The 144,179-nt window shown below is 32.5% G+C and overlaps 9 protein-coding genes across 14 annotated transcripts; 4 read left to right on the top strand and 5 right to left on the bottom strand.

Annotated features, from left to right (window-relative positions):
• The first annotated feature begins 38,789 nt into the window (after nucleotides 1-38,789).
• LOC108905205 (transmembrane protein 42) lies at nucleotides 38,790-42,721 on the top strand. 4 transcript variants are annotated; one of them, XM_018707992.1, is made up of 4 exons: nucleotides 38,790-38,899; nucleotides 40,507-40,610; nucleotides 42,320-42,466; nucleotides 42,540-42,721. In XM_018707992.1, exons 1-4 carry the CDS (start codon nucleotides 38,896-38,898, stop codon nucleotides 42,678-42,680), a joined length of 396 nt encoding a protein of 131 aa, XP_018563508.1. In that variant the 5' UTR covers nucleotides 38,790-38,895; the 3' UTR covers nucleotides 42,681-42,721. The 4 variants fall into 4 exon arrangements, with proteins under 4 accessions (XP_018563508.1, XP_018563509.1, XP_018563510.1 ...); XM_018707993.1 differs by lacking the exon at nucleotides 38,790-38,899 and adding an exon at nucleotides 40,297-40,371; XM_018707994.1 differs by lacking the exon at nucleotides 38,790-38,899 and adding an exon at nucleotides 40,322-40,446.
• Nucleotides 42,722-44,428: 1,707 nt separating this feature from the next.
• LOC108905192 lies at nucleotides 44,429-47,575 on the bottom strand. Its single transcript, XM_018707979.2, has 7 exons — nucleotides 47,563-47,575; nucleotides 46,704-47,298; nucleotides 46,355-46,664; nucleotides 46,047-46,253; nucleotides 45,431-45,614; nucleotides 44,884-45,052; nucleotides 44,429-44,677 (listed from the first exon to the last, which is right to left on the bottom strand). The coding sequence occupies exons 1-7, from the start codon at nucleotides 47,573-47,575 to the stop codon at nucleotides 44,674-44,676; spliced, it is 1,482 nt and encodes a 493-aa protein (XP_018563495.2). The 3' UTR covers nucleotides 44,429-44,673.
• A 1,542-nt stretch (nucleotides 47,576-49,117) lies between these two features.
• On the bottom strand, nucleotides 49,118-56,437 carry LOC108905201 (mpv17-like protein). The gene is made up of 5 exons (XM_018707987.2): nucleotides 56,244-56,437; nucleotides 52,806-52,934; nucleotides 51,745-51,833; nucleotides 51,485-51,597; nucleotides 49,118-50,538 (listed from the first exon to the last, which is right to left on the bottom strand). The coding sequence occupies exons 2-5, from the start codon at nucleotides 52,932-52,934 to the stop codon at nucleotides 50,333-50,335; spliced, it is 537 nt and encodes a 178-aa protein (XP_018563503.1). The 5' UTR covers nucleotides 56,244-56,437; the 3' UTR covers nucleotides 49,118-50,332.
• Nucleotides 56,438-58,806: 2,369 nt separating this feature from the next.
• On the bottom strand, nucleotides 58,807-66,517 carry LOC108905209 (serologically defined colon cancer antigen 3 homolog). Of its 2 annotated transcripts, none has more exons than XM_018707998.1 (6): nucleotides 66,316-66,517; nucleotides 62,338-62,831; nucleotides 61,031-61,303; nucleotides 60,752-60,814; nucleotides 59,909-60,063; nucleotides 58,807-59,112 (listed from the first exon to the last, which is right to left on the bottom strand). In XM_018707998.1, exons 1-6 carry the CDS (start codon nucleotides 66,479-66,481, stop codon nucleotides 58,989-58,991), a joined length of 1,275 nt encoding a protein of 424 aa, XP_018563514.1. In that variant the 5' UTR covers nucleotides 66,482-66,517; the 3' UTR covers nucleotides 58,807-58,988. The 2 variants fall into 2 exon arrangements, with proteins under 2 accessions (XP_018563514.1, XP_018563515.1); XM_018707999.1 differs by having other exon boundaries at nucleotides 66,322-66,517.
• A 1,725-nt stretch (nucleotides 66,518-68,242) lies between these two features.
• On the top strand, nucleotides 68,243-68,627 carry LOC108905230 (cytochrome c oxidase assembly factor 3, mitochondrial). 2 transcript variants are annotated; one of them, XM_018708023.1, is made up of 2 exons: nucleotides 68,243-68,283; nucleotides 68,353-68,627. In XM_018708023.1, the coding sequence occupies exon 2, from the start codon at nucleotides 68,368-68,370 to the stop codon at nucleotides 68,611-68,613; it is 246 nt and encodes an 81-aa protein (XP_018563539.1). In that variant the 5' UTR covers nucleotides 68,243-68,283; nucleotides 68,353-68,367; the 3' UTR covers nucleotides 68,614-68,627. The 2 variants fall into 2 exon arrangements, with proteins under 2 accessions (XP_018563539.1, XP_018563540.1); XM_018708024.2 differs by having other exon boundaries at nucleotides 68,259-68,301.
• Nucleotides 68,566-71,200, top strand: LOC108905229 (dimethyladenosine transferase 1, mitochondrial). Its single transcript, XM_018708022.1, has 3 exons — nucleotides 68,566-69,033; nucleotides 69,878-70,288; nucleotides 70,979-71,200. The coding sequence occupies exons 1-3, from the start codon at nucleotides 68,613-68,615 to the stop codon at nucleotides 71,149-71,151; spliced, it is 1,005 nt and encodes a 334-aa protein (XP_018563538.1). The 5' UTR covers nucleotides 68,566-68,612; the 3' UTR covers nucleotides 71,152-71,200.
• A 1,762-nt stretch (nucleotides 71,201-72,962) lies between these two features.
• Nucleotides 72,963-82,523, top strand: LOC108905228 (alanine--glyoxylate aminotransferase 2, mitochondrial). The gene is made up of 8 exons (XM_018708021.2): nucleotides 72,963-73,081; nucleotides 75,249-75,433; nucleotides 75,834-75,957; nucleotides 76,022-76,210; nucleotides 78,455-78,742; nucleotides 78,806-79,027; nucleotides 79,585-79,833; nucleotides 81,946-82,523. Exons 1-8 carry the CDS (start codon nucleotides 72,986-72,988, stop codon nucleotides 82,036-82,038), a joined length of 1,446 nt encoding a protein of 481 aa, XP_018563537.1. The 5' UTR covers nucleotides 72,963-72,985; the 3' UTR covers nucleotides 82,039-82,523.
• Nucleotides 82,485-96,645, bottom strand: LOC108905227 (chitooligosaccharidolytic beta-N-acetylglucosaminidase). Its single transcript, XM_018708020.2, has 9 exons — nucleotides 96,398-96,645; nucleotides 94,889-94,937; nucleotides 94,500-94,688; nucleotides 93,033-93,238; nucleotides 90,620-90,941; nucleotides 86,684-87,011; nucleotides 86,027-86,244; nucleotides 83,419-83,623; nucleotides 82,485-82,742 (listed from the first exon to the last, which is right to left on the bottom strand). Exons 1-9 carry the CDS (start codon nucleotides 96,450-96,452, stop codon nucleotides 82,512-82,514), a joined length of 1,803 nt encoding a protein of 600 aa, XP_018563536.1. The 5' UTR covers nucleotides 96,453-96,645; the 3' UTR covers nucleotides 82,485-82,511.
• Nucleotides 96,646-105,259: 8,614 nt separating this feature from the next.
• LOC108905191 (retinal homeobox protein Rx2) lies at nucleotides 105,260-114,655 on the bottom strand. Its single transcript, XM_018707978.1, has 3 exons — nucleotides 114,449-114,655; nucleotides 110,567-110,681; nucleotides 105,260-105,534 (listed from the first exon to the last, which is right to left on the bottom strand). The coding sequence occupies exons 1-3, from the start codon at nucleotides 114,653-114,655 to the stop codon at nucleotides 105,260-105,262; spliced, it is 597 nt and encodes a 198-aa protein (XP_018563494.1).
• Nucleotides 114,656-144,179: the final 29,524 nt, after the last annotated feature.

Genomic DNA, 144,179 nt, shown 5'->3' with positions numbered 1-144,179 from the left:
CAGCCGTCTCTGCCTGCGGAATAAGGTAACTCTCATCAGAGCAGTACTGCAGCCACAGCTGACGTACGCTGGAACCGCGTGGGGACACGCAGCGAAGACATCTAGCCCGGGTGCAAGCCGTCGAGAATATCGCCCTCCGTTGCGCGACGGAGGGCCCCTTGGTTCGTCCGCAACAGCGACATTCGCCGGGATCTGGGATTCACCTCAGCCCTGAAAGCGATCAGAGAGCGCGCGAGAAAGCTTTTCGAGCGCGCAGAGATCCACAGCAACCCGCTGATCCGGAACGCGGTGGACTACCGATCCGAAGAGGCTGCCGGCAGACGCAGGCGGCCTAGACATCAACTCCTGGACGCAGGGTGAGTCGAAATTTTTCTGTCTGTTTCAGGACCGCCAGGATCAAGAGACGAAAACGACGACATACACATACACACACACTCCCCCCTACCTCCCTATCCCACTATCCCCTCCCGCGTTAGCCTAAGGGCCACCTTAGCAAAGCGCTTCCTAAGCTGCATAGCTGCACGACCTCAACCAAAACCACAACCCCGGCCGCAAACGACGCCAGACTGTCACACAATACCCCCGGGGGTTTACACAGACGAACCGGCAAAGAAAGAAGAGCGCCAGAAGAAAGGGCCCTAGCCGGCGGGGCCCAGCCAGGACAGGAGGAGGCCCCACGAATCGATCCTATCCGACCGTGTTGGCGGGGAAATGGCCTACCTCTACGAGGCGTCCGGGCCTACAGCGATGAAGTGGGTAAAGAGCGATAATCCCGCTCGACCCCGCTCCATCCGAGGTCGTTTTTCCTGCCAAGGATATTGGCGCGCGCGGCTCATTCGCGCGGTCGACTCCCTAGGAAGCGGATGCAAGCAACGTTGAATATTTTGACTTTTTTTTTGTCAGGTACTGTCTGTCATCTACCCTCGGACAGAAGACATTTCTTTCTGTAAGATTTTCGATTTCGGGTGGATCGTGGCTACAAGATTTTCAAGACTATGATCAGTTTGAAACAATCCATATATGTTTATACCAAAATGTTTAAAATAAATGTCCACCTGTGCGAAGCCAGGACGGGTCGCTAGTATGCCATAATTTATAAAATATAAACCTATTACGTTTGATATTTCTATTTTTAAAATATATACAAAGTTGTCCATAAATAGAATTTTTAAACCTATAATTCTTACTCGTATTCCTTGGATTGAATTTTAGTATATGTAATATTTCCGATATATCCACAATTTTTAAATCAACATTTTTAGGTTTCCAATCTAAATCATAATATATATATTTAAAGTGATTCTTATTGATTAATTTATGTGCCGTGCTAGGATATATCTTCAATTTTTTGTTAGAAAAAATCATGGAAATTTTCTTAAATACTGGATGTTTTCAACAAGAAGCAACTGGTTATAGGAATAACTTGGCAATTAATTTTTTATCAAGAGAGCTATTTCTTTTAATATATTTTGATCCATAGTATTCCGGTAATTGTCAGATAAATATAAATTAATATAAATTAACTAAAGTTATTACTCTAAATGTAAAAATTCTTATTTACATATAAAAATAAAAACTGATTTCTAAAAACCAACACTTATATAACACAAATAAAAAACTGCTTAGTTCTAAATACCAGAAATAAATAAAAGCTAAATTCCACAAAAAAACAGAAAAGTGTATTAAAAGTTTTTAAAAATCACAGGGAATTGCGGGTAACACTAAATACAAACTTTAGAGCAGATACCTACAAGTAACTATAGTAATAGCGTTGGTGCGTCGCTTGTAAGGTAAACTCTTTTAGCAAATGATATTATCTTGATTATATTTCAGAAACGGTTAACTTTACAAAAAATAGGTTAAGGCAAAAAATGTTTCTCTTGTGAAGAGCTAACAGATGGTATAAATTTTAAAAATAAAAAGAAATTTTTTTTCTACAGCGCTCCCACTATAAGTTGATAAAAGAGCATTGCGCACTGAACTTTGTATTCGTAATTTGCCTGCGATTTCGTGTACTTTTTTAAAAGTTAAGTAATTTTTGTGTTACTTTTTTGCAGAATTTCACTTTTGTTTTCATTATGTATATGTTTGTTTTAAATTTTATGTTTTGTGTTACCTATATTTTTAATATGACTTTCCTTAAGTTTTAAATGCAGAAACTAGTGGATTCTTGCTAATTAATCCAAATAATGAGTCTGATTATTTAAATTGTTTAACATTTAGTTTTTTTTAAGTTAAATGACAATAATAATAAAAAAATAGTAATTAAATATGTTTGTATTACTCTGCCCAAAATGTGATGGACAATATGTATTACGCCAGTAGTATAGCTATGTTCGTATGACGCCAAAATCCCATGTATTTTCTTATGGAGGTTCATCCTGGTCATTTTTGACGAATNCTGGGGGCAAAGTCCTAGGTGCGGCGAAGCCCTACGCTCGGAAGGCAACCTACGTGGGGATACCTGCATGGGGGCCCTAGGGGGCAAAGCCTTAGGTGGGGTCCTAGGGAGCAAAGCCTTAGGTGGGGGTCCTAGGGGGCAAAGCCCTATGTGGGGATACCTGCATGGGGGCCCTAGGGGGCAAAGCCTTAGGAGGGGGTCCTAGGGGGCAAAGCCCTATGTGGGGTCAAAGACCTAGGCGACTACATTTTGAATTTCCCACCATTTTTCCCGCCAAAAATGCTGCGCTCTGATTGGCTGGCGGGGAGGGGAGGGGGAAGGGAAAAGAGGAGGAGTGGGGGTCAAATTCGTCAAAAATGACCAGGATGAACCTCCATAAGAAAATACATGGGATTTTGGCGTCATACGAACATAGCTATACTACTTACGCCCGGTCAATTTGATTATTTGAATAATTATTATCAAATTGCACACTCATATTGGGCATTTTACATGACCGGGCATTATGTATAATGCCCTATTTATCACTTGGTCCATAACATACATATATACTACTTGCAACACAATAGTATAGAAAGTGTAATGCATTAGGTATTTATAAAACATCAATTTTAAGTTTTGAAATTCACTTTTTATTTCATTTGTAAATATCAATTTTCGACGTCAACAGTACAAAGTTTAGTTTATATTAAACCTCACAACTACCATAAAATCTTTGATGAGAATACATTAAAAGAACTAGCTCTTTTGATAAAAAAATAATTGTGAAGCTATTATATGTAGGAGTTGTAAATATTCCTAAGACCCATAGAATTTTCTCTCTATTTGGTATGTTGTTATTACAACATGATTCAAGCACTATTTACAAAATTCTTCACGATTTCTGATATTCAGCGAAGCGAATAAAAAATAACCTCTCTTTTCGGGAATTGTCACTGCATTACTTCAACTTTGCAAATATTCATGGAATTGTGAAGGCATTCAACATAGTAACCTTAACTGAATATCTCGAAATGTGCATGGAATTAATGAAAAAAGAGACTTCACCGAAGAAAACATTTATCACAGTACATCTTTGCCGTACGCACTTCATAAAAATGGTCAGTAAAGATATCGATGATTTAAGGAGGTTTGATACCGAAAAAAAATGGTAAGAAAGTTTTCACAATCATTGAATTTTTTTCAATAAATATGCCAACTGCCTCGTGTAAAAATATCAGATTGATTGCCAATATAGTTTTTTTGAAAAATGATATTAAAAATTATGCTCTTATACACAGGCTCTTATGGGAGTTGGGAAAAAACTTTAACCAAACGTGAATATTGCTCTTAAAAATGGTTAGGATCGGGAAAATAAAATTGTAATTAAAGAATTAAATATTACTAAACATTTTAAAACAANGGTTAAGGCAAAAAATGTTTCTCTTGTGAAGACCTAACAGATGGTATAAATTTTAAAAATAAAATAAATATTTTCTAATAAGCAACCATAGTAATAGCGCTGGAGCGTCGCTTGTAAGGTAAACTTTTTTAGCAAATGATATTATCTTGATTCCTGCGATTTCGTGTGCTTTTTTAAAAGTTAAGTAATTTTTGTGTTACTTTTTTGCAGAATTTCACTTTTGTTTTCATTATGTATATACTACTTGCAACATAATAGTATAGAAAGTGTAATGCATTAGGTATTTATAAAACATCCATTTTAATTTTTGAAATTCACTTGTTATTTCAATTGTAAATATCAATTTTCGACGTCAACAGTACAAAGTTTAGTTTATATTAAACCTCACAATTACCATAAAATCTGGGATGAAAAATATATTAAAAGAATTAGCTCTTTTCATAAAAAAATTAATTGTGAAACTATTATATGTAGGTGTTGTAAGTATTCCTAAGACCCACAGAATTTTCCCTCTATTTGGTATGTTGTTATCACAACATGATTCAAACACTATTTACAAATTTCTTCACGATTTCCGATATTCAACGAAGCGAATAAAAAATGGCTTCTCTTTTCGGGAATTGTCACTGTATGGCTTCAGCTTTGCAAATATTCATGGAATTGTGAAGGCATTCAACATAGTAACCTTAACTGAATATCTCGAAATGTGCATGGAATTAATGAAAAAAGAGACTCCAACGAAGAAAACATTTATCACAGTACATCTTTGCTGTGCGCACTTCATAAAAATGGTCATTTAAGATATCGATTATTTAAGTATAAATGGAACTCAAAAATCCCTCTTTAAGGACTTGGTGGCGGCAGCAGTTAATTTTATGTTTACATTTTACATACTGCTAGTCCAGAGATATTTTAAAATTTGGTCAACTTGCCTGAATTTTTAATATAAGTTAGTTTGAGGTATATAATAACAATAAGTGACAGTACCTTTTTCAACCCTCGACCAGGGGTGAAAAAAAATAAAATAAAGGGGTTTTTCAAGATAACTCAAAAGGGGTGAGTTACAAAAACAATTTAAAACAAGTTAAAGGATGATTTCACAAATTTAAAAAAATTTTAACAAGCAGAAAAATGAATGAATTTTATGATTTTTTTTTTCAATTTACTTTAAAAATTGTAAACTTTCTTTTCAGAGAAATAGATATATTTTTAATTTTTAATAAAAAAAGTTATAACAATTTCAATTTTTTAATCGTTAATTTTTATTATTTAACACTAAACATTTTTTTTTCTATGCCATTCGATTGATTATTTAAAATAATGAAAAGTTGCTTTCGAAATTTTGTTTTACGACAAAGATAAAAAATCATGTTCGCTTTGTGAAATTGTTACAACTTTTTTATTAAAAATCAAAAAAATATGTCTATTTTTCTGAAAAGATAGTTTACATTTTTTAGAGTAGATAGAAAAAAATTATAAAATTAAATAATTTTTCAGCTTTTGATTTTTTAAATTTCTGAAATCATCACTTAAGTTCTACAACTTTTATCAGAATTTTTTTTCTAGCTCTTACCCCCTTTTGAGAAACCTCTTTATTTTATCTTTTTTCACTCCTGGCCGGGGGTTGAAAAGAAAATTACTGTCACTTATTGTTATTATATACCTAAAACTAACTAATATCAAAAATTCAGGCAAGTTGACCAAATTGCGTAAAGGCTCATTTAATTAGACTATATAGAAGAAAGTAGAGTAAATAATATATACATTAACGAAGATATTTTAAATTTAGTACTCAAAAAGTATATACCTTTTTGTCCTTTATTGAGCGGCGCAATGATAAGAACAAACAGAGAAAGACTAAGTAACTCTATAGTCGAAAACTATTTTGGGAAGCTAAAGACATACACACTAGACGGACGAAAAAATTTGAAATGCTCCCGATTTATAAGAGCGTATATGCCTGACGTGAATTTCATATACAAAGAAGTGTGTCTAGATATTATAGAAAAAACACGATTAACACATAAATATACGAAATCGGATTATACAGAAATACAGGACGAAAAATCATCCCAAGAGTCTTGGAGCAAAAAAAATATCAAGCAGCAGTTATTTCCTAAGAAGACACATGAGGCAGTTAAAAACTGAATTAGTCAACAAGAGTAATACTGAAACTGGCACATATAGTGAAGATAAAAAAATAATTATTTTAGATGACACAACCAGATGCGCATACTGCGGATATGGAAAATATTGTGATACAACCAGTTTTGTTCAGTGCGACAGATGCAATGAATGGATACACAAATTATGTGAATCAAAGGACTTATTTACTGATGACTTTATATGCAAATTGTGCATGTTGGGCACAAATTTTCCTAAACACATCCCCATACTACTCTGTTTATTGAATGTTCTGGCATATTAAATAGGCTGACACTTTTCCAGTTAGATTAGATACGGCTAGAGAAATCTACTGTTGGTCAAAGTCGCTCTGAACTATGGAAGGAAAAACGAAAAGTTAGAATAACGGCGTCACATTTTGCAAGAATTTGCAAGGAAACTTCCAAGATATTATGTGTCCCAAAAATATAAACTCGCCAGCTACCATTCATGGAACTAAGTACGGGAACGTGGCACGACAAGCCTATTGCGCAATGAATGTACGCTGGCGGGACTGTTTCTTCTTAGAGATTATCAGTTCTTAGGCGCTTCTCCCGATGGTCTTATAGACGATGCATTTTAAAAATTAAATGTCCGTATAAATATGGAAGCTATTATCCTGACAATATTCGGTTTAATTTTTTAAGTGCCGATGGCTCTCTAAAGAGTAATAACGACCACTACTATCAAATGCAGGGAACTCTTGAGGTACCCAACAGGGACTAGTGTGATTTAGTGGTTTTCACGTTTCTTGGATTCAGAATTATAAGAGTAGAACGAGATAAACAGTTTTGGGGAAATATATGTTACCCAAATTGAAGTCATTTTATTTATTTCATATTTTGCCGCAATATATGTATACTGTATACATCCAATTTAGACTTACCATTCGAACATAGAAAATGGCGCACATTAACTGATATAAAGTTGGATAATTGGATATTCGCTGGCATACGAAGCGAAAAAGTGCTCCGGATTATAGTCCGGGAGATATCGAATTTTCTTTGAAATTTTCAATGGTTTTCCTTAAATTTCATCCCCTGGAACCCATTGCAAGGCGTTCAAATCTTAATTGGATATTCCCTAACGTCTCAGAAATTGACATCCAAAGCGAAAAAGTGCTCCGAATTGTAGTTTGGGAGAAAACGAATTTTCTTTGAAATTTCCAGTAGTTTTCCTTAAATTTCACCCCCTGGAACCCATTGCAAGTTGTTCAAATTTTGAATGGATATTCTCTTGCATCTCAGAAAGTGGCATACCAAGCGTAAAAGTGCTCCGGATTGTAGTTTGGGAGATATCGAATTTTCTTTAAAATTTTCAGTAGTTTTCGTTAAATATCACCCCCTGGAACCTATTGCAAGTCGGTCAAATTTTAAATGGATATTCTCTAACGTCTCAGAAATTGACATCCCAAGCGAAAAAGTGCTCTGAATTGTAGTTTGGGAGATAACGAAATTTCTTTGAAATTTCCAGTAATTTTCCTTACATTTCACCCCCTCGAACCCATTGCAAGTTCAAATTTTAAATGGATATTCTCTTGCATCTCAGAAAGCGGCATACCAAGCGTAAAAGTGCTCCGGATTGTAGTTTGAGAGATATCGAATTTTCTTTAAAATTTTCAGTAGTTTTCGTTAAATATCAAACCCTGGAACCCATTGTAAGTCGGTCAAATTTTAAATGAATATTCCCTAACGTCTCAGAAATTGGCACCCAAGCGGAAACGTGCTCCGGATTGTAGTTTGGGAGATATCAAATTTTCTTTGAAATTTTCAGTAGTTTTCGTTAAATATCACCCCCTGGAATGCATTGCAAGTCGTTCAAATTTTAACTGGATATTCTCTTGCATCTCAGAAAGTGGCATACCAAGCGATAAAGTGCTCCGGATTGTAGTTTAGGAGATATCGACTTTGAAATTTTCAATAGTATTCTGTAAATTTCACACCCTTTAACTAATTGCAAGTCGATTAAATTTTGAATGGATATTCCCTAACGTCTCAGAAATTGGCCTTCCAAGCGAAAAAGTGCTCCGGATTATAGTTTGGGAGATATCGAATTTTCTTTGAAATTTTCTGTAGTTTTTCTTAAATTTAACCCCCTGGAACCCATTGCAAGTCTTTCCAATTTTAAGTGGATATTCCCTAACGTCTCAGAAATTGGCATACCCAGCGAAAAAGTGCTCCAAATTGTAGTGTGGGAGATATTGATTTTTTTTTAAATTTCCAGTAGTTTTCCTTCAATTTCACCCCCTGGAACCCATTGAAAGTCGTTCATTTTAAATGGATATTCCCTAACGTCTCAGAAATTTGCATCCCAAGCGAAAAAGTGTTGCGGATTATAGTTTGGGAGATATCGAATTTTCTTTGAAATTTTCAGCAGTATTCCTTAAATTTCAGCCCCTGGAACCCATTACAAGTCGATCAAATTTTAAATGGACATTCCCTAACCTCTCAGAAATTGGCATTCCAAGCGAAAAAGTGCTCAAGATTGTAGTTTGGGAAATATCAAAATTTCTTTGAAGTTTCCAGTAGTTTTCCTTCAATTTCACCCCCTCCCTGGAACCCATTGCAAGTCGGTCAAATTTTGAATGGATATTCCCTAACGTCTCAGAAATTAACATCCCAACCGGAAAAGTGCTCCGAATTGTAGTTTGGGAGATATCGAATTTTCTTTGAAATTTTCAGTGGTTTTCCGTAAATTTCATCCCCTGGAACCCATTGCAAGTCGTTCAAATTTTAAATGGATATTCCCTAATGTCTCAGAAATTGATATCCCAAGCGAAAAAGAGCTCCGAATTGTAATATGGGAGATATCGAATTTCCAGTAGTTTTCCTTCAATTTCACCTCCTGGAACCCATTGTAAGTCGTTCAAATTCTAACGTCTCAGTTGTTAGTATACCAAGTCAAATAGTGCTCCGGATTGTAGTTTGGGAAATATACCGAATTTTCTTTGAAATTTCCAATAGTTTTCCTTCAATTTCACCCTCTGGAGCGCATGGCAAAACATTCAAATTTTAAGGGGATATTCTCTGATAACTCAGGAGATAGCTTCCGAAGCGAAAATGTGCTCCAGAGTGTAGTTTGGAAATTACCGATTTTTCTTTGAAATTTCTAATAGTTTTCCTTCGATTTCACTCTCTGAAGTCGCTCATAATATAGGCTTTAGCACCTTAGTAATTTTATCACTAAACTAAAAAGTGTTCCTGAAGGTAGCTTGGGAGAAAATGGAAGCTTCTTTGAAATTTCCGATAGTTTTCCTTTCATAGCAGGCTGCTAAACGAATAAACATGTACAAACATACTCAATACTCATATTTTATAAAAATTTCCAAATTTCAATTGTTCTAAATACTAATTTATACTTTTAGTATATATATAAAATGAGAAGGTTGTCACTGTAGGTACTTTTGTAATATTTTTTCTTTATTCCAGTATTTTATAGCATTCATACTATTTTTAATTTAATTTCAAATTGCATGTAAACTAATTAGTTATATAGCACGAACAACGAGATTGTCAAATGGATAAGGAAATTATGCGCATGCGCTGTGCTCGTATCTTTTGCGCCTCTTAGTACGTACGTCCATGGCCGTTCGGGTAAGTTCGTAGGCTTTGGCAGCTATCTATGGCCGCTGTTTTCACACCGGTGTCTTTTGTATACTTGCTATGCTTGTATATCTTGAGCAACCTAAAAGGAACCTCGTACATTTATTTATTTATGTCTGTTTACCTTTTAGGTAATTTACCACCTGCGAAAAAAATTTAAAAATTAGTGAAATAAACCCTTGCGCCAAAAAAATCAGACAAGAGTTATTTTTATGAAAAATGTTTTCCCTAAGTAATACAAAATGCAAAATCTTTATATTGTGCACTTTAAAAAGTTGTTAACGTTTCGAAAATTTATCTGTTTTCGTCTTCTGAACTTTCTTTTTGGACTTTTCGATTTAGTTATTTTGACAGTTTAAATTTGTTTGCTTTTAAACTGCTAAAGTAACTAAAACGAAAAGTGAAAAAAGTTCAGAAGGTGAAAACAGACAGATTTTCGAAACTTTTAAAAGTGTGCGATATAATGTATTTTTGTATTGGTCTGCTTTTTCAGTGACAGATTTTTTGATTAGATAAAACTTTCTTTATAAAAATATCCCCTTACTGATCCTTTTAAGGAAGGGTTAATTTCACTAATTTTTATTTTTTTTCACAGGTGGCTAAATACTCAAAAAAATTAAGAAAAAAAAACGAAAACTAATCCAGAAATAAATAATTTCGGACAATATCATGCATTTAATTTGTAACAGTTGCAACTATTTTAAAGATGGCAGCTCCTTCAAAACAGAATAAAGTTAACAATTGTAGATCAATCAATCATTCCGATCACACTGGTTGGTCAGATCTTAAAACAATACATCCACAATTTGCACTCACCGACAAAGCTAATTTTATTGTTGCGAAATGTAAAATCATCTTTTACTTTAGACTAATTGCACATCCATGGACTTAATTTTATTTAATTCGAATTAATAAGGTACCAGAAAAAGGAAGAAGCGGTGTGCACAAGAGTTACAGAGTGAATTTAAAAAATATATTGTGCGTTTTAACGCCTGTAAGTTTTTGTATATTATGCAGGACACAGAACAGTCAATGCTAATGTATAACGACATTTCGGGAGTATAGAATTATAGAATCTGTTTTCAGTAAAGCGAACTCAAAGATTATATGTACATTGGTTAGTAAATAAATGAACACATTTGCCGAGATCGTATTGAAGTAATGTAAATATTATAAATAGGAAGATCCGGGTGATTTCCATAAAACTCTCTGACGACAAAACGTTTTTTGATTCAGCAAAAGTCAATTGATGACTTCAATCGAAAGTAGAATTTTTCCAAAACAAAATGCTAGTTGACAAATAAATCTTAACTTAAATACAGGGCACTTCTCATAAGAACCGACACAGAGTAGAGGTATGTAGGGGAACTCAAAATATGATGATTTAACGCAACTTGTATTTATACTAAGCTGCACCCCTGAGAAGTTATAGGCCTTGAAAGTAGGGTTTCAAATGTCAAACTCTTGTTTGTTTTTAACCCGTTGACGGACTTGAAAAATTATTACTTTATTTTATGGGGAATTTAATTCTAAAACTTTTCTTACTCTTGTTAGTTTTCAGCAAACTTTGTCGTTCTCAAAAAAAAACACGAATAACTAATAATTCGTATTGTAGCTGTTATCTAAAATCATTTCTAAATTCGAAACTTAGCTCTGAATTTAAATGTTAAACTTGACGATCGGGAAAAAAAGTAATTTAATTTTAATGATTGTTTGCTGAGTGTTTTGAAAATGACCGGGAAGTTTTCATTTAATGAATAATTTGACATGCTATTGGTGTTAAGTTTCTGTGAAGGACACTACAGAAGTGTTGAAGAATATCGGAGAAGATTTCCAAATCATGTAATCCCTCGTAGAGAAACATTTTCCGATGTTGAAAGACGGGCTCGAGAACCAGGCAAGTTGTTCATAACACTCGTGAACGTGCCATTGCAATCAAGGCACAAAACGAAGGAATTATTTTGAATACAATTAAAGATGATCCACATATTAGTAGTAGCATTCTATCACGGTATATCGCAAACTTCTGTACACCGAGTGATCAGACGTACACCCATATCATATCCAAGACATACAAGAACTGTTACCGAATGATTTGGTTAAACGAGTGAATTTCTGTCAGTTTATTATACATCAAGGCATTATTTTTTTCAAAATTCTCTTCACTGATGAAGTTTGTTTCACCCGCAGAGGTATTACAAATTTACATAATTTACATTATCGTGAGTATTCCGATATCCTCATTCAGTAACTCCTCGACATTTCCAACGCGAGTTTAAATTAAATGTTTGGATCGGTATTATTGAGCGGTATTTAAATGGTCCAGTTATTCTACCAAATCGACTAAATGGCGGAACTTATTTTAGAATTTCTCCAAAACACTCTCTCGGATTTACTTGACGAGGTGCCACTCCAACTCAGACTGGAACATTGGTTTATGCATGATTGAACATCCCCTCATTTTAATAATATTGTTAGAGATTTTTTAAACCGCCAGTATCCAAATAAATGGATTGGAAGAGAAAATAATTGCCCACCCACAAGTTTGGCCTCCACGATCAGCACCTCAACAAATGTGACTTCTTTCTTTGTGGAACGTTAAAAGAATTTGTGTTTCACGCCAGTTGCGTCTCGAGCAGAATAATTGTGGAATCGCATTACGGATAAATGCACACTTATTAGAAACAATCAGCTGTTATTAGATAAGAAATCCTCAACCACGTTAACGTTTAGCTATAATACAGATTGCCTATGATTTATTAGTTATGGGGTTATGAAGTTACCGGGTTATAGGGTTATGGGAATTTTTTGGGTTTATGTACTTGGGTTTTCAAGGAGTCCTCAGCTATGTGATGTTTTGCAATAATACAGATTGCCTGTGATTTATTCCCTTGGTTATGGGGTTATAGGGTTATTGGGATTTGGGTTCATGAGTTTATTAGGTTGGGATATCATTGAGTTAAGTGTTTATGGGATTTGATTAATTGGATTTAGCCCTGGAAGCTTGAGTCTATGGTTATATGGTTTAATTTAACAGAATGTCGTTTTTTTTTGAGGTTATGGGGTTCAGCGACCCAAAAAATGTATAATAAACATTATCTGACCTCTGAATCCGAAACTCAATTTTTTGTTTGGCTGTGTAATTAATTAGTCGGATGGACAAAGGGTTACTGATATCATCTGGTAAAAATACAAGGAATGAAAGATAAATTTTGAAAAGAATATATTATTGTCAGCACTTTTGTAGGTAGTACTTTATCAATTATAAAGTAGGTCGGGTAACACGGAGCCGGCATGTCCCACTATGTATAAACACAACGTTACTCTAGAGCGACTGCCGATGATGCGCGATAAACATCAATAAGTCGTTTTAGTTCCGAATTGCGGAAACTGAAAATTATCAACCAACGTTGAATCAAAACGTCAAGCCTAACAAGATGGGTAAAATTTGGAGAGGCCAAATGTTCAAATCTAAGGCGTACACCGCTAAAGGTCTTGGATCCATCAAAAGGGACGTTCGACCTAGTACTATACAATTCATTAACCAGGTACGGATATCTTACCTATACAGTTGTAGTAAAATTGAGTATATAAAGTTCGTTGTAACTCACATACCATTTATTCTAAATACTATTTTATCAATAAATCCAAATGCGTTCTATTCTAAACATTATAAATTTACACAAATTCTTCAAAGTGATATAAATATTACTCATACTCGAAGAGCCTAAAAAAATTATCATACAATTAATGTAGAAAACGCTCAGTTGAACGCCGCAGTAGTGGCATTCCAGAGTGTATCCAAAGTGGTTCAAAGGTGAATAAATTAGAGCATAAACCTTACCGCATATACAAAACACCTCGCCACAGATGAAGGATAAGCACGACGCACTCTAAATCAAGCCACCATTGAAGTTGGTATGATGAAGAAGGCGTCCGAAAATCTCTCAAGCGGACAGAAGGCGAGAGTTTCAGCACCGCAGGCAATAACCGAAAATACCGACACAAATGCCGGTCATCCCGATGGATGCCTCCCGTATGGAAAGACAACCTAAAACCACAATTCCCGACACAGCTTCCTACATGGGGATGGAATATCTGATTCGGAAAGTTTTAATCTACGACCTCTAATGTCTTCGTTATAGATATGGCAAACAATAAGAATGCTAATCCCAAAATCCCAAATTCAAAGTTTACGTTAAAAATTCAATACTGAGAATCCCGGCAGTAAATAATAAAATACTTGGACACAATATTTTGTAAGTGGCATATACAGGGTGGCCAAATGAAAACGAAACAGGGCCATTTCAGGAACTGCGTCAAGATTGTAGAAAACCGATCAGATTTTAGATTAAAGGGGGACATTCTTTGCTGGTATTTTGACTCCACCACTTTCACCCCCAAGCAAGGGTAGGCATCACCCCAAAATATTTAAATGGCATTGGTGGTTGAGTAATATTTCTTTTGAAAGCTCTTACAATTCTCTTTACAACAGACTTTAAATTTTATAATTCCGCCCAATACTTATTAAGAATTTTGATTTTAAAGTTGAAACTTATGTATCTACAAACAATTATTAGTAACGGTAAAAATGTCAGTTAAACGAGTTAAGTACGCCAATGGTATAAATTTAGTATTTCTTGCGTAACATTGGTTTTTGGCGATTTGTTATCACTTTCGTAAAAAAACACAATTGTAAAAAAACAGAAATGAATGCTATACACACACAATGAACATAAAATTAGTGGATTCCAAATTATTTTCTAGTATTATTTCGAAGCGTTGGTTGGTAGTTTATTTAATTGTGTTTTTGAAAATGTAAAACTATGGTTTATTCCATTGCGGAAAGAGTAGATATCATTTCGCTTTACTTTATGAACAATAAATGTGCGAATAGAACAGCTCAGCTATTTAATGAACAACATCAACATCGACATGTCAGGAGGAAGTATGTTCTAAAGTTAGTAAAAAAATTCAAGAGACAGGGAACGTAGCCAATAAAAAACGCGAAATTGAAAAACCTATAGTTAATGAAGGTAGTGAAGTTGCAGTTTTGGGACAAGTTCATCTTGATCCTACATTAAGTACGAGGCAGCTGGCATCTGTGTCTGGGATCAATCGAACTAGCATACACACCATTTTGAAGAAGAATAAATTCCATCCATACAAAATACATTTAGTCCAGGAACTTCATGAGGATGATTATGACCGCCGTTTGCAATTTTGCGAAATAATGAGTGAGCGAGCAGGTAACGATCCACAGTTCCTTTTTAACATCTGTTTTTCTGATGAATGCAGTTTTTTTCTAGAACGGGAAGGTAAATCATCACAATTGCCGCTATTGGTCCGATTCAAACCCAAGAGTTTTTCACGAGGTGCATACACAGCAACCGGAAAAATTAAATGTATGGACTGGAATTTTCGGTGACCGGCTGGTGAGTCCTTTTTTTCTACCTGGTAATTTGACTGCTCAAATGTATTTGCAATTACTGGAAGACGCTATTGACCCTGCCTTGACTGATATTATTGAAGATGTTCCAGAGTATGATGAAGATCATTTGAGTTTTCAAAAAGACGGTGCTCTTCCGCATTATACGTTAATTGTCCGTCAGTATTTGGACCAACGTTTTCTACGGAATTGGATTGGAAAAAGAGGCAGCATTGAGTGGCCTCCACGATCACCGGATTTATCGCCCCTTGGTTTCTTTCTGTGGGGATACCTCTATAAAACATAACCAGCGTTGCTGGAAGATTTGCGTCAAAGAATCATAGACGAATGCCGTCGAATCACTCCGGAAATGCTTCGGAATGTGCGCGAACGTTTCGAACAAAGTCTTTATTCTTATGTAGAAGCGGGCGGTCATCAGTTTGAACATTTAATCAACTAAGTAGTAAGTAAGCAACTAAACATAATTTAAATTTTAAAATGTAAATTTTTTTCAAAGTATTGGGCAGAATTATAAAATTTAAAGTCTGTTGTAAAAAGAATTGTAAGAGCTTTCAAAAGAAATATTACTCAAACCCCAATGCCATTTAAATATTTTGGGGTGATGCTTAGCCTTGCTTGGGTGTGAAAGTGGCGAAGTCAAAAATACCAGCAAAGATTGTCCCCCTTAAATCTAAAATCGACGGGTCTGAGCGTTTTTCTACAATCTTGATGCAGTTCCTGAAAATGGCTCTGTTTCGTTTTCATTTGGCCACCCTGTATAGGCATTCTGAAAGGAGTTCTAATATAGCTTCTATAATAATGATCCATTTCTGTTATGCGGTTTGAACCATTTTTCTTAAAAAAAATGTAATTTAAAGGAAATTGTATTGAATATGTTCAGTAGTATCTGATTATTAATCTTGGGCAGGCATCTTCTTTAAATGACACATTTTAAAAAGCGTGTCTGAACAGACTCAATATTATGAATTTAATATTGATAAATTGGGAACCCAATAATAATTATTTAATTATTGAACCATATTCACGGTCGTTTGCTCTAACTAGTGTGTAATACAATGTTTCTAAAACACTAATATATAAAAAAGCTTGACAGCTTTTTACCATAAAGCCTAAGTTCTTATTAGCATTAGTTGGTAGTTGATTGATTTGAGTAACAAATGAAAAATTTGAATCAAAGAATATGCCCAAGTCTTTCGACACCGCGTTCCGGATCAACGGGTTAGACCTCTTTTATGCACGCGTTTTTCTCCTCTCAACGCGAAATTGAGAAAAACGCGGCNATTTACACATTTAGTATACCTATAAAATGAGAACGTTGTCACTGTAGGTACTTTTGTAATATTTCTTCTTTATTCCGGTATTTTATAGCATTCATACTGTTTTTAATTTAATTTCAAATTTCATGTATGTTTTAATAAAACTAATCAGTTATATAGCACGAACAACGAGATTGTCAAATGGATAAGGAAATTTTGCGCATGCGCTGTGCTCGTATCTCTCGTGCCTCTTGGTACGTACGTCTATGGCCGTTCGGGTAAGTTCGTAGGTTTTGGCAGCTATCTTTGGCCGCTGTTTTCACACCGGTAGTGTGGAGATGCTTCGTGAAAGAATTTTTGCAGCAGCTGAGGAAGTAAAGAATGACATACACATTTTTTCAAGAGTTCGTCGTAATTTTAATCGTAGAATTAGACTATGCTTACAGGAAAATGGAAAACACTTCGAAAATATCCTTTAAAAAATCTTGTTTTTTTTTATTGTCAGCTAATTGTTTCTCTTAAATTATCTATTGACCGTTGTTAAGTGACTCTTGGTTTTAGTTGTTTTGTTCTTTTTTCTAATAATTTTATTAAACTAACAATAAATAAGTATTTCGTAATATTTTTCACCCGAACTGTTATTTCATATGAGATTTATTTAATGCAGGGTTTAAATAATTTCACATGCACAAGTAAATGTGTTTTTTAATAAAGACACCGAAAACACAATTAAATAGAAATTATGCAGCAAGTGTATTCACGCATGCTAAAATAATACGCAAAAAATGTAAAGTAAATTTAAAATAGGAAAAATAATGTTATATCAGTTGATTCCTGCGCCCTCTTTTGGTCGAATTTTAAAATACAGATACACAACAAATAAGTACTGCGAGGCAACGTGTTCTGAATTTATTAACAAAAGTGTCTGTTTGTACCTTGGTATTAATGGAGGTATAAATCCGTACACTAATTTATGAAATTAAAAATATCTCCTCAACGGTTGGCTTTAGCCATTTTCAATAAGTATACCTTTTTTGTTCAAAAAGGTCCACTATTTCATATTTTGTGACTAAAAGCTGTATACGAGGGTTGGCAAAAAAGTTACTACATATTCAATGCATAACGTTGCCAGCAGAGGGCGCCTCGTACTAGACACTTAAAAATCATTATTAGATATTTTTTCCCATCATTAAAAAAAATCTCTGTTGAAAATTTAAAACACTTCTGACTAAAATTATAGAAATTATTAAGGAAAAACCATTTTTTTTATTTTTTGACTTTGACACCCTGTATCTTTGTTATTATGCGACTTGGGATATAGGTATATTAGGTTAAATCGACTTATTTTCACCCAAGGAATCTCTGGTATCATTTGTGCCCCTCCATTTAAATACATCCTGTATATGAAAGTAACATACCTGTATATCATAAATATTTAGTATTTCAAATATGCGCAGCGGACATAGTGGTTTTCTCTGTGGGCTTAGCAAAGCATAACAGTTCCATTCTGTTTATGGAGTCATAATCTAAAATATGTCGTTAACTTCACTCTTGAAAATGAGGTACAATCTAAATAGCTTATTATCACATTAATATTTCGTTTATGTTTATTTGTGTGCCAAAAGCCGTACCGGAGATTCATAAAAATTTAAAAAATTGACAAATTGTTTTTCTTTCGGGACCATGAAAATTAAACATTTGGTGACACCTTGTAAAATATCATACCACCACCTCCTGTATATTTATCAGAAGCTGAAAGCCGTGGATTACTTTATTGATTTTAAAATTATAAACAATCGCAAGATTAGACGCCTTAGAAGTTGTGTACATAACAAGGCGGTTTGTTTCTTCCGGATGTCTTTGGCCTACATTCTCACATGGTTCTCATGGTGTGTCCCATAGAGCTCACTCCCACGGTAGGTAAGCCACCAACCGAGTTTCATAATTACAAGTAAAATCTTTCTCCTAACGAATTATAAGTAGTAACTCTCAGTATCTAATCATGATGTAATTGATAACAATTTCCGCAAAATATAAAGAATTTCAACCGATTTCGGCCTAACTTACAATTAATGTAGATAATAATTTATGATTTATTTTTCTCTAGGTGTTCTGGATTACACCAGCGGTATACTAGGAAATGTCCTGATAAATCTCAACAAAAAATTCTATTCCAGTGACTAATCATTGCTAAAATTAAATGAGTAGTGTTGAAAATGTTACTGTAACTTTTCGTTGGAATTTTTCGTGATTTTTCGTGGAAAATCTTTGCAATTTTAATTTAAATTTTATCGTTATTTTTTACATGGGTACAAACGCCAGGGTTTAACCACTTTTGTTCAGATAAAAAAATTACAAGAATTTATTAACGTTCAAAGTTAAATTTTTAATTTTATTTTTTTTAACTTAACTCTATTATTATTTGACCGATTGTAACGAAATTCGATATAGATGAGTTATTATTGACTCAGAATAAAATGATCCAATTAATTTTGAGTTATAACTAGAGGGAGGCACTTTAGTAAACATAAAAAGTTGAAAATAGTAAATAAAAAACAATGATACATTTGAAAATTGTTTAACGAAACAATTTAACAGCAAATTAAAGAACATCAATGAATAAAATTTAAAATAACTAAAGAACTAAACAATAACGCAAAGATTGTAAAAGCTGTTTTACGTGTCACCCATTTGTCTCTATTTTTTCAAAAGTTCAATAAAGTTTTGTCCAATTGGAAATGATCGATAACTGCTTCTAATTTGTAACAAAACCAGGGACGCGTGGTAATTTATTTATTAGTTCCCGGAACGGATGAGCCAAAAAGTAAAATATTTCAGTCAACGCTAATTTTATCGAAAAGTTAATAGTTTTCAAGTAGGTTTAGCGACGCCACAAGGCCGTTCTTCGGAAAAGGCCCCTTGAAATTTGGCAGTATTTTTTTAACAAGTTCACTTAGACCGTCGGGGCCATGTGTTGAGCATTTGGTATAAAGAGAAAAATCGATATTTCTAATAACGTGCGAAATGCATTCCAAAGAACGTAGAAATTCCAAGAATAAGTTGTTAGAAAAATAATAATAGATCAAATGGCTGGTTCTTATGCGGATTTTCTAAGCTATAAGAATAGATTAAATGAGATTGACTAATCTGTCCCGTATTGCTACACGGAGTCACTAGAGGAAGGCTAGCTAGGGTTATTTGCGAGTTCAGTTAGTTACATAATTATTTATATAAATGTAAGTCCAGTCAATTAGGTAATTATTAACATGGCATAGTTATGTCAAAGCGTCCCGATATTCAGGGTTCCCGTCAGTAAGATAAGAACAGAAACGTCTAGACTCAAGAAATGGGCGTGTCGAAGCGAGGTGTCGAATTCAGGAGAGATCTCGAAAAAAGGCAGTTTTTCCTTGGGTTCCACATTGAGCAGTCTCCTTAGTTTTAGAGTCTCGGGTTAATTTAATAATGGATAAAGTCATTCCAAATTTTGCTATGGATCGCGCATTCCCTGAATCTAGGTACGCTGTCGCGTGTCAATAAAGTAATCAATAATGTTTTTCGAGACCGTTGTGTCGTTACTTTGTTTGTTTGTTTGTTTTGTTTTATTGTCCACCCTTCCTGGAAGTTTTGGTGTTTCTTTCTTGTTCTTCCTATACAACCAACCACTGGATTACCATATACATGAGCGACAAACGGTAAGTGTCTGATATTATTATTATTAATGATTATTATAAACTTCCTTTCGAGACGTTAATAGTAAACTATTTTGTCAGTTAATACCGTTATGATACTAGTCATAGCGGTAGATAGATAATTAAAGAAATAACCCCTCAGGTTACTAATTTATTGATGTGCATATTGAATTCTCTCTTCCAGAGTTCTTCACTAGTATTAGGAATACCGCCACTATAAATCAGTTCTTCTATATCTCCCCCAAAAAGAAGAATCCGGAAGATTCAATCTTCCTCGACCTATAGGAACCACATTCTTTGGCGGGTCTGCACTCCAACTTCTAAAATTTCTGAAAACTGTAGCTGCAAAAAGCTTAAGCACGCTGGTTCATCTAGTCGAGCTGGAAGTTTGAACTGGTCTTAAAATATTGTCTCTAACTATTCCACACAACACGTCAACGGAAGATTCGTGCTGAAAGTGGTGTTCCTTTAATGCATGGGGATTTCCGTCACTCTATACATGCAAATTTTTGCAACAGAATGCGCCACTACGTGTAAAATTTGTCTCGTCCGTAAATGCTATACATGCTCTGAATTGTGGAAATCCTAGAAGATTGTGGAGAGGTAAAGTAGAATGTGTTAAGCTGCTGAGATTAGAAGAAAATTTATCTATGGACTCTCTTTCACCATGTCCAGAATTGTTTCTTCTTCACCATCTGTTATTGCAATGGGCGCTCTGTAGAGTCCATTTCTTCGTAATGGTATAAATCACCACTTTCTCCTAATATAGCCAAAAATTGTGTGGCTTGGATGTCAACGGATTGAATATGCCTTCTTCAAGGTCAATAATAACCCAACTACATCGAATTGGTCAAGTAATAATGGAGTTATTGAAAAATTTAACTTTGAACGCCAATAACGTTTTCCCGTTGGTTCTCCAGAACCAGAACCCATCACCGAAGTATGTAACATTATTTCCGGACACCCTGTATAAGCAGATTTAACTCATTTCTTAGATACAAAATTAATTCGCCATAAAATAAACTTTAAGTAATGCAACAGACGCTGCAGCACGGGCCGACATTCCATCTGCATACAAGCTATCTTAATTGAAAAAATTATTAGCAATCCTGAATTATTTATATTTATATCCGTTATATCTACGGAAATAGATGCGTCAACATGCCATTCATTTAATTCATTGAACCGTAAGTACATTCCGCTAGTGAAGAAAAAAAAAAGAGGAAGGAATGTAATTAATTATGAAGTTAATTTTAGTAGCCATTGTGCTAACCCCTAAAAATTTGACAAACTTATTTATTCATACCGGATGTTTTAGAGTTGAAGAGACAAAAGCCTAGGGGAGATTCCGCTCAGCAAAATATGTAAAAAAGTTCGTATGAGCATGGGTCCGCAAGTGATTCGTTTCCGAGGTACAGGGTGTTAATTAAAAAAAATAAATTGAGCTATTGATTATATCCAAAAAAACAGGAATATAAGGAGCTATGACGTTCAAGCAATTTTAATGCATGAATCGTTCAAAGGGTCATTTTAGATGAAAAAACCGCGGAATGATATTAAATTAGAGGGTGGAAATTGGAGATAGGGGCGAAAATGCCTCCCTTTCAGTTTTTTAATTGTAGCTTGAAAACAAAGCAAAATTTCGCTATATGTAGTTCATTGGTAAAAATTATTTAGAGAATTGAATTTCCCATCGAAAAGGCTTATTTAAAAAATTTAAAAGAAACATTTTATGCAAAACATCGTTAACAAACAATTTTAAAAAAAGCAAAAAATCAGATTTTTTAATTTTTTGCATCAAACTTTTTTTTTTGAGTAAAAATATGTAGGTATAGGCATTACTTCATAAAAAAGTAGATACTTACAATTTCCTTAAAAAAAAAGAGGTTGTACAGTATTTTTGGATGAGAATTGACTGATAATATGGGCAATTTTTCGATTTTCGTCGCGTTTACCCTTATACGTTTTAATTCTCATTTTTTGCAAAAAAAGAAGTATTCCTTCAAGGATTTTCATTAAAAATGAAAAAACTGCGAGGGGCTATTAAATTAGAGGGTTGAAAATGTACTTTTGCAGTTTTTTAAATATAGCACGGAAACTAAGCAAAATTTCGGTATAGTTCATAGGAAAAATTTTGTAGAAAATTGAATTTCCTATCGAAATGGCTTATTTAAAAAAATTTAAAAATCGTTAATAAACAATTTAAAAAAAAGTAAAAAAAAGATTTTTTTTTTTTTAGTAGAAGTAAGCAAAGAAAATTGCTGTACAAAGAAACTAGATGAGATTCCCTTCAAAATGATGCGTTTTCAAAAGTTTTTGGATTAGTATTGACCGAGTTATAACCGGGCAAATTTAAATATATTTAGATTTTCGTCGTTTTTAACATAAATTAGAGTCAAAAAAGTAAAAAAATAAAAATCTTATTTTTTGCATTTTTTAAAATTTTTTGCATAAAATTTAACTTTTACATTTTTTAAATAAGCCCTTTCGATGCGAAATTAAATTCTCTAAATAATTTTTCCTATGAACTATACCGAAATTTTGCTTCGTTCTCCTGCTATATTTAAAAAAACTGCAATAGTGCATCTTCACCCCTGTCTCCAATTTCCACCCATTAATTTAATAGCACTCTGCGGTTTTTTCATCTAAAATGACCATTTCAACGATTCATATAATAAAATATCTTGAATATAATCAATAGCCTAATAGGCCCCATACACGATCAAACAATTTGCACAACAGAGGGCGTTGTGCAAACATTTTGATCATGTATGTCTTGATTGGGGCTGTTGTACAACAGTTTGAACAAATTCGAACTTGTTTGAAATAATTTGTGCAACGCGTGACTTATTTAATCAAACAGGTTTGAACGTGTATGTGGATGTTTGAAGGTGTTGTACAACGTAACAAACGAATAGTGTCATACAACTAGAGTTGTTCGAGCGGTTTTAAAAAATAAATAAAATGGTTTTATCTACGGTTGGAAATAAAGAATTTGGCGAGAATTTATACAGATGTATCGCGATTTAAAAAGTGCAGGCTATGATGAATTAGTAAATAAATTGAAGGAAATAGAAGGAAAGGCCGACAGCCTATTTTCAATAAATTTGCATAAACTGTGGTATCGTGTATATAATCACCAAGTTGTACAACATTATGTTGTACAACAAAATTTTGCGCAAATTGTTTGATCGTGTATGGGGCCTATTCAAGCTGAGTGTGCAGGCGTATTGTCATGGTGCGAGAACCATGAGTTGTCTCGCCACATCTCTGGTCTATTTGGAGTCTATTTTGAAGGATATAAAATAAATTATGATGATTAATTGATTATACCTATTGTAGTTTGTTGACAAATTCCGGTTACTTTTTTTGACAGAAGGTATATGTGTATCCATCGACATCTGTAGAATTGTATAGTTACTATTTGTTGTATTTTAACAATTAGAATTATGGTACGCCTACATAACATAATCTATTTTATGTAAATGATACGATATGCATCACGTCAAGTTACACGAATAGGTTGCTAGGGTGGGAATTGCAATTGCATTATTGAGTGAATGGATATGTATTATTCAGATTGACCCTCGTTATATGGTACAATGGGTGAATTTCAAAAATGCTTACCTTCATCTATATCGTTTCTGGCAGCAGCTTCTAATAGCACAACGCTATCATTAAAAAATATTCCACGTTTGTTCGATTTCTGTTGCTTCGGTGTTTTCCTGCTGTGTTCTTTATCCTTTTGCGACCACACTTTTAATTGCTGATTTCGCCTTTTCCGAGCCAAAATCAACCGCTCCTGCGTCGGCATCTGCTCGATCCGAGGCATTTCTTCGATTAGTTGAAAGTGTTCCATTTTGATATAATTTTTAGATAATCAGTCTTATACCCTAGAAAAATATAAATGCATCAGTTGACGTTATAAACTAGAACGTTGCCAAAGATGACTCATAACTCATCGGAATGTTATCAAATAGTCAACATTTAAGTTTACATTTAAAAAAAAAGGTAATTAGGTGCGCGAAAATTGCATGAAGTACAAATGTAATTGATATTCGTTTACAACATAAAAAACCGCATGTTTCTAAGTAAAATGATAGTTGTTAAGAGATTGGGAAAAGGTAAACTGGTTTTTTAACATGAAATTATTACATAATACTAACAGCTTAAAACTTACATAAATCTAAAACTCGTTCAGTCACTAAAAATTACCCAGTCGTATTGTATCCATGTGGAAATTAAAAAAAAACATCCATATATTTAGAAAGTATGTATCCAGTCTTTGACACGCCGTTTATTATCTTCCTTTAATGACTGTATGCGTATTGTTAATGAAATATATCTTATCTACGATGTTATCAAAGTGCCATGTTAATCTAATGTTATGGAGCATTAGCGCTACCTTGATAATTCAATTATCAGGTTCTAAATATAACGATTAGGGGACATCTTTCTTCTATTTTTACCTTACAATAGTAGCATTTCAATAAGATAAACTGCATTTCCATATAATAGAAGATTAATAGGACTTAGTTCTCTGTACCAAGGAGGCATAAGGACGAGACAGGAAGGGGATATACAATTTTTTTCTTGCTGTACCATAACAGAATGATTCATTGTATTATTTATTTATTTTCACATATTACCGTCAAATTGGATTGGAAATGATCTGAGGTGCAGAGGAGTTAGGTTAGATTAACTGGAGTAGATGAAATATGATAAAGGGCGTACCAAAAGAAACGCAGGATTTTATACGAGGAAAGAGATTTTATTAATTAAAAAGTTGGCACAGTTTTTACATATTTTTAGAGAGTATACATTACCATTAAATACGAAAGAGGATATGGGACAGATGTCCTTCGTGATTCATTTGGTATACTCGACTTCTTCTGAAGGCACTTTCTATGATTCCTAATAAGATTGCACAGTTTTTGAAACTAGAACATCCTGAAACATATACAGGCCATCCATTCCGAAGAACATCGGCAACGTCACTGGCTAATACAGGAGTTGATGTATTAGCAATCAAGAGACATGGTGGGTGGAAATCAGCCACAATTGCAGAAAGTTATGTTGCTGACAGTTTGAGTAACAAAAATGAAATACCCAACAGGATTCTTTGCAATGACAAAGTCCAGGTTCTAGTAGTACGTCACATCATGCTGTTTTAGTGGATCAGTCAAGATAATTTTCCCTAGGGAGGTATCTTACCTCACTTACCTCCCGTTGTCCATAGTAACTTCAACTTCTACGGTAAAATCCACTTATCTACATAAAAACAATGTATTAATAGTCTATTTACTATAGTGAGAGCAGATAAAAATATGTGTTTCATCTTCAGAAGCTCTGAAAATGGAAATTAAGACCTCTGACCGGTATTTATATTTGTTGTGTGCACTGGTCCGTATCGTTATGGTGTTTAATTTTTACGGATGAGTTGTTTCCACATTCCAGGTTCTGAGCCTTCGTGTAGGTTGAACTCTCGAAAATATCTCGATTTTTCTGGACTTCTATCGCTCTATATGCAGTTTTGATCAAAATCTTCCCTCTTTCACTAGAACTTTAAATCACAGTTAGGTATGTTCCTTTAAGACATTGCGTTAAAGCATCTCCTCTTTGTCGGCCGGGATATTGTATATAGCAAATATATCTCAGACGTTTTCTTGTTCCTATGGAATATTTCCGCTGAAATATCTATTTCCTTTGCGAACTGATCCTAGATGATATTCCCGTCCATTCTTGTGTTTCGGTTCGCAGATGGTAAGCGCTTGATGGACTAAGGTGTTGACGATCTTTCGCTATTGGTCCAAATAGTAGTAAGACTGCCTCAAATCTCTAGTCATGTGGGTTGGCTTTCTGTAAACACTGTACCTTGGGTTATATCCGATTCCCTTTTGACAAGGACATCCAGGAAAGAAAGGATTACAGTTTTCTCTCCGTACTGAAGAAGATGTCTGGATATATTCCATTGATATGGTTCTTATAGCTTCTTATAACCATGAGATCAGACGATAAACGTATTGTCAACGTAACTGAACCAACACTTGTTGGAGTTGTTGACTTTAGAGTTCTCTTCTTGACCGTTTCCATGTAGATATTTGCCAGACCTGAGAACAAGACTAACCCCATAGCTACTCTTCCAGTTTATACATAAAAGTGATACTTAAAGGAGAAGACAATCCATTTGTTGCACGCTTTTATCCTGTTTACTAAATTCTCATCCTTGTCTTCTGTAATAAGCCATTGATGAAGTTCTTGCAAAGCTTCTGATTAAGTATATTCCGCTACTCACTGAATAAGGTCTCTATGTAGTTTTACGGGAATGTTAGAAGCTCGATTTGCAGGCGCAATCTCTTTCACAATTTTCTTGTTTGGATTGTTTGATTTTTAAACAGGTATATAGATATTTTACTTAAAATCACTGTTGGCAACAGAATATCCTCAACACTGCATTTTAAAAACTGGTCCGCTTACGAATATCTCTTTATTATCGAAGCATTAAATAACCATCCCGTATATGTTTTTATAAGTATTATTACATAATCAACCAATATAAGCCTCAATATATGGTTCTCAGAAACAGAATATCTCTAAAAAATGACTGATGAAAATTGATGTATTTTAAGATCCTCGAGATTGTTTGATAAAATCTTTACTTTCTAATGAAAAAAGTTATTAACAATAACATGACAATCTATGATAAGGCATTGTGATAATACACTGGGCATGTGTTAAATTGGTAAAAACTGCAATTGAGTATGTTTTGGACTTTGGTATTAGTTTTTAATATTCATTCTAATTTAGTCATTCATTCTAAAGCAAATGTTTGATTACAAACAATTTAAATGGTTTCAAACAAAATAGTAATTATGATATACCTATGGTACTGCAATAAAAAAATAATATTATTTCGAATGTCTCTTCAGATGTATGACACTTAGGCTACTGACAAACATAAATTATCATTTATTATTTACATGAGATTATCTGTAATGCGCATGCTCAGTAACATTGATATAATTTTAATTTATTAATTATTTACTATTTATTTTTCTATAAACTTAAATACGTATATAAATTCTATAATTCTTTTGGTTTGTCAGTTCTTAAATATTTCTAATATTGTCAGAATATCGCGATATTTAAGGTCATGACAAAGAAGACATTTTTTTGGCACTTATGGCCAAAGTACAGTTTTTCTGAAGTCAGTTCAAAATATCCCTCTTATTTCTCCCTTTCGCAATTGTAATATAATGAAGGTGCCTATAATAAATTAAAATTACCTGAATCACACCAAATTCCTTATTGCTGCACTGCACTGCTAGGCAATTTGTCAACCAATTGTCAACAACTGAGATTTATTGCCAAGTGGCCCAGTGCGGCTGTTGTGTTTGCCCGCGCACCCATTCTTCAACTGGGCGTATACATTTCTACCAGTTCCACGTTTAGTTTGACCAGACATGTATATGGGTATGGCTAAATAAATATGGTAAATTTTGTAGCAAGTTTTTCAAATATTTCAATGCAGAGTTGCTGCTTCAGCGACCGAACTTGGTACATACTACCAACTTCTTGGTTCTTCAATTGAGATCGGAAAAACTATACATAATGTTGAAAATCGATCTAATAAAAATATTGAGAAATTCTTCATGACATTGTGCAGTTTGGGATCGCCTATTAATTATTTGGCGTATGTAAATTTATAGAAATTGCAAATTGGTTGATTAGATTGCGAGATTTCTTGAAGAATAGTACGCGTGACATCGCAATATATTTTTGTACAAAAATGACGATAAGCATAGTAAGTTGATATGAATATGATCAACGCAGTATTTCTTCACAATTTTGTGGTTTGTAATCCATTGTCCTATAAGTAACACGTATAAATATCAGGTAAGGATTTAAATATTTAGAGTTTAATTCGCTAAATTCCTTAATCTCCTGGGGCTTTATGGAATTCCAAACTTATCGCGAAAATATGGATTTAAAATATATGAATAGGGCGACATTTTACAGGGTTCCACGTGTGTTCTTGAATTGCGACATTCTTTCCTAGGCACTATCGCTTTGACTAATTTGATTTTTCCCAATATTAATACAGAATTGTGTTTGGTTTTATAAGAATATTTTATAATATGTAAAAAATAGTATCTAGTACTTATATTTTCTTAAGTCTACTTATCAATTAAAAATAAGTACTGTACAACAAAATTAAAAAATGGTTATTGTTAGAATTGGTTACTGAATCTGCATACTGCTTAGTAGAGCATGTGGTTCAATATCTCTATCAGAAGCATTGTTTGAGGATAGAGTTATTATTAAAAGAACTTGAATATCGTTAGCTGTACAGGGTGTAAGAAGTTTGCCTGCACTTACTTCAGCGTGATTAATGGACAAAAAAGTTGTATATTACAGGGGTGTAAGATTAACAGTTTTCAAAATACAGCGAGTATTAATATTGGGGAGTTTCATCACAACGTGACAACAGCGCTTAACCTAATGCTACACAGCTGATGCACACCACGTGTGCACGCGGCAGACTTGTTCTACGGAAAAAATGTAAGCTATTATTGTTAAACATTTAGTAAATTTCAAGACGATTGTTTTCAAGTTTTTAAATAAATAAAATAAAATGTATCGATTTTGTAGTACGAAGCTAGTGTTGTGCTTAAATTTTAGCTCGAATTTTAGCTTAATTATGAATCTCTTAAAACAAGAACTTAAAATTTAATCAAATTATGTATTCGAAAAATATGTATTTAGAGTACCCAAAGATTCACGTCGTCCAAATAATCAAACGTACGATTAAAAATAATTTAGGTACTTACCAAAAAGCAAAATTCAGTAATTTGTAAACGCACGTACAAAACAAACTACAACATATGCTCAAAATGTCCCCAAGAAAAGGAAATAGTGGTACGCAAAAAACACTCTGACACGGTCGAATCCAGATACCAACTGAATTGCGTATTGGTGGTTGCTGGACACCTTAGTATCTTGTGTCAACCGCCGCGCCGTTGTCACATTGCTCGATATGAATTTTATGGAATTTTAAATTTATTACGACGCTAATAATTTTTTAGAATTAAGTATAAAGTGATGAACATTGTATTTTATGGTATTCTATGCACACAGTTATGTCAATATTTTTTAATTAATCGAACTTTTGTACATCAAGTTGGAGATTTTGACAATTTTTTCTCGGAAATGTCATATAAGGTTTTTTTGTATATTTCAATGTATTCTATCGTATGTTAAAATTAAGGCAATCATACTTCTAACACCCTGTATAAGTATTACCTTTACCATAATACTGTAAAGATATTATTACTATTATTAATATACCAAAAACTGTCTCAAATATTAAAATCAAGATATTTGGGTCAATTTTTCAATCTTTCATAGTTATGGAAATTTGTATAAATTACATATTCAATATTCATGTTGCTAAATAAATTATCAAGTAGAAGCGAATTAAATAATAAATATAGATAATCTCGAACATATATTTTTTATATGAGGGATATTATGTGGAATATAAATGTAATTAAAATCAAGTAAAGTTTCTTTTTAATACTCTGATTTGACGAAAAAACGTCAATCAGAGCCGTAAATAATAGAAAGTGGTAAACCGATAAATACTGTCTCAACTTATAGAGTATTAAGATCGAAATTAATCGATTTGTTTGTAAAACAAATCGATTAATTTTTGTAAGACAAATCGATTAACTCAGTAACTTGTCAGTAACAAAGTTTTGTATCAAATTTACACATTACTTCATTGATTCCTGTGAAAAAAAAACCCTTGCATTAAAAGTATCCTGAAAGTCAGTTTTTATGAAAAAAGTTTTGCCTAACCAAAAAATCTAATATTGAAAAAGAGATAAATAGGAAATACAATACGCACATCACTATGTAAGTATAGCGCAACTTTATTGAATTAGGTGATCGTTTTTCCAAGCGTGATCGCATATTTTTGATTTCACAAATTCTTGGATTTTAATGTAGTCTTTGAACTCGTCTATTCTAACATTTACATGTCGGGAGGTTTCTCCAACATAATACTACGAATAGAGCCAAATTGAAAAATTGAAGTAATTGCAACAAATTTGTTTGAAAATACATATTATAAACCAGATTTTGATGTAAACAATAAAAATATTGTGAAAGCAAAATGAGTGTTAAGAATCAAATAGTTAGACAAGTTACACTTGAACTACTGACCATCGAACAAAGAGCTAATATTAAGTTTTGTTTTAAACTTGGTAAAACTTTTGCCGAAATATTTCAATTGATGAACAATGTTTATGGTGATGATTGTTTATCCGGTGGCAGAGCCATGAGTGGTATACGCAGTTTAAAAACGGTCGTGAGGGCATAAATGATGAGCAACCGAAATCCATTATCACCTGATTCCATCAAAATTCATGAAAGATCTGCCAAAATCTGCATTGAAATTGATGGAATTGGAACTGAGCATCTTAAAAACATCAATTTATCGCATTTTGTCCGAACGTTTGGGCTACTGAAAGGTGTGTGCGCGGTTCATTCCGCACAAGTTGACTGACGACCAAAAATTGCTCAGAATTCAACTTTCGAAGGACATCATCAAGGAAGCCAAAAAGGACAAATATTTCCTTTACAACATTGTGACTGGTAATGAAGCGTGGTGTGTTCAATACGATCCAAAAACCAACCAGCCAAAGTGCCGAGTGGAAGGTGCCAGACGAGCCAAAGCCAAAAAATGTCGTTTGGAGAAGTAAAAAGTGAAGACAATGTTGATTTACTTTTACAATTCCAGTGACATTGTCCACAAAGATTTTAAAATGGGTTATTTTTAAATGATTATTTACTCACTACTCATTTGCTATTATAACAAATTTACAAGGAATAGTTTTCACAAGAACGCGCGTTATAGGTACCACATTCTTGGTGTAATCGTAATAAATGTGAATTGAGGCGGAACAGGTAAAACTAGCAATCTGGCAAACCAATCTGACTGATTGTGAGAATTAATAAGTTTTACCTAAACAACTGCTTTCTGTTAATTACTAAGGCACTTAAATTTTATCATACTTTAAACATCAATAGTCAGAAACAAAACCAAGTTAAAATATATACACATTCTCGTTTGCAACTTGTTGAGAAAGAAAAAACAATTTTTTTATCTTTAAAATATGTCATTCAATTTGAGAATACTACACAAATATAATTGCTTTAGTGAATAACATAAATAAATAAAAGTCGTTATTATTGGAGAAATAAAAATCCGTTATATTAAATAACAAGAGAATAGCAATTTTCCTAGTAATTAATACAGGGTGTATCGTAACAACGTCCAACACCAGCCCTTGATGTATTTTTTTTTTGAGATATAGGATGACGAGAAGTTAAAAAAAGTTAGGTCTATAAATGTTTTATGAGGAAATGAAGATTAAAATGAAATTTTGTGTGAACAATAAATACATCAATAAAATGGCACTAAACATGAAAAAATTTAGTCTTAGCTCAAACATGTGGCGTAAATATAACGCCGGTTACATATTCATAAAAAATTAGGGCACACCACTGGAAATAATTATATAACGTTAACTAGATTCTTAAATAAAAGGTTCTAAATCTCTCTAATAAATTGATTCGTTACATCTTACATCAAAATGTTAAAGAGTGTATGTTTCAAATGTTGACAAAATCTACGAATATTATTTTTGTATCACGCTCCTTAAAATTTCTTGATAATGATGCTTGTAACTGTTTATATTTGTAATATACAAGCTTTTATTATTTTACATATAACCTTCAGCATGTTATTTACTAAATTAAAAAAGTTATTGTGGGTACATATTTGTTGCAGATTAAAAGCGGTAAGACAATCTATATAATTTCAAGAACAACTCTCTTGTGCAGCAAATATGGTCGGAAAATGCTTTATAAAAATTACTAAGCATGTATTAGCAAGAAAACATTTTATTTTAAAATATCAATTGCAAATATCAATAAAATATTTTTATTATTATACCTACATATAGTGTGATTTTCCTGTTATATCATACATTGCATATTGAAGTCGACATATCTCGAAAACAAGTAAGTATAGGGAAAAACTTTATATTACGAAAATTACTCAAAATTTAACGATCTTTCAGATGGACCGCATTTCCACGTTCCAGGGATCACAAATGTTTGTAGTATGGCAATGCCATCTATACAGACAGATTTCAACTAACAATTCTAAATACAATTTGAAGCTATTCGAGGGACCTAACAACCCCAATTTCCGGCACTAAAATAAAATTATTTCGGAGATATTGGCAGCGGGAGTGTTAAATGGCACACCCTGTATAAGAAAGAGGATGGCCAAGGTATAAGACCACATACATGTGTTTCCTGATCTAATACTTAAGTACATATTAGTAGTAGTCTAGTATTGATCGCTTATTAGTACATATTTTTATTATTTTCGGTGTATTATTAAAAATTTAATGTTTTGAATGCAAAAGTTAATATGTATGTTGTTTGAGGAGGGAGCAAATATTTGCATCAGACGGCAAATACTCTGGCACCGACCCTATGTAAGTATAAGTTGAAGTAAGGCACTCAATGAAGAATTACTACACTATAAAAGGAAATTTGACTGAATCTATAGAACATAAATAGATATATATTAAGGAGATTTAAGTTACACTCTATATTCCCAAAGTTCAATTTCAGCAAGTAACTAGTTTCAAAGTCACTGGAAAGTAAGGTTTATAGTTATTTGGAAAGACAAATATTTAGCTGCTTATCGCTGTTTGCCGTTGTCTTATAAGATTCCGATCAAAATTACAAATTATCGTTAGTTTCTTCATTATATTGATATTCCCTGATTCCGTAGCCTGTACAAAGCATATAATAGTATGTATTCTAGTCTAGTCTACCTCAGTCTATTTGGTATGCATTTAATAAATAATTTTTGAAATTATATTAATTACTTAATACATTAAAATACATAAAACAAATTAAACCTAAAATAGTTTCGATAATACCCATATATTTTGTTAAATACCATAATAGTAATGTCTAAAACGACAATAGTTTGTTTATGAAACTTGAGTGATAATATTTATTTATTTATTTACTAATTAAATATAACAATAAATATTAAACAATGTTTTATTACATTTTCGTCATGTGGGGATTTGAAACCAATTGCAGTGAGCTGTTGTTGATTTTTTTATATTAAAAAAACATACAATTAATAGTTTATTACTTTTCATTTAAATTTTAATTTTGTACTTTATTGACAATTAATAATTATACTAGTCATATCGAGTTAACAGTAAAAACATTTATTTTGTTTACTTATTAATGAATTTATTTATTTCAAGGCCATGTGTACAGTTATTTATTAATCATTAAGTTGGTATAACTCAAATAATTGTGAGAAATACTAATTTTCCTTATAGCTGCTTTTATATTTATATAATTAAATTATATTATCTATGTAACAATCTAACATTTCAATTAATTGTTCCTTGATTTGCCTCCTGATTTCCCGAAAAAGAAAATATCTGTTTGGAGATTATTTGTTGTTATTGGTTGACAGATTTAAAGGGTGAAAACTATGGATAAAAGATACGTGAATAGTTGATGGAAAATTGTTAGTTATCATTACTTACAATAATTATTTGAGAAAGTTTTTTTTTCACATCTTATATATTTATTTGCCAATTCAACCCATATCTGCCTCATAAAAAACATATTCAAGAGAAAGTGAGGGACAGAAATAATTAAACTTACTTTGCAGTTGAAGAAAAGGGATTAAATCTATTGAAGTATAGGTATACAGAAACATAATTTATATATGTAAAATAATATGAAGCAGTCGTGGAGATACTGAGAGATACTGTCACCAAGCACATTAGAATTTCATCGCATTTAGATGGATGGATGAAAATTCGATTAATCATTTGATTCCGAATTGTATTTCAGGGAAAAATGATATCAATCATACATTATTATTATTATTTGTCTAAAATATAGTTAAATAAACGGAAAATAATTCCACACTGGTCATTTGATAAACATATTTTATATATACTTATTTTTTATTGCAAATTTTATTTAGTAATAAAGTTATACAAATAAGAAGTTGTCCCCCATAACACGTAAATAAGTCGATAGCAATCTCGTAAGATTCAAATAGGTACAAATTTTTAAAATTTTAAATTTCGAATTTACCATAAAAAGTTGTTTATTTCACTTAAACGATCTCTAAGAATTTCTGCCTAAAACTACCGGAGAAGCGAGCAGAGAAGTTTCCACACTAAACACGAAGGTACAAAAATATTCTTTTAAACTAACATTTGCCTAATAAAATTTATATATGTGTAAAAATCTTGTTTATAACATTTAGTCCAAAAATATAATGACAAATTGCTACTGATTTTTAAATTTATAATACCTCTTGAATTAAAATAAACAATTTTTGGTAGTATCCGCTCTCAATGTAATCAAACTCAGTTGTAGAATGTTTAGGTTTTGCTTAGGATAATAAATTTGTTTATACAGAAGCAGACTGACTTTCATATTCGGCCACTAGAGCAAATAAATTTATGGTTTACATCATATTTCAAGCGTTACCATCCCTGTCTACAAAATTTGCGTGATAAAAGAGAAAATATAACTCTGGGTACTTCAGAATTGAGGGGTAAAACAAGACGATTTTTTCTTGCGATTCTATCGTCTTTTATTTTTGTGGTACAGGACGTCAAAGATGGTTTTTAAAAAAGTTTTAGCAATATCTTAAAAAAATTGATACATTGAGTTTTAGTGCAAATAACTTAGTTAACTTTGTTAAAATAAAAGGCACACCCTGTATATTTTTACATATTTGGATAGAACGTTCCCTGACGAGCATAGCCATATAGGGTTTGTCGCGTCCATCTCTAATAATAAGCGAGATACGATTAAAAAAGGAAAAGAAGGTCTCTTTCAGGCAAATAAAAAAGTAAGTTTAAGCGAAACAGCGAATTTCAAGTGGCTTAATAATAAAACAACGGTATATCTAACTCAAATAACAATACACAAGTAAAATATATCTCATTTATTAAGGTTACTGGTTTTATGCTGTGACGTTTTTGATCTAATTGTTAGCTTATATGGCTAGGTTAAACTGCGTTGGCCAGATTGATTTTAGCTTAGCCAATTACTATTACCTCAGAGGCGGATCCTTGTTTCATACACATGTTAATAAATTGTTAAAATTCTTTCAAATCGGCAAGAATTTACTTTCGTCTTTTATTCGTATTCCAGCTGGCTAAGGTATAAAATATAAACAAATGTCAATGTGAACCTCAAAATCTCGCTCAAAACTAAAAATATGTTAATCCGCATTTTTAGCAAAGTTGAAACTGTATAAGCAGCTTCAAGAACAATCGTATTATGATTCGTGTTTACTTAATTTAGTATAAAACATGGAGGTACGACTCTCTAAAGTTAAAAGCAAAAGTAGCAAAGTGCAGGAGGGGCCCGAGCTCTTTATTTCTGCACTCACATAGTAAGCGTCATACATTCTCGTAAAAAGTAAAGTCCACATCAAAAATTTCAAACAGAATTTTAAATGCGCAAAGCAGAGAAGATTTAAATAATGAAATAATGAATTCATAAATATGTATTTAGGCAAATAATTGTTTCTTTCCTGATTGTACTTTAGCTCTTAGTAGCTCATTTCGCCGGTCAGATGATAAATCGTTATTTGAGTTGCTCGAAACCTCTATTTTCAAAAAAAAATAAGATCGAAACACCTCAGAACAAACCACCGAGTACATAAAGCAATTACTGAGTATCGATTATATTGTGCAAACTATTTTCGCCTATACCGATGAAAATATCTCAGAAAATCCGTGAAGAGAAAAAATATCGCTTCCGTATCAGTTAAGACTAAGAAAATCCCTCGAAAAATCCTTACTTTCGTGTGAATAGAAAAATATATGGAAACGATTTCATTTTGTTCTCAAATATACAGTCTGTTTCACTTAAAGTCGGTACACTTCCGTATTTAAGAAGGCGTTGGCCGATTTCTAAAATTCTTTTTTTTATATGGTTGTACTCAAAAAGGTACTCTGATCTTTTCTACAGCCTACTATCGATAAAAAAAGACCCTCAAAATTAAAAAACATATTAGGCATTTTGTAATACAAAATTTAATTTTTGTAGCGTTTACAGGGTGTTCACAAAATAGGTGCATTCCAAAAATTTCACTCATTGCAGAATGTCCTGTATTAACAGTGGAAATATTTTCAAGGTATTTTTTCATAATTTTATTTACCGAAGATCCATGCAGTTTCATTGATTTCACTCATACAGGGTGCTCATAATAAGATATATTTTTTTTTATTATACCAGAAATGAGTTTCATAACGAAATAAAACTTAAATATTACCTTTTTCTATTAGTCCACCATCATTTGGTATGCACTGTCCAATTCGTCTCCTATTGTTTCTAATAACTCCTCAATTGATGTGGTGTTATTTTTCGACATGCTTGTCTAATTCTATTACATAAATCTTCTCTGTTCTGGGGCCTTGTTTTATACAATTTATTTTTCACAGTTCCCCATAAAAAGACATCAACAGGCGTCAAGTCTGAAGCTCTTGACGGCCACTCAACCGTTAGTTGACAATCCTTTTTGTCGCGATCTATCCACTTTCTCGGGAAATTCTCATTCAACCAATGACGTACCATTACCGCATTAATAGGTGCTCCATCTAGTTGAAGGTAAAGGTTCTCTCTTACATACATGAAGAGGAAGTGCATGTAAATCCCAGAAATCATTATTTAAAAAAATAAAAAAAAATTCTGCGTATAGATTAACGTTAAAAAAGATTTATGTAATATAATAATTAGACAAGCATGTCGAAATACGATGACCTTGAAAATATTTTAGCTTGGTAGGCTCCACAGTCCGTATCACACCATCACAATTTCAAAAAAATCCTTCGAGCGGTTTCCCAGATATCCATCGATGGAATTCGTGGTATATGTACGGTTAAAGTGTTTACTTGGTTAGTTTGTATCCTAGCCAAGTAAACTCTTTAACCGTACACATACATATTTTTTAATAGCTATAATTCATTATTGATTATAATATTGTTTTTGGGAAGAAGAAAACGCCAACATAGATATTGGGTTGGATCACTTAAATAGAAAAACACTAAACAGACTTGAGTTTCAAAACACGTCGAAACCTTTTGATGTGACCGCTTTCGAGCGGGACCCGAAAAACAAAACTCCAACTGTCGCAAAACACGCCAGTCTTCAAAAAGTTTACGAAAAGTTATAGTTTTGTTTTATTCGACACAAGTTTGTGTTTTGTTTTTGTTTTGTCCGTTTAGTGGAAAACCGCCTTAAGACTTTGCACCCATAAAGACATTAATCAGGACGTCGAGATACGTAACATATAAAAAAATTCAGCCAATTTAACCGGGAGCCATTTCCCATAAGGTTTGTGCGGGGTCCTTTATAACTGAACTTTCGGAATTTTTAATCATTAAATTGTTTTTATATCTAATTGCAATTGTAAAAAGAACTTTCTATAATTTTATAGATATTTTTTATTTGTAATTCAATTATGAATCAAATGGACTGATCCAATGTCAGAAATATTTTCCTAGAAGAGTCGAAATTATGAGGTTTTTAGTCACGGTATCTTTCAACATTTGCACCACTGGTTGATGTAATTGTATACAAATTTAGAGAATTTGTATATGTACTTAGTTAAGCCCGATTTTCGTCAATCTATGTCAAACACCTCTTGACATATTGGCGTAAATCTGACATTTCTAATAGCTGTTTTACATTGACAATTTATTGATCAATTAATTCATGAAGTCCCTTCATCAAGAAATTGGACAAGTGTAATGCACCAAATCTGCTGTCAAATAACTTCATGAATTTATTCATCAAGTTCTTGACGAACTAGAGCATGTTCTAATGTTCCTCAATTTCTTCGTGAAGTTCGGAAGTACCAACCCAACAAATTTCTAGCCTCAGATCAGTAATGAGGTTATGTTATTGGAATATGTAAATAATTGTGTGGCGTCATGCTAGTTTTGCATTGTTTTTACTGATTTGTTACTTACAAAAACTAATATTTATATAATATGTGTCAGAACGGTACCGCTCTTGTATCACTACAATTATGAGTGGAAAGGTGACATTTTTGAAATTTATTTGCTTCTTTGAGTCAAAAAACTTGACAAAGTCTGTAGCAGTGTAAAACCACACTGTTTACTAATAAATTCGTGAATTAATTAATTCATGAAGAACTTCGTCAATTTATTCATGAATAAATTGTCAATGTAAAACAGCTACAAGTAATTTAGGATATAAATTAATTCGAAAATATTAAAGAAACTCGTCCTTTATTATCAAAACGTACTTACGGGACACCATACACATTTTTTATTTAAGTTGAACCATGCAATGTAATTTCTAAATTAATTTTTACGGAATTAAAAATATAAACATATGAGATGCATACACTAAAATGTAAGTAGTAACAGCAAATAATGCTTAAAATAATAAGTTACCCATTATCAAATGTTTCATCCCCACATGCGACGCTCATGTGTAATGTTTGCTTTATGTTTCGGTTAATTGAATTGACTTTTAAGTATCTACACTGTTCTACTCTGCTACTTACCTTATTGTAGTATTGAAGCATTTACATGAAAGTTATATTTTTACATAACACTGTTTCACTTTATCCGATTTTATTTTATTTATCAGTACCTATTGTGATGTATTAAACAGAATAGGTAGTCGCGCATATACTAAGTACAGCCCTGTATAATTCTTACTATTATTAGACATTAGCTTTGTTTTTAAACAGTATCAGTCTTAAAAACTGAACCAAGTAAAAAACGAGATGTTTGTTTCAAGATTCTCATGGGTAAGCTCTCAGCAATTTTACTCCTTTATAAATTACAACAACTTACTTTAAAAACCTAATTAATTACGTATAATAAAATGAGTTTTTTATTTATTCTTACCTCTCTAAACAGGTTAACCTCATATCCAGTTCTTGTTTCTCACTTTTAATATTTAACGTTAACACATTTAACTAAAAAAATACAGCTGACACTGGAAACACAACGTTTGACACATTATTTTTAATGTACTTTTCATACTTCTTTCTACATTTGCACTGCAGGTAACTTTTGTGCAGCTAATTGCAGAGAACGGTTTCCGGATAAGCTCCACTGCATTTTACTAGTGTTTACTTCGTTCTCTCTCGTAGAGTAGCACACCTGGTACAGTTCTACCACATCGATTAAGTTGTTATGTAATTTAATTGCTTATTACTGATTTATAAAGCATTAAACTAAATAATTTGCAAAAGATTTTTCGTTAAACAGGTTGATGGTTAATATATTATTATATAAAAACAATATTTAATTCTCTGTAGATATAAATAGAAAGCTGTTAATTATGTTATGGGCTTATGGGCAATGCAATTATTTGATATACATATATGTTTCATTTTGCACAATTCTAGTCATTACACATAATGTGTAGTCCAAGTTCAATGTGAAAACAATGATACTGACAATTGATGTAAGGTCAATTATGTATTATTCTGCTCGAGATCTGCAATTATGCTTTTTGCCCAATTTCACACATTGTTCTTAAAATAGGGTTTCCTCCTTGGATTCTAGGACCCTGAAAAAATAGGTGTTCAAAATACAGCCATCTTGATTCTTGTCTTGTGTTTTTGACATCCTTGATGAATGCATTTGACTTATTTGGGTTCAAAATTGTAGACCTGAAAATCGCTGCTTCAATATCTTTTACACTGCAAACGATTTAATTTTGCATAACATACTGTGGTAATAACACGAGTATATTTATGTCAAAAAACAAGAACCAAAATGGCTGCTATCGCTGATACCCCGTTTTTATAGGACATTATTGAGTTATTGAGTATACAAGTTACAAGCGTACTATTTAACTTTTACATCCAGTCTAATATATAAATAGAGTAATGTGTAAAATTAAATTTTTGCTTAATATAGAGGTGTTTTTATGTCTATCTGGCACTAGGTCAAATGAAAATTATAAATAGAATATGCCATATGCCACCGAAGCATATAACACAACTAAAAATTGAAATCGATGAATACTTATATTTCAAAAACATGTATGTAGTTTGAGGAGATAAACATATGGTGATAAATCTCGTGATAAATAGAAAAACATTTGGTATGTATAGAGCATTACTTTATCCACATGGTAAGATTTTGTTTACGTTCCGAATGTGGAAATTATTCTGTGGGTAGGCAGTGTTCGCGTTATCACAGAAGTCCTTGTCGAAAATCAAAAGTCTTTGAGATAAAAACGTTGCTGTAACACATATAAACATAGGTTATGTAGCATTCATTTCAAGTGTCATGTATTAAAAATATTAAAATAATACGATTTAAGTATTTAAGTAATACAGTCCGTATTTTACATTCAAATGAATGTCCTCTGTGAATTATATAGAATCCGTTTTTGCAGATCTTAACACTATGCCACAAAACATTCATTTTGCCATTTTATCTGGTATATGTGCGTCAACAGCTAGCACGTTTGGAAAGTTATCTTGGTTGCCTATATTACAGGTAAATAACCAGAAAATATTAAACTGTTATAAAATATTTTTATTTCAGTGTTCAAATTAAAGTTTTGCCACTGAGTGGAAGTAAGTAATTGATTTGATGTTTTTTTTTTCTCATTTTTATGATAGAAACACCTGTTAAACATCAATAATACCGTTGTTATTTCATACGTACAATTCAAACAAATGAAAGTTGTAAATATTTATTAAGTACCATATTGGCCATTTAACATTTTATATGTGTCAATTCACTGTTTCTATTCATGAGTTTGATATAACCCTAGTAATTTTTAACAACTTTCTGTAAAAACCTATTGTAATATTAACTATTATAATTAGATATATTTTTTCCTACGGATTTTTCTAATAAGTATTATAAGTTAATGTAAAGGGATAGGGTCATCCATTAGCGTGGGAATATGCTATAGCTATTCTGTGCGTTATTTGACATAGGTACAAAAAATGTTTCATAGAAGTTGGAAAGGTTAAAAAATACATACCAGATAGATATAGATATAGATAATAGATATTTCATTAAACAAACAACAAAACAACAAAAACTAATTCGCTCATACATCACTCCATACAGGGTGTTACATTAAAATAAACAAAAAAACCTGGATATGACATGGGTCCTAAACTTAACCATTTCCGAGAAAAAAATTATCAAAATCTCCAACTTAATGTACAAAAGTTCGATTAATTATGAAATATTGACATAACTGCATGCATAAAATACCATAAAATACAATGTTTGTCACTTTGTGAACTTCTTTATGCTTAATTCTAAAAAATAATTAGTGTTGTAATAAATTTAAAATTAGATAAAATTCATATGGTACTAAGGTGTCCAGCAACCACCAATCAATTCAGTTGGTATTTGGAATTTGACAGTCGAAGACTTGCGAGAACGAATTTTTGCCGCTGCCCATCAAATAAGGATTAAAAAATACTGAATTTGATTAAATGTTCCTGTTTTAAGAAATTCATAATTACTAACATTCGAGCTAAAATTTAAGCACAACACTATCTTCGTACTACAACATAGATTATATTTTATTTTATTTATTTAAAAACTGGAACAATTGTCTTGAAATTTATTAAAGTTTCACAATACTTAACTGTTGTTTACATTTTTGTTATTCCGTAGGACAAGTCTGCCCCGTGCACACGTGGTGTGCATCAGCTGTGTAACATTAGGTTAAGCGCTGTTGTCACGTTGTGATGAAACTCCCTAATATTTATACTCGCTGGATTTTGAAAACTGTTAATTTAACCTCCCTGTAATATACAACTTTTCTGTTCATTTATGATTACTCCATCTCATGTTGAAGTAATGACAGTCAAACTTCTTACACCTTGTATATTTGAAAAGTAAAGTGCGTTTGGTATTTTCAACTTTTATAGGAATTTTGTTTTTATGTATCTTCAATAGCAGAACTATTGTGCTTTGCTACACTAATGGACCTTGCTATATAGTACATTTTAAATTTTTCAGTGGAAGTGGTACCTACCTACATACTTACTGTATATAAAATATTATAAGAATCTTAAAAGATTATCATAATTGTCTGTAATTGTGGAAAATAATGATTGTTTGTCATTTTCTTACATTTAGGTACTTAATATATCTAATATATAATAATTTATTGATCTCTGCTTAAATTACATACACTCGATTCTTACGTAACTTACCTGTAGTTTACTTTTCAGGAATACATCTTAATAAGAATAGCATTTTTCGCGTGTATGGTGGTATGTAACGGAGCAGTATGGACCTTATTTGTAAAAGCTCTTCAACAGACAAATTCTTCTCTTAACGCCACTGTGATTTCTTCAGCATCTAATTACGTATTTTCAGTAAGTTTCATTAGATTCATTACCCATTGAACTATTTCCAGCATTTGTGATACATAGGTTAATTTTGTTACAGGCAGTAACAGGATTCGTTTTGTTTGGGGAAATAACTTCCTTACTTTGGTGGTCAGGAATGTTTCTCATTATAGTCGGTCTGCTTTTGGTACTGTCAAACGACTCTAGTGTTGATAAAAGTATTTTAAATAAAAATCAATAGTTATGTCCAATTTTTGTTATAAAATATATTCATTTAAACCACACGATTGTATTAGTTATTTTTTTCTTTTTATTTTATTCTGAGATTTATATTTAAATCAAATAGTATACTGTAGGGTCCTTAGGGTCCTAATATGCTCGCATATTGTTTTATATTTCATGACATCGACATGAATTAAATATCTAAACAACTTTTTTATCATAATAAGCAAATTGTACAACTGGGTAAATTTCACTTGAGATCTGAAATGCGCAAATCGAAAAGAGGGCACACTTAAATGTAGAATGACTCCACTATACTTTGCCACTGCGCGTTCTACCCTCAGGGAGCAAATGAACCCGGTTTACCCGTACTATGAATGAAATATATTAATATCGACAATTATTCGGAAATGCTAGAAATATTACAAGTACCACTGTATTTAGTTTTATGTGTTGCCTATATTTGGATCGACTTATTGTAAAATGATATTGATAATGATAATAATTTAGCACTGTGAAAATATAGTCCATAAGATTTCATTAAAAGTAAAATCTTACAGGTTCAGCTGATATCAACATAGAAATACTGTGTTGTCCATGTATTTTACTATATTTAACAAATATTTTTAATTCATGTTTAATAGATAATATTTTTCCACATGATTTGTAGTCAATAAGTATCCTTCCAGTATTATTTTTAATTTTTAAATACTAATACATACCTACTTCCAAAAGTTATAAAGGAAAATATCCAACAAAAGCTCTCTAAAAGCTTTTCCAAAATGGTGCGAAAGCGACCACTTCTGATTTAAAAAATCATAATGTGTCACAACTTTTACGTGGGTCATCATCATCAGCGTGTTAATGAACTTATGTCAAATATTTTTGACGATACACCGATTTGTGTTGAGTAAAATTTAATTTTAAAATCTGACTTACCTCAACATTGCAAGGAGCCACATTTTGAGAACAGGATATCTTGCACGGTACAATTGACAAGATCTGTGGGCATTTTCGTTTGCTTCGCCATAAACTATGAGCATAACATAATATTCACGACTGCTAAATAAATGCGCCATTTTCAAAAAAAACTTGGAAATACGGCTATTAAATGTACTATCAAAAAACAGCACAGCAATCACTACAACAATGTATTACAAACCGACTTTCGAATACAGTCCGGCTTCATAAGAAACCTACAAACTCGTAAAAAATGTTACAGAATTTTTTATAAATACTCACCGCGATAATAATACATGTATTTAAGCAGTTCCAAAACAGTTTTAAACACATTTTTTATTAGCTTTTTTTCTCTATAACTAAACTTCCGATACAAGTTTGAAGCTAGTCACTGTTTCTCTCCATTCTTTTGAAAAAAAAATAAATATTTCGAAAACGGTTAATTTTAGGAATAGGGCAACTTCATGAAAGTCCACCTAATATAACACGTAGAATCCAAAATTGCAATAATATATATGGTGTTCCATTAAAAATAAGCAAGTTGATGGCGACTTCCGGTATAACCGGAAGTGGTACGTGGACGCCATTATTTTAGTTGAGAAGGGCATGCCCGAAAACCCGGTATCCCAAATTTTCAAAATTCAAATTGAAGTAGTCTCTGAAATAATTCTAATGGGCCGTCACCGTGATGTAGAATTGTTATGAAAGGGAGAAATTAAAAATCGATGTATCTGAATATTTTTACTTTACGACTGCACTGTATAATTTTTTTATATAGTATATTAATAATACACAGGATGACCACGAAATATCTCGGTCACTACTTTTGTGGCTAACTTAAAAAGATTCGCATATAAAAACTTATGTCAGATCTACGTCCATCTGAAGTTTATTTCATATCTTCATGTGCCATTTCCAGACGCCCCGTTTGATTTTTTATTTATTTACTATCGTCATATATCATTTTATGTTAAAAGTCAGTCCATCCATCCTTCAGATAATTATTCCTTGCAGCCACATTAATTATATTAGAATTAGATACCTGTATCCCATTACCTATAATCATATACAAATTATATTTACTACTGATTCATCCATACACTGTTTATATAAGTCTACTATAAAATATGAACTCTGCTTTTTAGAAACTTAGATATTTATGATATATCTAACATCTAACTCTGGAATAACAATCTTTTACTAAAAGTTAAAATCAAAGGCAAAAAATTTTGGATTAACAAATAGTAGGTACAGTATCTTACGGTTCTATGGATACATTTTGCTTATAAACTTCTGCGTGCAGCACTTCAACATATTTAAACACATCATTTATTATCCTTTGAGCTTCATTCCTCGACTTCATTATTGATTTGTCAATAGCTAGCCCCAACTGAAATCTGTTGTCATATGTTAGGATGCTCAATCCCACACCTGTAAGATAACGTAAATGTTAGCAACTGTAAAAGAAAAAGTATAAAATAAAAATAATTGAAGATTAAAATGTATAGTCTGTACAATATTTGTCGAGATAGAATGCCAAGAAGAGAATAAGCCAATAAAGTTCTATCATCGGATTACTGCAACAATTTACCGCGGTAGAGGCGTGCCTTAAAATTTTCCGCCAATGCCTTTCTACCTCGGGCGTCGAATGCGGTTAATTCCAAGAAAGTGGCACAGGGGTCTTCTTGGAATTCTATCTGAACAAATATCGTATGGACTGTGCTTCTGTTTAAAGAAAATTAATTAATCGATATAAAAATACGTGGTCTATTAAAAAATCATAATTTAGTCATAACATGCAATATTTACCAGTTTTGCCTCTATGGTTTGTAAAGAAAATTATGTCTTCGATATCACAGTCCTTCATTATGGTCACCTTGGGTACTCCAGGTACGTTACTAATTGTCATAGTAAGCTGATCGGTGTTAAGAGATTGTTTTAAAATTGGATGGGGTATAAACCCACAGAGGTAAGTTACAAGCCAGTAGTTAACCTGCAATTTATTGAATTAGAACATTTAGGTACTAAACACATATGTATTTGTAAGGGGGGCGTAGAGGTGATAGGCAAACTTCAATTTTTTTTTTGTACGTGTGTTTCGTGCTCAGAGACAAATACTACATTACAAGTCAGTGAAATAAGCCATTATGAGCAAGTAGTCTTTTCAAATTTTGTTTTTATCTGGAAAGTTATGGGGAAGATTTGGTTTCTTCCATTCAACACGTTTTTTTGGGGTGCTGAATCCGAATCTGACATTTGCTAACAAAATTTCGTGATGTAACTTAAATTAAAAAATGTCAATTTTAGAGGGTTCTCATAGGCTTCGGATATGGCTGAATTAGCCTAAATCGGCCCATTCTGAGTCCAGAAAGCTGTGGTCTTCCATTGTACATGTACTTACGCTACACAGTGTATGATAATTTACCTGATATTGTAGTGAATTTCTCAAGTTACTGGTTTTTTGCATCACCTCCTGAAGACGCTTCAGCATGGAGCTTGAACACATTTGTATGGGCAGATCCAAAATGCCGACACTGAATTGATTTTGTAATACTGGTGCCTGGTCCATATCAGGCGCTGATAGTAATGCAGGTATGACCACGCTTATATGCTTTGGAATTGGTTGTGAATTCTAAAAATGTATTGTTAAAATTATTTTGCTATAAATATGTTTCAAAATCGGTCCCAGACAAATGAAGTAGTCTGAATTAAAAAAAATCGTTTGTACTTTACCCTTTTGAAGTGTTCATCAAGACTCCTAGAAACAGCTGTTAGCAATACATCAGAAAATTTGGAATTTGGAATAGATTTTTTTATATCCTTGACTAATGTAAACAATTTTTTTTCGACTTCCACAGCATATACCAAATTTTTCTCCCCACATAACTCAGGCCCATGCAGAGAGTTACTGTCATCTTTCCTTAAAAAGTGTTGTTGAATCAGCATTGACGGTACCATTGATAGCGTATTTACAAAATTTTTGGTAGCACGTATTGATTTTGAGAACATATCACTGTTTGGATATTCTAAATGACTAGACGAACTATATATACGCATTTTTTCAAAGGATAATTTTTTATACGTTTCCAGTGTATTGCTGTTAGCAAATGTTCTCAACATGAGATTCACGAATGATAAACCGTCTCCTACTACATGGCTGAATCTTAATAGAACTGGGTACTTGTTAGATGGGTCTTCCATAGAATGCCACTGAATAGGTTTCGGACTGACTAAAATTTGCCACAAAGCTGAATGCTGCTTTGGCAGTGGCTTATTGCAATATTTGCTAATTATTTCTTGTAGATCTGTCTGATTTAGTTCTTCATCATGTTTGATTTCTAAAGTTGATACACAATCGTTTACAGTAAGTTTATTCTTCAGTAAAAAATTAAAACCCATAAATCTGTGTCGCGTACTGGTGAGTTTTGGAAAATCCTGCGATTTCTGAAAAATATTTTGAAATATAACATCTTTCATTTTCCTGGTAATGTTTTCAGTTCTGTTTGGATTAGGTTTTAGGATTATTAGTACATTGATGATATTTCTTGAAGTATCTTCGATAGCCCATACTGAATCAGCACTTGCCAACATTCCTCCAAAGCAATTCCCGTATCTTAGTTTTAAAAAAATATTTACTATCTGCTTTATAAATATCAACACTGCCATCACTATTACAACTGCTGGTAAAATTAGCCATGGGAACAAACAGTAAATTAGTTTTAGAAAAAAACAGTGAAGACTTTCAGGATATAGGATGTCACGAAGGGTCTTTACTTTTCCATTTCCCTAAAAAAATGATAAATGAAAAGGTTTTATATACCTTTTGCAATGGAATGAGGTCAATTTTTAAATGTTTAGAAAAGATAAGAAACTACGTATCAGTCTATATTTTAACTGATTTTTATTCTAAAAACTTGGTAGCTTAATTAATATGTACTTACCTTTACGTAACATAATAAAACGGCTGTCAATAAAATGGATAATAAACATACATATCCATATAATCTTCCATTCCCAAGTGAATCATTTATTCGTATAAAATCACAATGTTGACTTAAATTATCAAATTTTGAATAACCTGAAAAATAGTCTTCTATTTTCTCCATATTTATATTACCTCATCCATCAGCTGTAAGAGTTTTAAAATAAGAACTTAACAGTACAAGTCGTTTTCTCGAAGTAATAAAAAGCCGCCTGCTTACTTTAAAATAAGGTAATAATCTTAGGTTTAATCCATTTAACATCATATTGATTAATTTAATTAGATTTAAAGAGCTTGTAGAAGTCTTACTAAATTTTCAAGAAATCTTACATTTAAAATATCTTCTTCACAGGTATAGGTATATACCACTACTAAATGTATACAGAATTCGAATGTTTATTAAAGCTGGATTACTTTTTCTATTGGTCTTTAATAAAACAATGACTATGCGATTTATCACTACAATTTTCTTATTGTATTATGACTATTTTTTATAGCTATGACTTATTGCAGTACGGGGGTAATTCAACATCCATTGTAGACATTGATATGTCATTCAACATTCGGATGTAGAATAGATAGTTCTGTGTACAGTTGGTTTGTTGAAAATCTATATATTTTTAAATAAAATTTTGAGTAAAATATTTTGTAAAAATTGAAAATTTATGAAAGTAGTTTAAAAAGGGCCTCCTCAGACAAATATACAGTATCTCAATATTGACCATGCTTTATAAATATGATGATTAAATTATTTTTATTCAAAATATCTCGAATATCAGAATTTATGTATAGACTTTCCAAGTCTATGGTTTCTAAGGCTAACCATCCGCAATACTGAAGTAAAATTACTTTACTGACATTAAGATAAACTACAATTAAACCATTAGCATTAGAGCTTTGCAGCATTAGATCATTTTCGGAGTCACTATAAACATTTTCCCAATAATTTCCTGTATATACAATCACAGTATGATATACAGATGAAGTCATACTATCCTTTAAACCTTGTATTTAAAAAATATTGTTTGTAAGTATATATTAAAAATAAAATGGGTCCAATTACTGTCCCTTGTGCTCTTTTTTGAACTGAATTGAATTGTCTAAAAGAAGGTGGCCGAGTATGAAAAAATCATTATTGAAGTGGTCATATTTTTATAAATAAGCATGGAACCCGTATCGTTCTTCAAAAGATGATTCTAGGCTCACAATGTGACTTTTCTGAACAAAAATATGTATGCAAATCAAATGATCTTGGATTTCGAAAAAGGTGTATTTCTATATTTTTGGAAAGTTTTTCATCACTAAAGTTTCTTTTATGGGCTCAGAAATCATCTCAAAAAAAAAGATGTCGGTCACATGCTTCTGTATAAAAATATGTCTATTTTTTAATTTACATCAGCAGTCACTGCATACAAATACTTACTTTTATCCACCAAATGCAACCAGTTGGTAGCATGTGTAAATAATAAGGCAACTAGATAAAACAACAAAATAATTTATTTAGTTGACTAATATACATACCTACATAAAATAAGACAATATAATTGTGTAACTAGAAATAAATGTTTTACTATAGTTCTTAATGGTGCCAATTTTCAAAGATACATAAGTAGAAGGAAGAAAAATATGTGGTCTATGTTTATATGCACCTCTATTTTTAAGTTAAACAAAAACTCACTTATACAATAAAAACGACAATATTAAATTATTAAAAATATGAACCTTGATTAACAAGATTTTTTTTTCCATTAGGAAACCAAAATTTCTATATCTACTCGTACTACATGCAAATATCTATCACAGTAGTTGCAACACCATATTTCTATTTTATAAAATGAAAAAAAAAAAACTTAAGAATTAATTACATTATATCTTACATACTATGACTTATAATAATTAAGATTATGTGCAAATGAACATAATATCACTCACCGATTGCACAGGGTATTGATTTTTCAAAATTGTGTTTTAGGATTTCTTCCAACTAGCCTTATATTGATAGGTATAGTGTAAAAGTTGGACTGCTTGTTTTTGAAAAATGTTTGACGTTCTGAATCAAAATTATAAGTAAGTCTAGCAAAAATTTATACAATTGGAGTAACCTCCAGTCAAATTAGCATTTTAGAAGAAATAGTTTATAAAATTTTGGATAGTGATTCATGATAGGACCAGTAAGAAAGACACGGAAATTTTTTTGGGGAAAACAACGTCCACAAAGTAAGAGGATTGCTGCTGGTCATTCTTCCTAATCGTGCAGTTTAAAAAAATTGCATATAAATCTCTGCGCCACAAATTAGATGTAAAGACAACTTGCCGACTGATTTTTGCATAGCCTGCCGATATATTCAGCCTGCGCGCGAACACAAGCAATGTTCTATTTTACAAGCGTCTATTTCTATCTTCGCTTATGGTGTACACAAAAAAGAGAGACGGTCACTTTCTAACTTAGCCGTTTTCCTTCGTGTCATATGCGTGGAAGTGGGAGAAACGTGATATTATTTGGAATGAAATTTCATTAATTCATATAAGTACTGGAAATTATTCTAGGACACCTATTTCGGCTGAAAATTAATACCCAACATCTCAAAATATTATAAATTATTTCTTCATTTGCCTTTATTTTAATCCAATTTGACTGGAATGAACTATTGAGTTATATGGCAGTATCTTCAGCAATCAAACTAGTAGTAATTGCATCAAAAGTATATTTGCCTCTTCTTTTTGTATCGTTATGACTGTCGCTTGATCCAACAAAGGATGTTCACCCACGCAAAAGAACATGTCCCGACATACGTAACTCTAAATGCTGGAGGAATTAAAAGAAAATTTATGGACTGGGCTGGTAACCAGAACATGCAACTTGTCTTGAAAGTGTTTCCAATCTTCTGCCTAAACTCCTCAAAGATATCAGGTTTCCTTTCCATTACGCTCATAGCTAAAATGTGAATATATGACACAATTATACAAAATAATCGATAAAAATTAAAGTATTATAATTAGTAATTGACATACTATGCAGGTATTCTCTGTATAATTCTCGACAATGTATTTTTTCGTGTTAAGTTGAAAACGAGTTAATATTTAGGGCAAACAGCGTACAAACACAGCCGCACTGGCCGACTGACCCATAAATTTCAGTTGTTGACAAATTGTCTAGTTGTCCAGCTAAATAAATATGGGAAGTTTTCCAAATATTTCAAAATATTTCATTACCGAGTTGCTGTGTAGTGACCGAACGTGGCACATACTGCTTAGCTCTTTGGTCTTCAATTGGGATTGGAAAGACTATAACGAAAATTCCCGAAATATTAATGACTCGTTTACAATGAACAATGACAAACCGTTACGTCTGCGCTCCAGATAATGCGATTGCTGATTGGTTGAATATAATCTCGTAAAAAATTATACCAATCACAGCCGATGAAACAGGATGTTGTGTTTTAATAATTTTAATAATTTTTTATTTGACTGAAATTTAATTGCCGACATGAAGGAAATAACATTACTGTTCCAATCAAAATTGCTGGTCACGTGGCTTGTAATCATTTATGATGTATTTAAATACGTAAAGTACGATGTTTTTTCGGGCCGTTATGCCATAGTATCTGTATCTTGTCGCTATGAGTTACAGAACTACCTTGCACTTTTTTAGCCAGGAATCTTTAACCTGCCCTTGTTGTTCTCGGACCAGGACCTGTGGGGGCGGACTTGCTGTCAAAACTCCTAGACCCGCCCTGGCGTTTTTGAAACTCGAAAGACCATCATACTTTAAATATCAGCTTCTTTTAGGATTTATACAATCATTACATGCAAAATATATAAAAATAATACTGTGACTATAATTGTTTCTGGAAAAAAAGTTAAATATACCTAATACTTACATACATAAAACACAAGCAACAGCTGTGGTGTGAAAAAAAATTGATCTATTAATAACTTCTTCACAATAACTTTGGTCGTTGTTCCCACAAATTTTTTATCTAAAAATCTATACCTAAAAATTTCACATATGAATTACTACAGTACAGTACAGTCGTTATATACATACATATTTTCTAAATTTTAATTTTAACCGTAAGGAAAGACAAATTACACTTGAAGGATACTTGTCAAAAATTTTAGGAGTATCAAAAATATTTACCAAACTGTTAACATAGGCCCAGCTAAAGTTGTTCCATAAATTGTGTATCTACCAAGCGTATTCCAGTCATATGGTTTAGGTGGATCATCCTGTGAAGCAAAGATTCTTATATTTTCAAAACATATTTCATAATAAATATAAATAATGAACATAAGTATAAAGTATACAGGGTGTCCCGAAATTCGGGCAACAAAATTTGATCACAGATTCTTAAGACAAATTTAGGGGACCCGTATTTTTTATTTTTGCCAAGTGGCCCCCTCTTTCGGAGTTACAGCCCCCTGAAGTCCGCCACTAAGAATAATCTTTTTTTTATATCTCAGAACCCTGTTGTACGAGAATCACTAAATTTGGTACACAGGGGTTTTATGACATGTGGAATCTGATGGTGCTACGTTTTTTGGCGGGGAATCCCCTTAAGACAATATTTCGTGGGCCCTCTTGTCTTTGGAGCCAAAAAAATTTGGTCGAATATTTTAATTTCTTATAAATTATCAGTCCACTAGAAAGTCATTAAAATTAGAAACTTTTTGTCGCTTTATACTTTTTTTGTAAAACGCAATGTTTTCGAGAAAAATATCAAAATGTAATCGAATGCATTCGCCAATTTCCTCAAAAACATTGCTTTTTACGAAACAAATGTCAAGAGACAAAAAAGTTTCTGAATTCAATGGCTTTCTAGCTAACTAATAATTAAAACAAAATCAAATTTGCGACCAAATTTTTCTGGTTCCAAAGACAAGGGGGCCCACGAAAAAGTGTCTTAAGGGGGTTTCTCGCCAAAAAGCGTAGCACTGTGAGATTTCACATGTCATAAAACCCCTGTGTATCTAATTTAGTGATTCTCGTACAACATGGTTTTGAGATATAAAAAAGACTTCTTAGGGGCAGATTTCAGAGAGCTGTAACTCCGAAAGAGGGGGTCAGTTGGCAAAAAGAAAACGGGTCCCCTAAATTTGTCTTCAGAATTTATTACCAAATTTTGTTGCATGAATTTCGGGACACCCTGTAGAGAGATCCGGATATTTAATTATAATTAAACTAAATTTATATCTACTTACCAACAATTTTTTTGTAATAGTCTGTTGGGAAAATTCTGCTCCAACGCACAATGAGCCATATACGACAGAATTAACAATTATTGGATATTTGTCCAAAATCCTCTTAAAGTTTTGAAAGAGGTTATTCATCTAAAAAGGATTTTAAATAAGTTATTTGACTGTATTATAACTTTTGCATTGTAGTATGTAAGTTTTTTTATAGACATTAAGTGACATAAGTAAAATGGCTGGAGATACATGTCTAGCACCATCTTGTGAAAGAAATTGTTGGCCCAAATACCCAAAGAAGTGGATATCCATATTATTTTTTAAATATATACCTTGAAGATATGTTTTATACTCATGAAACATATCCACTTTCATAATAGTGTCTCTGTTAACTTTTATAATCATGTCGTCACTGCGTCCAATTATTTATTTCGTTGAAATATGTAAAATGATGTTGAAAAGGGCACGAAAATGAGCAACTTTTATTAAGCAGTTAATGGTCTAAATGCTTTTGTTTTCGAAAATATTAATTAAGAAAATTAACCATAAATATAAGCCGACCCCTGTGCATCTTGTGCACGTGTATTGTGTTGTATGCCGGCGCGGCGTATCAAAAAATGTTTTCTGATCAAGAACTAGCAGATATGGTGTTAATGTACGGAGAATGTCAGTACATTTTAAATGAAAATGGCGCGTCGCACCAGGGACGGCTTTAAATTTGTTTAAACCTTCATGTGTTTTTTTCCGTTTAAAACATAATGTTTTAGACCATCATTTGCTTAATAAAAGTTGCTTATTTTCGTGGCTTCTATTACCCTGTTCAAGGAACGCATTTATTTCAGAAACATTCTGTATACTTATTGTACATACACTATTACTGTATTAAATGAAACATGTTTTGTCACAAAAGACAAATGACAGTTATTCAAAAAAATAGACTGTAATTACAGTATTAAACAAAATATGCAGCAAATTATTGAAGCAGTCAGGAAAGGGATAGCTATAACCATAATAAGTTAGATCACGTCGGTGTTTTAACAACAAAAGTAGCAAAGATGTAAGCATGCAAATATCTAAGCCACCACTATTTCGTCCTTGTTTTTTTATTCATAAAAATTTTATTTGATTTTTATTTCTTATAGCTCTTTGAAATATTACGGAAAAACTTAAAAAATTGTTCAACAATATCTGAAATATTTTTTTATGGTAAAAAAATCATTAATAAAGATAATTGCCATTATTTTATTCTTTATTTATAACTTAATAATTATTGTACTTACAGAGAAAATTTTTAAAACATTGTTAGTTTACGTACTACAATTTTCACCTTGATGATTTTTTTTTGACGTTAACATTAAACATATGACATAACATGTTTTCGCCTTCTGTCAAATCTAGATGATGTGCAATTTGAAAAGGTATTTTTAGTTTTATTTTTAAATAATCTATTGATTATAGTTCTTAAAATAGTTGATTTGATTTTCATAAGCCCATATATGCTTTCCAACAACATGCTTGATTTGTAACACAAGATATCCCTGGGAGGCTTTTGGCCAGACATAATCAGAACGTACATCCCTGGGATATACAGGGTGTTAGAAGTTTGCTGTCTTAATTTTAACAGACGATAAAAACATTATCTGATATGTGCCCTAAACTCAATCATTTCCGAGAAAAAAATTATCAAAATCTTGATGTATAAAAGTTCGATTAACTAAGGAATATTGACATAACTGCGTGCATAGAATACCATAAAATATATTTTTTAAACTCTTTATGCTTAATTCTTAAAAATAATTAGCGTTGTAATAAATTTAAAATTCGATAAAATCCATATCGAGCAATGTGACAACGGCGCGGCGGATAACACGAGGCACTAAGCTGTCCAGCAATACGCAATTCAGTTGGTATCTGGAATTGGACCGTGTCTGCGTGTTTTTTGCGTATCACTATTTCATTTTTTTGAGGCGTTTTCCAGAGAGTGCGCGAAAATTGGATTCGAAGGTGATGTGCGTGCATCGAAAATGGTGGTATACATTTTGAGCATATGTTGTAATTTGTTTTGATTATTTGGATGGCGTGAATCTTTGGGTACTTTAATTAAATATTTTTCAAATCCATAGTTTGGTTAAAAGTTAAGTTCCTGTTTTAAGAGATTCATATAATTACTAAAATTCGAGCTAAAATGTAAGCACAACACTATCTTTCTACTACATAATCGATACATTTTATTTTATTTATTTAAAAACTGGAAAACAATTGTCTTGAAATTTACTAAATGTTTCACAATAATAGTTGTTTACATTTTTTCCGTAGGACAAGTCTGCCGCGTGCACAGGTGGTATGCACCAGCTATGTAGCGTTAGGTTAAGCCATGTTATCACATTGTGATGAAACTCCCCAATATTAATACTCACTGTATTTTGAAAACTGTTAATCTTACGGCCCTGTAATATACAACTTTTTTGTTCATTTATGATTACTCTATCTCATGCTGAAGTAATGGCTGTCAAACTTCGCACATTCTGTATATATCCTAACAGGTATGCTACGGATATCTTTAGAACAAGTGTGAGCTTTTTGGGACAAAACGGTAATATATTCGTTTTTTTTTCATCTAGTGTAATAACCTCCTGCTACATCTTTTAATACAGGCATGTTGCAAACATACTTAAAAAGTAGAAATGTATTTTTTAAGTAACTTGATTCTTTTTTCCTGAATGTATTTAGGAACAAAGTAGGTATCTGACTAACTGACATGACTCTGTCCTTACTGTTGTACCACGTGTGACTCCTCTGTGTCCTTTAGTTAACTATTACCGGAATTCTAGGAATTCCCCTCCCTCCCCTTAAGCGGCGCCAATGTTAATAACTTTTGTCGAGGATGAACTCGGAGAATATTTTTTATAAAGCTGTGTCGTTATTTTTACATCAACTCAAATCCTAAATCCCAAATCCCAATTTAAACAGTAGGTATTTTCTTTCAAATAATTGCGTATATAAAACAGCAATTTTAACAACAAACTGTTTATTTTGATTTTAAATTTTATTTACGTTAAATATAAAATTCTGCTACTAAATGTTCTGTGATAGTAGATACAGTGGCGTAATTACCATAAGGAGTTCGGGTATTCCTGGCGCCCAACGGTTTTTATTGTGACGTTTTTGTTTTTGTTCAGGAGAAGCCGCCAGCCACCTCGACTTCTCCGCTCACTGTCGTTGTCTCTTGTGTCTGGGGGCCCCGATGAACTGTCTGGCCCCGGGATCCCAGTCTGTATCGTTACGCTACTGACTAGATAGGTAGATATTACTTATCTTTAGAACGTGTGTTGAAAACTAAACATATCGAGCGGATTAAATATTTCCACGATAACTCGTTTGTAAATAACGTTACATATATTACATTATGATGTAGTTACCAATAAAAATAAATATATTGTACATACTCACCTCTAAAAAAGCGGAGAAAGTAGCTATACAATAATGCAAACGACACGATACCTAAACCAGTCAAACAAAAACACGAGCGAACTCGATGGTAATTATGTACATTCGGTTGGCTTATGTAACCTTTGGATTAGTATATTCATAGGAATAAATTGCCTGCCCAGCTAAATAAATGTAATAGAAAATTAAATAGGAATGAAATGTAACAGTCTCATTGAAGCTACAAAAATTACACAGGACCGGGTCAGTAAAATAATTTTAAATGAAGATAAGAATTGAATTATATTTGATTGGCTTGTAGTAATAACATCAGATATAAGTACAGTAAAAGTAAAAGTTGTTTTTGATTTTTATTGTTATTCTAAATAAATAATAATAAGGATTACAGGGTAGGTAATTGCTTCTTCTTCTAGCCTGTCATATTTATTCCCACAATAAAAAAAGATTTTATCTCTGATCAAGGATAAAACTGTGATAGAAGAAGAGGCTACTAAATAGGCACCAGTACCGTAGTCAGGAGGAAATTTCAGGTTGGGCAAACAATTTTCTTGTCAGGGTATCTGAAGGATAGACAGCGGCTAGTTATATATTATATTTATTTGAAACATATTTAATTAGCTCGTTTTTTTTTTGGTATCAAACAACATTTGATAGGATTCTTAGGAAAAATGAATTGAATCTATTTGAGTTAATTTACTACTTACCTTTAAAATAGTTTTTTATAATTCAGCTTCCAGGCAGAACAAACATTTTTAATTATGCAGGGCAAAGTTGTGATAGAGATAATGTCACTGTAATTCGGTTATAGGCATGCAAGCAATTGCACTTATTTGAAATTAAGGATCTGCACCAAAATATTTTTGTAGGAGTAGAGAAGAAATATCACCCAGAAACCTATTTAAATACCTCAAATGCCAAAGGTTAATCAGCAGTGCTCAAAAGTTCTATGTCCTCCAGTCTTTGACATTTGATATTTCTTTATTAACCTTTCTAGGTGTTTTCTATTCCACAACTTCGAGGTTTTTGAGGTACAGACTGGTTAAACGGAATCTAATGAAAAATCAACTTCGTTATTGTAAATGGAACAGTATGTATATTTTTACATATTTGGATTCTACGCTTCATGACTTTCATCAAGTTTCCCTATTTCTAAAACTATCCGTTTTAGAAATATTTAGCTTTTTAGTAAAAAAAATTACTTAAATACTTTGAAGCGGTGTGCATTCTACAGTTAGACAGATAAAGCAACAAATAGGAGATAAATACCTAAACTGCATAACCATATCATCAGAGTTACCGAATCTTATACATAAATTCAATACCGAATTTGGTCCGCTGAAAACCATCCAAACTTGATTTTTTGTAGTGAAACATCTCGTATTTTTGTTCAAATTTGGATGTCATTTTATTCTCTTTCCATCCAAACTATGGTTCCCTATACTTATCTCTTCTAGTTTTTATGTTATTTGGGTACTCTACTGAAACAGATTAATATGTATTGTATTATTACACATACATACTTGACTGCGAGGGTGGCTGTGAAAATTTGAAAAAATGAACTAAATTCGGTATTAAATTATCACCACCCTGTAGAAGATTCGGTTACTATGAAAACATGATTATGCAGCTTAGGTAGTTAGCTCCTGCTCCTGCAAATATTGTGGCTTTATCCGTCTAACTGTAGAATGTGCACGGCTTTAAAGTAGGTTTTGATTTAAAATTTTTTTTTCTAAAAGGCTAAATATTTTGAAAACGGATAAATTTGGGAATAGGGAAACTTGATGAAAGTCACCTTAATATGAAGTGTAAAATCCAAAAATGTAAAAATATACATAGTGCTCCAATAACAAAGTTGCCGTCAACTTCTGGTATAATCGGAAGTGTTACAGGAACAAAATTATTAGATTTGAAAAGAGCTCAACCAAAAACCCTGCTGTGCCTATTTTCAAAATTTAAATAAGTAGATTCTGAAATAATCTAATAGGCTCACTCACTTTGAGCCATCAGGTGTATCGATGCACTTACACATATTTTGTTTTTTTTTTTCTATAATTGACACATTTTAAATGTGTTTCACACTATTTTCCTATAATTGGACTATGTTAATTGACGACAAAAAATTGCAGTCTAAAGTTAGATTGATATACTTTATTATAATCTAAAGCCCTTTTTTAATTTTTTTTCCAATGTATTTTAACATATTTTATAGGTTCTGATACTTTTGAAGGATTCTTAAGCTGATTTAAGGAATTTTTATGTATTTTGAAGCTGTTATTATGATGCGTGTTGATGTCTAAGAAATCTCACAGAAATAAAAACAATTTTTTTCCATCTGTTCTGTAAAATTGACCTCAAAAAAAATCACAAATTCATGCTTCATATCAAACGGAAAAATCTAATGCTTATCCAAGGCCATCCTTGGTTCGATGCCTGTTACAACTACAAAAAAAAATGACCACTTCAAGTTTCATGTCACCACTGGAATCCAATTACGGGAAACAATAATTAAAAAACTGGTATGGTAAACTTATAAATTTTAATTTATACTAAATAAAAATCACGTTCAGTATAATTGACAAACTTAGTCTAAATCATTAATATTAATTATTAATAATATGTACAGTTCCTAACTGTTAATATCAAAATTCTCAACCTCCTATAAATAAAATCACATGTATATATATATATTTTTAACAATAAATAAAATTATATACATCTTACAGTAGTAAACGAGAGAAAAAAAACTGCTTATAATGCTGGTCCAGCATCTTCATCAAAATTTGGAAAAGGGTCATTCTTTTCCTCTATCCGATGCATATTTTCTAGAGCCGCTGCCATTATTCTTAAATTATCAACACCAGTTAATAACTGCCTGAAAGAAAAATAGGCAGGTGTAAAATAACTGAAATATTTGGTAATCGCAAATTCCTATTTCCAGATATTTTAGATGTAACAGTATGGTACCCCTGAAATAACAGTATTCCATTGTAGGTGCAACAAAGGACATGAAAATAAACAATTTTCATTAAGCAACCTGTGGCTAAAATGTCATGTGTTACGGGAAAATTAATCAAACATTATTACGCGAAACTTAGCCGAACCCTGCATCGCCCCACTTAATCAATTGTTTATAAAGCAGTTCAGTATGGTTACTTGCACGGTGTACAAGTGGACGTACCTTTCGTCCACTGAAGACTGATTTGTTGTTTTGTTTCAATATGCCTTATTCAAGTCGAGAATTAGGAGATAATATGGTATTAATATACTGGGAGTGTGTGATTATTATTTATGTCTTATTTGTATGTGAATCATTACCACCAAGGACAATAATTGAATCCCAAAACAGAGTAAACGGCTGTTCAAAGCTTGTGGAATACCGATAGAGTGAACCTATTGTATGAAGGTTGTGGACAAGAAATACTGCGATGTGTCTTAAATAGTCGAGGAAAATCCAAGCCACAGTACCCGCAATATTACTCGTGAACACATTACCATTTACAGGTGTTGATTGCGAATAAATATCAACGCCACATCAAAAGTTGTTTGTTCGAAAATAAAGATTCATCCACTTCATTAGCTGCTTAAAAAAATTTATTCTAAACAAAGCAACAGAGACAGAGATCAAGTGTTTTTGTCACATTGTAGTTATTTTAACTTATACCGCTTACCTTAACGAGTGCTCTGCACTACTAGCAGCATTTCTGAGCTCTTGAGCTAAACGGTGAGAATGCAGTTCATTTACAGGATTGTAATAGCCTTGTCCACCGGCAGCCTCATCGCCTCGCAGGTTCTGATTCTCTAGTTTCAAATTATTAATTTGTATCTAAAATCCAATTTGAGATTTACTGATAATAATAGAATAGCAAAAAAGCACAATTTAACTAATTTATAGACAAAATTCAAATGTTTCACATGGCTACTTGATTTTTTTATTAAAATATTAAAATTATAATTACAATCAATATCTTGTTTATTTATTTATGAAAACCCCATCATTATAAAGAGAATTTCCTTTTTCTTCTAATGAGGCAAAAATTCAATATGGCGTCCATAAAAAAACAAATGTTAGTACTGCTCAGCACACATTTTTAGAGATACGTTAATACTAATAGCAAAAAGCAATTCCTCGTATCATTTGATATCAGACTATACATTTTTGTCCTAAAATTTTGAGAAACAACTGAAATACAACTAAAAAAGGAAATAACATGAAATCGGTTTTCTTCAAATAATTTTGGAACTATTTGGAATTTTCTAAATTTAAAAACTAATCCATGATCGGCATAAAATCTGCAAAATTTTGCTCTGTTAACCATTTCTATATCTATTAAAATAAGAAAGATATCTGTATTGAACCATCAAAAAGTTGTAACCCTATATAAAAAATATTTTAGATGCGACTTTGATTTCAATAACTTGGATATACCCAATAGTCAATTTTTTAACTGAATAATTATAAATTTTAGAAAAAATAAAAAATGAACAAATAAAAAATGTATGAGTACACTTACCGTAAGAGACTTCACTTCCTGTTTTAACTTTAATACAGTGCTTTCTGCAGATGTTGCTCTCCGCTAAAATGAAACTTTCATCAATTCTATACCCTTAACAGCCATAAAAACATAGTTTATAAAATAAAATACAACAAAAATAAATTTCTACACGTGAGACTTTCCTCTGGTTCATTACAATTTCTTAACCGGTTTTTCAAATTTGTACAAAAAATTACTATCTAAAACATCATTGGTAAGTACCGATTTTAGAAAAGTTGATATTTTAAAAATACATACATTACTTTTCTCCAAATTTTGTTCCACCTGTTCCAATGCTTTTCCAAGGTTTTGCGTATATTCGTGTTCTTTATTCCTTGCCGCATCCAATTCTCTACTTAAAGATTCGCACAATCGCGTCTGTTCGCTTAACTGTCTCCTGGTCATATCCAACTCGTGCCTCAACCTTTCAGATTCACTTTCAGGACTGTGCGGAACAGATAGTGTTTCATTTTTCTGAGAACAAACTGCGCTGTCCGCAAGGAAATCCGGTAGGCTCTTGGAATTTCCTACCTGAAAGTTGCTTGTGATTTGTGAGTTGTAGAAAAAAATTTAACAAAGCGTAATTTATGTCATAATGACTGAAAACAGTATTGACAAATTAGTTACTAAAATATAACATAATATACAGGGTGGTTCATAGCGTACGTAAAATAATTCGAAGACAGAACATCAAAAAGGTTGCTGAGTTTGTTTTATAAATCCATGTCCATTTATTAACAGATTAACATTATAATACTATAGATTCAGAATAACGGCTGTATTATAATGGGATGTTGAATAAGTTCTCGCTGTTTTCTAATAGATGGTGTTACCAGAACTGCAAGTCTGTAGTTTAAGATGGTAGTGCACTTATAAAGAAGTATTATAAGCAAGGTTGAAGTTCAGTGTGTATATATTTTTTGTCATGGTGTTAAAGATGGTTGAATTTTGTGTCGAAAAAAGATTCCACACTACTTTATTCAAAAGAAATCTGCAGACGTGTCATTTTTCCACATGGAATTAAAATGCTGCTAGAAAGATGGGAAAAAGTAAAAAGATGGACAGTACTTCAATGACATGATTTTTACATTTTTTTTTAAATAAAGCATTAGTTTTCATGAAAATACAATGAGAACTTATTCAATATCCCAAAAATAAAAGTTTCTCTTTTCCAGGACATAATCATAGAATACATTCTGTCAATTATAATTTTTTTTTAGAAGAACAGTTCACATTTTTAAGTATTTATATAACATTATATCACAAATGCAATGATATCGAATTTATAGGGTTTATCTCCAAAAGTAAGAGAATAAACAAGACTGTCAAAAGGGTAAAATATTAAAAAGGTCAGGTAACATCTAAAATGTTTTTCTTATTTTTGCGGCAAAAAAAAATTATTTTCAAATTTTGTGTATAAAATTAAGCAATTTAAGAGAGAACCTAACTATGCTCAGTTTATAATAATCTTGCTAACTTCACTGCACATTTCTCATTTTAAATTAAAGTAAAAAATCAAGTTTTTTTTTTTTAATGAAATTCTGCAACCATATCAAAAAACTTACCTCACTTATAGTAGAACTTCTTGGCCCACTCGATGAATTGCCTATAGGCAGATCTAAAGGAAATGATCCTTGAGGTCTAATCGGTAAGTCTAACGGTATAGGTTTACTTGTATTACTAGCTGGTTCGCCGCTACTAGCATTCTCAAATTTAGGTCTAGTATCTCGATTTCGCGTAAAATCCGGTAAATTATTTAATTCCAAATTATAGTTACTACTAGAATTGCTTCCCAAGTAACACTGTTCAATGACTAGATGATCTTGTACAAAGTCAGGCAGGGCTGACGAAAATTCGGGAACTATCCTTGATTGTTTTGGTTCTGGTATCTTGCTGTTGAGATCTGAAGATGAAGTAGAGGGCGTTGGGCGACTTTCACAATAAACCTTGGGTCTGGCGCCTTTATGCTGATAACTACTATTGCCAGAGTCACTACGTAAAAAATGTTTAAATGAGAAAGGATTATCTTCCCTCTTCTGCCCTTCACTTGTTCCAGAGCCTAACAAATAGTGGGCATAAAAGTAAGATTAGATCCAAGAAACTAAAAAGTTACTTATTAAATTGTTGTAATCAATACTTTCGCGAAGTAATAGCTACCACATTTTATGTATCAGCTCATTTATAGGAGTCTTAAATAGGTACAAACTGGTAAGAACTTTATCTCCTGACAAACTATAATACATGAAAAAATTGATTTGTGCTGCTAATCTACTATCAAGAATATTTCAGTGCTTAGAATACCCCGAGGGGCGATCCGCTGATGTAATCTTCGTACGTTTGCCCTGGAATCTTTATGTAATCTACGTAATCTTATCTGTAATCTATGTAATCTATCTGTAATCTACGTAATCTTATCTGTAATCCTCGCTGTAATCTATGTAATCAGCTAATGAATTTCGTCGATGTAGTCGTTATACAACCCCCCCCCCCTACCTCATTTTCCAAAGAATGCCACAGAAACCTCGACAGAAACCTATATGGTGCGATTGGTGTGTTCCGAAGGGCAATCCGCCAAGGAAAAAACAGACGAAGATTACAAAATTTCTGAAATCTCTTGTAATGTATCTGCAGATTTCAATATCAATTCAAAAAATATTACAAATTTCATATAAATAATCAAGATTACAATATCTTTCAACAGATTACAAAACATTTCAGGAGATTTCAGAGTTATTTTAGTAGATTTCAATGATTACTTAAGATTTCAATAGGATTATTAGAAATTAAAAGAAGATTTCAAAATTTCTTAATAAGGTTTCAAGGAATACGGGAAGATTACAATAAGTTTTGAATGTCCATTTGAACAAAAATAATTGAATTAACTTCAAATGTCATTCATTTCATTCATTAACAGTAGTACTTTGATTAAGAATTTCCAGTATCAGGCATTTTTTGGGCAAAAATTGTAACATTCTGATTAAGTTTTTTGTTCGAATGAACGTTAAAAACATTTTGTCATGACAAAAATGATAATGCTATTTTGAAAGTAGGTAAGTATTTTCCCAAAAACTAATAAATAAAAAATATATTAAGCTTTTATTAATACTTGCATTTAATACTTTACTTGTATACAGTGTGTTTAAAAAAGACGCGGCAATATTTAAGGGAGTGATTGCTCAGGTCAGTTTATAAAAAAAGTCCTATAAACATAGGTCCGCAAACGCTTCGTTACCGATCTACAGAATGTGAAATTTCATTAAAAAACAGTAAAAATTAAATTTCTCTAAAACGCAGCCCCTTATTATTACCTACTACAAACAACAGTATGTACCACATTTCAAAAATCAATCAAATTTGATAATTTGAATTTCTTTGTTCAATAATTTAAATTTCTCAATTAAAACAACATTGGGTTTAGGTGCGCAATAAAATGTTTTTTATTTTTTTACTCAATAACGGTGTGACGTACGGTGCGTATAATCTGAGGAAAGCTTTCTTCTTCATAATTGAACAAGGAATTAAAAAATTATATTTTTAGAAAAACCAGCGGGGTCCTATTTTTTTCATTAAAAATAGCTAGTCACTGGTAAGACTAAAAAATCGTTTTGTATTGCAAAGTACGCGTCTGCCATAGCTATTGACAGGCCTAAAATTTCATTATAATATCAAGAGGTTTTGGAGAAATTTAATTTTTACTGTTTTTTTAATGAAATTTCAACATTCTGTAGATCGGTAACGAAGCGTTTGCGGACGTATGTTTATAGGAAACTTTTTTTTATAAAATGATCTGGGCAATCACCCCCTTAAATATTGCCGCGTCTTTTTTAAATACACTGTATACAGGTAAAGTATTAAATACAAGTGTTAATAAAAGCTTAAAATATTTCTTATTATTTATTTTTTGGGAAAATGTTTATTTTATGTTACTTCTATTTTTTTTATTTTTATTAGTTTATTGGATTATTATATTTTTATCTTTCAATAAAAATATATACTTACCTACTTTCAAAATGGCGTTATCATTTTTGTCATGACAAAAAGTTTTTAACGTTCATTCGAACAAAAACTTAATCAGAATGTTACAATTTTTGCGTAAAAATGATACTGGAAATTCTTAATCAAAGCACTACTGTTAATGAATGAAATGAATGACAGTTGAAGTTAATTCAATTATTTTTGTTCAAATGGACATTCAAAACTTATTGTAATCTTCCCGTATTCCTTGAAATATTATTAAGAAATTTTGAAATCTTCTTTTAATTTCGAATAATCCTATTGAAATCTTAAATAATCATTGAAATCTACTAAAATAACTCTGAAATCTCCTGAAATGTTCTGTAATTGGTTGAAAGATATTGTAATCTTGATTATTTATATGAAATTTGTAATTTTTTTTTAATCGATATTGAAATCTGCAGATACATTACAAGAGATTTCAGAAATTTTGTAATCTTCGTAGGTTTTTTCCTTAGCGGATCGCCCCTCGGAATACCCTGTATTTATAAAGAAACTATGAACATTTAATTGTATTTCAAATCAAAATATTGGGTTATTGGCCTATTCAAAATAAGAAAATGAATTCATTCCATATATTGAAAATTTAAGCTTATATTTTAGGATTGACAAGGCTCCAATGCTTTAATAGAAAATTTAGCAATTAATACCATACCATAACATACCAAAATTATTATTTTGGTAAAAATATCAAATAGAACCTTGTTCTAAATCGACAAAATATTAAATAAACAACAATTTGATGTTAATTAGGAATATAGTTAGTAAATGCAACAAATTTGTAGTTATGTAAAACATTGTGACATAGTTTTATACTGGCACAAACATACAAGTGTATAACATTTATTAACACAACAAATTGTTCTTGCCAATTGAAATAAAAAGAGCATATTTTATAGACTCTTGGAATTAAAAACAAGATACAATTAAAAGCAATCTTGGTAACAGTACAAAATGTTTTCAAATGAAGATTTGAAGTACTATATTATGTACTCCATGGCATGAGATATTTAGATTTAATTACAAGTCAACCTTATTTCATATGATTTGTAACAAGCGAGAAATGTTGAATATATTGTTAGATACCATGTTACGACATGTTACCTAAACACCTTGACAATCATTTTAAATTTACTGGTACATGTTAATTTATTTTTGTTAGAGGGATTAACAGAACTTTTAATCCCCAAGGGACTAATAGTGACACTTTACCTCCTAAAATTAGTATTGAAATAGTACTTTTAATTCGTTACTCTAATATGATTACTCGTTCATTAGAAGTCCTTGAAGCTCATAGAAATACATTTTAACTTGATTAGTTAGATCTAACCAAATAACGGCTGACTTATCAAAGAACATAATTAATTCAAGTTTAAACTCCAATATAAGTTGCATTTTATAATACAATGAAACTTTTAAGGTTATTGCATTTTATAAAAAAGAAGAAAACAAGATAATGTTTGTTTATTGTAACTATGACATAATAATATGTAAGGCAGAAAATATATATTAAGGATTCAATAACATACCTATACCTGAATTTCCAGAATTTTGATTTCCTAACCTATTTGATTGTGCAGTACGTGAAGAATCATCGCCTAAATCTAGATGTATATGCTGTGGTAGATTTGGATCTACATTATTTTCTCTTTCATTATTTCCAAATATATTGGATGGTAAATCATCATCTGCCATTCTCAATACTTTAAAAAAAAATACCTACAACCAACCCCAAGCACAAAAATAAACATAAATTTTGACAGCTGACAGTCACAATCACAAAACATATACTGGAATAGAACACAGAACAACAGTTAATTCTATCGTGGTTGAGTGATGTGAGTACAAACCTAGAAAGAAATTAGACTATAGGACCTTTCGATTTGGCAAAAATAGCAACTTAAGAGTTACTCTGAGCTGATGTTAGTTGCTAATAGGTACTATTTTTGCCAAAACGCCCCTTATGTCAGCTACATTTGATTAGCTACAGCTAACTCATCATGGCGAATATAGAAGGACGACAACCTTTTTACAGTTTTCACTCATCGCCCCCCCACGATTGGCAACATCTTAAGAAAAAAGATTTTAAGTGTTTACTAAGCTGAGGTTTTTTCTTATCGTTTTTGTACAAACAATAATAATTATTGTACTACTTATATGTATATCGACGGTCCTAGTGTGCATTCCGTAATTAGCTCGGTAGAATTTCAAAAAACGTACTAAAATTTTTGTTAAGGGGTTGGCGGCCTTGCGATAGAAAAATTGAGAAACTAGGAAATTCTATTGAAGCTAATTACAGAACGGACCCCTAAATGTTTTACATATAATAGTTGTATTCTTTTAAACAACTTTAACTGAGAGTAACTAAGATACTTTATCTTACAAAAGTATTTGTTCTTTTTGCAATAATAAGTTTGCTTAAAACTGAGAATAACTAAGAATTTTAGAAACCCCCCTATCCAAAACTAAGCTAGCTTTTTAAAATGTTTACTAATCTGAATCTGAAACCATGAATCTATACATGTATTTTTTTAGAGTCTTTTTTACTTTACTTCGTCTTAGCTAATTTAGTCTAACGTCTTAGTTTCAGGAGTAAGAAAATAATTTAGTAAAAAAAATATAACTATGTTAGTTGTCAATTAATAAGGTCCTCGCTTTCTAGGACACATGGTTCAGAATTAATGTTAGTTTGTTGGTTATCTAACATTTTTATAATCAGTGGTCCAGGTGACACTAAGGGTTTTTTGGCGAGCCAAACCACATCAAACCCGGTTAGCTCGAGTTTGATTGTGTTAAGAGTTTGAGTTAACATTTGACAGAACTCGCAAAAATTCTTTTGGTTTGGATATCTAATCAATAATGAAATCGTAACCTATAATCTATGATAGTGCTCGTAGCTCAAGTTGTTTAATTATTTCTTATATACTATAGTTGTTATTCCTAATCTGAAATGCAGATCCATGAAAGAACGTTAATGCATGGTTATTAAATCAAAATGGGTTTACCTTGTTCACAAATATTATCTATTCAAACGCAAATGTATCGTCTAAAAGGAAGTTAATAAAGATCTATACAGTACAATATATAAAATGCATATTTACCATCTAATAAACGATTAAAGTTATTTGGATCCTCGATTACTATTTTTTTATTATCAATTTCAAATATTACTTTGTATTTTTTGCAGTGAATCCATTACCAAATTTTTTTATTTACAACTTAACCTAACCAAAACCTCTAAAAAAACGAAGTAGTGACTACTAGGTACGAAACAGAAAATACATAAACAAAGATAGAAATATTAACTTAAGATCCAAACCAACCCACAAGTCCGGTTTGATGGTTAGGCAAACTCTGCCAAACCGGGTTAACAACATTTCTCGCCAAAACGGCAAACCGCAACAAACTATAGTTAACCGGGTTAGCGGTTTTCTCGCCAAAAAACCCTTACTGGTGAGGTGAGACTGATGTCAGCGGCGTTAACGCACGAAGATTAGGTAAGAACATTTTATGTAGTATGTGGGTTTATTATGGCTAAAGTTTTATAAATATGTATTTTTTTGTAGACGATTCGAACAAATATGTCAGATCGTATGCCCAAAATTGATATCAGCAAGTTAAAACAAACAGATGTACATTTCATTAAAGAGGTTGAGAAGAAAAACATTGACAGGGTTCAGAAGTTAATGCGTATCCGAAAAAACAATTTAATCACTGCATCATTATTGGGTATTGGTGTATTAAGTATATATGGATATACTATGTATGCTGTAAGACAGGAAAGCTTTTTGGATGATTTTGACGAACCCGCAAAAACTACAAAGTAATGGTCACTTCAAAAGTTGCTAGTATTCGTTTACCCCCTTTACCTACTGTAAGAGATTTAGTTAAGTTGTATCGTTTAAGAGCTTTACGTCAGTTGTCACAAAATTTCTTGATGGATGAACGCTTGACTGACAAAATTGTTAAGGCTGCTGGTAGAATTAACAACCATTATGTTTGCGAGGTCGGTCCTGGACCTGGTGGTATTACTAGGTCTATTATTAAACGTTGCCCAAAAAAGTTAATTGTAGTAGAGAAGGATCCTAGATTTCTTCCAACTTTACATTTGTTACAAGAAGCGTGTAAAAGCTATACAGAAATGAACATTGAAATTCAGGATATACGGAATTACAATTTTGAAGAGGGATTTAAAGGCGTTCAGGCTCATAATTGGTTTGAAGCTCCTCCACCCATCCATTTAATAGGTAATCTTATAATTTAACGTTTTCTAAACATAGAATATACATTCACTGGAATGTGTGTTATTAATTTTTATAATAAAATTGTTTGTGTACCGAGACCATAAAAATGCAACTTTTAGCCAAGATTTATGTTCAATTTTTCTATCGGCCATAATAATTAAGCTTTGCTTCCTTAATAGTATCTTTGGTTTAGTGTCACTTTTAGTTTAATACCTTAAAAAGCACTTATGTGTCCCATGCATCATTATTAAAATATGACCACTTTAATTTTCACAAATCATTGTATTCTGTATTAAATAATAAATAATGTTTTACATTTATAGGCATTTTGTTTTGAAATTCAGTTATTTTCAGTTAGGACTGATTGTAGAAAAAAATATTTGTGTAAAAAATATTTTTGTCACTTGTACATTGACAATTTTCTTGTACTAGGCAAAATTTCTTACTTTTTTGCACTAGTTACATGACTACTATTGAACTATTGAAGGAATCTGGTTTAATCTTTTTTAAGAAAAAACTGTTTCCGTTATGAATACATACACCGACGAAGATTAAAGTGGTCCTATTTCGATAAAAAGGCTTGTACTGTTTTTTAGGGGATGACTGCTATGGTCATCTAGAGAACTTTTATGATGAAAAAAATTTTGAATTACATTTTTGAAAAAGAAATTAAAATGTCAGTTTTCCCTGAAGTCTCAGAAAAGATTGCACAAATGTGTAAATTTTTATTTTCGTATTAATAAATATAAACGGGTGTTCTTCAAATTTTCATATGTTTTGCACATTCAACTGAAATAATATATGAACATTTTTATGAGTCATTTTGAAAAGTGTTAACTGATTTTAGGAAACTTACCATTTAGTGTATCAACAAATTTGATAATAAGGTGGTTGAAAGCTGTCTCTGAAAAAAATTCCGCTTGGAGTTTTGGACGGTCTTCTATGACACTTACCTTCCAGAAAGAGGTTGCTGAAAGAATGGTTGCGCCAGTAACAGATAAACAAAGATGTAGATTATCTGTGATGTGTCAGTTTTGGTGTGACGTACAATACAAATTTACAATACCTGGTAAAGCTTTTGTACCAAAACCCAAAGTAGATGTAGCTGTTGTTACATTATATCCATTAAAAAATCCCATAATTGATTTACCTTTTAAAATGGTTGAAAAAGTTGTTAGAAATGTATTTAATATGAGGCAAAAATTTTCGATAAGAGGTGCAAGCAGGTTGTTTCCGGAAGAGATCCGTGATAATTTAAGTAAGAAAATTATTATTTTTATATATATTTATTGATAATGGTTAATATTTTATTAAGGTGAAGTAATATTTACCATTTTTATTTATATTAAATCTGGACCTCTCAAATATTAAATAAGAAAGATGAATATAAATAGAGTAATATAAATATTAGTCATTTTTTAATAAAAAAATTAGGCGTTTTCATTTGATTGGACAATGAGTGTAACAGAATACACTGAAAAGAAAAACTTTTAACTTAATGATAACCCCTTATATAAAAGGATCAACCAAAGGGTGATTTTATAAATTTTGTTTTGCCTACTTTCACTGGAAAAGTAGATAATTCTTCTGGACCAAACAATAAACATTACATGCCACAGTTAACATTTTTAAAACCTTTCTGTTTTCTCCAAAAGTCAACATTAAGGCAATTTGAGTTTTGGGAACGAAAACAGTGAGTTTTTCGAAATATTAACTGTATCATGTGTCCTAGTGACTACTGTGTAGTCAAGAAGCATCTTCTTATTGTAAGATATTTCCGGTTAGGCAAAACAAAATTTATAAAATCAGCCCCTTCACTGACCTTTTGGGGCAAGAGGTTATCTATTTAATTTGCCTTTTAAGAGTGGCAGAAAATTGCAAATAACTATAATAAATAATTACAGATAATAAAAAAACTAATAGATTTTTATTATGGTTTTGCTTTTAGGTCTTAAACTTTTTCGTTTAGCTGATGTGGAATACAGTGCAAGGCCTTTTGAGTTAACCAATGAGGAATTTGCTAGACTTTGTTACTCTTATAAGTTAATTTGTGATGAGAACCCTGGGGTAGAAGAATACGATTCTCGAGCTCCTAAAGCTCGTTTAGATGTAGTATCTTAGATTTATATACTTAGATGTAAATTGATTAAAATATAAACAGATTGTTTAACTTTCTTGTTTATTTGTTTACCTGGTTACCTGGTTGTTTACGTCATTCCTTTATTGATCTATTTCCATATATTTATCTTGTAAACAAAAGAGAAAGGTCCTGTGATATTGGAACTTCGGTGAATAATAATTGATTCGTAAGGAATAAAAAAAAAACGAAAAAAAGGTTTTAAAAAAGCATTATGAAGGGGAATCCAAAAATAACGAACACAATGTAAAAGATCATAAAGATACAGAATTTGTATTTCCGGGTTACAAACATATCCATTGCACAAAACCTTTTGTACTCATCCTTTCCAATGCCTTGCAGCGTCGCCTTCAATTTTTTTTCATCTTCGGAATGTCTGCAAAACGTTTTCCTTTCAGCTCTCTTTTCAGCCAGAGGAATAAAAAAAATACAGAGTGCCAGATCAGGAGAGTAGGGTGGGTGAGGAAACGGTGTCATGCGGTTTTTCGCCAAAAAATCACACATAGACATGGCTGAGTGAGCTGGAGCATTGTCATGGAGGAAGAACCAGACTTCACTCCACCACAAATCGGGTTGTTTCAAACGAACACTCTCGCGCAACTACCTCAAAACACTCGGAAGACTTGGTTCACTGTTTGATGCTTAGGGATACTCTGAGTGAACTATGAACAGTGCCAACGTCGAAAAACATAACATTGTGTCTTCACAAGTGATTTGACTTGCTGGGCCTTTTTCGGGCAAGGGAAGTGGCCCAACAAGTCACGGTAAACAGCGATACGAGTCGCTTTTTGTCCAGAAGTCAACAAGCAAGGAATGAATTTCGCCGCGATTCTCATTTGCAAATCTTCGGCTAAAATGCGTTGCACTGAGCTCCACGAAAGACAAAATAATTCAGCAAGTACATTACGCCTTCTGTCCTTCCTTGTATACAAGCGCCCGAATTTTTTCCACGTTTTCATCAGTTCTGGACGTGGAAGGCCTACCCGGGGGTTGAATGTCTTCGAGCGACATGTTTGAATACCGAATACGACGCATATATAACTGAGTTCGTTTCAAGGCAGGTTCTTTCTAAGTTGTAGACAACATATGAACTGCGACCGATGCACTTTTATCCAGCAGAAAACAAAATTTCAATGGCGCACGCTGTTTTCGAACATCAACAATTTTAGGAAACTGAAGAGGTTGAAATAGTTGTCCGATGAAGACTGTCTCAAGGGCTCGCTATAACACGTAGCACCCATCTAGCGGCAGAAGACCAAACTACAAGAACGGCGCGCGCAGCGAATTCCATCCAGTTATTTTTTGGCCTTCCTCGTATTCTATGAAAAAAACTCAAAAGATACAAAAGCTTTATTTGGAAATGGTGATTGATATTGACCAAATTTTCCATGTAGATGACTGACTCCTATAAAATAACTGGATTTTATCAGTCTTAATAAGTTTTTAAGTAATTTATCAAAAACTGTGTTTTATATTCAAGAAATATTTAGGAGTTCTTAGGAATCGTTCTAGAAAAAATCGTCGCTCTTTTCTTGTTTATTTGGCGAGAGGAATCAACCTTGAAAATTTATCGTAACGTCGCCAATCCACCCTATACTTGATGTATATCAAAATATTTTAGTAGTAATTTGGTTTATCAAAAATTGATTCAAATGTGTACTGATAAATTATTCAACAATTATTATTTATTTAAAAAATGTTATCTACGCATCAAGGTCCATTATTGTTTGGTAATTTAACTTTACATAAAATGGGAACAGAATTTGTAATGCAACTGAGTAGTTATTCGTGTAGTGTGAATGTAAAAAGTGTATTATAATGGATAAAGGTTTACAATGTTTGAGAAAATTTAGTTCAGCTGCTTCTTCAACAGTTGAACTGCCCAAATGTAATTTTACTCCTAAGGATTATAAGGTAAATTAGATTACATAGAAGAAAGAATTTCGTATCTATACAAAGAAACAAACATTAATACACAGGGTTATGAACATAGCATAACATTCTATTCCCCCCTTATTTTTGTTACTTTCACATTTATAAAGAAATTGCCAAAGTTGTAGGAAGGTGTGCTTAGAAAATCAATTCATTAAATAAAATTTGTACAGGATTAGCTTTCTCAGATGGTGGTATCAGATTTGATAGATATACCTCTAATAATAAAGATATACGGCAAAAAGGACAAAGTATAGGTACTCTTTTGTTGCAAACTTTTGTCCAAAATTCTCTTATTATTAGATATCACCTATTCAACTTTATGTTACTGTAATTTTAAAGAAACTATATATTTAAATGTATAGAAATATACAGTGTTATTTATAAAAAATGTATATATTTGGCTTGTATTTCCAAAATGTAATTCCAATTGTTTTTAGTACAGTCTTGATATCATAAGAAAGTTTTTTTAACTTGACTTATATATTTGTGAGGAAGAATGGGTGTATTTTACGAAATAATTACGAACAAAAAAAGTCAGATTAATGGTTGTTTAATGGGAAACTTTATGAGAATCGCTGACTTTATTGCAGCAGAACGTAAACGTAGATCAATTATGTAGTGCTGCCGATGTTAGAAAAATGTTATATAAATGCGCATTTTTTAGGAAATATGTCAAAAAAGCTTCTATCTTTACTAATATGTGTCCATATTGACCTTTTATTGAGGCACAGACATCTTACGAAATATATAAACCAAAACAAAATTTAAACCTGCTTTGTTATGTTTCTTCTAAATTTTTTACCGCTTCATCGCTTTGACAATACGTTTTATCGTATCTGCCATTTCACTCTTCATGCAAATTGTCATATTTAGCTTGATTATACCAGACTTTACTAAAAATATTAATTAAATACGCTTAAAAGCCCTTACAAGAAAATCACCGTCCGTGAAAATAACAAAATTCACTAATGTAGATATGAATATGGATGTACAAAATAATGTTGCAGCACTTAATACTAAACAGTTACGGCAAAAATAAAAGTTAAGAAAACACGTAAAATTAAAAACGAGAGTTGAGACAATATCAGTACGTGCTTTTCTAAGTTGTCTGAAGTGAAATTTCGAAGATTAAGATTTAATACTGGAACGTATGAGATACAATGACCAGAAATATTTTACTCTTTTACAACATTAATTAAGGACAAAATAAATGAATAAAATAAAATTATTGAAAGAAATGAAGATGTAGCAGGAGCTGTTACCAGAGGCGGCCTTAGGGGGTGGCGACCAGGGCAATCGCCTGTGGCCTCGCTCTTGCAGGGCAACAACCCGAGTAAAAAAAAGGTTTATATTTAAAACTTTATTTTATCCTTAGCCATTAGTTATACAGATATATGACAATAAAATAAAGTTTGATAATTCATAGTAAATACATATATTAATACCTAATAAGCAGTAATATGTGAATAAATAATATTTCTCGTTTAGATTTAATAATCGATATCAATTAATTTATCAGTGGATAATAATATTTTTTATATTTTGCATGTAAAACATAATTGAATAAGTTCATGCATATATTTTTAACAAGCTTTTAGTGACGTCATTTTATTTTCGTATTCTTCTCAGCAAACCCTTACATTTAATACCCATATCAAAAAATAACTGGTTCGCAATCTTTGGGAGTCCGCCATATTGGATTTAGAATGATGTTACTTAGCTAACCATGCATTGTTATCCAAACTAAAGGTGTGTGCAGAATTTCAACTCAATCGGTTGAGGATAACTGTTTTAAAATTTAGATTTGATCCAAACTAACAAGGCAAGTTAAATAAAAGCTTGTAAAAATATGTTTGAATTTTGTACCTTATTTTATCATTATTCAAAATTTGTCGGCTTTGTATTTGTTAACTTTTAAAAATCTCTTAATATTTGAAAACTCAAAATTTGTAACTTTTGCATTTCTCTCAAATCATCATTCGATTGACGTACATTTCATAAAGAACAAGGGCCTCGCAATGGTTAAGGCCGCCCCTGGCTGTTACATTCTATTTTTTTGCATAAATTTAAAAATGTTAAATGTTGTTCTTGCACTTTTGTTGGATTAATATTTTTATATACCTACCTATTTATTTTTTTATTGTAGGGGCTTTCAATAGAAAAATTAACAGATATTAGAAGAAAAAATTTAAACCCTGTTTTAACCACATATTATAGCAAACCTCTAGCGCTATATCAAGGTCATAAGCAATGGCTCTTTGATATCTATGGGAATAGATATTTGGACATGTTTGGTGGAATTTGTACAGTTTCTGTAGGGCATTGTCATCCGTAAGTAAACACAAAAATTGTTTGCTAATGGTTAGGTTGGTACGTAAATAGGAAATATTAAATAGGTAATTATACAGCATGTCCCAGAAAGTTTAAGCCACCGCTCATTATTCGGTGTTTAAGTAAAATCCAGCAAATAGTATTTTCAAGAAAACAGACCATGAAAAATATTTAGAATGTAAGTATGTATACTTCTGTATTTTTGAGTATATAAACCATATTGTCAACGGTAATACTTAGCAAGTTAAAACTATTCAAGTAGTGAAGTGTTCAAAAATCTCGAGAGTTCATGGCATATTGGAAGCGTTTCTGATAGTAACTTCAAAATTCCCACCAATTTATTCAGTATGGAAATGAAAATAAAAGGAACTTTGTTTTATATTTACATTTTCATTAATAGGAGGATTACAGAAGCTGTTACCGAACAAATGAAAACTTTAGGACATGTTTCCAACATATATTATCATCCAAAAATCCATGAATACTCAAAGAGATTAGCAGAAACCCTACCTGGTAATTTGAAGGTAAAATACCGTTTCACAATAATTTTTGTAAATGATGTTGATAAATGATGAATATTTGTTCTAGTGCGTTTACTTCGTAAACAGTGGATCAGAAGCGAACGATTTGGCTCTGTTAATGGCTAGAGCTTACACGGGGAAGTTCGATGTGTTTTCTTTAAATAACTGCTACCACGGAATGACTTATGAAGTTATGGGACTGACGTCGAATAATTATTACAAGTACCCAGTCCCTGGTGGTGCGGGATTTTCTAAGGTAAATCAAAATAGAATTATATTAGGCGTTTCCTCTTAATCTATTTGTTACTTATTAGGTGTAACAGCGAAGTAACGATAAACTTTCAGGACTGATTCCATTCATCGGAACAAACCAAAAGCAAAAGAATAATACTTTTACCAAAACAATTTCTAAGGGCTCTACAATCCTTCAAATATGGAACTCGTAATTTAGTTTTTGATCAAGGACCACTAAATACATTAGTTTCAAGTTAACTAGTAGCACAGGGAACAGGAAATATTAAAGAAATTTTAGTTGTCAAAAAAAACATCTTATCTGATGTTGCGTAAAACCACCTTTTATGGATTTCGATAGATCATTTCCCAATCAAATTTTTTACTCTAAAATTTACGTATTCATTCATTCATTAATTGTCAAAAACCATAAGAATAGTAGAAGTAACTTTTCTACAATTACGTATCTCATATTCACTTTTATCTTTGTTTTCTATATCTTCGTCTTTTATCTTCCCTAAGACCTCTCCTAATCCCGATTGAACTGGTTACTTTCCTTAAAAATTTTGTTTGGAAACAGTGTTTATGGGAGAATTGCATCAAGTCTTAAGCGATATACAGGGTGAGTCTGGAAAATCGCACCAAACTCCAGGAATGGATTCTATACGTCAATGTAATAAGGAAAAATTCAAATGTTATGCGATTTTCATTTGTTTTCAAGTTGTAGGGTAGGTAATTACAAATTTTAAAAATTTGAAATAAGTTGTTAGTTCAAAAGAAGGATATTTGTTAGTGACGGCATAATTAATACTTGGAAGTCTTATGTACGGTCAGACGAAAATCCTAACACAACACCGAAAGTAATTTTGAACATAGGTTTTCGGTAAACGTGTGCTTTGGTATGATCGATAGTTATTTAATTGGCTCTTTCATTTTGGAGTATCGACTCATAGGAGACCACTTCTTACATTTTTTAAAAAGTGAATTAGAAATAGGTACTATTAGAAGCCGTTCCTATAAACATGAGAATGCGAATATATTACAAGCACGATGCACATTTCGCTCATCCAGGCAAGCTACATTTGAACGAGAGGTTTCCAGGGCGTTGGATTGGCCGCGATGGTCCTATTAGTTGTCCTCCAAGATCTCCAGACCTGACAGCACTAGATTCACTGTTTATGGGGCTGGTTCAAAACTGAAATGTATAAACTTAGAGTGTATATTCAATGGTTTTTGGGTAATTGATCAAAAACTGTTTCACGGCCCATCTTTAAAGGGTCATGGAGTCCTCTGGAATTATTTTTGGAAAAATTATTACTTTTTGACGAGAGGAGTTACTTCTGAAAAGTAGTCGCGATATCGTTTTAAATCGTATACAAAATTATATATATTTTTAAACTGTACATTTATATTTTTTATCGAAGTATTATAACTGATGATTTAGTAGGTACCTTTCTAATCAAATGGCAACTAAATAATAAGATAAGCAAATTTTGCTTCAATACATAAAATAGACACATTATTTGAAGTGGAATATAAAAAAATAGATACATTCGGAATTGCTGAAAAATGATTAAAAATCACCAATTTTAGAACTTGTATCAAACTGTAGGGATATTTGTCGATTTTCATCAATATTTACAACTGTCTATGATTAGATGTTTGCTTCAAACAGCGTGAGAAAGAAAGCCTTGCAAATTTGCTATATTTCAAACCTTCTCTGAAAAGAATTCAATATGATTTAAATAAAGGAATAGAGCAGGCCATTGCGACGTGCACTTTGTAATTCGCGGGAAGTGTTAGTCGCTACGATGCCTGGGCGACGGCGTTGTCTACGGGGACGATTGTCTCGAGCGTAAGTTTATGTTTATAGTGCGGAAACACCACAGCAGCTATAGTGAAAACATAGTATATCCAAGGGTTTAACCTATTGAAAGCTAAAGTACACCAGAGGTAGCAGAATTGTATCAAACAAGCTATGTGTGAATATTAGGAGTGAGGAAGCGATCAATCAGGCAATGTGTTATATTTACAGAATTACAAACTTACCTACTATCTTATACAACAATGGCAAAATAGCAAAATAGCAAGGCTGTTCAGAACTCGTCTAGGCTCAAAAGACGGAAAAGAAATTGTCATTTCTATCATTTATTTAGTACAACTTCGAAACCGGTCCATTTCTGGTGATTCTGCTGACGAATGTCCTTATCCTTATTCAATTAAAAGTTACGTCCCCAATTTAATATATTCTTTCATGTAAATTTTACAGACAATGGTCCCAGATGTATATAGTGGCATATGGGGTGGAAATAAATGTAGAGACAGTCCTGTACAGACCGACAGAACTTGTGCCTGTACGGAAGAATGTGAAGCTGGTTTGAGATATGTGGAACAGTTTCAGCGCAAACTAGATTGCGACATTCCCAAAAACCATATAGCAGCATTTTGGGCTGAATCCATACAAGGGGTCGGCGGTACTGTTCAGTATCCGAGAAATTATATTAAGAGAGTGTATGTTAAAGTCAAGAGACAAGGCGGACTTTTCGTCTCAGATGAGGTATTTACTTTATTATTATGGAATATATAAAAAAATAATTACAGCTTATCGGTTTTATTTCAGGTTCAAACAGGTTTTGGAAGGACCGGTGAACATTTTTGGGGATTCGAGATGCATGGAATTTTACCGGATATCGTTACAATGGCGAAAGGTATCGGTAACGGGTTTCCTTTGGCAGCAGTAGTAACTACACCTGACATTGCAAATAGTTTAACGAAGGCTGCTCATTTTAATACATATGGAGGAAACTCGATTGCTTGTGCTGTGGGTCTTACGGTATTAGATGTAAGTGGAATAAATTTATTCGTTAACCAATGTTTACCAGGATTGAAAATAGTTAATAAGCTTGAAATATGAAGAAAAATTCATACACATTTGTACACACATACAAAAGCATGCATTTAATTGTCTTTCTTTCATTTATTGAGGCGTTCCATTATTTCCGAGCTTTAGGTCGTTTAGGCTATTACAAACATCAATCGTGTTGTAACATCAAACGAAAAAGTCCATAGTAAAATTTCTATAGCTGAAAACTTTTCGAGTTGGTTATCAGTTTCAGAAGACATATCGCTTTCTACTGCTGCAAGAACAATGTGCGCTGTTACAGGTTCTCACTTAGAGACTATGATATTAATGGAAAACTATTTTAAAAGTAAGATTTGAGACTTCAGTTGACTTAAATTCCCCCTATAATAAATAAGTAACGGTTTGAACTGACGTAATAAAATTTTTAACAAAAACTTCCACAATTACACATTTTCCGTATAAATTAAAATTTAAAATATTGCGGTACCAGAACTATTAATTAATTTCAGCACTATTAATTGTCTTGTACACCGCAGATAATCGAAGATGAAAAACTGCAGGAAAATAGTAAAGAAGTCGGTACTTACCTCCTACTAAAGCTGGCTGAACTAAAATCTCAATACCCTGTTTTTGGTGACGTGCGCGGTAAAGGACTAATGATTGGTGTTGAATTAGTTTCCGATTCGAAAACCAGAGAACCGTTAGATCCAAAGACATTTATGAGATTTTGGGAGTACTGTAGAGATCAGGGTCTTATTATTGGAAAAGGAGGTTTATATGGAAATGTAAGTACAAAAACATCGGATGAAACTATATAAAATAGACATATGAATTTAAAAATTTAGTTCCCTAATTAAATGTAGATAATATCAATAATTGAAAAACATATACAAAATTATTTTGTAAAATTATTAAAAAAAAATATGTATGGGAGATTCCATGTCAACAGGGGCACCCTCTGCCCAAAATTTATTACATTCAAAAAAGGGTACCAACATTTTCGTCGAATGCCACTTGCTGTTTCTGAAAAAAACAAAATGACGGCTCACGGTGGTTGGTTTTATCCTATTCATTATCATTCATTCATCAAGTAGTTTGCCCTTTTAACAATATCCAAAAGCTTCCTTGCCGACACTTCTTTCAGCTCCTTGGGTTCCAAGTAGGGTCTTCCCAGGAGCGTCTACAAGTTTTAGCTTATGTAGATGTTTTTTAAAGTGACAGTGTCCTGTTATAAGTTCCGTCACTCTCCTGAGTACAATTTTATTCAAGTTCAGCAACTCATTTGCTCTTTCCTTCAAAGGATATTCCATAAGTTCCTTAGAATGCCCTGGCCTTGAAGTCCAGTATTTCCTGCGTTCTGTCTCAGTCCATTTGCCCAGAGCTCCCCTGACCACACTGGGAGATCTACCGCAGAAGGGCTCCGGGTCAGTGAGCCCTTTCTCGAATCCCTTACTAGAAAGTTCATCATGTTTCTCGTTCTCACTAGTGTCTTTGTGTCCTGGCACCCAACACAGTCCAACTGTATTATTGGTTAAAAAGCTTACAAAATTAACAAAAACATGATATATGAAGTAAGTGTTAAGGGTAGCAATGATTATGTTTTTTTTTTAAATATGTAACATGGCAGATCCAATATGGCGTGTAAAATGGAAAATATGCTTTGGCCAATTTTGCAATGTCTGTAGTAAATTACCACTCCTCATTACTGAATTACATTTGCTGATAGGATGATATAAATTTAATGAAAATTTGAAATTAAATATGACCGACTCAAGATAGCGTCTTAAAATAAGTTAACCACGCTAATTTTAGAAACGTCTTATTTACTGATTCAAAAATATGTCATTTGAAAAGTGAAAATTTACCCTTTATTCAATAAATCAATAAATTCAACATGGTGAAGACCAACATGGTAACCAGAAGGAGGCAGTTTTTTATTAACCTATCCTACACTGTAAAAAAATCGGAGTGAATCCAATGAGTGAAATTTGAGTACATTTTCACTCGATATTGGACATTTTGATCATTTTACTCATTTGTGATTATATTTACTTATATTAACTTTTCACATAAACTAGTATTTGGTGCACTTGCACCTAAATCAGAGTAAATATCCTCATTACTGAGTAATCCCACCCTTTTTCATATCCAGATGCATTGTCTTTGTCTGTTCCCATCGTTCCATTAGGATGTCTCGTGACCATGACGTGGTGGATGGCAGTATGGCGTATGGTGTGCTTTGGAATTCGACAAGTATCGGTTTATCTGGTTAATATAGTTAAAATTGTAGTTAAATGCAGTGATTTAATTACAATAATTAAAGACAATATATTAAATCTCGATTAATATTTGGTTAAATAAACGGATAGTTAAATTGTTATCTATAATTACGTATTTGTAACGTAAAGTATAGGTTATCTATTCTTCCGATCAGTTCACCAATTCCTTTAATCGAGACTTAAAATATTGTCTTTAAAACAGATCTTTGTAGAAACCACTGTGGCAGCTTAGTCATATTAGAGAAAAAGTCACCTCTAAATTGGCTTTATATACTCAGAATAGAGTCAAAAGTCACTCAATTGATAGTTAGCAGTAACTCGGATTTGAGTAAAACTCACTCATTCCTGATGCAATAGTTTCGCTCAGTTCTACTCATACTAATAGAGGGAAAATTTTACTCAATCGGGTGGGAACAGAAATTGATTCATTATTGAGCAAAATTGAGTGAAATTTGAGTGAAATTTTTTTACAGTGTACTGGCCTGGCTGACGTGGAATGTCCTATATATGTAATAATGATACAATTAATTTCTTTTAATGTTTCGATAAAAGCTCAACACCTGAATCTCTACATCAACATTTTTTTTTGGTTATCTATACATTTCAATTGTTTTTTAGGTTTTAAGAATTAAACCACCAATGTGTGTTACTAAAGAGGATGCTGATTTTACAATTAATGTTTTACAAAATGCTGCCCAATATATATCTTAATTTATTGTACTGGACTAGGCAATTAATATATTAAATTTGTATAGTTTTGTTATAAGTTGAGGGTAATTATTTCAAACGTTTATAATCTACTTTTTATCTGAAAATAAAATATACCTAACGGTATCTCAGGGGTGTGTGGTGTAGAAATTTTATTTGCAATAATAAAATTTCCCATATTTCTGTTAAATCATGAAATTTGACAACAGGACACTAAAAAAAAAATTCATTTTGAACAAATTGTTGTATTTAGATATTTTATTGAAATATGTCAAACTTAATATACATTCCTATATTTTAGTGTCAATATTCTTTAGTTGTAAGACAGTTCATGCAAGTAGCTGAACACACTGTACGAAAATGGGAAGAAGGAGCCCCTTCAGCAGTGCTACTTTTAGGAATGCACGTTTCCATGATCATGGCCAAAGGCCTTTCTTGTCATGTTTCTCTTGTTCTATTTATTTAAGAAAAATAAACTATAAATACGATGAACATTCTCCTTCATTTTGGACACACCACTGTGGGATTTCTGCTTCAGTTTTAAGACCTCTCTTCACCAGTCTCTCCCTGTGGGAGAAAAATCTTCCTTCTGCTGCACGTGCTGTAGTCTGTGGATTGCTCCATAGTCTTTCTGCGGCAGCGGCCGCTCTAGGCCATACCCTTGATTCTACATTCGAATCGTCCACCAATTCTCCCCACATGCAAACCTAATAAAAACAATACCAAGAAAAATAAAAATGGGTCAATCTCGGGAAATAAAGTACATAGGTAATTGATTATATTTTTAAAAACGAATTTTGTAAGTCTGATCTCGGATTCGTGATCAGTGACCCCGAAAACCGCCGTATACCAAATTTGGAGCGAATGTGTTATTTTTTGAAAATTTGGTCGGCCGTCTTGGATCCGCCCTCTTGAATTTTGCAAAATTGACCTTGGGTTCGTGATCAGTGATCCCGAAAACCCCCATATGCCAAATTTGCCGTGGATCTGTTATTTTTTGAAAATTCGTGATATCTGACCTTAATTGACCTGTTTTTTTAGGTTAGAAAAAAAAAACATGAATTCTGACCGCCGATTCACGTTCGGCGGGGTTTTAACCAAATAAATGAACATTTGAATATAGAAAAAACACATTTTTTGTACTTTTCCTAGCAGTTTTTCGTGAATTTTTGGTATTTTTGACCTGTTTTTTTTTGAGGTTAGGAAATTCCTGTAATGTGATAACTCAATTCTGACACCGGATTCGTAATCAGGAGGCAAAAACACTACCAATAACAAATGTCGCATGAAAAGTACAGACTACTTTTTTTGTGTGGCTGTATTTGTTATGGCTGTGTTATTATTCTTTTACAGGACAAATATTAAAAAGTTAAACAAAGATACCTCTCCTCCTAATACTGATTGGTGTAACTGACTATACATCTTGTTGTTGTAAACGGCTCTCCAATTATAATACGAGGTACTTCCCCAAAAACCGTGGTCCAGGTACCATTTATCCTTTGTGGATATTATAACTTTATATCCAAGTTTTATTAAAGATGTAATTAAATCTTGGTCTGTATCAGGCACCCAAGTCTGAATGATGTACCTGAGATGATAAAACATGTATTTGCGAGATGCTTAACGATAAATTATTCAGTTTCAGATCTTAGTTTTTGAGATACTTTGAAATTTTAAAACGTCATCTTATGCATTTATAAAAAAACTTTTAAACATTTTTAATATGTTAATTCGTTTATATAAATGGTGTACAGGGCAAATCATAATAATATTCCTTACTCAACACCGTTTGTTTTTTTTCTCCATATTTATTTTTTATTTACCTTCAAATTAAAAAAAATACAGATCACCTCATCTCCCTTAGGTGCGATTAAAGAGATTTTTAATAATTGTTGCTCCAATTAACGTCTAAGAAGATTAGAATTACCACTTTCTAAGCGTTCAAATAAAAACGATGTCGAAGTTGGCTCTAACACATTGGACGTAGGGAGTAGCTTATAGCGACCAACTTAACCTCATTTCTCAACTATATAACTTTATTTTAAAGAATAATCGTGATAACAATAACAAACAATTAAAGGAGCTGCGGAAAGTGTCCCCCTCCTTGTTATAACAATAAATTAAAGTAGCTGCTGAAAGTGTGCCCCTCCTTGTTCCAAGCACTTTTCGCACCTGTTCCTCAAAGAATTAAAGACATTTTCTAAGATGCTCGGGGTATTGTTAATTTCACGAATCTTGTCTATAAGTCGAGCCTGCAGATGGTTTAAATCAGGAATAGGCAGTTCAAAAATAGTGTTTTTAAGATAAGGCCACAAAAAGAAATCACACGGCGTAATATCACATGACCTCGGTGGAAATTCATGTTCAGCATTGAGACTTATTAGTCGATTTTGGAAAACTTCCCTCAACATATTCATCGTCTCGCCTGCCGTATGTGCCCTTGCGCCATCTTGTTGAAAGTAAAAGTTTGTAATTTCGTTTTCTTCCAGCTGGTTAACAAAAGGAGCGATAATTTCTTCTCTATACCTTTGCGCAGTAAGAGTACCATTAAAAAAAAATAGGTCCATAAATCCTCCTTCGATTGAGAGCACTCCAAACTCCAATTTTTTGAGCGTGTAGAGGGCCCTGGACAAAAAAGTTATTTGGTTTTTCAGAAGACCACATTCTCATATTCTGTGAGTTTACGTAACCACTTAAATGAAACCAGGCTTCATCAGAAAAAAAAGGTGATATTATGAAGTTCACCGTAGTTGTTTAAAAACCATTCACAAAATACAGCCCGTCGCGGAAAATCAACTTCATGAAGTTCTTGCTGACAAGTTAAACGATAGGAGAACAAACGCAAATCTTTTTTAACACTGTGTGGCAGGTACCGACTGATACTCCCACCATTTGTGATAAAACACGTACAGAAGTTCTTGGCGCATTTTCCACTATTTGTTGGACATTTTCTTTTAATTCTTCAGTCCGCTTTTTAGGTCGGCCGCTTCATTATTTTCTTGTTATACTGCCCGTTTCATGAAAAACATTAACACAACGCTGAACTGCACTTTGAAAAATTTTGTACTCAACAACGCCGGGAAATTGATTTTGAAATTCTATGAAACATTCCTCAATAGAATACTTCCATATTCCATCAATCTTGCGTCCATTTCTAAAGTAGGACTCTATGATAAACACTTTGTTCTTGAGAAAACACCATTTTAAACGCTTTTTAAAACGAAAATATTCAAATTGATAGCGGCGATATAGCGCTTTGACAGATGACGTTTAAGTTGATTTGCTATACGCTACGCCCTACGTCCAAATTTTCAGAACCAACTTGACCACGTTTTTATTTGAACGCTCGTTATATGGTATATTAAGAATATTTATATCCGTGCGTCTATGTTGAACTCTGTACAGTCTGTTTAAAAGAAATATTGAGACATGTCAACTTTTATCTTTAAGGGAACAATTTTGACACCACCAAGTGCGATGTTGGTATATTCAACCAGCAAAATTAACAATGGATCGAAAACATACTTATGTCTTTGTTGGTAGTTGAATAATTTTTGAGTTGGGCGCCACGCCATCGGTTTAAATTTTTGTGGGGACATATGTTTGGTTTGAAGTCACATACTGGTCCTGGATTTTTAATGGTATCTAGAAGACACTGGAGACATGCATATGGGGAGAAAACCATAAACAAGTAGGAAAAGAAAGTTCCGAAACTGTTTCTCGAAGAAAATACCAAAACGAACGAATCTAGACAAGTCTCACGTCGTTAACATAACATTTGTGCAACTAGATGACCATGTCACAAATGTGTTTGCCAAAGGCCTATATTTAGCAACAGCACCACAATTCCAAAAGAGCATATGGACGCGGAACCATATCGTCTGTGGTTAGCTCTTAAAGACAATGGATGCACTAGCAGAAATTTACAAGACGTTAATAAGACATCAAATGACAAGGAAAGTTCTGCTCAATATAATAACTACAAAATTACCTCTCTTTTGGAAGATACTTTTGGATTACATCTGGTTGTGTGAGGTGACTTGTCCATACCACAATCCGCGTTTTGTCATTTCCAATGGCAGCATCAAATACTGCTACAGATTTATTTTGGTATTCCGCCCATAAATCCAAGAAGGTTTCTTCTGTTCTGGGTTTGTCTTTGATGTAATCAAGAACTTCTTCTGTAGCGTTCCAGCAGGCTATAAATACCTAAAATTTTTCAGGTAATTATAACAATGAAGAGTTATCTACAACAATCAATAACAAGGAATGGTTGATATTAAATAAAAGCACAATCTTTGGTCTTATTATGTTGTTTTGTATTTTAACTGAGCTGGTTGATACATATCCACTATAGAACTTGGAATATCGTTCGACTAGTATAAGATAATAGGTCAAATAAATTTCTAAAAACTGGAGTTATAAAAAAAGTTGGAAATTTTATGGAGATTTTCATCACACACCACCCGACAAAAATTTTCTGTCAGGATCTCATTGAACTTCATAATTTTTTTTATATCCTTCCCTAAATTCTTAAAAATGTGTTTAATAGTTTTTGAAAAATATGCCCCCAAAATAAGAATTTTTCTCATTGCATCACGTTTTTATTGGAACATACCAAGCGAAAGTTAAGTATAATTTGTTATACCTCATCGCCACCCATGTGAAATATACCGCTGTTAGGAACCATTTGCTGTATATCGCCATATAATTGTTGTAACACTTTATACATATTGGGATTTGCAGGATTAAGTTGTCCACATGGAGGCTGGATACAAAAGGACCTCCAAGGCTGCTGATTTACACAAACAGCAAGGTTTCCAAGTCCAGCTTGTTCTCCCCATTGCCATCCATTGCCAGCATGAGATGGCCCGTCTATCTCCATAAGAATTCTTACACCTCTAATTTTTGCGTATGCTACTAATTCCTCAACGTCCGTAGAGGTATAAATGCTTTTTTCAGTATATGCTCCATACCTGTGGAAAGGGAGATCAATAAAAAGCTTTCCTAATTGGGTGTAATTTTTTTGGAGTTATCATAGTGACGTTGCAGCAATGTTTCATGAGGAACATTTTCTTCCTGAACGTTTTCTAAGGGCTTTACAATCCTTCAAAGATGAGACGTGAAACATAATTTTTAAGCAATTATCCATTAGCTACAAACGTGATAGAGTAGATTTCTCTCTTAAAACAAAAAAGTCTTGAATGTAATGTAGAGTGTTCGTCTGTTGTTTGTCGGGAATTAAAATTGCTAATTTTGTGTATATATAGACCCCCTAAGGGTAATTTAGATAGATTTTTTCAAACACTAGCGGAAATACTAAATCTAGCACATAATTCTTTTAGAACATATAAAGTTATCTTATGTGGAGATTTCAATATTGATGCCAACATAAATGCTCAAAATTTTAGGAATTTCTACTTATGTACAATTTAAAGCAAACTATATTTGGGTCTACTAGAATAACAAAAAAATCTCAGTCACTGATAGATAATATATTTATAAACTTTGATAATGCTCATATAGGTAAAGTAATTACAACAGCTTTATCTGATCACGAGGGCCAGTTACTGGAACTTGAGGCACCTGAAACAAAAAAAACTAAAATAAACAAAAAGAGATTTTTTTCAGAAACTAAAATGCAACAATTTAAACAAGAACTGCAAAAATATGATTGGGCTGATGTTTATTGCGTGGAAGACCCAAATAAAACATTTAACAGATTTGTAAGTACATTTAAAAATATTATGAATATACTTTTTCCGGTAAAAACTTTGAGAGAAATGAAAAAATCAAAAAACTGGATCACCCAAGGCATAAAGATATCTTGCAAAAATAAAAGAAATATGTATGTACAAATCGCGAAATATCTACTGAAATATATAAACAGTATTCTCAGCAGTATTCTCAAAAAAGTCATATACACGGCAAAAACATGGGCACATATGTCATATATTGAGTCAACAAAAAATAAAGGAAAAGCCATTTGGAATTTGGTGAAAACTTTTAGTGGAAAAAACTAAAAACGACGATACGATATTAAAAAATATTGATATTGCCGAAAAAAATAAAATAAAAGTTTTGAACAATGTAAATAACTTCTTTGCAAATCAAGGCGATCAAGTCAATCACATTAATCATATTAATGTTGAAAAAGACAATCAATTTTCCGATAACACCATATTTTTACTTCCGACCGACCCAAATGAGGTCTACAATGTAATTATGAGTTTAAAAAACTAATTCTGTAGGGGAAGATGAAATACCAGTTAAATTACTTAAATTTACAGCGGCTGAAATATCAATTCCACTAGCATACATAATTTAACATTAAAAAATAGGAATTTTTCCTGAAAATCTTAAAATTGCTCATGTTAAGGCCGTGTATAAAAAAGCTGAAAAAAGTCTAATGAACAACTATACAGGCCTATTGCATTACTGTCAAATATAAGCAAAGTTTTTGAAAAAATAATCTATAACAGAATATTACATTTTTTTGGAATGTCATGATCTGCTTACAAATGCACAAAACGGGTTTAGGAAAAATAAAACAACAACTAGGGCTATATATCAGGCATTGTGTGAAATTACAAGATTATTAAATGAAAAAAAAACAGTATCATGGCTGTATGCTTGGATTTATCCAAAGCGTTTGATTCTGTGGATCATGACATTCTAAATAAAAAGATTCAAATGTATGGCATTCCAGGTGTTGCCTCAGAATTGATAAAATCTTACCTGCTGAATAGGAAGCAGTGTGTTGTAGAAACGGACGATACTGGCGCTCTCATAAAATCAAACGTAGTATTAATAGAAAGGGGTGTACCTCAGGGGTCGATATTGGGTCCTTTGTTGTATATTTTATACACAATTGACCTGCCCTCAACAGTTGATGTAAAAACTATTATGTATGCTGGTGATACATCTATAATAATCGGTAATAAAAATAAGGAATACCTAAAACAAATGGTGACCGCCACATTAGATTCCCTGGGGGACTATTTCTATAAAAATAATTTAAAATTAAATAAAGAAAAAACAAAAATAATCAACTTTACATACAAAAAGGAGGATAATGAGATTATACATACTACTGGCAATGATATCATAACATCTTTGAATTAGACCTCCTTTTTGGGGGTAAAGATTGATTCACGTTTGAACTGGAAAACCCATGTAGACCATGTTGATCAAAAGATCGCTAAATACTGTTATGCTCTAAAAGTAATAGCTCAAAATATTAATATTCCTACAGCATTTATAGCATACCATCAATATGTTCAATCTCAAATAAAATATGGAATTGTCTTCTGGGGAAACTCTAGTGATGCTATCGATTTATTTGTACTACAAAAGAGATGCATTAGAAATATTCTAAACATAAAACAGACAGATAGCTGTAAACAAATTTTTATTGAAAAAAGAATACTTACCTTAGTGAGCTTATACATATATGAAGTAATTATATTTGTTAAGCAAAATATAAACTTATTCGCAGATTTTAACTTATCTCATTTATATGATACCAGAAACAAAAATGCATTAGTGACTGAAAATATAGTAAAATATAGTTATATTCAAAGGAATGTCCCATATTCATTACTAAAAATTTATAATAAATTACCTCTAGGTATAAGAAATTTATCGTGCAAAGATATTGGGGAAATAAAATTCTTTTAGACAAAGGAATTTAAAGGAATTCTTTGAAGATAATATATATTGATTTATTGTCATTATACTATGTATGTATGTATCAGTGCATTAATTGTATTATTTTGTTCGTGTTTACTTATCAGCATTGTTAGTATTGGTGTGCATCTTGTTTTATATTTAATATTACTTCTTATATTTAAATATTTAACTGTTTTACTATTTTTTACTAGGTATAATTGACGAGTTCTACACCCTAAGGGTATTTTGTAATTCTTATGCAAAGTGAACTAATAAAGATTTTACTTACTTACTTACTCCATATGTAAAATTCGAACTTAAACTAACCACTGGCATCGGAATTAGAAAAGACTAAGGGGTTTCAATTATAAAAAGCGTTGAAGATTAATATTTTATAGATTTGAGCAGAAGACTAAAAATTATGTACTTCTGATTATACGAAGAATTGTAAAAATTCAATAACCAGGATAATGCTAGGAGCATCGTCAACAGGGGATCACATACGATTCAATTTCTCAACAATTACAAATACACTAGGCACAGAAATTAAGGGATATTAAAAAAATCACAAAATTTTTTGTAATTTTTCTCTCATTTGATGCTAATCAATTTCCAGATATCGACGTAAGTATACGCCAAACTAATTAATTTCGGCATTTCTCGGATTTGAAAAAAGTATATAGATTCGAACAATTCAAATTGGATTTTGAAGAAGAATAGTTGTGCTTTCAGATGGCATAACTAATTTGGTAGAGAAAAATTATTTCGTAATGTAACATAACCTCATACATATAACGATAAACTGTGTTTTCGCACTATTAGGCTAGGATATCAAGAAAACCCAACGCGATGAAGCAATTCTGAGATTGGATGCGGATTCAGCCAGTCAAAAACTTTGACATTTTTAACTTACTTGGTCATATTTGGCAAGCTCGGTGCCTCCAGGGGAAAACTTTGCGAGTCAGTTATATGCCAGTGTAGAACGTTCATTTTGGAAGCAGCCATAGCGTCAATATTTTTCCTAATTGTATTTACAGACAAGTAGTTTCTTGCGCTGTCTAACAGTAAACCGCGATGGCGGTATACTGGTTTATCATATACTTGAACACTTTTCAATGTCGCTAGACATACCTCATCTCCTTTTTGATATGGGACCAGTAATTGAAGTAAAGTTTCAATACCGTGCCTTACTCCAAAAACTGTATTTCCTATGATCTCAACTCTGAACTCGTTATCTAAAAATTAATTAAATATGTTTAGTTATAATACAACTAGAGAATTATTAAGAAATGTTCGATTTTTCACACACCAATTGTTACAAGATGGCATCAGGCGTTAAAAGGTGTACAAAAAGAACTGTCTTATGAGTTAGGGAAATGAAAATCTGGATTATATCTTCATTATTATTTTTTTTAAATACTACAAAAACAAATGTAAACATGTCGGCGGACGTTTCGTTTTCAAAACACATTTAAAGAAAAAATGATATACTTATTGCTTTGTTTTTCGTGTATATGCCATAAGGGGCCCATTTATGGTGATGGACAGTTTTTTTCCACGCGGTTTCATATTGTGACACCCACATCGCATTTTAGTTGTATTTATTGACATTCTCTGAATCTACATATTTCGATAAATATTATTGTTTTGTTTGTAAGAATTTTCTAAATTACATACTGTTTTTCAGTGTCAGCAGGTGTTGCAAAAATTAGCAGCATCTAATAGTATTTAGAAGTTTACATAGTTTACATATTATACCAAATAGAATAAAATTTTTTAATAAAATTTATATACAGGGTGGTCCCGAGGTAATGGGCCAAATCATGGGTAGATTACCGAAGCAAACATATTGCGATTTAGCCGAACTTACCTTAGTCCAAAAGTTGATAGTTAAAGACATACAGGGTGTTAAATGTATAATATTATTTTAGTTTATTTCCATTTATTTCTTAATAAATGCAAATACTCGTATTTACACAAAATTTTGGGGTTTGGGGCTCTTTGGATAGAGGAATTGAAATTTGTTCACATTTTGGTTATAGTTCATAGAGAGCGCCAGTTGCCGTAGATTGAAGGTGTTGGAAACTTTTTTGTACTTAAAGGTATCTCATCTTTGGTATCAAATTCTTATTTTCCAATTTTTTTTACAAAAAATGTAGACTTTATGAAAGTAGCTGTCTCGCACCGTTTCCGAGATATTTGGCTGTGAAACTTCCAATAATAATAGTTGAAATAATTAAAATAATTTAGAAATGTAAACAAGGGTTTATTTAGAATTAAAAATTGTAATGCACAGTAAAATAGTAAACATTAGTAAAATGCGAAATGACTTTGCAGCATTTAAAACCTGCTACTAAAGTTCTTCTCAAGTGTTTATAGTTTCTCCATAAACAACTGATTTCATGTAACTCCAAAAACGAAAAACTCACATTTATGTATACGAGTATACAATTTAATTTGTAAGCTAATATGTAATTTTAATTAGATACGAATAATACTTAATAGAAAATAGCATACAAATGACAGCAATAAAACAAGTGGAAGACATCAATTATTTGATTTTCGTCCAAATCCTACTTAAGAAACTTTATCGCTAAATTAATAATACCTGTAGGTACTTAATTGTAATTTAATGCAACAGCATTGGAAGATTCAAAGCCAAATATCTCGAAAACGGTGCAAGATAACTACTTTAATAAAGTATACCTTTTTTGTGTAAAAAAAGTTGAAAAATAAGAATTTGTTACCAAAGATGAGATACCTTAGAGTACATAAAAGTTATGTCGTTTTTAACACGTTTGATCTACTGCAGCTAGCGCCCTCTATGAACTTTAACCAATGTGAACAGATTTCAATTCCTCTACTCAAAGAACTCCAATCCCCAAAATTTTGTGAGGATATTTGCATTTGTTAAGGAATAAATGAAAAAAAACTTAAATAATATTTTACATTTAACACCCTGTATCTATCTCTTTAACTATCAACTTTTGGACTAAAATAAGTTCGGCTAAATCGCAATATTTTTACTTGGGGAATCTACCCATGAATTTTGGCCCATTACCTCGGGACTACCATGTATTGGCCCGTCTTCATTCCGATGAAAGGACATTTAACATTTCTGATTAATTGCTATATAGAGTGTTCTCGAAATATTGGAAGCTCGCTTCATAGACACAGTGTATTGGCGATCCCGAATTTTTTTTATATGTACTTAATTCATATCATCTTATAATAATAGAACACAATTAAGATTGTTTGCCTCTTGTGAGAGCATTGGTACTTACTTGGTACCTGCTATAAATTTTAAGAAAAAAATAAAAACCTACCTAAGGTACTCGTTTTTAAACTGTAGGTTTCGTCCGTATCCAGTGTTAATGATAAGTCCTCAGACATTGATTGCAGAACGATAATCATATTGGAGGAGTCTTGACAGGGTGAACTTTTGTCTATGTTTAGGTTGCTGCGGAAATAGTCAACAACATCGTCTAAGAACGTTTTAGTTGTTGTATCTTGCAATTCGAATTTTATGTTCCTGAAAAAGATTATTTGGAGATTATAAACACCAAGCAAACAAGACAGAGTTTTTTTCCCTAATAGTCCACAATTTTTTAATGGTAAGAAAAAAATTTGGGTTAAAAAAATCATGTAAAATTTGGTCTAAAAGGTCTAAAATATGAAGATATCTCGAAGGATATTTATAATATACAGGGTGCTGGGCAAGTCGATGCATTCCTTGCTGGAGGTTATAGTACGAGTAATTTGTGATATATTTCCTTAATCTAGCATATTCCATTCCGATCTACAGGGTGTTAAATTTTTAATAAACAAAATGCAAATTTATAAATATTGCCGAAACTGCCCCGAATATTTTAATGAAATTTTACAAGCTTTAACAGTTAATAACAATACATGTACGATAAAAATATTATTCTCAGTTTCACCAGTGGCGTGCGCACGGGCATGTCTTTGGATATTTTTAAAGAAAAAAGTGATACGCCACAATAAAACTTATATTTTAATTCTTTGTTCAATTTGAATTTCTTATGGCGCACCATTTTCGAGTACAAAAATTAGAATCGATTTACTGCATGACATAATCGGTTTCATTAATTTGGAAAATAGCAGAAATTATGCATTTAGCTTTTTTTGCACTAATTTTATTACAAAAAATTACTACTCATCGCAGTTTACAACATTAGTCTAACAAATCAGTCTAACGACATTTAGAGTGTACGATAATTCAATAAACATAGAAATCTAAAAAAAAATAGATAAATTTGTAATGAATACATTGAAGATGAATTTTTCCAGACAAAACGTCAGAATCTGGTTCGAGCTGAGGCAGTACAGTACTGGGGGCCATGAAGGCTGGCAAAAAATGGAATAAGATTTCCAGGGCCTTATTTAAAAAAAATGGAGTTGGTGATGGCCCTGGAAAGACGAAACGTTACATTTAAAAATTGATTCGATAGAGGGCAAAAAGTTGCCATGGGAAAGTGTTCTTTTTTTTCAATATCACTTCAAACAAGGCTGAAATGAAACAAATACGGATTTCAAAGATTTCGTTTTTTTTTAATATTTCGAAAACTAATTAGTCTTCATTTTTTAGAGGCATAATGTTGGTCCCCAGATTACGCAACTTTGCCCCCGTTATTCTAGTTAATTGAATATAAGGACGAACTATATTTTATCAATTAAATCGGTTCATTTAATGAGACTTTGTTCGTAAATTGTAATTTAAATCAATATTCTATATTTGGAACACTGGATGCATTATAGTTATCGCAACTTACTGTGAATTAATTAGTAAAATATCTTTTTCTGAGGTGATACTACCGGTTGGATATGGCCATAAATTTAAATGATCTTTCTCTCCACAAAGCAATTTGCATACTTCCAAGGTGGGATACGTGGGCGTAAGTGTTGACTGGGTTATGACTCTAGTGCAGTATCCATTGTAATTATTACACTCCCATGACCATCTGAAATAGAAGCAATATTATCTAAGTACATGTTTACGTTATCGGTATTGATAAAATACGTCAATAAAAGTGTATCTACCTACAATTTTTAATAGAAGTTATCGTTATATTAGTATAAGCTATTTTGAAAGATAAATTAATGGTTAAAACATATCATTAGAATGCGATGTGTCGATACTGTCGTAACAATTAAAACTTACCCATATACTGTTGTAAATGTAAGTACCAGGTGGATATAGAGAGAAAACGCTGTAACGGAAAATGAAATTAATTAATTAATATTAATTTAAATTAATATTTGATTGCAATTATTTGCGTAAATATGTGGAAATTTTCCAACCATACAAATTGCACAAACTTGAGATTTGTTGATACAACTGTATTAACAATAAATACGTATATGATGGATTGCAAAGGGTTCCATACAAAGCAAATGGCAAAAAATGTTGTCAATCTTTTGAATTGTAAAAATGTGAGATTTGTTGATAAAACTGTACTGAGTGAGTTTAAATGTGTATTAATTTCGAGTAATTTGAATGGCGCCGTGAAGATGGCACCACTTACATATTGCTTCTGTAATCTCGACCACAGTTGATAGGGGCCCGTTAGGTGCTCCAGAAAAGCGTGATCGCCAGGAGAACAGGCCTTATTCGGCGGCGGCTGGTCTCAGCTGGTGGGTCTTAGCCAGGACAGGAGGAGGCCCGCAAAGTGAATTAACGTATATCCTAATTAATCATTTATGAGTGATTTATTTTTGCACTCAATATTTAGTTAATTAAAAACCATGTCTGAATAAAAAATGACTTAATAATAGTTAAATTTAAATCATATTAGAGGAAACGTCAACTCTAAATTGGTTTTTTATACTCAGAATAGAGTCAAAAGTCGCTCAATTGATAGTTAGCAGTAACTCGGATTTGAGTAAAACTCACTCATTTCTGATTTCACTCAGTTGTACTCATATTAACAGAGTGAAAATTTCACTCAACGAAATGTGGACAGAACTTGATACATTATTGAGTAAAATTGAGTGAAATTTGAGTGAAATTTTTTTACAGTGTACCGTTTTACTTGCAGTGGTAGTTTTAAATAGAATTTTGAATTAAATTGTACACAAAATTACGTATGGGTAGAAAAAAATAGCATTTTCAACTTCAGATGAAATAGGTACTTCCTTTTTAATACTGGACAATTGACACATGAAAATTTTTTGTATCTATCTCTTGTTGCAAAATGTGCTATTTTTAATTAAATCAGAATTAATGTTTATAGGAAAGTGTTCTTAAAATCGAATTATCTATGACCTGTTTAGTGTGGCAATTTAGAATTGCATTATTGACAACTTAAGTAAGCATAAAAATACTTTTATCATATTTTTATTATTTTTCCATTATTTTCAAGTATAGTCAAATTTTATTTATTTATTTTTTTTGTATAATGTTCAGTTTGTTTAATTTCATTTGACTTATTTGCAAACGAATCGTATATTCATATTGTTCTTAAAATATGTTGGTACTATATCGCGACGTATATGTAACTATAAACAAAACTGAATCTTTATGTTATAAAAACTATATTTACATAAATTAAAAAAAAATGCGTTCTTACTTTGCACATATAGTACTGAACAGTACGCACTTAATAAATAAATAAATAAGTTAGGTACATCTCATTTGCAATATAAAAACATTTAATTAATATTTACTTACCAATCATGCTGAATATATTATTAACCATATACACTTTACACACACTCACTCTCATACACTTCTGGCTAGACAAAAGATGCAGCAACAATGTGATTTTATATACTAAATAATCAAATACAAAAGAGGCTTGTGCTTGCGCACGCAATGATACTATAATGGTAACAACATTTAGATATAAACAAATCTTATAGGGTTTCCGGTGTAACTAATTAAAATTCTATTCATTTAAAAAGTTTTGATTATAATCCTGTATCAATGACCACATAAACTGCGGTGGTCATGAGCGTAACTCGACGGCATGGAAAATAGCTCGTAAATTTATAAAAATAATTTTTATAGTCATTTTTTTATAGCACGCGTCGATGTTTTCATGGTTTAATGGTTCTGGGGTTAATATTGCGGTAATTTAGTTCTGGGAAACTATTAATAAGAATTTCTGTGGCATTGCGGCAATCGATAGTGGTATAATTAGGGAGAAAGTACTAATTAGTTATTAATTAATAACTTATAAAAACGGTGATTTTGTTTTCAAGGCCTGTGTGATATCTAACACGTTTTTTTGGATTATTATGCACTTACAGACTTACATTATGTCAAAAAAGTATCCGCAATTTGTAATTTAAAGATTCTTCATATTACTTTGGAGAATATTACGTATTGAACAAAGAGTTCCCCTAAAATTTTGTGCTATTAAGGGAATTTCTGGTGCTGACTAGTTGGGAAAAACGTATGGTAATTCAGTTTTATCGAAAACTCAAAATAGTACAAAGCATTCATGGTTGAAAAGTGGTCGATGATTTGCCACATTTTGGTCGTCCTTCGTCTTCAACTGAAGAAAACATCGATGAAATGAAGGAAATGGTGCTTGCAAACCATCATTATAGTTTGAGAGAATCGGCATACGAATCAAACATATCTCACGAATCAATTCGCACCATTTTAGGTGATTGGGTATGAAATGAGTAGCAGCACGGCTGATTCTAAAAGAGCTGAATTTTCTTCAATAAGAACACCACAAACATGTTGTTGAAGACATGCTTGAACAAGCTACTTTGGACACTACTTATTTTTTGTATTTGACTATTTCTTTTTGAGATATTGCTAATAACTGTACTTTTATTTTCGTATATTTATATTCATTATGTTTCTATCAAATCATTTCTCATTTTTCTACGTAAATGTTGGCAATTTTTCTATTAATCGACTATGGTAAGGCGCGCTAGTCATGGCAATCACTGAACTAGGTTCGATGTAAGGCCAAAGAGTTGCTAATCATTGTTCGTATACCCACTGTGCATATCCTCATGATAAATTCACATAAAACATATTCATGTAAGCAATTATTAAAAAATCTGAATTTGCTTTCGATATGTGTAATTATTAATCATCGTCCTTTCCCAGGGGGTGCTTCGATCCTTCTGAAAATGTTTGTCGTCTGTTGTTTAAATCTTGTCAAACTTTGGGGATCTTATGTTCTTCATTTATGTCTTTGCCATACTAAATTTTTGTTTGTGCATTGTTTGCTCGCAGTAAAACTATTCTGGACATTCTAGGCACATTTTTATCTTCTGCGACTGCAGTTTGAACTTTCTTTAATGCTGTTGGAACAAAAATATGAAATAGAAACAATTATAACAAGACATTTTTTGAATACAAAAAAATTCTCAGAGCGTCAGTTCGTCAGAATACACGTTTTCGTAAGATTTTCTTGCGAGTGTCTAATTTAATTTTGGCCACCATTTTCTAATTATAGGTTTATTCCTCAATAACGACGCACAGATATAAATTTTTACTTTTATTTCAGATTTCAGTAAATATTAGAGCTTCCTAAATAACTGCTTTTTCAACGACCATTAATAATTTTAACATCAATTTTCGTGTTTTGAAAATTTTGTGAATATTTTAAAAATTTTAGTATGATAGTTTCTTCAAACAAATCGCCTTTCTCTTCTATTTCATTATTATTTCTTTAGTTTAACTAGTTTAACTAAACTTAACTACCTACTTTTTATTTACTTTTACTTTCTTTTTTGTTTTTTTCCTGTTTTTCCTGTATCCGAATTGCATTATATTTTACAATAAGATACAAATATTAAAATATAATAGTTTATTTTCCACACTACTTATTTATTTTAAGTACTTGTGTGTAAATGTTAGATTTAACGTATACTACTTGACACTAAATAGTAATTTTAAATTTTCTTCTATGTTAATACGAAGTTATTTGTTGCAAATGGGTTAAGTGTGTATAAAATTAAAATGATAATTGATAAAAATGTTTCCAATAGTTAGTTGTCAGATTAGATAACAATTATTAGAATTAATCGATATTGTTGATCTTTTTTTGACCTTCAACAGTTGCTACACTCTTAGTCAAATTGCATTTAATTTGTGGTTTGTGGACATGAGGCAATTATTCGAAATTAAATACATGCTACTAAATCCTAATTAATTCTTAGGTTTTGTATGATAGCACAATTATCAGTTTGGCTGAGAAAAAAAAAAGTAATTCTATTATAATTTGCACATTTTTATTTTATTGTCATTATGATATTTCACTTCAGTTTAGTATACTTATAAGCTGTAATAAATGAATGAATTCGTTCGTCTAGTGGGCGTGTCAAAAATATCATCGAACCCATTAGCAGTTAGCAATTCCTCCAAAACTACTCCAGCTTTGTGGCTTACTTATTTACTCTCCCATTTTTAGTGCAACATACATTCTGCTACCCTTTATCCATTGCACTAGTTTGGTGAAATTTCGTTATAGACTCTTTCAGATTTAACTTTAATTGTCCCTAAATAACCTATCTTTCGACTTCACGCAAGATGATGTTCCATTGAAAATACTGCATTCTGTTTTGGTGTCACCTCTGACAACAATGTCCTGTGAGCAGACTGTTACTGTACTATGCGATTCCTGCCTGACGACATCCGTTTTTCAGTCTTGTTTATTGATGGTAATTGATTGAAGAACTTATATTGTTGGTGCTTTAGCAGATTGTTCCTCTATCTTCTATCTGCTGTCGACCAATTGCTTGATTTGGACCTGTGCTTTGATTTTTGACATTCCCATGGCAGGCTCCCGACCAATATCGATGTCATAGTTACTTTATGGTCTGCCAGAAGGTTTTGCAGAAATTCCCACACTAGTTGGACGTGGCTTTCTAATTTGTCAGTCTTCGGGAACGTCTGATTGACAGCAGACATGAGCAGAACCTAACAAACCATTCCCATATGTTTATATTGGTTTAATTTTAGTTCTAACAAACCGTACCTTTAGCTGTGCTTCTAAAGTAATTATTAATCAAATATTTCAAATTTTAAAGCCATTTCGATTATATACTTCTAGTTTTTGTAAAGTTCTAGAAATTCTCTTGTACAATGGACTTTACCACCACGTCAGCAAAACGCTAATTACATCTAATTTGAAATACCCTGTATAAAAATGTAGGTACTATAACAAAATAAGAAACAGACTGTTTTACTCGGAATACCTGTAGATATATAACAATAAGCTAAATTTTTATGTAACTGATTCACAAATATTTGGCGTAGCAAAAGCTGTACCAACAAAGGTCAAAACTCCTTCACTCGTTCAGATTAGTTCGTCTGGTATGATGTAAATAATAAGGAATTTGATATAAAACACTCTCATGGGTGATCCATTTGTTTAAATATGTAATATTAAATCATAACTTACATCTCATATCTAGTTAGACGACTAAGTTTAACAATGGAAGGTGAGGTTCATGGTCAACTTGTTTGAAAACCAAGTTTTCGGGATGTTGAGACTAGTATGTACAGTATGATGCAAATGTATGCTATAAACTAATTATTTCAAAAATGGACGACTTAAATTTTAAATTTCGAAAGGCCATCTTATGGTCTACACTGGTGTTGACGTAATGACGCAATCGACGATTTTTTTAAATACAAATAGGGGTCATGAGACACCTCATTTGAAAGGTCTCCTAATCGTCTATCCAACGGTATAATTATTTGAATATTTATTTGTACAGGTTCAAACAAAATTATGTATTTACTTAAGTAGAATGAATTTACAAGAAATGTTCAAACTGATGACCTTCAGCAATGAATCAATGAAAAAGTCGGCCAGTAAATTCTTCTCTAACGTTTTTTGGAACTTGAGGGGTTATTTGTGCAATCTCCGTTCTGAACCACTCTTTTAACTCTTCTAGACTATTTGGTCGATTTTCATAAACTTTGGTATTCAAGTATTCCCATAAAAAGAAGTCTAGTGGGGTCAGATCTGGAGACCTTAGTGGCCATTCGATCGATCCTCAACGGAAAACGTTATTTAAGTAAGTTCGTACATCAACGGTGTGGGGTGCCCCATCTTGCTGGAATCACACATCATCTCTATTTGGAAATAACCGATTCAGTTGTGACAACAGATTCTATAGAGGTTCAGTTAAGTTCTCTTTAAAAAAGTATGGCCCTATAATCTGGTTGTTTATAATTCCGGCCCAAACGTTCACCTTTTCTGGTTATTGCATGCTTGACTTATGGCGGTTTACGTGGTCGTTGAGCATAAAAGTAACTTCATTTGAGAAAAGTACCTTTCTTATGAAACTCCGATCTCTGTTAGATCGTTCCATAATGGTTTCGCAGAATTTGATTCTTCTACGAGTATCAAAGTCATGTTCCAACAGCTCTTGGAGCAGATGTACTTTGTACGAATACCACTCTTCCTTTTTTAGTAGGTGTAACAACAGTTCATTGGTGTAAATTATTATCCAGTGCGACTTGTATCGAGTATGAGGATTTCCTTGAAACACAAGTACTACGTCAAGTTTTTGGGTTTCAGGAACTGATTTTCTTCCACTTTTGCATAGATCTCTAATATAATCATTTCTCGAAACTTTCTTTTAATTTTACTTGTTACTTGTTAAATAAATTCCTTACTTCCTTAGGTACTTTATGTCCACAGCCAATCAGGCCCGGATCCAGAGACTGGTTTTGGGGGTGGCGCAAAGCACTTCTTTATCATTATTATTATTATTATTATTGTTGTTGTTGTTGTTGTTGTTATTTTGATGACGTAAGGTGTAGGTTAGGAAGGGGGACTTGCATTAATATCGACTAACTGCCTGTTGTCGTTTGGAGAAATTGAAGATCTTTAAAAAATGTTGTGCTTTGGGGGTGGCGATCGCCACATCGCCACCCCCTCTGGATCCGGGCCTGCAGCCAATCGTGATTAAAATTTCGATTCGTTCGGATTCTGTAAGCTACTAAATTATACTGATTTAAGGCCCGGTACTTTGAGTCTCGGTTAAAGCTTGATTAACAATCACCTTATAATCGGACTTTTTACTGTTTAATAAATATATGTGACCATATAAATTAAAAAGAAATCTAAGACAATAAACAGTAGCTTTTTATAATTAATTCACTCCATTTAACTATATTTCAAAATTAAAAAAAATTGTTGCTATCCTGTAGCTGCAGCGCTTTAAGATTGTATCATCAAGATTGTAGGGTTCCATGCTTACCTTCCAAACGGAAAAGGGTTCCAGATTCGAAAAACACTTTGAGAAACACTGCACTAGTGGAATAAAGTAACTTTATTTCACACAGTAGTATAATGAAAAAATAATAAACTTTCAAATTTAATTTAATTTACATATTAACATTAACATTTACATTTATAGTAATAGACATTTCATTTTTTGTTTTATCACATTTAACTTTCTTTCCGTTAATAACAACCCTTGTAGCATTGTTGCTATCATTTTCAGAACGCACAACATCTGCTGAAGTTTGTGAAGAATTTGCACAAGTTGCGGATGTCTCTTTTCGTAAGGAACAGCTATATTTTCCTTGGATTTTCCTTGCAATATCAAGTTTGTTAGATATAGACTCCTCAACATAACTTTCTGCTACAGAGGAGCTCTTCCATCCACCATGCCGTTTGATGGTTGTAAGAACAGCACCTTTATTGACCAATAAAGTTGTTGAAGTGCGCCTCATACAATGGCCAGTATATGCTTCTGGATTTGCGATACTCAGAAATGAAGCAACTATTGAGGGTACCTTTGGCAATGTGTTGATTCCAATAGTACATTTTTGATTGATGTATCTTAAAAAGAATATATCTTGTGTTAAGTGAATTGGGCGCAGATAAATATATTTTCTGCATATTTCAACAACACTCAGGCAAAATCCTTTTTCTATAATTATTGTAAATTTTCTTGAAATCCCCATCTTGGTGTCAGGTATTGAAACAAGTAGGTAACTGCCAACGTCCTGTACGTAAATTTGTTAATTCGCAGCATCGACAGGCACCAGAAACTCCCATTATTAGTGCAACCAAATAGTATATTAAACAACAAGGTTTGAAAACGACTCTTTGCACACGAGTGAGACATATTGGTGGACCGAGCCGAAGGCAAGGTCCACAAGTCGAGCGAGTGTGCAAAGAGGTTTCCAAACAAGTTTTTTACGATACTTTTTATACGACTGCAAACAGATACCACAAAAATCAAATTTTAATTTAAATCGTTTTTATTACTAAAATTGCCTACGCATTAACAAAATAAATTAAATACAACTTTTAATTTAACTCGTTTTTATTAAGAAAATTACTAACGCATTAACAAAAGAAACTAATATTTAATATTTATGGTAACATTTGAACATTCCTTCAAGGTTACGCTGGAAAAAGCAGTAGACGATCGTTGTTCTGGTTATCTGACTATCTTTTTCTAAACTTCCATTTTATTTCTCAAACAGTCATCAACGTAGCCTTCGGCAACTGTACTGGATTTCCACCCTCCATGGCGTTTGAGGGCAAGCAGATTTGAGCCAGAATTGACTAAAATTGTGGCCGATGAACGCCGAAAACAATGTCCCGTGTAACTTTCTGGATTCTCTAGCATCAAAAACTTGGCGATTTCCCTAGCCATGTTTCCAATTTTGTTGATGCCAACGTTTTGGCTTGAACATTTTCCGTTTTGATAGTTTAAAAAAAACCTGCCTGTCTTCAGATTAGGAGGACGAAGAGCACAGTACTTTTTTAAGATAGTGTAAAGGTTTCCTGTAATTGTAAAACACCTTGGTACCTTTGTTTTTGTATTCTTCAGTTTAATCAGCATAGCACTGCCGAAATCTTTGGTGTCTTCTATTTTGAGATAACATAATTCCTCCCTTCGACATGCCCCAGATAGTCCAACTGCCACCACCGCCTTGATAAGTAAATATTTGTCGTCTGATGCTTTCGTCAAAAACCGGCAAAAATCATCTTCTGTGAGGATTTGGGACTTCTTTGGGACGTAGTTTTCGGATTTTCGTTTGATTAGCGCTTGCAACTTTTTATAGCTTCCAAGATCTATGTTGTGATTGGCACTTAACGTTGACTTGAGCATCGAAAAAATCGTCCACAACGTCGAAGATTTATATTTCTTAGATAGTTCTTCAAAATACACCATTACTGCGTTTTCTGAGAAAGTTTGGACATTTTTGGCTAGTCGCCAGTCCATAAATCGGCTTAACTCAGCTTCATACCTGCTTCTGGATTTTGTGGGCAGCAGTTCCGAACATATTTCGCTTGCTTTCTGTAAAATCTCTTCAGAATCACACATTTTCACACCCAAACTTCGGGAATTCAACAATTTTTGAAGTATCTAATCAACAAAATAAAGGAGCCGTGACGGTTGCTATGAAACTCAGCCAACTTGAAACATTGCATAATTTGGGTGACAACATCAAACAAAAATCACAATCTGGAGACGCGTGTGCAAAGATGACATAACCGTGTGCAAAATGTTTAGCACAAGGCGTATGCAAAATACCGTTTTCAGAGCGTGTTTTCCGTGCGCAAAACCCCCTTTTGCAAGACAGTCGTATAAAAAATAATTTAAAATTCACTGTAAACCTCACAACACGTAGAATGTAAAGAGATATTACCTTAATCATTAAATATTCTTTATCGGAAGCCCCAGTCAAAAATTCTTCAATATATGCTCTTTCCAATATTGCAGCTTTTTTTGCTTTGTATCCTCTCGAGTCACTCTTCAAATAAGCAGTAAGCTTGTTATATTTTCTAATATCTATATTTTTGTAGACTTTTATAGTAGCCTTAAACATCGAATACTTCGACCACATAGATGAAATTGCATATTTTTTTCTTCAAGTTTTAAAAACACGATAGCATGACTTCTTCACTTATTGTCCTTACTTTCCGTATTTTCCTCCATTCGTTAAATTCGGTGAACACTTTTTTGTAATGTTCCCTGGATTTCGCTGGCAATAAATTGAAAATTGCTCCTTGAGCTTCTTCAAAAACAACCACAGGAGCACAATTACTTTCTTGCATTTTTACCAAATTCAGATAGAACTGTTTATTAAATAATTGATAATAAACAACGTACCATAGCAACCAGTAAGTATAACAAAACTTACCACGTTTTATTGAGTACTAGTAAGAAATATCAAATCGTGCCATTATTTTTTCATTAAATTCCCCCACAAATATGATTGTGATGTGATTATGGATAAAACGTTGTATTGCATTCGTGTTTTAATTACCTTTTATCCACTTAAGAATATTAAACATTTTGCGTGGATGAAATGCTACTTAAAAGACAATAAATAACTATTATAAACACATTTTCCAATAAAGAGTTTTAACGGATTGTAGGTAATTTTATTTGCTGCAATTTCTATACATTCCAATATTAAAACTTAAATTAGAATTGACTCTATACAGAGTTAAAATTTATTTGATTTACGATATCTAAATCCGTATCGAGTATTAACGCTATATTTATATAATTAACTTATTAAACTTCTAAATCTCCTAATACTAAGTAATATTGCAAATTCTGTTCAGCATTCTAGTTATGACTCGCTTCGTGGATGACTATTTGCAGATAAATTTTTGTTAATTTCGAAATTATCTACGATGTGAGTAGTTTTTGCCACAGAGAGATCATCTGGTCCCCCAGGAGACAAGGGAGTAGGACTAGGAGAGCTTCTTAGACTGTGTGGACTCCTGCTTTCCGTTCTTGGAGAACACTGACAGGGCACAGGTAGGCCTGGGTTCATGAGAGGGTATTCCGGTGGTTTTTCTTGCATCTCCGGATTTCCCGGAAGAGGTGGACCGCTGGGTCTTCCTAAAAAAATATATTGTAGTTAGTAGTCATCGTTAAACAGTCATTTTGTACTGGTTGTATTGTAGGAAATAACTACTATGCGGGCTACATGTCCCGACAATCAATGAAATTTAACACCAATATCTAATAAAGAACTAATTCGAACTCATCAGATATACGCCGGTTATTGATCCACACCAATATGCCATAGGTGAGACACTGGAAGAAGATCCAGTTATTTTTGATGTCTTAACTAAAGATATGGAGGGAATATACGCGAGACGTAGAATGCTAGATAGTTTAATACCTTACTTCTTTAAAAAATATTGCATTTATACTGATAATATATATCTGATGATCATTGACCATGTCAGAATCTTGACAACGATATGTCGCGCCAGTTTGTAAGTTAGCATCTGTCACTCCAATCTATAAGAAAGCACATAAACTAGGTCTCACTATTTATCGGCCTATAAATGTGCTTCATACCGTTTGGGAAGTTAAGGGGAATTTGTAATCGCTGAATCGATAATGGAGTTCCTACTTCTGAAAACGTCATACCAAACCATCAGCATGGACACTTATTTTTACTTTGTGACTGAATCCTGTCTATGGATAATGAATAACCCGTTCGTTACCATCTATCTGGACTTCTCAACAGAGTTTGACAGAGTACCAATGAGAATATTGTCTATAGACAATGGAAATTTGATCGATGGATTAGGAACCTTTTACCAAATAGATTTTTCAAGGTCGGACTGGACAACGCTTTTTTCGCGAAAAGACCTGTCTTGGGTGGAATTTCTCAGGACCCGTATACGGGTTCATTACTCTTTCTCATTTACTTCATTGACATTAAACATCTAGTCAGTAATTAAAAATCTTTTTACGCAGACGACACCAAGATATAGGTTAATCTCATCACTCACCATCGGTCTCTCCAAAAAGACTTAATTTCCATCAGTAACTAAATAGTACTTCATCTTGGCAAGAACAACCCTTTTCTATTATATCATTTGAATGGATACTGGTTACAATGGCAATGCACAACGATTTAGAGTCCGAATTAATTATAAATAGCCATGGTCAGACCATATCAATTCAGTGTGCAAACGTGCAAAATACTGGACTACTTTTATTTCATAAAACTTTTCTATATTCCAGTTATAGGTATGTGACCAATTATTGAATACATTGGTCTGATGTGATGCTCTAATCTCATCCATGAACAAAAGATACTGAAAAACGTTGGATATTTAGCAACAAAGCTTTCCTGCCCTCTTATATTGACTGTCAATCGATGACCAAATCATAAGTTTTCAATTTTCTGTAGCTCTGCCTTCATGGTGATTTAATTTTAACTTTCAAAAGAGTAAAGTACAATTTTGGGCACCTTCTCTGTCAACGCAGACTACTGAATTTTTTTTGTCGCAATTTGGATTTCCCCCCTTCCAATTTAAATTGTATAATAAGAATATGTGAATGGTACTACCCAATACTTTGGCCTTGGCCAATATGTCCACATTGGTAGCAGTTGCTTTTTCAGTATCATTAGATTCGCCTAGTGGGAGGTAGAGGGCGTGCTCTCATAGTACCTGCGAAATTTCAGGTCACTCTTTGCTATATTGCGATCGTAAGTCCTAGACAATGAGTAGCAGTGACCCTTCATAGATATGACATTCGCCTACGTCTCGTGTAGTCATTTTTTTAAGAGAAAAGTCTTTTAAGAAACAGTGGTTAAATTTGACTAACTGCTAGCTGATGTCATTATTGCAGAAACAACCAAAAATAAAACAGAAAAAAGAAAGCAATGGTGCAGAAGATAACTGAAAATTTAAAAAACTTCTTAATTTTGCCTTGAGACAGAAATTGAAGCAATAAATTGCGACAGAAAATGTCTGTTTTTAAATCAAAGAAACGTTTATAAAGATTGTCAAAGCAATACTGAGGAATAATTCTATCAAAATTATCTTTTGAACAAGCTATCAAAAGTTATGCACTTTATGTAAAACATGCAGGATATTTTATTGAGAATGGTTTAATGGGAGAAACTCGGGATCAAAACAGAGCGATTGAGCTGAACAAGCTTTAATCAAATAAATGTTCCGCCGTTTCAATTTGTAGGATGCCAGAGTTAAAATATTGGTAATATTTCGAAAATAGTCGTACCAATCAGGTTAAAAATTTAAATAGGTGTGTGTTTTTTAGGGCGAGAATTGAAAAATAACATTTAACTACTTTGTGTTTATCGGTAGGGTCATTACAGTTACACTTTGCTTTGTGCTGTAAATATGGCATAAATATTTTTGTTCTTCACAAATCGACAGGTTAGATACAAAATAATAGAATCTTGTTTAATTTTGAGTAAAAATGATGACTAGTTAAGAAAATAATAATAATTTTCGGAATAAAAGTGAATTTCTATGTTATTGCATGTTAAATAAGAATATTAATAAATCGTTGAAAAATAAACTAAACAATGAATGATTTAATAATTTGTATCACTTCAGGAAGAAGATATTGAATAGTTAGTTAGAATTGTCAATGAAGTGGATAATATAGGGCATTATAAGGAATTGCTTGGACATAGGTCCTTTGTCAGAATAAGATGAATGTATTATGAAACATCTCTACACTCGAAATAATGCGATCGCTGATTGCTTGATTAGAATTTCGTTAAAGCATAAAAAACAACTGAGTGTTGCGCTTCTGATAGATAACCAATTCTTTCTTTAAATAGGACCCTCTGTATATTTGTCTTGTAAACTCTAGTTTTTGTTTACAAAAAATATAGTGTTTGTGAATAAGTGCGAAATATTTTAGGGGGTGGTTGCCGAAGTTATTTTGTGAAAAAAAGTTCATATAAACGTAGGTCGAAATATGCTTCATTTCCGAGATACAGAGTGTTTAAATTTTAAGTTTTTATTTATTTTTATTAATTGTCAAAGAATTTTAAAGATATTGACTCGAAATTTATCACTAGAAATTAAAAATACACAACTTGCAGTAAAATATGTTTTATTTTTTTCGTCAAAAAATGGTGCATCCTACGAAAAAAAATTAGGAGGCCAATTTCATTAAGAATTGATAGCGGATTTCCAAAAAATATCAAAACGGGAAAAAGTCAATGACGTACGATTTTTTTTATTAAAAAAAGGTTGTGGTATTCTCGCACGAACGCCACTGGTGCAAGTAGAAATATTCGGATCACTCCAAAAATGCACATTGATCCCTCCAATGCGTGTTTCAAATTTCGAGTCAATATCTTTAAAACTCTTTGAAATAATTAACAAAAATAAATAAAAACTTAAATATTTCGATCTACGTTTACATGAACTTTTTTTCACAAAATAACTTCGGCAACCAACCCCTAAAATATTTCGCACTTATTTACAAACCCCCTATATACATGTCATATATTTGATTGACAGTTGACAGCACAATATTTTGGTTTATATACTGATCCTCCAAAGTGAATAAAGTCAAGAGAGCCATGAAACCAGTGCGTATGTATGCTCTTGTATTGCAATCAGAAAAATTGGAGGAAGCTAAAACACGACAAATATACAGGGTGTTTCAATATTCAATTGTTTTTCTATGTACTTCCTTGATATCGCAAGAAAATTTACTAAAACTTTGAATTCTATAATTTTTTATTGCTAAATAGAAAGTTAAACAAGATAAGGAAGATTAAATTGTTATATGAACGACCATGTATACTGGGTGAGTCAAAATTTACTCCCCAGCGGCCGGATATATATTCTAAAATAGAAAATAAAACAAAAATGTAGAAATGAACGAAGCCGTTTTCGGAAAATTTTGTAAAGAAAAATTCAAATTTATATTTTTTGTTTAATATTGACACCATTAAAATCCATAGAAAATAAGAAATAGCAAAAACGAAGATCCTTCTGGCTTTGGCTAACCTTCAAAAACATTACCATTTTCGTTAATATACCTCTGCAATCTGTGGTAGAAACTCCTGGCAACAGAACAGAAATTAGCTTCATTTATTTCCGCTACTGCTTCATGGATCCTGCCAATAACAGCATCCCCGCCAACAGGCATAGTAACATAAACCTTTTCTTTTCTGTATTCCCATAACCAAAAGTCTATCGGAGTCAAGTCAGGAGACTGGGGTGGCCATGGTGTTGGTCCACCTCGTCCAATCCATTTATTAGGAAAACGGCGGTTCTAAATATGTCGTACTTGTAATGTGGCATGTGCGGGCGCACCATCATGATGAAACCACATAATTGCACGTTGTTGTAGAGGAATATTTTCTAACAAACCTGGCAAAATGTTCTCGAAAAATTTACTGTAATTTTCACCATTCAGTTTTTGTCCGGCCAACTTGATTAGTCAGTCGAAATTGCGCATTTATTGAACTAAACTTTATTCGAAAACGGCTCCGCTTTCGAGATTTTAGTATTCTACATTTTTGTTTTATTTTTTATTTTAGAATATATATCCGGCCGCTGGGGAGTGAATTTTGACTCACCCTGTATACATATGAACTAAGTATTCATTCATATTTATTTATCTACTATTTCCAATATAGCAATTTTTATTTTTGTTCCGCCATCGATAGATCTAGTAAGATATATTTGACAATGATTAAATATCAAAGCAAAAGGTTTCTAAATATTTTTTTAAGGATATGTCAATGCATATTAATAAAAATAATAAATAAATTGTTAAATTTTATAAAAAAAAACCGTACCTATTAAGTGTAAGTAACAAGAACCCTTACAATATCTTCAATTTGTTTAAAACTTAATTGTTATTTTTTAAATGTGTATTGTTTGTTGTTAACAAAACATTATATTTTATCTGCAGATGGGTGCACGCGCGAAACGTACGAACGTACGTAATAAAAGTTAAAGAAAACTATGACAACTATTTTATTGACCGATGTCTCAGGAAAGAAAGCAAAATTATGCTCTGTATCGTGTTTACACACTTTCTTTTTTATATTTATAATTTGATAACTTCATCCATCCCAAAAAATAAGTAATGTTTAATTTGGTACATGAATTTGCAAAATAGTTACCCGTTAATATTAGTTGGGGAGATGTAATTCCCAAACAGCGCATTCTCCAAGCATCCTGTAACAATTGAAGTCGGGCTTGTTTCCGCCATTTTGCCCGTCGATTTTGAAACCAAACCTATTAAATTAAATTAAATATTAGATATTAACAAATCATGAGTTTTTAAGCTAGTCAAAAGTTTCATTTACCCATTGCATTAGGGCCAGAGTCTATTTTAAAGTATGTAAATGAATTGAAATGAATTGCTATGATAATTGCGTAGAATTACACTTTTGGGTGTATATTTTCTTTTTGCAACGTATTTTTACGTTTTACGTAGCACTTTTACATTTTAAAATGTGTTACTCCTAGTCCTTTATGCGCTTTTACTATACAGTGTGTTCCAAAATGATGGAACAAAATTAATTTTTTTCCAGTTGAAATTTAAAAAAATCATCGAAACCGGCCAATTAGTAAAAGTAAAAATAGAAGTTGGCACTTTTTCTGCAATATTGTTTCTTTTTTTGAGCCATATTTGACAGACCTATAACATTACCGATATATTTTTTAATAGGACGAATTCAGCTATATAAGGTTATACCTACTTTTTTGTTATAGTTGTCAAAAAAATGTAAAAATGTGTCTTTTATGTCCTACTAACGACTATTTCAAACAATCATAGTCTCTTCTATACTATACAAAAAAAAACATGTCTATAACCACATAAAATTCACCAGATACCTTAGGTATAACGTGAATCGTTTTATTTCCAATTCATTCGTTGTATAAGTCGAAGTATAAAAGATTTATCTGGATCAGGAAGGCGGAATACGCTAAAAATTACCGTCAAAATGTGATGCTCGCCGTTACTGAAAATCCTCACTCATCCATTAGATCAGTCTCAGCCAATTTCTACTTGTCGAAGTCTTCAGTTCACAGAACTCTGAAGTCTCAAAAGTGGTATCCTTACAAAGTTAACGTCTTACAAGAACTATGTGCGGATGACACAGACAGACACATAATTTTCACTGACGAAGCAACTTTTCGCTTAAACGGAACCGTGAACAGGCAAATTACTAGGTTTTGGAGCTCAGAAAATCCATATCGGATGTAAGAGAAACATACACAACGGCCGAAAAAAGTGAATGTTTGGGCTGGAATAGTAGAAAATCGCATACTGGGACCTGATTTCTTTGAGGGCAATTTGACAGGCGACATTTATTTGGATTTTTCATAACCCTAATGAGCACGATATGCCTGCTGGTGATGTCTGGTTCCATCAAGATGGCGCCCCTCCACATTTTCGCCTCGATGTAAGAAATTACTTTCCCAAATTGATTAGTAGGCAGAAGAGGACTGCTTGAATAGCCACCACGCTCCCCTGACTTAACACCACTAGATTTTTTGTGTGGGGTTATCTAAATCTAAAAAGCAAAGTGTGCAATGGTTAATGGGGCCACTTTGAACATTTGCTGTAATAAAATAAAAAGTAGTACTAAATTATTGTTTTCATTTAATTCCTCCATTTTTTTAACATAAGTACCTAAGGTACTCTGGTGAATTTTATGTGTTTATCGATGTATTTTTTTTAGAAAAAAGCTTTAAATTAAGTAGAAAAAGATTAATAAAGTGTAGGCACGTTTTTTAAAGTACAGAAAAGACTATGATTGTTTGAAATAGTCGTCAGTACGACATAAAAGACAACTTTTTACATTTTTTTGAAAACTATAACAAAAAAGTAAATATGACCTTATACTGCTGAATTGTCTTAAGAAGGGCTATCTATTTATATTGTAAAATATGGAGCGTCCTATTCAAAATAAATGTTGCAGAATAATAATGTCTCGATTTATTTTTCTTCTTAAAAATACTATGTAGTTTTTCTGTATTTTAGTAAAATAACACTTTAAGTGTCGTAAAAATACATATATCGATAATATAAATTTATATTCTAGGTGAATTACACAAAAAGTGTAAAATTACATGCCTAATGCAACTTTACCAATGATCTAGTGTGTAATTTTACACAATTTTTTTACGAGAGTAGGCATGGACATATAAATTTAATGAAATTTGAAAGTAATTGCAAAGAGTATAAAAGGAATGTTTTGATTAATGCAGATTTGTGTAACAGATAAAATCAACATTAGAGGCCTATATATACAGGTGTTATTTTTTGTAAGAATGTTAATAACAAGGAGACAACTGTTTCGAAATTTCTGTTTCTGTTACTGTTTCCTCAGAAAATGCTGCTTCTTTATAAGTTTGATTTATTCATATGGATGAATCGTAATAGTAGCTAGTAGGTACTACACTACAGTAGTAGGACATGTGAAAAAATTAGGAAACTCGTTAAAAACTCTAAGTAAACTAAAGGAAAGTGATTCTTCAAGTCATGTTAACAAGAAAAACTCATCCTGAAATGCTGTGTTTTTGATATGTCGATATACATCCATTTAAGGTTTTGACAAACATGTTTTGAATCTTTTCGATGTAAGTATTTCATAAATTGATTTTATGCGAAACTTTATTTGCTTTATTAAAGTGTTTTTTTTTTCTGAAATTAAAATTTAAATGTACCCTTTACCTTCTCCTATCAAAAAGAGCCTCCCTTCATATTGCAACTTGCCATGATTAGTTTTTTAAGTTTCTAATAACATAATTTCGCTCACGTTTTGAGCCGGCGCTAGCGAAGTACTCACAAAAATTCATTGTTGTCTGTGTTGAGAAAAGACGTTTCTTCTGCAGTGAAGTAGATTTACAAAAAATATAACTACAAAATTAGAAACAAACTGTCATTTAATAAGGCTTTTAGAAGATTAAAGTTTCAGAAAATCGAGTAATCTCGTTTGTAAGACACATCGAAGAAAGAGAAATTAAGAATTTTTTTTAATTGCCTTTGAAGAATTACTTTTCCCACATTAAATTTCTTAGGAAATAGAGTGCAGAAATATTAAGAGAATAAATTTAACTTTATAACTAACATTTCGTTTTTTTTAACAATGTCTCCTTGGTTAAAGCGAGATGATAAGAATTTTTGTTGTTTTCTATACAAGTTAATTTGCAGCGGTGAATAGTGTTAATGTCTCACGTAACTACATCATAATAATTTTAGCATTTTGGAAAAATATATATTATATACCTGTATATATACCAAGGGAAATAATGATGGTATTAGAAACTATTAGGGTAGACATAGGTGCTCATTATTAAATCAATGTCGTATTAATTTTTGATAATAGCATATTTTAGATTGATTCAGAAACATGAAATGAAAGCAAAGTTTTATCTGAGTCTGGCAACTGAATCGGAACAATGTCAGGAAGTTTTAAATGAAAATTTAAATGGTAAATAGTTATGTACATAATAATTTTGATTAAAGTCCATCAGAGTTTTCGCTCTTGTTAGTGAGGTACCAGTTTTTTTAACACAGTTTGGAATGAAAGTATTACCTCGAAATATCTCGGTAGATGTTAGAAAAATAATTCTAATTTTTTAAAGTGACAAGAGGTAAGTGTCTAAGACATTTGACATTGTTCCAAACAAATTCAGCTTCTAAAATGAAGTGAAATGAATATTTTTGTTTTAAATATTATATTTTCAAAGAATGTCGAAATATAATTTAAGTCTTAATACAAAATTTCAAAGAACATCGATATAGTGATTTGTACTTCTTTTTCACTACCTGCTTTTTGTATTGCGAAATTTTTAGTTAGACAAAAAGAATTTCACAAAAACAACCTTTGACTGGTTCTGCTGGCACAAGCGCTATTTTGATAAAATTTTTAACAATTTTTTCAATGATGTTATTCCAGTTAAAAACTCCGATATAATTTATTTAAAAAAGTACAGTGTGTTTTGCATAAATTAACACATATGTTTAAAAATTAGTAACTCTCACTTACTTGAACTCTAGCTTCGGACAGACTAATCCTGAGAGCGACTTCTTCTCGAAGAAAAACGTCGGGGTAGTGCGTCTTCTGAAAGAGGGCTTCCAGCTCCTGAAGCTGTTGAGGACTGAAAGTGGTACGGTTGCGCCTCTGCCGTCTTCTCCCAAACATATATTCGGTAAGCAGATCCCCTGGCAAAGAGGATAAGTATGGCCCTGCCATTATCCGTCTTTATGAGGTTTTCGATAACACAGTTAAATTCAAACTGTGTTTCTGAATTGCATGTTATTATAGAAATTAAACAAGACTCCACCCTGCATTTGTTCTCATTGGTTCTCAATAGACGCCTCAGAGGCGTCGGGACGCCCGCGCACAGCTTCCCTTAATAAAATAGTGCTTTTATTGGTTGTTTACCTGCAACAAGTCTCCGTTTTCGCTCTATCGGTTTTAATACTCTTATGCCTTTGAGGAAATATGATAAAATATATTCGTCTTGGCTTTTTCTTCGCAGTTTCAAGTCACAAAAGGGGAATATCAGAAAAAATAAATAAAGCAATAAGTACAAAAATTGTCTAGATCGTTTCTTAAACGAAAAAAAAAACAATGATTAGCTTATTTGAGAGATGGATATGACTACCGTTTTTGTCATACTATACAGGGTGTATTTAAATGAAGAAGCACAAGTGGCTTCTGACCATCTTGGCTCCAAAGTGTGATAATTGCACCAAATAGTTCATAGTTGCTACATTCGCCAGTTGCAGGGAGTTGAAAAGTTTTTTGCAGTTTTACAAATAAGCAAATATCTCAAAATATGTTTGATGTAGGTTAGGTTAGGTCTTAGCCATCTTGGGGATGGCGACTTAACTAAATAAAAGTAAAAAAATCATTGAATTCACATATAATTATATTATATCTGTTATTTTGGAATTACACCATCCAGCAAGTGTTTGATCGTTAAAATCACCGTTAAAATATAAAATCTACAAACTAACAAATAAAAGACAATGGCAGTATGATATGCTCAAATATTATCCATAGCAAACTTTTTTTACTAGTTATATTTGTACAAAATATATCATAATTGCCCTGTAGGAGATTGTAAGTAGTGTTATAAACAAAATGTAATGAAGACAGTTAATATGATAATTTGAATGAAAATAATGATTTTCTCTACATGAAGGCTTTCCACAGAAAATTTCAAGAAACAAAATCTCTTGAGGCATCTCAATAAGAGAATAATATATTTTCTAAAGAATCTCTATACTTTATGTGACCAGAATTCCATATCAACGAAGCATACTCAAGTTTAGATCTTAGGAATGCATTGACAAACAAAAACAATACCTATATTAGTATCTTTAAAACCCATGGACTTCCTAACAACGAAACCTAAATTGTTGTGTTACTTGGAAAATTAAGTGCAAGTTTTTCATCAAAGTCTTTAATGTATTAGGGATGATTCAATGCAACACTGTCTAATTTATACTCATATAAAAGAGGCTCCCTTACTCCGGCTGTATTGCAGAATATATTGCACTTTTCAACATTAAGACAAACATTGTTTTTATCACAACATTTCTTAATACTCGAGAGGTTTATTTGTAATTTTTGCAGTCAGATATAAAACATATAGGAGGAAGCAGCATGCATCAAGTTGGTGTTAACGTCCAGGTTTTCGACTATTTTATTAATAGATGAAGAAAATAAAAGGGGTTCAAGTACAGAGCCCTGCGGAACCCCAAAAATAGCCTGAATTTTGTCGGACATGAAGCCACACTATTAGACAAATAGTTTTTTCTGTTATTTGAATATTTGTGGACAACCAAAAAATTCAGTGGCGTAGAAATGTGTTCCTTACTACCTATTTTCCTACGTCGTTTTTTGTTCTTAACTATTACCTTGTGCTTAAAATTGTATTTGCCAGAAATAATTCTTTTTAAATATTTTGTATGAAACGAATTTTAGAGATATTTTGTTCTTATTCAACTATGAAGTAAGTTGTCTTATAAGTAGTAAGTCTCATTTTAGACAAAAATTAATAACTTGAAAATTATTAGTTTTAAGAAGGGATACTTTTCTGGAAAATGTTATTGGGTCAAACAACAACAAGAAAATGATATTTTGGATACGACCATGTATGATTATTTTCTGTGTAAGTAAACTGCTCTGTTCGTATAAAATGTCAAAAAATATTGTCCAGAAAAGTTATTTAAAATTATAATTTATGTTACTGTGGCAATTTTGAAGACAATCATTAGTTTAACTCAATCATCAAATTTGCATCTTGTTGAAATTAATAGTTGTAAATAAAATAACTTTTTAATTTTCACCTTTGAGGGCCCGTAACTTGTTAACGAAGGCCCGTATGAAAAAATATATATGAAGAACTGATATTATTTTGACATCTATTCGTACTAGACTTTTTTGTATAAAGGACACCCTGTATACAAGTTTTACCTGTTTATTGGAAATTAGGTGTGTAATTCAATGTTGGTTAGGATATGTAGTCTCCAGAGTCGTCGTTTCCTATAATATCCACAGTGAGAGTGGCAAAGACAGGAGACCTTATTAGTATGGCAGGTATCTTCTGTGCAAAAATTTTACTTAGGTCTGGTAAATATAGTTCTTTTATGGAGGTTTTCACAGATGAATTTGGTCAAGTTTTAAGTTTCTTTTACCTTTAAATATAATTAACTAATGCTTAGATATAGTGCGTATAAATCTTAGTTTATCAACTAAAGAACATCACTTAAGAGTAATTATCTATATGTCACCAATATTGTAAAGTATCCTATCTACGAGCATATGTATAATAGGAAGTTATTTTAAAAACACGTAGGTGTATTCCTCTTTTCCATCACTCAACTTTTTATTAAGTAAATTTCAAATAAATATTGAATGCACGACTTTTTATTTTTAAGGAAGATTCAATATCAATTTGCCAAATGAGTTCCGTATACGTTCATGTACAGGGATATTTAGATAACATTATTCGTATCCTATAACCCTTACTTTCAGACTAATTGTAAGAAAAAAATGGTGTGGGGGTGCTGGAGTCCTGAAAAATTTTCTTGAACCTTTAAAAAATAAATAGTTAAAAAATGTCTTACCAGTAAAGTAGAACGCCAAATGTGTATTTTTCATGATTACATACATGATGTTGCAATTTGATCTGGAACACCCCTGTCATATTTTAGTTCGTCGTACAATTTCAAAGATTATGTTTTTTTATACAGGGTGATATGGTAGTGACGTCACCATTACGCTATTTCAAGTTTTTTTGTGAGTAGTAATCTTTCATGAATACCAGAAAATGTGGTTTAATTCGGCACCTTTTAAAGCATCTATTTCTCAAGTTTTATTAATTTATGACTCTTCTCAATTTTTTTACGAAGTTTTTACAATAAGGCGACTGCGAATGCTTCCCTACCATGTTTATGTATCTTCAAGAGAATTTAATTTTGTTAAGGGAAACAAAAATGTACATTTTAAACTTGGGTGAGTCAGTTTTTTGTAGACAAACTTTAACAGGAGATAGAACACATGTTTTTAAAAAGAAAAGTTCCTATAAACATATGTCGTAGAAGGCTTCGTTTCCGAGATACGGGGTGTTGAATATATTTTTTTTCTCGAATATTCATTATAACTTATAAACGAATGCTTAGATTTTTTTCATGTTTGGGAGATAATGGCTATTAATTAAGGGGCATAAAACAAGCCAGAAAAATGTTCAAAAACTTGCACAGTGGCGGAGTGGAGGGGTGCTCAACCGCTTTCTTAAACAGAACTTCTACGCCAATGACTATTTTTTAAAAAAACTGTTATTTTCATTATCTACATATAGTTTAAAAAAAAGGTCCCTTCTTCTGTTTCGAAATTCCTGTGCGTTTCCGAGTTATTTTGATTTTTAGTGTTTGTTGTGGTACTAAATTAAGTAATTTATTTATTATCAATTATCGGCTAAATATTTAATTCTTTCAACGAAACCTACCTAAATATAATTTGTTAAGGATTTTAAAAAGCCGAAAACTCTTATTCTTTATCTCTTTCCAATGTAGACAAAATAAATATATGTTATATCAAGCTATACTCAAATACAAGACTTTTATAAGTTGAAATCTGTTTACATTACATTACATACATACAATACATTATTGTGCAGTTGCCAAAATGTTTTAAGAAGTTGTTAATTAAATATTGTTATAAATTCCAAAAATTTCTCCATAAACATTAACATCAATGTGCATTCAATGTTTTTTTTTTTTGTAATTTAGTTGCAGTACATTAGTATTTATGTAGCACATAATAAATAAGGATTGTTAAAATTTCTAAACAGTGTACTAAACAGATTTCAACTTATAAAAGTCTTGTAATTGAGTATGGCTTGATATAACAAACATTTATTTTGACTACATTGGAAAGAGATAAAGAATAAGAGATTTCATCTTTTTAGAATCCTTAACAAACCATATTTCGGTAGGTTTCGTTGAAAGAATTAAATATTTAGCCGACAATTGATAATAAATAAATTACTTAATTTAGTACCACATCAAACACTAAAAATCAAAATAACTCGGAAACGCACGGGAATTTCGAAACAGAAGAAGGGGCATTATTTTTGTTAAACTGTATGTAGATAATGAAAATAACAGTTTTTTTTTAAAATAGTCATTGGCGTAGAAGTTCTCTTTAAGAAAGGGGTTATGCACCCCCTCCACTCCGCCACTGTGCAAGTTTTTGAACATTTTTATTGCTTGTTTTATGCCTCTTAATTAATAGGCATTATCTTCCAAACATGAAAAAAATCTAAGCATTCGTTTATAAGTTATAATGGATATTCGAGAAAAAAAAATTATATTCAACACCCCGTATCTCGGAAACGAAGTCTTCTACGACATATGTTTATAGGAACTTTTCTTTTTAAAAACATGTGTTCTATCTCCTGTTAAAGTTTGTCTACAAAAAACTGACTCACCCTGTATATACAGGGTTTCTCATAATTAGCTATCTACCCTGAACAGGCCGATACCATGATCAAAACTAAGTAAAAAAGTTCATATAAACATGGGTCCGGAAATGCTTCCTAAGGGCACAGGGACCAATTGAAGAGGGAGGAATGGAAATCATTTTTTTGCAATATCTCTCAATCGCGTTGTGATAAATGAATGAAATTTGGTATACACAGCTAAATTTTGGCGATCAATTTGATGGACTAATCCATTTATTTCCACAAGGTCCATTGGGGTGGGTACGGGGGGGCCCTTGGTACTTTGCGTGTGTAACTTTTTCATCTTTGACTTTTTAACAAATTGGACAGCAAATTCCGTTTTCCCGAACTGTTTTACGTTAAAAAGGTACTCTTGTTTCAAATCGTTATCTTTAACGGTTTCTGAGAAAATCGCTCTTGAATTAATCCCACTTTGGTCAATTTCATAGTTCATATAAACTTTTTTACTTAGTTTTGATTATAGAATCGGCCTGTTCAGGGTTGGCAGCTAATTATGAGATACCCGGTATAATAAGTATCCAATTTGAAACTTTCAATATAAATGTAGTTTGAACATGATGACACTTATTTGAAGTATCTAATTTTCGTTTTAAATTTAATTCTGTCACAAACAACCAGATTTTATGAAAAAAAAACTATAATACATTTAATTAAAAATTTCTCTAAAAATTTTTTCTAAAGAATGTTATCGATACCAGAAATCTACGTACGCTAAGGAAACCTAACTCCACAGAACTGATTTCAGAATGTATATTTTTAAAAACATTTCTTTTTCTTTTTTTAAGAAATTGGAATAAACTTTATCTAAAACATGTACTCTATTTATTTTTTTCTTACTTATTAGACATCAATTTATGTGCAATGGTGATACAACATGTATTATAGGATTTAATTTCCAAATAAACGTAGATAGCCATGCGATTAGGAATAAATTCGAACGAAAACGTGATCACGATCCGGATCGGCTGGTGTTTTGAATTAATTAGGGTTGGGGTCCTTTACAAGTCAATTGAAATGCGTTTAGTTAATAGAGTTTGAATTCATGTTTAGGGTTCTCCCTCTTCTTGTGTGTAATCTTTGTTTGAGTAGATACGTTACGTACAAAGAACGGTCTCCGGTCAATGAATGATGACTGTACACACATCTAAATCACCCAGGTTCCTACCCAGGTCACTATGTTAAATGAGAAACTACTCATTACCTTATTTTTTCTCTTATATGCAGGATATAACCACGACGTTGCGACAAACTTTGTGCACGAACTAATTTTACAATGAACCGAGGAAACAAAGCATTTACTATTTCCGAACGTGTCGATATGGTGTTAGTGTATGGTGCAGCTGGAGAAAATGGGCTTACGGCGACTAGGTTGTACTGGGAACGACGGCCATAACGTCACCCCCCATGTGCAAATACAATCCTACAGTGTGTTCAGCGACTGCGAGATACGGGAAGTTTTATTCCTCGAGGAGAAGGACGTGGTCAGCAAGTGAACCTTAATGTTGAAGATGCAGTGTTGGAAAATCTTGTCGAAGACCCCACAATTAGTACTCGACGACTCGCACAGCAAGTAGGAACCTCATCTCGTACCGTACGTCGCATCTTATGGCGCCAGCTGTTGCACCCCTATCATCTGCAACCAGTTAAATAGATTTTACCCCCGGATTGTGATCAACGAATGCGTTTTTGCAGATGGTTTTTACGGCAATGTGCCAATCAAGTAGACTTTCCTGCTTATGTTCGTGTAACAGATGAAGCGACATTTACCCGTGATGAAGTGAAGTTCCATAATATGCACATATAGGCCGATGAAAATCCTCACTCGATTAGGGAAACTCATTTTCAACATCGGTTCTCGGCAAATGCTTGGGTTGGCATAATAGACGATGTACTTGTGGGTCCCTATTTCTTTGAAGGACGACTAAATGGACCAACATATGCCGATCTTTTGGAGAATCGGTTGCCTGAATTATTGGACGATGTGACATTACAAGTTCGGGCACGCATGTTTTATCTTCAAGATGGGGCTCCTCCACACAGTACTTGAGACGTAGCGACACTTTTGAATGAAATGTTTCCTCAGCGATGGATTGGGCGCATTGGTCTTGTGCCGTGGCCACCTCGGTCACCCTATCTAACTCAAATGGACTTTTATCTTTGTAGTCACTTAAAGTCATTGGTTTACAATACTCCAACTACTATGGTGGAAGAATTACGAGACCGTATACTTGAAGCTGCTGGCACAATTAGGGGAATACCTGGAATTTGGGAAAACATTCGCCAAAATTGGGTGCGTCGGTATCATGCCTGTATCCGCGCGAATGGGGATCAATTTCAACATTTTCTCTAGAAATTGTAAGTTTTATTTCATTTTGTTCCATATTTTAATGGAGTTTGTTTAGTTGGCAACTTAAGATGCTTATACGAATATGGTTTTATTTGCGAACTCTTGCAGTAACAACAATGCATTTAAGATAGTAATTACTATTAATTACTGTAATAAAAAAATATCAGTTTTTTTTTAAATATCTATTTTTCTTAGTTTATACTTTTGCATTGGAAAATTTCCCAAAAATTGAGAAGTATCTTTTTACGACGATTTGTTTACGCGGCTGGTCTACAGTACGTAACTTATCGTACAGCACATTGACAGGACCGTTCCAGAGAAAATATTTTTTACTTTACGGAAAAAAAAAACGCAAACAAGTGTATATGATAAAGGTGCAATAACTGTGTGGCGGCTCGTGGAATGAAGCAACTGTAAAATTTGGCTCTCACAGGTATATTTTAATACCTACTATTTATTTTTTATTAGTTAACTTAAATAAATAGTTAAGTAAACTAATTTCCAATTACTTATTACATTGATCAAAAATCAAAATAACAGTATAAAATAATTGTCTGAATATTGATCTGAATATGGAATATCTCACCTGTTATCAAGGCAATATCTTAATCTATCTAATTTTCTCCAAGCCACTTGGTTTGAAAGAAAATATATATACTTTTTAGCTTTGCTAGTTGCCAATGACGAATCTTGTGCTAATAATAAACAAAAAAATACAAAAACTGATTTAGGTTAGAAAAAAGTGTCATTCCAAAAAAATACCAGAGAAAAATGTGACTTTCGAAAAAATATTACCTTTGACAAGTTAATTACGTACTCAAAATTTTAGCGCTTATTTTTAGGACATATTAAACACTATCTAAATTTTTTAATGAATTTTACTAAGAAATCTTATCTGATCATTACAATGAATCCGTGATTTCGGAGCGATGGCGGAAATTAATTAAACTGTTGGTACATCGAGTAGGCCGCTCCTCCCCTTGCTAATTGTACATGTGTAATATTGAACAGAGAGCATTGTAGACCAGTGCGCCCCGACTTTATTAATTACAGAACTTGATGTTGTGACGTAGCCCATTGTCGCGAATCTGATTGTCATATCACATCAGTTAGTTCTCTGACAAAGCACATCTGTTCACGGTTTAAAATGATTAATTTTTTTAATCACGACAATAAAACACCAAATATAGGCCACCGTTTGCTTAAAAACTATTCGGTTTTAATCTAACGAAATATTTAAATCGTTCTCTAAATACGTTTTTATTTAATTCGATATTTTTTTGACTCTGAAAATTAAAATAAATGATTTATAAAAGTCTGAAAGATTGTGCTTAAAAAATAATCCTCTGTGCTAAAGTACCAGACAGGAATTTTATGCATTTATTTTCACCTAACCAGACATGTCTTACACTGACTTGTTCGTGATTTCACTCATACCACCATATACAGGGTGTTTTTAAATGAAGTAGCAAAAATGGTACCAATGAATGTAGAGCCAAAAATAAGAGGATTGAAGTAAAAATGCCTTATATGAAAGTTGCACCCCTGAGGCGATATACCCTCTTAATGGAGGGGATTGAAATTCACATTTTAATTTTTTTTCTTTAATATGAGGAATGCTAGAGACACGAAACTTGGTATGAGTATCCTACTAATAAAGAGACAACTTTTCAATATTTGTTCGACCAGTGGCGTATTTTATAAAGGAGTGAAACAGTCAACCCCATTGTAATATATTATTAGAAATTTTTTAAATGAAGCAAATCATTTATTTAAAAATATTTATTGGGAAGACTGATTTATTGCGCAACTTTTTTACCTCTTGTAATTATTCGATAAAACCGATAGTTTTCTAGTAAAAAAATTAGATGCGTCATCGTTCAGTAAAGCGGTAATTGAGAAAATTTGTAAAAATAAAGTAGGCGGATGACATAACAAATATATTGTTATTTATCATATTAATAAATTGACACTTTCTGTCATCCAATAATTAGTAACAATTGATTAATTTATTATCAGAATAATTATCGCAAATAATATTTAGACCAATGACGAATATTACTCCAGTCGGGTGAGACAAAAAAAGGACTTAACCGGGAAAAAATAGGGACCACAATTTTATTGTTCTAACCTTTAGGGGGGGTCAATAGTAGTGTAAATTCAGAATCGCTACTGAATTCCACCCCTGCGTCAGCCGCCATCTTGAATTTTAGGAAACATTGTTTTTGCTCAATATCTCGGCCATTTTCAACTTTACAACAAAAATGGTAAGAACTTAAGTTGTTGCAAATACGATTTCCTACAACTTCGTTTATTACAAATTTTATCGTGTGATCGATATTTTTCAAGTTAAGGGGGAAAATAGTGACAAAGTATAATTATTGAATTATCTCGTTTGTTATTGACTTTACGACATAAATATACATAAACAAAGTTGGAAAGAATTGTATTTTCTACAATTTTGATCACTTTCATTTTTTCGCTACTAAGAACATTTAAGGTCCTACGCTTGCGGAGACGTCAGGCCTATGGAATATTGATTCCTTGAGTTTAGTTAAGCTTGCCATAGGCGTTGGATCTTAAATTTTGGTAGTAGCGAAAAAATCAAAGCGATCAAAATTGTAGAAAATATAATTCTTTCCAACTTTGTTTATGTATATTTATGTCGTAAAGTCAATAACAAATGAGATAATTCAATAATTATACTTTGTCACTATTTTCCCCCTTAACTTGAAACATATCGATCGCACAATAAAATTTGTAATGAAAGAAGTTGTAGAAAATCGCATTTGTAACAACTTAAGCCCTTACCATTTCTGTTGTAAAGTTGAAAATGGCCGAGATATTGAGCAAAAACAATTCCTTTGAAACCAACTTCCGTAAGGTCCTACGCTCGCGTCTTTACCGCAAGCGTAGGACCTTAAATATTGGTTATAGCGAAAAAATCAAAGTCATCAAAATTGTAGAAAATATAATTCTTTCTAACTTTGTTTATGAACATTTATGTCGTATAGTCAATAATAAACGAGATAATTCAATAATTATAATTTGTCACTATTTTCCCCCTTAACTTGAAAAATATCGATCGCACGATAAAATTTGTAATAATCGAAGTTGTAGGAAATCGCATTTGCAACAACTTAAGTCCTTACCATTTTTGGTGTAAAGTTGAAAATGGCCGAGATATTGAGCAAAAACGGTTTTTCCTTAAATTCAAGATGGCGGCTGACGCAGGGGTGGAATTCAGTCGCGATTCTGAATTTACACTACTAGTGACCCCCCTAAAGGTTAGAACAATAAAATTGTGATCCCTAATTTTTTCCCGGTTAAATGACAACCCGACTGGGCTATATGTCGACATGCTCCAAGTGTTTTTCGAATCCAGAAAACGTGCTTTGTACTTGACAGAAATGTTGTAGAAATCACAATAAATATTTTATGTAGTAGGTATTTTTTTATATGTACTGATAATAAAACTGCTGCAAGTTTTCTGATGCGTGAGGTATTCGTTAGATATATTAATTATTCAGACAACTAGTAAGAATATCTATTTTTAAAAATGAGAAATAAAAAATAATCCCGGCAACTTAAACAATGCCACTACAATCCTAACGCGCTGTGTGTCGCGCGTAATTAAGATTTTCTTAAGAGCTGCATTATTAATGTGAGGCCTAGATAAAACAAAATAATGAAAATGCATTCATTTTTATGAACGTGTACATTTCTTAGTGAACCAGCGCAGCGTAGTTAATAACTCCCGGAATCAGATCCGCTACAGCGCTTTAGGCGTTCCGGACGAAACAAAGGAGGAGGTGATGATCCACACACTGTTGCCATTCTTTGCTGGTATAAAGCGTGTATCTTGTATATCTTAATATTCCGCATTGTTCAGATGAGTAGTAGATTGCTATAAATACTGGCATGTTTTATATTATCTTCTCTACTCACATCATGCTTTTTCAACTCTTTTCCATTTCTTCTGCTGTTTTTGAGAGAGAAAAAATGAGAGATCAGGTGCCGTTTGTAATGTTATAGTTTGATTTCTGGCCAATATTATATTTGTGTAATCAGTGAATACTTTTATCCACAATCACCTTATAATCGGACTTTTATCCACACATATAAACCGTCTAAAGTGATACATTATCCACTAGTGGAATATAGTAACTTTATTTCATTAGTAGAATAATGAAAAAAATAATAAATCTATAATAAATTAAATTAAATTTATTTACTTATTAACATTAACGTTTACATTTATAGAAATAGACATTTCGTTTTTTGTTTTATCACATTTAACTTCCTTTCCGTTAATCACAACACTTGTAGCATTGTTGCCATCATTTTCGGAACGCATAACATCTGCCGAAGTTTATGAAGAATTTGCACAAGTTACGGATGTCTCTTCTTGTAAGGAACAGCTACATCTTCCTTGGATTTTCCTTGCAATATCAAGTTTGTTAGATGCTACAGAGGAGCTCTTCCATCCACCATGCCATTTTATGGTTGTAAGATCAGCACCTTTATTGGCCAATAAAGTTGTTGAAGTGCGCCTCATACAATGACCAGTACTTATATGCTTCTGGATTTGCGATATTCAGGACTGAAGCAACTATTGAGGGTACCACCACCAATGTGTTGATTCCAACAGGCTGAGAAGTACATTTTTGATTGATGTATCTTAAAAAGAATATGTCTTGTGTTAGGCAAGTTGGATGCAGAGAAATATATTTTCTGTATATTTCAACATTCACGCAAAATCCTTCTTCTATTACAAATTTTCTTGAAATGCCCGTCTTGGTGTCAGGTATTGAAACAAGTAGGTAACTGCCAACGTCCTGTACATCACTAATTTTCAAATTTGTCAATTCGCAGCATCAACAGGCACCAGAAATCCTCATTATTAGTGCAAGTTAAAATAATTCAAAGTTCACTATATACCTCTAACAACAACATGTAAAAGGTAATCATTCTTTATCGGAGAGCCCCAGTCAAAAATTCTTCAATATGTGCTCTTACCAATACTGCAGCTTTTTTTGCTTTGTATCCTCTCGATTCACAATTAAAAGAAGCAGTAAAGTTGTTATATTTTCCAATATCTATATTTTTGTAGACCTTTATAGTCGCCTTCAACATGGAATACTTCGACCACATAGATGACATTGCATAGTTTTTCCTCAAATTTGAAAAATACGATATCATGACTTCTTCATTTACTGTCATTACTCTCCGCTTTTCCCTCCATTCGTTAAATTCGGCGAACACTTTTTCGTAATGTTCCCTGAATTTCACTGACAATAAATGGAAAATTGTTCTTGAGCTTCTTCAAAAACAGCCACAGGAACACTTATTACACTTATTAATTACTTTCCTGTATTTTTACCAAATTCAGATTGAACTGTTTATTAAATAATCGATGATAAACAACGTATTATAGCAATCAGTAGTTATAACAAAACCTACCACGGTTCATTGAGTACTAGTAAGAAATATCGAGTCGTGTGAATATTTTTTTATTAATTTCCAATAATCCTACCTCCACAAATATGGTTGTGATGTGATTATGGATAAAACGTTGTATTGCATTCGTGTTTTAATTGCCTTTTATCCATTTAAAAATATTAAACGCTTGAACTACGTTCTTGCGTTTAAACTTTCTTGCGTAGATAAAATGCTACTTAAAACACATACAATAAATAACTATTATTTGACAGTTGCGGACATCTGTCTATCTAAATTAGTGCCCTGTGTAGGTTTTAGGTAATTTAGGTATTCTTGATAATTTCAAGAAGGAAGCTTTCTGGCTTGGTATTTTTCCAATGGAATTTATTCCAACAACTTGATTGGTACACTTCTCTTTCTAATAGAATCAGAACAGAGGATTTTGTGTTACGTGGGAAAGACTCAGCGACACATGAAATATTCTTTTTCGTGATGTTAATAACAAGAATGTTATCCTGCTGTTCAATGTCGTTTTTGCCAACTTGTCTCGATGACAGTTTCCTGCTGATCCCATGGCTAACACGACTTAAAAAGTAAAAAACCTTTAACATGTTCTTATGCTTGTGATGAAGTTATATCGTAACAAATAATAGAACAAATCCTACCTTCGTCATCAAAAAATCATCCTCCCATGCTTCCATAAAAAATCAACCCACTTCTTTGCTGAATACTTTGGATTTTTTAGCCGCGTGACCAGTTAATTTCTTCTTAAGGAATGTTATTAGTTTAGGATATTTTTCAATACTTACGTTCTTTTTCACAGCTATGTTGTCCTATTATTCAAAATGTCAATTTTTCTAAACATTTAATGTTTACATATAATATTTTTTCTGTTAATCCATACGAGAAGGGAAATAATCTCAAGTAAAATGTGGAAACCAAACGATCTCATTGTATTTCCTGTTTTTTTTTTAAATGATTAGTCTTTTTCAAGGGTGATAATAGGACACTAAGAATACAAGATGTTTCGTTTAAATGATTGCATTATTTACAATTTCAGTATATCAGGTATGTGTTCTTTTGTATTAATTATAGATGTGTATATCACTTTCAGTTTTTATTTTAGATAATTACACACAAAGTTTTGTGCAAATGACCAGAATATTATTCCCATGTATTTTGAGCCGCCCAATTTGAATTCGATGACAGAATCGCCCCAGCAAATCACCAGAATTTTCTAACATCAAAAAATTCTTAAAAAACCCACAAAGCGAGGGGTAAACCGCTCCCTGAATTCTGTACAAAAACTTCACTATACTTCCTCAAACTTCCTCGGACCTTCTTTAGACTGCTTCGTAATTCCTCCACATAAATGTTTAACATTCTCCGCATTTTTCTACCACGATTAACCTCGGTAATAACCATTTTTGGAGGACGTTTCAACTCTGTGACAAGCGCACGCTTGAATCCATATTTTGGGCAGTTTTGAGATTTTTAAGGATGAAAATGTGAGATATTTCTCTCTCTGATGCCCAAAACCCCAACTTTTATCGTAAATACGATCAATTGTGTTTTGTCAAAGTGTCTATAAGAGCTTAATTAATATAATGCAAAATATCTTTTCAATCCTAGAAATTGCTCAGGATCGGTGTTTTCGTGACTATTGCTCATTTGCCATGTTTCTAATTTTAGAACTTTGTGGCAAAGTTTCAAAGCCCAGTTTTGCACTGTTCGAAAGTTATTTATCTAAAATAAAGATACTAAATGGTTTCAAATTACACATTTCCCGGGCATCTGTCAAAAAGATACTTTGCTTCACGAAACGTTTCTGTGAGACGTTTGACAGCCGATTTCTTAAAAGGAATAGGTATTTTCAGATAAATTACACCATTGCGTTATTTCCTTTCAACTTCCTCAACTTTCTTATAACTTCCTCCATCTTCTTCCCGACTTCCTGGGGACATGTACAAAAACTTCCCCAGTGGTTTACCCCTCGCCATAAAGTCCACAAATTAGCGATTAAAATCCAGACATGATTTATCAGGGGCTGAGACTAGTGGTCGGATCTTTGTATTCCCATGTATCTTGACCTGCTGAGTACTATTTCGAAGTCAAATTTGCCCCATAAGGTCACAAATCCATCCTAACCTTAAAAAAAGATCCGCAAAATTAATAAATTAGTTTATATGATGCAGGTATGACTTAACAGTGACTGAAAATCGTGGTCTGGTATTCTCGTGTATTTGGACCCGCTGAATTCGAATCCGATATCAGAATTGCTCCAGCAAATCACCAAATTTCTTGGCGTCTAGTTATAAACGAACAGAAAGGCTTTAAACCTAATGTAGCTAAGGCATTCCGTTATAAACGCAGAAAGGATTATAATACTAGGTCCAGCCAAGTATATGGGCTAGCCGTTAACGAGTGGTATGACGTCAGAACATGGCTTCTACGCGTTTTCCCGCGCTTCTTTAATTAATTATTTTGAGGAAGAAATTGCCGAAAAAATTTTTTTTTGTCAATAATTAATTATGACTTATATAATCTAATTATGAATTAAAAAAAATATACTAAATGAACCCATTGTTTAGGTAATGCTTGTTCGAACATCTTTAATAACATGCTAACTTATAAGTAGCAACTAATTTCCACTGAGATTAATTTTATTAAATATATACAAAATTAGCTGTGGCATCTTTTTATATTTTTTAGACTCTCAAAAACTATTTCTATCTATACAATATTAATAATTTAACCAAATTAAATAGACACCTAACAATCCTTATTTAAGAAAAAGAGGCACATTTGTTTCTAATGTGACAGTAAAGAGGGGCAAGATGCAACTACTATTTATTATGTAGTGAGACTAAAAACATTAATTTAATTATGCGCGTATATTAAAATCGCGGGTTATCCGTTAGCCGGGCTGATTAAATTGGGGCTTTTGTAAAAACATTACACAAGAGCAACAATGGGCAGATGTAATGATTGATTTTGAATGAAATGAATGATTTTTAATTCCGGGTTCCGGACTCTTTGTTCGATTGAAGCGTGCTGCAGATGAATATATGATTTTATTCATTGCGCGTTGTTTTCCTCTCCCCATTGCGATTACACCATGTTTTAAAAATCGCTGCGCAAATTAAAATGCGCTTGAGGTGTCTTCTACATGAATCAGTTAAACAAATAAACTGCTAAGTATTAAGTAAGTAGTCTTTCCATGAAAATAACTTCATTACATAAATATATACATACTTAGAAAAATATTGTACACCTTTGAAAACTATTTACTAACTCATTATTGAAAAGTTTTAGCAACCATTCTACAAAATGTTAAAAAGCTCATTTTTAATTAGAAATTTTTGGGGTTACAAATCTGGGCTTATAACTACTTATTTCTTTAAATGCATTGTTGCTGTTTCATGGACATGCACATGGTCTGCTAGATTATAGAACAACTATTATTTTTTTAAATTTTGCCATACTAAAAGTCAGTCTTTTAAAGCTTAGCCAATATTATTTGTAGATCATTATACCAAATTGTATTCTCGTCATGATAATTTTGCTTTTAAAAAGTTCCAAGAAGATTCTTAAAGTGGTTAAGTAACTATAAATGTAAGTACTTTTATCTTTTATTAAGTAAAAATGTAAAATTCATTCTAATTAATTTTAATATTATCAAAATATTAAATAAAGTCCCGCAGAGTATAAAAACCTATAACACCGGTACACACAAAAAAAAACTCGAGTAGAAGATGTGGACTCCGCTAGTGCTACTCATTTTAATGATCGATAAAACGCAGTCTTAGTCAAAGTTTGGCTTCTAATATTTATGGTTGTCCATTTTAATTAATAGAATATCAATCTCACACAAAAATCCAAAACCAAAGATCTGACACAACATTTTCGACGTATTGTGATGAGCTGTATATGTATGATACCGTAGTCAGAACTTACGCACGACCCGCCAGTATCTTGAAAAATCTATACAGGGTAGCCCATCGAAAACGTACCGTAAGGCATTACAGGGTAGTAATGAACTTTTCGGCAAAATCCAAAAACAGGTAAAGTTTGCTTCTGAGGGGGACAAAGAGGTGCAATTGAGTGGCCCCCTTGGTCACCCGAATTAAATCCTTTAGATTTCTTTCTCTGGGGGCACATTAAAAGCAAAGTTTCAGCACTCCACCTGATACCTTGGAAGATCTGCGAGGACGAATCATTAATGTATGTCGCGAAGTAACACCGCAAGTGCTCCAGAATGTTCGACAACGGTTTGAAGACAACCTGTATCATTGTATGGAAGTTGGCGGACAACATTTTCAGCATTTACTTGACTAATACCGTAAGTTTTGAAGTAAAATTAAATCGATTTTCGCATTTCTCGTCAAAAATATTGTTCGTATTTTCAAAGCTGCATATTTTCTAAAATAATGAATCGATTTTCAAAAAGTAAGAATCGATGTATAGAGAATTAAAAGCCCTTTCTAATGACCCCCCCACTTGACCCCCATTCCCATTTGAAAACATTTAGGGGATAGCACCCCCACTTAGGGGGTTGATGATTTTGGTATGCTTTTTGAGCCAAAAGTTGTCCCCCTCAGAAACAAATTTGACCTTTTTTTTGGATTTTGCCGAAAAGTACTTTACTACTCTGTAATGCCTTGCGGTACGTTTTCGATGGGCTACCCTGTATTTAGGGCGAAAACAGACCCCAAAATTGCTGTTTCATAGTCCAAAATTGATATTACCTGCTCCCACTGTAGTAAATAGACAATTAAAACATTGTTTTTAAAGAAGTAAGTGCATTTTACCGTAGAAATGGACAATGGGAGGTAAGTGAGGTAACTTACCCCCCTAGGGAAAAAAACGATTTCGAGCTGTGCATATTTTTGTTACTTAAACTGTCAGCAACATAACTCTGCAATTGTGGCTGATTTCCACACACCATGTCTCTTGATTGCTAATATATCAACTCCTGTATTAGCCAGTAATGTTGCCGGCGTTCTTCGGATTGAATGGCCTGTATATGTTTCAGGATGTTCTAGTTTCAAAAACTGTGCAATCTTATTAGGAATAATAGAAAGGGTATTCTTGCCGACTGGTTGGTTGTAACATCCATCTGCTTGATAGTGCATAAAGAATTTAATTTTTAATCCAATTTTGATATATTACTTTAGAATTTCTAGGTGAGAAACAGAACTCATCATCGAAATTTTTAGATCGGCGTTGTCTAAAGTAAGTTTGCATAACTCATCAGAACGGCATGCTCCTACAATGCCTAACACCGTCACTACCTTCATTAGCAAATATGTGTTATCTGGTGCCTAGACGAGAAAATCGTTGACTTGTTCTCTCATAAAAACGTTTGACTTTTTAGGTGTATAGCCGAATTTTTACGTTTCTAAAAAGCTCTCAGCTTGGGGTATTTTGATATATAAATAGTTGACTTGATTCACTCCACAAACTCGCCGGTGACTTTAAAGTTCTTGACTTCTCCATGACTTACGCTAGCAGTGACATTTCAGAAACACCAGTATTTTTGTTCTGGCGCCATTCTTTGAAATTTCTATATGCTCGTCCGTAGCGTACTTTCGACCTCTTGAACAATAAAAATTCGCAGGCAGCATTTGCTGTACTTTCTATTTGGAAATCACTCATTTATTAAAAATAATTCAAAACCAGCAAAATTGTAACTTTTAATGTAGCTTTGTTTATAAACACCTTCGACATGACAAAATCCTTTATTTCATGAACCATAAAGAACTATGGGAGCAGATAAAATGTTATACACCACGCAGCAGTTAAGTACAATTTACCAGTCTCCGACTCTGTTGCTAGCCTTTGCTCCGCTCGGGCGCAAAGTCGTCCTCGACTGGTAAATACTACTTACCTCCTTTATGGTGTAAATTATTGCTCTACATAAATCTGATATATTATTTCCGTCGTACTTTGACCAGCTAGAAACGATACCGTAGTCAAAATTTATGAAAACGTACGCAAAAAAAATACTTAGTGGCTTCGAAATTTTCCCCGTATCTCCGCCACTGGTGACGTATTTGTAAGCTATCTCATCAAATATTTACCTTTAATTAAGTAAATCGTATGCTCAAATTTTATAAATCCATGTCAAACGCTTTTAGAGATATTTTAAAAGATGTGGTATTTGTATCTCATAAACGAATTCTACGATTCACATCTATACAAAAGTTTTTGCTTAATATAAGATGTTCATTACTTTGCAAAGTTACCTAGTTAAAATTTGACACACCCTGTATACAACGAAGTCATCGAATATTTTAGTATATGCCATTAATTACCAAGGCAAAATGCGGGTCCGGATTTGTATTTTTCCGGAATACGAGAAAATTGTGTACTAGGCAGAACAAAGTAGACAAACGGCTATTCTTCCGGAGGCCCGCTAAAATTAGAATAGCTACAAATCAATTTGAGAAAAGGATGTAGGTTTTGATCTTGTCTGCGGTTGGTCCTATGAATACGCCAATGATCAATGCTGTTAATAAACCAAGCAAGCAGCTCCGAGTTGATTAATTAAACATCGGTGTGTGGCGAAGCTTTCTCTTACATCTCCCGTTTCCATTCGTAACGTTGTACCCGCCAAACAGGCCCCGTCGAAATTTTAATTATGAAGTTAATTAACTTGAGTTCGTTTAAAAAGAAAATTTAGTTTGATTCACTTAAAACTTCCACTTCGGTTCTGCGACCGATTCAAAGACTAAATTTGTGCGGACTTCTCGATAATTAATGTGTAATTAAAAAAATATATGAAGAACACGAAAAGCTCGAGAAAAGACAATAAAACAATATTTTTTTCTATCGCTCCGTTAAATCTGATAAATCGTGTAAGTGAGTAATCCTATAAATCCTGTATAATTGGTAAAAATCTATACTGTATAAATCCTGTATAATTGGTAAAAATCTATACTGGTTGTCCCAGAAAAAGATAAAATGTAGCCACCCAATGTAGCTTTAGTCTAACGACCCAAACTTGCTGCTGTAACTTATAAAATTGAAAAACTGTCATCCAAAAGGAGCTCGCTGTCGACACCTTCTTGGACATACTGGAGGGTTTCATAACATATGTCATGATCACATCCAGAGGGTGGCTGAGGAACATGGTCTATCTCATATACAGGGTGTTAAAAAAAGAGTGTAAAATATTTAAGGAGGTAATAGTATGAACCAAAATAAGCAGAAAAGTCGCCATAAACATGGGTCCGCAAAGTAACGGTTGCGGAGATATGGAACGCTTTATGTTTTTTAGCCCCTTTTTTTATTTTGCAAAAATATTGTGTGTTTTCTTATAATAGTTGGTTGATGTTTAGTGAAATAAACAGTACGTATTTGACAGTTGTTCTCAGTGCACAAGTTTTCTTTCGCTATGGCTGGTTACTCTAATGCAGAATTAGCAGACATGCATTTCATGTATGGTCGTGCTAATGGGAACGCCACCGAAGCGCAACGTCGTTATGTTGACGCTTATCCAAATCGCCAGATCCCTTCACAACGCATGTTTGGAAGAATTCACCAAAGATTGCGTGATACCGGTTCCTTGAGCAAACAGTGCCAATTATCCGGAAGACCAAGATCGGTATCCACTCCTAGAGCAGAAGAAGAAATTCTAGCACTGGTAGAGCAGAATCCAGGTACGAGTGTGCGGAGAATATCAGCCGAGGTAGGAATTAGTGGTTCTCTTGTTTGGAGAATCCTTCACGAGCAACTGCTTTATCCATACCATGTGCAACGAGTACAGGCCTTAAATCCAATAAATGATCATCAAGCACGTTTGGTTTTTTGCCGCTGGTTTCTACGTCATGATGCTGAAGACCCTCGTTTTCTTGCAAACATTCTTTTTACTGATGAGGCCGGGTTCACAAGAAATGGAGTGTTTAATTTTCACAATACGCATATTTGGGCCGACGAAAATCCTCATGCTCTAATAGAATCTGGACATCAGGCACGTTTTTCATTAAACATTTGGATGGGTATTGTAGGTGACAGGTTTCTAGGTCCTGTTGTTTTACCAAACCGATTAACAGGCGCTGCTTACCTCAACTTTCTGCAGAACACACTGTATGAGTTTTTGGACATTCCTTTGAATCAGAGGCAACAAATGTGGTTCCAGCATGATGGTGCTCCAGCTCATTTTTCCATGGCCGTTAGAGAGCATTTACACCAAACTTTTCCACATAGATGGGTAGGAAGGGCCCGGCCGGACCTGTTTTATGGCCTCCAAGATCGCCTGATCTGATCCCTCTAGATTTCTTTGTTTGGGGATATTTGAAGACATTAGTGTATGGTACTTCTGTAAATAGCCTGGAAGAGCTGCAACTACGGATTAATCAAACGTGTCAAGAAATCCAAACCAAGGAGGGTGTTTTCGAAAGAGTTCGAATATCGTTGAGACGAAGATGTCGTGCCTACTTGGAAATGGACGGAGGGCACTTTGAACATCTTCTTTAACTTTGTTTTTTGTTTGTTAAAAGCTTCCTTTGTCGGTTTATTCCTAATAAAATAAAATGTTTGAAAAACTAATAGTGGTCCATATCTCCGCAACCGTTACTTTGCGGACCCATGTTTATTAAGACTTTTCTGCTTATTTCGGTTCATACTCTTACCTCCTGAAATATTTTGCACTCATTTTTTAACACCCTGTATTTTATATCATCGATAAGACCACTGTTAGGATAGGAGTGGTACTTTATCCCACAGCGCTGTATGCTGAAAGACTCCTCCGAAGAAGCCCTCATTGGGCAATGAGGGAGGTTATATTCACCAAGGGAAATCGCCAAATATAGTATAAAATTGGTGTGTGAAATATGGATCACGGGTGAATCCATCCAATGTCGAGCTAGTTTTCATCACCAGAGAATGGAAGATAGTTGGTTTCAAGGAGCCACATCATAGGTCTGTTCTTCAGAAGAAACTCTGATACTGGAAGTTAAGTCGTTTGGTTGGTAATTATATTTGCTGCATGCTCTGGTCCAAAGTGTTCCGATGCATGACTTGTAGTCATTGGACCGTATCATTGGTATTTAATTTTTGCGGATTTAGTGGGTTCTAAATTCCAGGTAGTTTTAACCCTTCATATTGACATTATTTTGATTCTTCTGAATTTCTGTCGTCTCCCTGAACAGTCTTGGCCGAAATATTCTATCTCATTATAATTTTGGAACTATGTAGTTAAGTTTACATACCGCATACGCCATAGACCTGCCAGTCTAGAGTTTCTACGTAAAGTACTACTATTTACAAGTATCTCTATTGGAATATGTATTTGAAATTTTCAAAAGCTTTTCAAAAGCTTTTAGGAAGTACTTTTCTTAACATAGATCGTGTTAATGCTGGGTCAGCCACTGTATAAAATGCTGTATAAAATTTAAATTAATATTAAATATGAAAAATAATACAAATGTGCGATATTCAAACATCTTAGCCCATTTTAAGACTGTTCGTCAAAAAAGACATAAAAATCATGAATTGTATTTTCTGTACGTAATTAATAAAACTGTTTTCAAGGCTTGTTTGCCTTTTATAACACTTAATTTGTTATTGGAATTAAGTACCTACTTAAGTTGTTTAATAACATTTCTCAAGTTACTTGTTTACCACGTGATTTCCCCCCATTTTAAGAGCTAACTAAACACTTACATTTCAATTTGCATTTTGCGATATTATTTATGTTGACTACCACTTCTTCTTGATGATAGAGGCTCAGAGACCTATTAAAAATGTACTACTATGCAATGCGAGTAAACAATAGTTTTAAATAGCAGATTATAGATATTACAAGCGAGTGAGATAAGCCATTATAAGCAAGTGATATATTTGATCCACGAGCGTTTGTGCGATTGTGGCAAATTTTCATCACATTTCACTCTCACGTGTGATATATGACGTTTTGTCAGTTGCAGTTTTTTAACGAAAAATAAACTTGAAAAGATGTTCGAGCAGTCTTGGTTGTCAACGTCAGTCGTTATGGATAGTTTTAAATAGCACATTATAGATATTACAAGCGAGTGAGATAAGCCATTATAAGCAAGTGATATATTTGATCCACGAGCGTTTGTGTGAGTGTGGCCAATTTTCATCACATTTCACTCTCACGTGTGATATATGACGTTTTGTCTGACAATTGCAGTTTTTTAACGAAAAATAAACTTGAAAAGATTTCAAACAGTCTTGGTTGCCAACGTCAGGCGTCCTGGATATTGTAAAAAAATGTTCTGATTTTCATTTTGATGTACGTATAGAACTCGAGTCTTTGCCAGGACTGCTTCATAGTTTATAGTTTTTCAAAGTACACTAATAGACACACAAAAATTTAATTTTATGAAAACTTTTACCAGTTTTTGTACCACCGTACCCGTATTTGTTTTACCGGTCTTGCCCGCACTATCTTCATCTCTCTTACACACATCCGGGCGATTGACCTCTTTCTAGGGTCGTTCTTAGTTTACAAGGTCTATGGTTCTGTATTACAAACATCGAATGGAGGTCTCTAGATTGTCTTGAACATGATTTAATACTGTCTCTTTTTGATGAAGAGTTTGAGTCACTGGAGACCTCCATGAAGTTTTGATTTACTGACCAGTTTCTATTAACTTGAAAATATGATTGCAAATAATTTTCCCTCAGGTTGTTTCCGTTGCAGATATTTATTTGCATATTTTCTGGATGCAGTTTTTCTGCTAAAATTTTCTTGTGCTTGGCTATTTCTTTATTGGAATAATAATTATGTCGAAGATTTAACTATATTGACAAATTAATAGTTAATAAAATCTGTTTTTCACGAAAATGGTGCATTTTGTGGATGTTGTATGTATATTTTTTTATATAATGTGAAAAGATATTCTCAATTTAAATAAATCGTCTAGAAATTGGGTCTACGGGCAAGACCGAACGAACTAGCGATGGAGTTTGGGAATGTAAACCAGATTTTCATTAAATGTTACAGTGTTCCTGATAAACCGCTGTACAAACCTCACTCCGTGCTAATCTAAGAGTAATTAAAGCATTTTCGAAGCATCGGTCTTTAAAAATTACTCTAAAAGCTCAGTCTCGGACTGGATCTGCCTTTAGAATTAAACAGAAGACGTAAATAATACTGCGGAGACTTTATAAAGACTAATGAAATGTCAATTCGTTCCATCATTGCAATTATTGTTTAATAAATAATTTTATACGATATAATACAGAACGTTGAGCGCTAACAAGGAAATTAATTTTTGAAAAAATATGTATACTTTATGAAATACAAATACAATTAGGTATGTTTTGTCCGACGGTCGTCGTGGATAGTTGTAGATAAATAACAAATGTCCCGATCTTCACTTTGACGCGTATGTAACGCGTAATGAAGTCTTTGACATAAAATATTTGATTAGATGCAGAAGCTGCATATTTGGATTTACTTCCGCCAAATTCTAAAGAAATCTACGATAAGAATGTTTGTTAAACAAAGCTCGGAAGAGAGAAAATGCACAACAAAAAAACTCGGAGTTTCTTACGTATTTTTTTACAAAATCGTAGTTATCGAATCATCGTTAATACGTTGATAAAATGCAATTTGTGGTACGTTAGACATGAAACCATGACTTCAACTATGTGAGAGCTATGCTGAAATCTATATTGAACGTCTATGAAAATTAAGATATTAGCAAATATTATGAACTTTTATAAAACAGAAACCTCAAAAAATGTTTTGTAAGCACACCAAATGGTATCATTTTAATGATGGAGGTACGTTTCTTACTTAGAATAAGTTATTTTACTAAATTATTGTTTTGCTCAGGCTGTTGCTATTTTTGCTGTTGCTGGTGGATGCAGAATTGCAGATGTCATAAACTAGAGAAGATGTGCATAGAGCATATTGAAGGAAACAGTGATATTCTTCTTGTTTATCTCCCATTCACAAGGAGCAGTCTTTTACGATTTTGTACGATGGTTTTCGCCCTTGTCGAATAAAGCTATATAAAAAATCCGCAAAAGCTTGCGTCCTCAGAGAACAACCAGCTGACTGTTTTTCAACTACCGACAAGGAAAAGTTGTAGCCGTTAACACTTTCGGGAAAATACCTAAAAACATTGCTAGATTCCTGAAACTACGAAATCCAGAAACATATGTCCTTCATTTCCCAGATCAGCATTTACTTTCTTAGGAGATTGTTGTGCAGACATCACTACTTTGAAAAAAAAAATAATATAATAAAAGTTGCGCCGCTATGCGTTTGATAGCAAAACAGATAATAGTATTATTTATTGTATAAGTGTTTTAAGTAGCATTTTATCCACACGGTGCTCTTCAAGCATGCAAAAGTAGTCCGAAAATGGATCCAAAATCAGCTAACGCAGAAAGTTTCTATATTGTTCGTAGATGAAAAAAATGGCAAATTGGAAATCCTAAGTGACTGGTTTCGCAAGTTAAGGACGCTTTTGTATTTATGCTATATGCATTCATGAAGTGCAAAGTAGAGCATTTGAGCACACACGTACAATCCGTTTTTTAACTCCAAGTCATTTTGAAAACATAAGTTTCAAAAATGCACTCGAAGAGGTTTGATGGCTTTTCCTCTGGTGTATATATTACTTCGAGATGAATTTTCCTATTGCAGATTTGCATGCGCCACCTAGCGGTATAAAAAGAAGCTTGAAATTATCATATATTTATAAAACAAGAACTTCATAAAAATTAGCTGAAGCATTTTGAGATAAGTCGTAAAAACGAAACCATTTAAATTTTGGATTATTCATTAAACCAACTTAATCATTTATCAAAATATCAATAAATCGAAAAAAAAATATCAACAATAACTAATAAATACATGCTCAATTTGTTTGACTTGGAGTTAAAAAACGGATTGTACGTGTGTGCTCAAATGCTCTACTTTGCTCTTCATGAATGCGTATAGCATAAATATAAAAGCGTCCATAACTTGCGAAACCAATCACTTAGGATTTCCAATTTGCCATTTTTTTCATCTACGGACAATATAGAAACTTTCTGCGTTAGCTGATTTTGGATCCATTTTCGGACCACTTTTGCATGCTTGAGGAATATATTTGAGCTTGTTCAACGTTATTCATAGTTAAGTGCACACTAAAAGAGATAGTCAACTGACAGTATCTTGTCACTTTTAATGCCAAATATCATCGAAATTTTGTTATCACAGGAATTTTTGTATTCAACAAAAAAACATTTCTTTAAAATCTTTTTTAAGCAGATAAGGTAGGAGAATCGATTATTCTAGTCCAAAATGGCATATAGGGTAGCAGAAAAAAGTTGCGATGGATTAAAGAGGCCGAAATCGTTGCCGGTGACGCCCTCAAAAAAATACACCTAAATTGACCACAGCTTTGAATTTGTCATTCCAAAAAACCCCCGTGTATGAAATTTCATTAAATTATTTCGAATCAGTCGAAAGATATTTAAAAAAATGCGATTTATTTTCCCATCTTTGACACCCTGTATCTCGGTAACGAAGCACTTGCGGACCGATGTTCATATGCACTTTTTTGCTTAAAATATGACAAGGAATCACCCCTTGAAATTAAAGTCATCACTTAAGATACACCCTGTATATGTATATATTTCTAAATTTTAATGCATTTGATTTTTTAAAAGTAACCTTTTGGACCTAACCTTTTTTTTTCGCAAGAGTAGTTTCATTGTTGATCTGTGGAAAAAAGCAGTAGTTTAGTTGTCAGTTAATTAATGTTATTATAATTTATATAATATCATATCACGATGTAGGTATACTCTAATTTTACTTTTTATTTTGCTTATAAATTTTCTACATTAATTTATAAAAGCATACTTCAAATACCCTAATAAATTCGTTTATACAGTAGATACAGAAATGGGATTTACCATTCCACCTGTCTGTAGTATCCATAAAAAGAGTGAAGCCTGGATTCTCATTCAATCATATCCTCTCTTTCGGAGGCGTTTTGTGTTTTGTGAAATTTTTCAATCAGTGTTGTCGTCCATTAGTTATATTATACGCTGCCTGTTTGGCTAATGCATCCTGAATGAATGAGAAAACAAGGAATTTTACATAACGCTATTTGGGTTCTACTTAAATAAGGGTGCGTTTCGCTTGTCTTAATCAGACTAGTTTATAAAGCCTCGTGAAAAAGCTTTTGTTGTATTTTGACGACTCTAAACAATAGAAAATATAGGGTAATTTAAAAATATGCCGGGAGGCTGTACCTCGTGCGGCTTTATCAAATAATTTAATTTGAGGGTGGATTTATTTCTTACAAACAGTATTATTATATTTTATATTGAAATTGTTATATTTTATATTGAATACCAGAACTTCCAATTTTAATTGAAACATCAAATATTCCTTTCTATGATAAATTCTTGTTTATAAAGTAATCGTAATATTAACAAGTAGTATCTCACAAAACAGTAACATCAATTTGTTTTCAGAAAGCCTTTTTCAAATTAGCATATTTTTCCATTTATTCTGTTAACTATTAGTTGGCGTATTTCTTGCCACTATACAGTGTGTCCTGGTACTTGATACAAAAAAGTCGAGTACAAACAGATAACCTCAAAATAATATTAGTTCTTCATATACATTTTTTCCATATGGGCCTTCATTAACAAGTTACGGGCCCTCAAAATTAAAAAGTTATTTTTATTTAGTCTCTAAATTATTAACTTCAGCATGATGTAAATTTGGTGAACGATAACATATGCGTTTAGGTTGTTTTCAATGTTGTAGGTGAAACTTCATTATGCCCAGAACTCCAGGGACGGACTATGCCCAATGGTTAACAACCCAGAATTTTTGCATAGATGACGATCGGAATCTGCCTGTATCAAAAATAAGTTCCGTGATGAATTTCCCGTCCGGGTTCAACTCGCTAAAATTAACAGTTTAGGACATATGTGAGATTTTATGTCACAGTGCATATCGAGCGGCGCCTCCACCATTTTTTGTTTTTAATTTTTAATTGGACATAATTACTATGTTAGAACTGTACATGGTTTTAAAATAAAGAGCCTAGAAAATCTTACTGTCTGCTATTGTAATTTTACTAAAAAAATTTGACAAACACACTTTACACATAACACAAAATAGAAAAACAAAACAACAATAAGTTAAAGTAAGTTAAAAAAATAATTAAAAAGAAAGAAAACTATCAAAATGCATTTTCAATATGGGCACTTTCCACCTCCACACACTTCCTAAGTCTACGAATGTTATTTGTTTGTACACGAAAAAGCATTTCAGGGGTATGTCTAATATTATCACAATGGAAATTAATTATTTGCAACAATTCATCCCTTGTTTATACTGGGACTGCGCTTTTCAGGTATCTCCACAGGAAGAAGTCCATGGAGTTAAAGTCTAGAGAACGTGGTGGCTATGAAATTGGATCTCTTCTCCCAATCCATTTAAACACAATCGATAAATAATTTCGTACATCAATAGTGGAATGGGAGAGAAGCTCAATCGTGCATAAACCAAACGTTTCTTCGGGTGTCTAATGGATCAACGTGTAATAGTGGTTGCAAATTATTTTGCAAAAACTGTAAATATCGATGTCCATTCAGACGTTCCTGAAAAACGTATGGACCTACTGAATTATTATCCCAGAAATGCTTTTTCGTGTACAAAGAAATAACATTCGTAGACTTAGGAAGGCTGAAAATGTATTTTGATAGTCTTCTTCCTTTTAAATTATCTTTTTAACTTATCTTAACTTATTCTTGTTTTGGTTTTCTATTTTGTGTTATGTGTAAAGTGTGTTTGTCAAATGTTGTTAGTGAAAATTACATTGGCAGACAACAAGATTTTCTAGGCTCTTATTTTAAAAATATTTATTATTATGTCCAATCAAAAATTAAAAACAAAAAATGGTGGAGGCGCCTTGTTTATTACTTTTCTCAATCTATTTTTAGATTTTCTGTTTTCCTTATGTGTTTAATTTCAAAGTTTTATCTTATTTCGTCCTCACTCGTGCTCGCAGTTATCTTTACATTATGTATTTGTGGCATTTTGTGTTACGGTTCGATATCAATTCTGTCGAATCGGCATTTGCTGTCTCTATCAAGCATTTGAAAAAATATACAGAAGTTTGAATGAGGTTGGGGATGGCGTTTGGAGACACGGCATGAAGCAGGTATTTTTTTGTCATACAAAACTTCATAATGACTCTTCAAATGCCATTTTTAGTTTAATATTTCATTTGCCATTGCCTATATACTGCAACTTTTCACACAAGTGTTGGTCATAAGTGGCAGTGTTCGCCGTTTTACTAGGTGGAAAAATCATTAAAAAATGTATTCCAATGTATTTTCGTCATTAAATTTAAAATGGCATTCCAAGCAAGACCTGATGCAATTAAAACGTATATGTTGACATAGTTTACTCTAGCATTATTAGCAGTACCAATAGCTGTACCAATTTCTCTGATTTTTACGTTGATTAGTACGTCCAATAACTCTGTAAGAAGACTGAGGTCTTTCAGGTGTCTTATGTGATGCTCTTTAGAAGCTCAGAGACAGTTATTTTGAAAACTATCTGCACAATTAAATCGTCAACTAGATATAACTTATTAATTGTTTAATTCCACAAGGAATTCAGTTTTATAAGAAATGTTAGGTACTTAGACTAGAAATATTTTACTCTCTAACTGACAAGAGTAAGACACTGGTTCATTATACTTTTTTTTCTAAATGACCTAATCTGCAAGAACATGTGTATAATGATAATAATACTCATTACCTACTAATTCAATAAAATTTAAATATACTCTGCGCAGAAGAAAAAACGACCGATGTTATTATCATTTCTTTTTCTTCTCAAAATGACTTTCCAAACAAGATGTCAAAGTTTCTTACACCCTGTATGAAACATTTAATCTTTTGTTGTCTATTATTTTATCGACATCTAAGTGTTCTCCACAAACACA

The sequence above is a fragment of the Anoplophora glabripennis genome, unplaced genomic scaffold (genome assembly GCF_000390285.2).
Source record: "Anoplophora glabripennis isolate ALB-LARVAE unplaced genomic scaffold, Agla_2.0 scaffold68, whole genome shotgun sequence".
In the NCBI taxonomy this organism is placed as follows: Eukaryota; Metazoa; Arthropoda; class Insecta; order Coleoptera; family Cerambycidae; genus Anoplophora; species Anoplophora glabripennis.
Note: the sequence above shows the minus strand (reverse complement) of the source record. Positions and strands in the feature narration are given on the sequence as shown.

Excerpts from the sequence above, each read along its gene's own strand:
- LOC108905205 (XM_018707991.2), top strand. The coding sequence starts at position 40,470 with ATGTCCTCTGTGAATTATATAGAATCCGTTTTTGCAGATCTTAACACT. Across the intron at positions 40,611-42,319 it reads CTTGGTTGCCTATATTACAG|GAATACATCTTAATAAGAAT; the intron begins GTAAATAACCAG and ends TTTACTTTTCAG. Across the intron at positions 42,467-42,539 it reads CATCTAATTACGTATTTTCA|GCAGTAACAGGATTCGTTTT; the intron begins GTAAGTTTCATT and ends ATTTTGTTACAG.
- LOC108905192 (XM_018707979.2), bottom strand. Across the intron at positions 46,665-46,703 it reads AACAGCAATACACTGGAAAC|TTCGTCTAGTCATTTAGAAT; the intron begins GTATAAAAAATT and ends GCGTATATATAG. Across the intron at positions 45,615-46,046 it reads GAAATTCACTACAATATCAG|GTTAACTACTGGCTTGTAAC; the intron begins GTAAATTATCAT and ends AATAAATTGCAG.
- LOC108905201 (XM_018707987.2), bottom strand. The coding sequence starts at position 52,934 with ATGAATAACCTCTTTCAAAACTTTAAGAGGATTTTGGACAAATATCCA. Across the intron at positions 51,834-52,805 it reads CTATTACAAAAAAATTGTTG|GATGATCCACCTAAACCATA; the intron begins GTAAGTAGATAT and ends TTTGCTTCACAG. Across the intron at positions 50,539-51,484 it reads GTTGCTTGTGTTTTATGTAT|CTATGAGCGTAATGGAAAGG; the intron begins GTAAGTATTAGG and ends TTCACATTTTAG.
- LOC108905209 (XM_018707998.1), bottom strand. The coding sequence starts at position 66,481 with ATGGCAGATGATGATTTACCATCCAATATATTTGGAAATAATGAAAGA. Across the intron at positions 62,832-66,315 it reads TTCTGGAAATTCAGGTATAG|GCTCTGGAACAAGTGAAGGG; the intron begins GTATGTTATTGA and ends ACTATTTGTTAG. Across the intron at positions 61,304-62,337 it reads GAAGTTCTACTATAAGTGAG|GTAGGAAATTCCAAGAGCCT; the intron begins GTAAGTTTTTTG and ends AGCAACTTTCAG.
- LOC108905230 (XM_018708023.1), top strand. The coding sequence starts at position 68,368 with ATGTCAGATCGTATGCCCAAAATTGATATCAGCAAGTTAAAACAAACA.
- LOC108905229 (XM_018708022.1), top strand. The coding sequence starts at position 68,613 with ATGGTCACTTCAAAAGTTGCTAGTATTCGTTTACCCCCTTTACCTACT. Across the intron at positions 69,034-69,877 it reads TCCACCCATCCATTTAATAG|GAAACTTACCATTTAGTGTA; the intron begins GTAATCTTATAA and ends AACTGATTTTAG. Across the intron at positions 70,289-70,978 it reads AGAGATCCGTGATAATTTAA|GTCTTAAACTTTTTCGTTTA; the intron begins GTAAGAAAATTA and ends TTTTGCTTTTAG.
- LOC108905228 (XM_018708021.2), top strand. The coding sequence starts at position 72,986 with ATGGATAAAGGTTTACAATGTTTGAGAAAATTTAGTTCAGCTGCTTCT. Across the intron at positions 76,211-78,454 it reads GTGGTGCGGGATTTTCTAAG|ACAATGGTCCCAGATGTATA; the intron begins GTAAATCAAAAT and ends TAAATTTTACAG. Across the intron at positions 79,028-79,584 it reads TGGGTCTTACGGTATTAGAT|ATAATCGAAGATGAAAAACT; the intron begins GTAAGTGGAATA and ends TGTACACCGCAG.
- LOC108905227 (XM_018708020.2), bottom strand. The coding sequence starts at position 96,452 with ATGAGAGTGAGTGTGTGTAAAGTGTATATGGTTAATAATATATTCAGC. Across the intron at positions 93,239-94,499 it reads ATTTTACTAATTAATTCACA|GAACATAAAATTCGAATTGC; the intron begins GTAAGTTGCGAT and ends AATCTTTTTCAG. Across the intron at positions 83,624-86,026 it reads AAGTATCTTCCAAAAGAGAG|GTACATCATTCAGACTTGGG; the intron begins GTAATTTTGTAG and ends TTATCATCTCAG.
- LOC108905191 (XM_018707978.1), bottom strand. The coding sequence starts at position 114,655 with ATGGCAGGGCCATACTTATCCTCTTTGCCAGGGGATCTGCTTACCGAA. Across the intron at positions 110,682-114,448 it reads TGTCCGAAGCTAGAGTTCAA|GTTTGGTTTCAAAATCGACG; the intron begins GTAAGTGAGAGT and ends TTAATTTAATAG. Across the intron at positions 105,535-110,566 it reads TCCCCAACTAATATTAACGG|GAAGACCCAGCGGTCCACCT; the intron begins GTAACTATTTTG and ends ATATTTTTTTAG.